The sequence below is a fragment of the Cyprinodon tularosa genome, unplaced genomic scaffold, assembly GCF_016077235.1.
Source record: "Cyprinodon tularosa strain WSP-4 unplaced genomic scaffold, ASM1607723v1 ctg31, whole genome shotgun sequence".
NCBI classification, from domain to species: Eukaryota; Metazoa; Chordata; class Actinopteri; order Cyprinodontiformes; family Cyprinodontidae; genus Cyprinodon; species Cyprinodon tularosa.
This window is the reverse complement of record NW_024039019.1, coordinates 3191421-3335599: the sequence shown is the minus strand read 5'-3', so window position 1 is coordinate 3335599 and position 144179 is coordinate 3191421. Positions and strand designations below refer to the sequence as shown.

Genomic DNA, 144179 nt, shown 5'->3' with positions numbered 1-144179 from the left:
GGCATTAATTACATACTGTTTATTTTCAGCAAGAGAAGGAGAAAGTGTTTATATGCTGATATATTATGCAAGCGAGTAGGATGGAAGGTGGGTGATAAAACTTCAAATATAATTTTGTTACTGTTTTCTTGACAGCTCTCCAAGACCAAATTGGATGAGCTTAGAGAGAGCTATGAGATGTGATTGCAGAGCAGGTTGTTGTTTGTTAACTCACACTTTATAATTGTACCCACAGGATCTAGAGGAGAGCAGTTGCCATGGATAATCACAGAAATTTTTTCTATTAGTTGCAGTTGGAGCTACATTTTTTCATTTGGTCTAAAAGGAAAAAAAATGTATAAACAATGAGTTATATTATATTTTGATTGCACCTTTACTTTGTGTCTTCAATGTGAAAACTGGCTCTATTCTATTGTTACCCCTGTTAATGCATTAATGCCTACCAGTATTTTTACAGCTTCTAATCTGCTTGCTTTGTGCTTTTATACATTATTCACATTTCTATTAATCAATTTATGCATTGATTTTTACCTTTTCTGAAAATGTTACTCAGCAGTAATGTTTATTCACAGTTTTTTTTTTATCCCTCTGCCAATCAGATGCTGTTTTCTTTCCTTTTTTTAATGATAAAATTTCTCCTTTTTTCTTGGTATCTCATTTTTTCAATAATCTCACAACTTTTTTTTTCTTTGAAATGTGTTTTTATCTTTTGCTGCACTTTAAAAAGATTTTCTTTTTCATATGCATAAATTTAACTGTTGTGTGTATCTATACGCTCAAGTCCATTTTCTTATCTGGACACTGTCACCAAAATTTTTTTGTGTGTCCTGTCTTGCCAATATGGCTTCGATTTGCAGACCATCGTGACTTTTGCAATAGGGTTCTGCTTTATACTTGTATATTAAACCTTACTGAAAATGATTTATGGAGTAAAATAGTTTACAGCGAACAGGGAGACTAAAAGGGTGGTGAGAAAGAAAGAGGGGATAAGAACTAAGGGAAGAGAGAAAGAGATAGAGACAGGAAAGTGCATGAAAAGTGAGAAAATAACCCCAAATAAAACAAAACAGCACACAACAATAACTCCTATAGTAGACATCTGCCCCCACACCTGTGTTATATGAGAATATATATATATATATATATATATATATATATATATTTATATATATATATATATATATATATATATATATATATATATATATATATATATATATATATATATATATATATATATATATATATTTTTTTTTTTTTTTTTTTTTTTTTTTTTCACATTTTGCTGGAATGTGCTTCACTATAGCAACATATTTCCTCCAGGGCGTACACATAGCTATCACAGAAATATCCCCAAATCACCATGGACACTGAGGGTTTTTATTATCCTGTTTTCTATGCTTGTTGGCACATATAAAGTTGTTAACCGCGATGTGAAGGTATATTTTAAAATAAATACAACTCTTGTTTGACATTGGACTCAAATCAATTACTTTTTGTTTTGCATAACTGATTGGGGTGATTTTTATTTATTAAGATCTATAATGAAAATACATGTAAGAACTTTGGTAAGAGAAAACTTAAATGCTTTAAGAGAGCAACAAAGAGAGGACCCCAGAGGTGAGGTAGATAATCAAGCACTCATTTACTAGTTTTTATTTGTTGACCCTTACTCAGCTGTTTGATGGTTCTCTGGAACAGGCATAATTAAAAGGAGCAAATGAGATTGCCTATAAATCTTTCCCTCAGGTCAATAGGCTCTGTGATTTTGTAGCAAAAGCTGCAATAAGTAGTCAGGTCAGATAACATTTATTGGGAACAAAGAACATTCAGTTCTAGATAATTTCAACAATGACATTTTATAGTTGCAAATATTTGTCTTGTACTGTTTGTTCTGCTGAATAGATCCATAATCTTTTAATATAATGCAGCACTTAATTAAAATTAAACTAGCCTAACACTTTTGAATAATTCATTGCTTCGCAAAAATGGAATCTAATTATTGTTGCAAAACTTAAATATCACCCCACCACTCACCAAATCAAATACATTGATTTAAGGAAGGGCAATTAACTCTAAATAGAATGAAATACACTAGGTAAATATATATATAATAAAGTAAGGATTTATGCAGTAATTTATGCATTATGCAGTTAAGCCACCCTATTTGCAAGAAATAGAATCTGTACAGACCAGGAACAATCTTTCAATTTTCAGGTCCTATTTCACATTTTACTTTCATGAAAGACCTAACACCATTTTAACACTTATATACCTAAACTATAATGATTAACAGACATGTTCCCTAACCTCAAGAAGATAAACCGTCATAGAAAAAAAAAATTGAATCTTCTTTCTTTTTTTGTTGATTGCTCTTTTCCCAGGTAATATATCTTTACAGAAAGAAATTGGAGAAAACAATTGTGGTCTAACATTTTTCCTCATGACTGTACAACACATCCAAGATCAAATCGCCCTTGTTCTTGTTTACATAAAAGCTAAACTTAGCACTACAGCAGAGTAAACTATAACCAGAAGTAGAAACTGCAAAAATTAAAAATACCTTTGCAATATCTACAGGTAAAATGCAAACTATAAGGGAAAAGAAGCTAAATTAAAGTTATGGAAAAAAGTTTTGTTTTGTTAGATTATAATTTAGCCCCAAATGGAGACTATTTGAATGAGAAGTAAATAAAAAAACAAATGAAAATTATTATAAGTAAAAGTGATTTCTCTATAAAACCTGCTAATGGAAAAAGAAAAAAAAAACATCAACAAAAACAGGTAAAACAGCATTTATTTCTTTTTTTGATAACACCAACAAATCAAAACACTCTAATGTTGTTAATTATTTAATTGCTGTTAAGCAAGAATATTATGATAATACATTGAGAAGTCACTCCTGAGGTCGTATAACTTTTCATTTCAGAGACATATTTTCTTATCTCATTCTCAAAATTCCTCTATAAGCATTGGTTTTTTTTATAATGTTTGAGATTAAGTCTAAGTGTTTAGACATGTATTGAAATTCACATGCAAAATAACCTTCTGTGTTTAATTTCTGAAGGAAACATATTTTCTTTTTATTTACCTATAGTATTACTCTTGGGGTATGCTGCTGAAACAACGATTGGGTGGTTTTAACCACACATTGGATGAAAATAATGACCCAGTTTGATGTAAAAGCAACTAGATGGAATATGTTACTCTTAACATAAATAAGCAACCCCCCGATAATGAATCACAAGACTAAATTAAAAGAATTACAATTATACTGTAGAATGACGATAATATCAAAATTTCCATGAATAAATTTGGTTCTCGAGAGAGCCTGGTATGTAGTTGGTGCAATTAACCTAGCAAATCAGATTGATAATGTGTTCAACTCGGGTTTAGTTCTATCTATCTAGAAAAATTGTTTGGGAAAAAAGGGGAAATTCAGCAGGACCGTATGAGCTGAATGGACAAATAAGAACCAAATTACCTCAGTTTGCTCTCAAACTACAAAGTTTAGTTTTAGCAAATGAAAAGCACCTGACGCCATGAGAAAACACAACTACTTGCTCCATCATGCTCTTTTAAAGATGAAACATCCAGAGATTGATTTTCCCCATTGTGGGACAATAAAGGGATTTACATTACATTTGGTCCACCTGTGGGCTTGGCAGCTCTTTCTTCATCGCAGCTATGTGTCCTGCCCTAAACTATAATATTTGCAGTCTGATAGGTTGATCTGTTTTGGGTCAATCTCAGTGGGTTTAAGCTGGAACTGTCCAAATATCCTGACAATACAGATTGCATCCAAGGTTGTGTTCAAATCCCAGGCTTTGCACACAAACATGGTCAGAAGGTTCATTTAGACACATAAAAAAGCATATTTATTTATTCATTCATTCAAACACTTCATTTATAAAATTTGTTTTTGCATTTTTGTTTTTTATTCTTTTTTGCCTGCATTATTATAATAATCACTTCGAATTAGGAGATTTGACCCCAAGCACTAGGTTACCATAGGGATTTACATTGACTTGCTTTTGCCAAATGACCTTTTATTTTTTGTTAAATCTCATATCACTTTCTTTTTTTTATTATTTCAAATATTTAAGCTTAATTCTACAAACTGAATGCTCACACAGCAGCTTGGTTTCGAAGGTGCCTGGTTCTACCATTTTTATTACAATGGAGTAAAAAAGAACAGTCCTTACTTTGTCTTACGGTGATTATTTTGTCTGTCTATCACCTAGTAAGATTTTGATCTTTCCTGCCATTTATTTCACCAAATAAAATGGGATGGTTTTATGTTTATGCTGTTGTGATGTTTGACAGTATTAATAAAACATCAGGTCAAAAACAGATGAGAGGAGGAACTGAGCCTCTGATGTGCAGGTCACAGGTATTTTGTGTTATCACCCAAGTCTTAAGTAAACATATTAAAATCTCAAGTTGAGTCCAAGTTTGAGATATTCCACTTGCCTGACCCTATGGTGTTAAATCAGCTCATGGAGGAATCCGTGTTTGAATAAAGGTTTGGTAACAAGACAGCCCAAATCTATTTTGTTACTCCAACAGTTCTAGCAGTGCATGTCATAATATAACAATATTTCTTCATTGTTTTGATATCATCCTTTCTTTTCATTTTTTTGTGTGTGCATGTTTTAACTTCGGGCACTAGGCCTCCTGGAATGCAACCGTGGCTCTGAGCGGATAAATAGAATCTATAAACATTAAATATAGACAAGATGAGGGGGGAAGAAATGGACACAGGCAGCAATGCGTCACACTTTCCCGGAGCGTTTCCCCAGTTCACTGAAGTGAGAAATAAAAAGCTCTGTCTCCAAAAAGCACACTGCGGACTTACATAATCTGTTTTAGAGTGACTTCGATGCAGAGTAGACTGCTGTGTTTAACTGGAAGTGGGACTTTGGTGCTGTCTCAAGGATAATAGTGTCTTAGTTTATCAACAGACTGATAAAAATGGATGACAAAGGCATTGTTAGTTTTCAAAAGTATAATTTGCATGTTTTATTGATATCTATATTATTTCTATAATAGGTAAGGCTTTGATATCTTATTTGAAAAAGTTAACCTTTTATACCATGCCTCTTTTTTACTATGTAAGCTGCCAATCTAACCATAATGTTTTGATCTGGTTGTTTACTGGATCATGAAGCTGTGTTTTCATAAAAAATCCGAAGACAGAGCATCAACCAGACAGAAAGTGAGAAAGCAGAATTGCAACGAGGTAGGAGGGACCACCGAGGGGAGAGGGAGGGAAGGAAGGGTTTAGTGGTGGCTGCTGGCAATTTATGCAGTTTAGGTCTACTGAGAGCACCAGAGCAGAGCTCTTCCACGGCCGCAGGGCTGCCTATGCAGTTCAGGGGAAATCCTCACGCGGAAATAATAACTGCACAGGGGAAACAGCCTGAAAGGTTTTCAGACATAAGGCAGGAGGAAAAGGTGGAGGAGGTGAGTCAAACTGGATGGGGCAGATGTTTCTATCTGCTGGCAAACAAACTTTGAGGTGGCTGCAGCAGGTTCTGACTTTAGTGTTTATTTAAATCGTTTACCTCTGGGTTTTGGGTTCAGCTACTCATGAAGACATTTAAAACTTTGTTGGGTTAGTTTGATAATTCAGATTGCAATACTACTTCATATAGCCTCCTACAAACTTAAAATATGTGTGCAGGGTTATGGGTGTGTCATGTATGGTCCATTTTTGTGTTTTTTGTTTTTTTGTGAGACAGGGAATTTCTACTGAACAGGTTGCCCGGATGTGATATTTTTCTATTTTACATTTTTAAAAATGTGTCTGACCTTTCTCTATGGAAAGAAGCTCTTTTTGTTTTTTTTTTGTTTTTTTATATATATATTTTTTTCCAAAAGGACACAAAGTCCTTCGAACTATCTAATGGTGTCACGTCCCAAAATCTCCCAAACGTAGGTTCATCTTGCACCAAGTGCCATATCCCGCATCAAAGATGGTCATTTTTTGTTTTCTTCAGATTGACTGGAGTAAACCTGCCTCTTCTGCCCCTGCCTCAACCCCATGATGGCTGGCTGTACCAGCCGCTGCAGGCAAGGGGTACAGAAACTGATCCAGTCCCTGCAGAGACTGGTGTCAGGAACCCTTACTAAAGGTACTGTGGCCTTTCATCTTTCAAAGTTCTCAATATGTTCTGATATGGTTTGTCTAATGAAGTTCACTGGTGCCTCACATCTAATGACTGATAACTAATTTCAGTTGAAACATAATGTTTTGTGTTGTTTCTACCAGTTCAATTTACAAATTAAATTTTAGTGTAACTGCCTTTTATAGTGGTAATAATCTGGTACAACTATCCAACCAGATACAGCTCAGTGAGCTGTGATTCCTCAAGAGCATCTTCTCAGTTAACAAAAAACATTTTGTACATAAACAGCAAGTCTTTAATGGTTTTAGGTTACACAAATCTAGATTTTTTTTTTTATTGTGGAAAAAAAATAAATACCAAATCTAACAAACTCCACTTTTCCTGCTACACCTTGAAGTTTCCTTTTTGGTCTATATTTAGTGGTTGTAGTTGATAGACCAAGCGTGCATAACTGTGAGAAAAATGTATAGGAAAAAAATGGGATATGTGTTTTTTGAAATATTTCACATATGTCTGAAAAGGGTGGTGGGCACATCTTTGTAGCCTCTTCTAATCTGAATTGAAAAGTAGAGCAACTGGCCGTACAAGTCCGTTAATAAGTGAATTCATGAAAGGTAGTAAATCAGTATGAATCCAGCTGCTCTGTAATGGGGTCACAAGTTTGTTGAAGAATATTAGGGAAGAAGGTTAAAAAAATATAAAAGCCGAGTTTTGAAAACAACATTTCAAGCTTTGAATATCTTACAGAACACTTCACTTCAAAGTCTAAAAACAAAAGAGAGTGTGACACATCTAACAATATCTGGCATTGATATGAGAGGCAGCTAAGAGACTCATATTAGCGCAGGAGGACCAGGGGGGAAACACACAGCTCAGGTAGGTTAATGTGTCAACAGGAAATTTATTAGTCTCACTTTCTATTAATTCAAAGATTAGGGTAGAGCAATAACAAGGAAGACTGCACTGAAATAATACCAGGAGAGTCATTTAGGGAGCATTGGGAACAATGTGGTCTGATATGACAAGACCAAAATGAAACTTTCAGCCAACAGTGCTCTTGTCAGACATGGCAGAAGCATCATTATTCGGTGGCATCATGCTTTTGCTTGGTAGCGTTAGAAAAACTGTTATCACTTCGTTGAAAGAAGAATTGAGCTAAGTGAAGACAAGGCTAAAGTCTAAAACAGAGGGAAAGTCTGATAGAAGATACTGAAAGGCCTGAGAACCTTGAAGACAAGCAGGGTGTTAACCACAATAAGTTGTAAATGATATTATATCAAGTTGATTTATTTTCCTAAAAGGCCTTGAGGTTTATTTACCTGAATCTGGTAAGCTTAGCAAAATATAGGAAATAAATCCATCTGCCCCAGAGTTGGTCTCCTTGAGATCTCTCTTTTAGATATGTGTAAACATTTAGTAGCTGAACTGTAAGGTCATATTAGCATATGTCCCTAGAGCAACACTGCTTACGCACTCTAAAAGCTATAGGTCCCTTTCGTACATCTGTTATCTGTTACAGCTAAAAGTTACTTTCAACCTCAGTGGAGAAAAAATAAATGCTGAGTCAGTCTTCATGGATTAAACATGCAGTTCTGTCCGCTTAAGTGGAAATAACTTATTTAGACCCTGACTTTTCTATTCCACCTACATATATGAATGGCCTATTAGGTAAAAATGCACAGGTTTGCATTGTTAAGATCAGTTGTGTCTTCGGGATGATTTGCTGCATAAACAGTTGTGCTCATTGAATGGAACTTCTTTTTGACTTGTTGCTTTCAGTAAACTTAAGCATGCAGAATCAGTTGACCAGTATAGCTGTAACCTGCTCTGCATTGTCAGCCTTAATGTTTAGCAGAAATTACATTTTTAAAAAGATGTAGAGAAGAAGACTGGCGGTTTGCTTACTGCTCTATTTTGCACTATTCTGCAAGAATACAGCCCCCTCACATCTTCAGGGTTCATGTTGGAACCTTTTCCAAAGTTGGAATTGATTTAAGGAGCTCATCATAACTATTGGAACAGAATAGTTAAATGAAACAAAATGTAGTCCAAAACTGTGTAGAGAGAAAAATAAGTTTCCAGAAGGATCTGTTTTTTTTTCCTTTTTTCAGTCATCCTATTCTTTGTGTCCTTTAAGCATGAATAGTTGATGAAATAGAGCATCCGTTGTATTGAACATTTACAGTACTGCTTTGATGTTGTGCCTTTGCTTCGGTCGACTGCATTTAGTGCTGTTTTATGCATCGTCATTGCAGCACGTTATTGACCGCCTCTGCTTAAAGGTAACTTGTGTCCTCAGTGGCAAGTTATGTTTACACATTAACATATGTTTCAATATGTCTAATAATTATTGGTACATTTGAAATAGCTAATTTTACATAGATTAACAGACCCAAAATGTATGAAATGCTGTCTACTGTGAGAGACATAATCTAAAAGAAAAAAATTAGAAAACACTATCTATAATTTTTTTAAACTATTAATATGTATGATACAGCTACAAATAGGTATTAGAAGACCTGAGAAAATCAATGTTAAAATTCGGTAAAGTGGCCTTTTTTTGCAATTACAAAGGTCAAATGTTTCCTGTAGTTTTTCACAAGGTTTGCACACACTGCAGGAGAGATTTTGGCCACTCCTTCACATAGATTTTCTCTAGATCAGTCAGGTTTCTGGGCTGTCACTGAGAATCGCAGAGTGTGAGCTCCTTCCTAGGATTCTCTGTTGGGTTTAGGGCTGGAGACTGGCTAGGCCACGTCAGAACTTTGATATGCTTCCAGAGCCACTCCTTGGTTATCCTGGCTGTGTGCTTCAAGTCAGTGTCATGTTGGAAGAACCATCCTCCACCCATCTTTAATGCTCAAACTGAGGGAAGGAGGTTGTTCCCCAAAATTTATTAATATATGGCCCGGTATACATGGGAGAGTGCAGTCACTCCATCCCATGTTCAGAAAAACACCCCCAAAGCATGATGCTACCACCCCCATGCTTCACAGTAGGGATGGTGTTCTTGGGATGGTACACATCATTCTTCGGCCTCCAAACACGGTTAGTGGAATTATGACCAAAAAGTTATATTTTGGTCTCATCTGACCACATGACTTTCTCCCATGACTCATCTGGATCACCCAAATGGTCATTATCAAACTTAAAATGGGCCTTGACATGTGTTGGTTAAAGCAGGGGAACCTTCCATGCCATGCATGATTTCAAACAATGACGTCATAGTGTATTTCTAACAGTAACCTTGGAAACGGCGGGTCCAGTTCTTTTCAGGTAATTGACCAGCTCTTCCCTTGTAGTTCTGGAATGATTTCTCCCCTTTTTTAGGACCATCGAGACCCCACGAGGTGAGATATTGCATGAAGCCCCAGTCCGAGAGAGAGATTGACAGTCATGTTTAGCTTCTTCATTTTTCTAATAATTGCTCCAACAGTGGAACTTTTTTAACCAAGCTGCTTGGCAATTTCCCCTTATGGGCCTTTCAGATAGGAAGCGATTTGCGCTGCGCTGGCCGCGGGGTTCAGCGCATTTGCGCTGCGCCGGCTGGGTTGCCGGGTCTAGTCATTTGTTTGTTGTTCCAGCTTTTGGTCAGCAGCAAATATGTATCTGACCCGTGCTAAGAAGCAAGCGCTAGCACTAGCCCTGCTAGTTCGAAGAAAAAGAGCAGCAAGAAAGAAGAGGCTGTGGGTGCACGAAACCCTCAGGTCCAGAGAGCAGCTTGGGGAGTTCCCGCTTGTGAAAGAAATTGCAAACTTGTGTCATATAGTTCAGGGAATTCAGACACACACAGTATACGCTTTTCCTCCATTTTGCTTCCTGGTCTTTCCAGCCAATGGTTTCTATTGGCCACTTGTGCATTCGTCACGGCACGCCGCGTTCAAAGTTCAACATAGTTCAACTTTGACCTGGCCTGCGCGCGAGCTCGCGAAGCGGTGCGCTGCGCTGTGCTTGCGCTTTGCTCGACGCAGCGATAAACCGCCCTGGCGCGGCGCAAGCCATTGAAAAGAATGGGTTTCACAGCGCAGCAGTGCGGTCGTCGCAGCCTGTCTGAAAGGCCCATTAGCCTTCTCCAGCCTTGAGGAGGTGTACAATTTTGTCTTACAGTCTTTGGACAGCTCTTTGGTCTCTGCCATGTTAGTAGTTGGATTCTTACTGATTGTATGGGGTGGACAGGTGTCTTTATGCAGCTAACGACCTCAAACAGGTGCATCTAATTTAGAATAATAAATTGAGTGGAGGTGGACATTTTGAAGGCAGAATAACAGGTCTTTCAGGGTCAGAATTCTAGATAGACAGGTGTTCAAATACTTATTGGCAGCTGTATCATACATATAAATAGTTAAAAAAATCATCAATTGTAATTTCTGGATTTTTTCTTTTAGATTATGTCTCTCACAGTGGACATGCACCTACGATAACAATTTCAGAACCCTGCATGATTTCTAAGTGGGGGAACTTGCAAAATAGCAGGGTGTTCAAATACTTATTATACTCACTGTATTTATATACATATATATATATATGTTGCACAGGGAAAAATATGATTTATGTTTTTCTTATTTACATTTTCTTCTTGTGCTTTGCATATTTTTCCCATACTATATATATATATATATATATATATATATATATATATATATATATATATATATATATATATATATATATATATATATATATACAATTACTGGCCAAGGCTCTATGGTTACTCTTAAAATTTGTCCTTTTTAACCTTTATAAAATGGTTTCATAACTTTTGTACGTATACGTCGACTAACAACTACTTGTTAAATGATACCTCTACCATCACCTAAGAGCCTCTGTATCACTTACACCGACACCAAGTAACTCTGAGGAAGGTTGCAGTAAATCTACCACACAAAAGAACTACATATATGCAGATTGCTGTTGGGTATATGTCACTTTTCCCCATTCCTTATAGAAACGGAAGTCGATGTGACTAAATTTCGCCGAGGACTGTATATTTGTTGAAATTGTTCAGGTTTGATATTAAGACAATGTGGCACATTCCTGCTGGGATCTACATTTGAGTCTTCTGTGAAATTTTGAACATTACATATATTTATGTGTTTCAAGGCTCCAAACTTATCAGCACATTAGACGCTAGCGAATAGAGGGAATATGGTACAAAACCAAAGTTAAATATCTCTTCTATTCAACATATGTGTAATATGACATTGTTTCACCACAGTTAGATAAGTTAGCACATCACTATCCATCTTTTAGACGGCCACTGGAAACAGAAATGAAGTTCCATCCAACTGAAGTTAACCGGGTGGTCAGGATTTTACCATGCTATGGTCCTCATGGTAAATGCTGTCTTCCTTCAGGTCAAATGATTAAAGCTTTTGTCCACTGGGGGGAGCCGATATTGACCAAAAGTAAAATTCCTGTAGTATTGCTTTAAGATAAAGTGGTCCATGGTTATGAAATAAAAGAAAAAAAAGCAGTGGGCTGCCATTGTGCGGCGCCCAGGGAGCTGTGTGGGGTTAAGGGTCTTTGCTCAGGGAGCCAGAGTGGTGGGCGGGCTCGCACTCAGAACCTCAAGATTCCAGGCCCTATGTCCTTACCACTAGGCCTCCACTCCCCTATAACTGTTTTGCTACAGTTTGGGCTGTACATCTTTTTTGGACTAACTCAACATATTTTAGATTTTACATACAGAGAAGGTGTCTTCCATTCCAGTCCTCAAGATATTTTACAGTTATTTCTGCTCAACACATCTGAGTCAAATGATAAGTTTACTCTGCCATTTGATTTAGGTGTGTGGAAACAGAGACACATCTAGAAGGTGCGAGATACCAGACCTTTAGGGCTAGATTTGGAGCCCTAAAGTCTAGAGACTGTATTTTTCCAGACATCCTCAAACTCAGTCACATTACATGTAGATGGAAAACATTTTTAAACAATGGAATTGTAGGTCTGAACTTTGATTTGGCAATGTTTACATATAGATATTTTTTAATCTAAACCATTATATGTGGCTCTGGCTAATTAGGGTTTTTGTACTTTTGGAATCTGAACTTTATTTCCATCATTAAGTCTTTTGCAGCACCTCAGGGACCCAGAGTGGCAGTCTGTGGGGATGGGGAATAAATGATAAGAGTTTTCCTCACATATCACTTATTATTTCGTCCCGTCGAGAATTGTTGTAAGGGGACCGAATAAAGGGAATAAAATCACCGGAGCTTGAGGCTTAAAAATATTGTCCCTGGAACCATTGAAAGAATCAAAGGGGTTTTAATAATTTTGCAAGGTTCTGCTAAGAACATTTAGCTGATACATATAATAGAGGCAAACATTGCTTGCATTGACGTTAGCATTGTACAGCTTCCTCTTTGCAGACATCAAAGGTGGAACAGCACACAATTACATATGCATCTGAGAAAACAAAATCCAAAAAAATTAAATAAGCAAATCACTTTTTTTATATCTACATTAGTATACTGGATATGTTAACATCATGATATGGCAATATCATCCATGAGCTGTAATCTCTCTTTCTCAGTCTTAAAAATGAAGCACGGCTTCTAGGTTCCCCATGATAAATATTCATCTTTAGACATTTAGACAGCTGAGGCTGATATGCCTTCGGCCTGAATCTGAATAGGCACACATTGTTATTGTGTCCTCCTAATGATATGATGTATTTTTGCACAGAAAAGTGGAAAATTTCTATTTCAGTCCTACCAATAATTTTTTTTTGTTTGCAGAGCAAAACAGCTTTCCCTGTTTTCAGAGTTAATCAAAATTACTCTGCATTAAACAGGGTCTTCAAGAAGGAGTTACACCTGTGCTTAAAGATCATGGATTAAATTGGGGATATGTCTTAAAATGTAACACAGAATATTAGTGTTTGTTAGGGTGACCAGACGTCCTCTTTTTCCCGGACATGTCCTTCTTTTCAGACCTAAAAATTAAAAAATCGTCCGGGATTTCGGTCGACTACAGTGCAGCACATAGTTGAAATACACGGGGCACTAAAAACGAGCCATCAGATCCGAGGCTGAACGGAGCGAGTTGTTTTTTTCCAGACTGTTGTAGTCCCAATTTGATTTACATCATCCATGTATGTTTCTGTGGAATAATGACGTCCAGAAAGCTACAGGCTGTCCTGATTAACCAAAGTAGTCAGAAGTATCTTTCCTACTCATGAAAATGTTCTCACTATTCACCCTACCAAAAGAGAAGGAACCGAAGATAGGAACTACGGATTGATGCAACCTGAATTAGCCAAAATCTCCTACATCCTGCCATTTATGTAATTATCTGACTCAGGTGCGTTAAAGCAGAGAGCCATTTAAAAGACGGACACCAGAACTCGTGAGCTGGAATCTGACTGTTATGTCGCTGTCATGATTTTATGTTCTCTTCAATTCCCGGACAGCTGGGAATTTATATTTCTGATACTTTAAGATGTTTATTGCCCTCTCCGGTAGGGGTGGTAAATATCTTATTTAATCAGATTTATTGATTTGGCCAAATAATGTTTTATTAAAGGATTTGCTTAATCAAGACCCAATAACCTTTAGTCAAATGATTCTTTACCCTGTTTGAAATAGTTAGCAGTGAATAGACATGAGGATTCCACTAAATGACTCTTGGCCACACTTGGTAATCGAAATGTAATGAGCATATGAAGAAACACATGAACACTAATGTTATATCAGTGTTTAAACCCTTAGTGAAATAAACCTTGTCCAAGCTTCAACAACATCTCATCACATGTTTCTGTATAGCATAGCTGAGCTTGGATTCCATCCTGTTAGCTTTGTCCTTACTCATCAGTAAACACATGAAATGATCAACATCATCAAAAGACTTACTTTTTGTTCTTTCCCTAATTGTGCCAGAACTGCAAACCTTTTTGTCCATGTCTATTTGGAAGTCTTGAGTTTCATCCAGCAACAGATCAGCAGTCAGGCCAACAATCAGGGGTTCCTTTGTCTCAGTGGCTCACAGCTGGGGTCCTCTTTGTCTCAGTGGTTCCCATCAAGGCAGGCTTCTCATCCAGTCTGGCTCAATATGTTCTGAAACGCACGAGAAATGTGTTGCAAAAGGTCTGTTTTGCAGCAGTTTGGTTCTGAAAGGCTCTGCATGGTCACCATAATGACTTATCTTTGAGGATTTTTGAGATCTGGGTATTTTTGGCCCCGATCTCTATTTTAGCTGCCTCTTCAACATGCACCCAGGCAGGGTAGAAAAGAGGGAAAAGAGAATGTTCTGTGATTTTTTTACTTTCCTCACACATAGGGGGCTGGTTGGTCACACCTCTGTGGGAGGCCCTGTGGAGGAATTGGCTGAAAAGGGGGGGGGGGGGGGGTGGAGAGATCTTATAGCTGGTTATTCACCAAACTTGTATCCTCTTCTCTGGACATCATGTCATGATGAAACATGGACACTGGTTCCCAATGTCCAAGAACCACGATCATGGCATATGACCCAACATTGCAAAACTGAGAAAACTCACTTTGATAGTTACTGTAAAAAAAAATACTATTATGTTAACAAAATAAAATACATAGCAAAGTTATGTTTTCCTTGTTATTTCCCATTTTAGTTTACTGAACAAAAGTGTATTATATTTAGCTTTTTAAATATATTAGTTTGTAATGTTAATCATCTATAATAATGATATTAACAACCCAGTTTTAAGTTGGAGCTCTGAAAAAAACTGTTCAAAGAAGTTAAAATAGAGGAGCTAAAAGCTTTCCTCCCCTTTTTTCCGACCTGAAGAACTGTAAGATTAAGAAAAAAAGTCTGAGTAGATTCTATTAGTTTAAATAAAACTAGGAGATAAACGTGGTGCAGTCATTCAAAAAAAAAATAATAATCATCATAAAAAAATGGTAAATCAGCAAATCCAAAAAACGCTGGCTCACATGCAAAGACAGCATTTTACTTTGACATATAAGATTTATGATCACCCACATAGAACCATGATACACAGTATCCAGGATGTGAAGGCACTTAGCAGAGGCAGTGACATATTGGACATCATCTTAATCAATAATTGAAGGACAGGATGACTCCACAAATTTCTGTTTAAATGCTTGCATAAAAAAAAAAACTCTTAGACTAAAGGTAAATACTTTACACATCCTGTTGTATGACCTTAAAGAGATTTTTATGTTCTAAACATCCTCCACTGTGGCCAAGTGGAGTCTGTTCTGCAAAGGCAATGATCCAAACTTTCTGCAAAGTGTAGTAAAGTACTAATTGCAAGCTATAATAAATGAGTGTTTAACTGGGTTGTGAGTGTTTTTTTTTTTTGGATAGCCCTTTCCTCGATAAAAAAAAGCTTTCTGTAATTACGTTTATTTTATTAGAAGTAGTTTGTTCATGAGGTTGATGATCTGAAACATCATAAACATGAGGGGGGGAAAGAGGAAGTGATCTGTGAATGGAGCAAATACTTCTTTATATCATTGCTTGTTTCACTTCCTATCTACTTTACAGTAGATGGACCCAATAGCTATCTTGATATATCACATAAAATAATAATTAAAAAGTATGGCTATAACCACAGGTTGATGAGGTGTGAATATTATTAGCTCTTATGGTAACATGTTTTATGTATTTATATACAAGCCTTTTCTCTCCTCACCCACGTACCCACAGATGCATCATGCTCCCATTCCTTTGTTAAATTTTATAAAAGCATACTGGTATTTCAGAGATGTAGATATTATATGACAATAGGACAACAACACAAACCAAATCAACTTTAGATGCTGATAATAAAGGTGTTTTTTTTTTTTTCTTTAGTTCTCATATGGGTTTGGATAACATCATAGATCTAGAAACAATTGACAGTATGTGGTGTGTTCAGAAGATGACAGGAGCCTGATCTCTGGTATGAAAAAATTTTCTAAATGCTGTAAAGCGGTTCTTTATAGTTCAATATGTTCAGATCTGCAATACATTTTATGCAGACTCTGGCCACATGGGAAACTGCCTTAGCCTCATGCTGCATCTGTCTCTGGCTATTATAAATCACACGTGTCCTTTAAGTGCATAACCTTGCAGCAGGATTCACATCATCCAGATTTAGATTCAGATGTACGACACAAACCCATCAAAGATGGGGTCTATGTTGACCTGACCTACAGCAGTATTACCAGTCTGTACTCTGTCCACCCCCAGAAAGACTTTGTGTTTCTCCACTTAGTCTCCCTGCACTTGGCTGTAGCAGCAGCCAATTGGAGCTGACACAGTGTGACTTTGCTTTTAATTTTTAACATCACCTCACTACATGCTTTTATGTAACCAACCTCTCTAAGATTTATTTTTATCTCCTGCAGTCACGTCCACTATCTGTGTGTGTTTCACAATTTTTAGCTATATCGAAAATACTTTCTTTTTTTTATTGAAATCAAAAGATTTAGTGTAACTATTGATGCATCAAATCATGACAGTAGGACTATATGTACAAACACAGCCACTTCTATTTTTGCATATGTGTCTTTTTTTTTTTTGCTCACTAGTGTATTAATTTGGAGTTTGTTCATCCTTGATTTTTGGACTCTGCTGCCATCTGTTGTTCATTTACTAACACTACATCACCTAAACCAATTTGCACCAATCAGGATCCCACTGAAGCCCTGAAAGGTTTGCAGTACAGAAATGATGCACTGACACACTGACCTAGATGGAAATGTTGGCAAAGGAGGGGTTAAGTAATCAGATTACTGTGTGTAAGCCAGAGTGATCCAGTGGACAGATGTGTGCCATCTGGATATTTTTGCAGCCTGTAGAGTAATAAGCTGTATGGGAGAACACACTGGAATCTGGTTCTCTAGGCCCTCGTGTTTTCTGCAGGTTATGAGCTCCACACACCAGGAGAAGACATAGAAAAAAATAGCTGAAAAAAATCAGCATTAGCATTTTAAAGTATTGTTATTTTTTTAAATCCTTCAGTTAGATCTAACCCATATTTTAAGGAGCTGGTCAAAATACATTTGAGCTAGAATTACTTCCAATTTTTATCCATTTGATTAAATATGTCAGGCAAGGCTTTACAACTCCTTAGATAAGGCTTTTCACAAGGTTTAGGAATCTGTTTATGGAAAAGTCCCTTACAGAAGTGCATCTGTGAGGTGATGAGAAGGACTAACTATAAGACTGAGTTCTAGTTTACCCAGAAGGTGTTTTAGCCCAGACAAGTTCTTTCACACCATAATCTCTAATCATGTCCATATGGGTAAGTGGATTTTGCGTGCTTTGTCTACTGGTACACAGTAGAGTTTTGTATTTCTGGTTATTGGCAGATACAGTACATGTACATTCTGTGCTATCCATCCATCCATTATCTGACACGCTTGTCCCAATTGGGGTCGCGAGGGGTGCTGGTGCCTATCTCCAACAGTCAATGGAGCGAGAGGCGGGGTACACCCTGGACAGGTCCATTCTGTGCTAAACAAAAAAAAAAGATATCTACTAAACAAACACAAAATTAATGGCAGAATACAGAGTCACAAAAGCAAGCACTGACAGAACACTTAAAACAACTTTGAATCCTTTCAGAGCTTATGTAGTCAAGTTAATAATTGATAGGCAGGATAAAAGTTATTTAAAAACAAATTATGTATTTAAGAATATAATTTGTTACGTTTCTCCCTTCTAGGAAGTATGATAAAGATTTAACAATAAATACATGGTGGGCAGGGGGTTCCTGTTTGTTGAGGTATCTGTTAATAAAGGTCTAATAAAAGGAAAGCTTCATATTCTGATTTTGAATGGGGATTTATATAGCTTTTTATATAGCTTAGAGAACTAATGTATAGGCAGTGGAAGACATAATGTTAAAGGCAGGTATAGGGTTTACATCTCAGTAAAGGGCTTATTTTGTTCCTCAGCTCCACCTGAGTATTTAAGGGGATGGTCCCAATAAACCAATTCACCTAACCATGAGCAGAAGTAGGTAGGTTGTGTAATCTTAACCTGAGGAAAAATTATGATGAAATTTTCATTTTACGCTTTAATTATCCCACTTTTACAATAATCCTTTCTGATATTTTTAGCTAGTGCTTCTGCACACTTCCATTTTTACAGGGTTAAACAGGGTTATGGTAAGACATGAATACGGCACTATAGAAACTGCAATGTTGAAAAAAATGTGCCATGAATCATTTTTCTACCAACATTTTTTTTTTCTCTAAGCCGCCCCCAACACCCACACAGACATATACCAAGTTAACACAAACCTCTGCATACACTTTGACTCAAAGGAACACTGTATGGTTTCAATATTTTATGTCTACAGCATTTAAAATATTAAAAAAATCTTTTACATTCTCTTTGTTTCAATTAGCCCCTTTACTTTGACTACCTTATGCCTAAACAACACCCTTAAAATGTCTCATAAGCCGAATGTGATAGATATCTTGTATGATATAGATTAAAACACAACATATAGTGATGTTTTTGATACATGACACATTTAAATGTGCATTTGCCTGGTCGTCTGTGTTGGTCCAGGGTGTATTTTTGCAGCTTCCGCCTCCTTAAACAAGATAAAATGATTCACAGAAAAATAGCTGGAGGGAAGGTAGCAAATTTATTCAAGGACAGTAAGGAAAGAGTATATTCTACCATCCATCTGCACAAATATGGAATAGTAAGGATCATTTCATAACAGCTATTGAACGGTTACATTTTTAATTACGATGTTGGTTGATGCAATCTTCAACCATAGCTAGTAACTGTAGCAACTTACTTAATCATTTTGCAAATTACTTTGGCCAAAAAATCCGACCGCAACATTTTGCTGATGAAGATTCTCAGTCATTCAGGTCATCGTCATTCCGTAAAAGTTTTTAAAAAAACTATCCACTGGACTTGGTTTCCAAGATTTGAAGACTTTTCGCTTCCCCTCCAGGAAGCTTTCTCAATTCAAATGTATGAGATTTGACCTGACCTGAAAATTTTATTTACAGTTTAATGTAAGATTCCATTCCAACTCTAGAATCTAACTGCTTGTGGTGTCCAGCACAGACCACTTATGTTTATATGGATTACATCAGGATTGAGTGTATTGCTCAGATATAAAAAGATGTGCACTGAAGTGAAGAGATTAACACATACTGTTTTATCATCATAGCTGCTGAGTTACTGAGTGGGATTTATAAAAGAGCACTTGTTTTTTGTTTTTTTGTCCTTACTGTGCTAGTGTCGGGCAAACTGGGCAAGCATGATGTATTTGGTCAATTTGACAAGGGCAAAATTTGGATACCTAGACAGTAAAGTCAGAGCCCTTGCAAAACTGCAGATGTTCTTGGGCTCCACAAGTCTACAGCAAGATTGCATAGGGTCTAAGGTGGAGTTTGTTCAGTGATGAGGCTGGGGATCTTAATGCTGGACTCACCTCGACTATTGTTTGGCTGTGGTGCAGGCTGGGCAAGAAACTGCAAGAATAAAATCAGTGTGAACTCTCACATTAGCCATGTTGCAGTGTGAGTGTTGTTACGGAGGTTTTGCTGCTCAGTGGAACAGTTCTTGGAGTGAACCACGTACTTATTTTGGCTTGTCAAGTATAAACAGCATAGCAAAACAGTAGTACAAAAACAGAGGGGCTGTTGGAGGATAAAATATATTGATGAGCACAGATAACAAACTCTCAGAAACAACATGAACCTATGTGAACTTCGGTTCTCACAAGCTCTGTTTCCTGAGCCGATGCGCAGTACCAGGACCACTCCAGGACCATAGATAGTGTGAGCCCTGCGTAACCTCTGGTGCTATGCATACTTGTACGTTTAAATGATTCATATTCATTCATATTGAGTTTTTCTTTGCCCAACTATTTTGTGTTTTGCTTTGCTTTTCTTCTTGTCTTGTTGCACACATCATGACGCTAACCTGGAGCTTTTGTGGACAACCTTATTTCGATTTTCAGTTTATACGGCATCTGAGCTTATTGTGCATTCAAAAAACAAGCTGGTAGCTTAGCTAACTCAACTTTATCGCCTCCTATTGAACTGTCTAAACTTCCCAATAAGTTAAGGAAGGAAACGCATGGGACGTGAGCTGTGAAAAGGTGTCCAAACTGGAAAAGAGGACAAAAACTCTATTATCCCGTCTGTTAACACTGAAAATATATATCTTACCTTAAAGACTCGTAGTGTGAGCCTGCCTTTAACTGAGTAATATAACTAATTCCTCGTTCATGTTTTTTTTACCTTATTTTTCATCACGACAAGCTACTACAACTTGGTTAGTAAAAGCGACAGATTCACTGCTTGCATGGAAGGACTGTTTTGTGTTTTGTCCAGAGACGGAGCAAATACTACAAGATGCACATTGGCTGAGGAGCCGTAATGTTGACAGGTGCTTAGCATGCATTAATTGGTTACCCAGGCTGAAATTAGAGATGCAAGGCAATGTCAGAGAGCCATCCAGATTTAGTGATAGCACTGCTAAACTAAAAGCTTTTGCTTTTTAACATTTTATATTTATTAACTGAACTACCAGGTTTGTTTGAAGATCTAGTCATAGAAAAGGTTTCCAAATTCATCAACATTTTAGATCCTAAACAGTAACTGCCAAGTTCTTGGGAGAATTAAAAGGCAACTATGACAAGTTACTGTTTTGAGTAACATGCCCCACAATGCCTTTGTCAACGAGCTTTAATAATATCTCCTGTCCTAAACTGTCTTTAGGATATGTCTTTCAGGAAATCATTAACAGCATTAAGGGCAATAAATCACTTGACTCATTACAGACCAATTGCAAGCCATAGAGCACACAACCTCTCCCACCTCTGGTGACCTCAGATCATAACCTGGTTCACATCCAAGCATTGCATAAACCCAGACATAGACAAAGATGTAAGTGTAACATACACAGTGAGGGGTTGTCTGAGGAGACCAGAGAAGCTCTGAAGGACAGTTCTACTTCCATTGTGTGGAAGAGTTATGTTCTCCTCATTGTCAAGACATTAAAGTCTTACAGATTGCATCCAAAGCTACATCAACTTCTTTGAAGACAGCATCCCTCAAAAAGGCAATGTTTTTATTCCACAATAAGCCATAGATCAACCCTGAAATAAAGGCTCTACACACTTTGGAGCCATTAGAAAGGAAACAACGATGATCTTAGAGCTGTGCAAAAAACTAAGAAAAATACTGAGGATAGAAAATAACAGCAACAAAACAATGCAGGTCAAAAACCAAACTTTCAGGTTATATAATACTTAGACTGACAAAATTACCTGAATCAGTTTCCTTCTAAGATATAATGCACATCGATCATATGGTTTAGTGTCTCTAACATACTGGTCTGCAGCAGGTGGGCTCCACTATGAACTAAGCTGGCATAATTCTTGTTCATCCTCTACACAGCAGACTTCAATCAATTCCCCTGGCTGCCACCTTTAGACGTTATGTGATGACTTTGCTATAATCAGTCTCATCACAGTTGAGGATGTATAAGAGTAATAAGGGTGGACACAGGACTCTGTGGACCGGTGTAAGTGGAATCACCTCTTGAGATGGTAGTGGATTTCTGCAGGCTCAGACCCACCACTCTGACACCAGTGAAAATCCAGGGAACCGATGTTGAGATGTTGGACTCATAGAAAAACCCGAGTAATCCCATGAACGCAGAACTGGACTGGAATTCCAACAATGAACCTCTTAACAAGAAGGGTCTAAGCAGTCTAAGGAGAATAAGATCTTTTGGAGTTAAGGATCTGCTCCTGAACACCTTTTTTTACGTTGTGTTGGTATCAGTCATTCTCTATGGTACAGTTTGTTGGATCAGCAGTTTATCTATAACAGAAAAGAGAAAGAAACTCATTCGGAGGGCCAGTTCTGTTCTTGGATGCCCCACAAACACTGTGCAGGTTGTGGTAGGCAGATGGAGTTTGGCAAAATGACATCCCTCCTGGACAGTGTCCCCAAGCTTGAAGTGCAGTGAACAACCGCTGGTTCCTAGGTATTTAAGAGCCTTATCTCAGATCCTTTCCCCAACTAGCTGTTAGACTTTATAACCATTAATTTTCCAAGCAAGTTATTTAAGTTTGTTTACATCTGCCCTGCTATTTTTCATGTCTTTTTTCTCAATGAGTTTTTATGTCCAGAGAGGCACGTTTTGTGGATTTGTTGTGACGCTCATTTGATTTAAACTGAGAATGCAAGGATTACCAGGAAAATGCCATTATGGAAAGCTCCCAATTTTTTCTGATATTATCTGTATTTATATAATCAAGAAACAATAAGGAGATGGATAAAATCAATAAGAGTAAAAAGAGAGATTTTTACCCACTATCTCTCTCCCCTTAGCTAGTGCTCACAGGAGTTCATCGCTTTGCTTTAAGAAAGGGCTTAAAATGCAGGCAGCTTAAGAAAAAACATAAAAAAGAGGGAGGAGGGGGTAAAAGCCTGACAGATGAGTGGAGTGAAGCACAGCACAGAGGGAGTGGCTCAAAAACGGCTGGAGCAAGCTCTTTGGTGAGGGGGGGAGTAGAAAATTCAAGAGAGTCTGCTTAAACCACAAACCAGAGATAGAAGTGAAAGCTTCTGAGGAGACGGGAGAGTTGGGTAGAAGCCTTGAGAGAGAGAAGACCTGTGGAGGAAGGAGACAGGCTGAAAAATTGAGTGGACTGGTAACTCTGAGGGGGCTGTTTGATCAAGCCGTTTCCCCTGTGGCAACATGGGAGCAGTTGTGGGCACTTTGACCATGCAAACCAAACAGAGGAGACCATCAAGAGGTATGTCAAGACTTATCAGAAAGAGATAGAGGAAAGATAAAAGCTTCTGAAAGCATTGAACAATATGAACTAGTCATTTGGACATATTGATCTGATTTTAATTGTGAAAAGGATGGGAATGTTTATCAAACAGCAGAAGTGATTATCAATATTTCTTTAGTAATTTTAAACAGTTGCATTTGTCATTGTTTTACCAAGAAAAGCATGAAGAAAAAGGTGAAAAAAAATGTTTTTGAAAGAGGCAGGTGTAGTCACAGAGCAACACTGGCTGCAGATGTGTTATGATCGAAGTGATTGAAGTCTTCGCCTGATGTATGAGTTGTGATAATGATGGTGGAAATGAGAGTACAGGATGCCAAGATGTCCTTGACAATCACAACACACTCCCCCCAGACTCTGTGATTCTGCATGTGTTCCCGCCAGTCAAACGTGTCAGTGAGTGTGTGCGAGTGAAAGAGAAACATGCAGCGAAGCAAATGAGAGTTCAGGCTCGTGAATTAACAGGCAGGTCACATATCATACCTCTCCCTGGCCTTATGCTTGAGAAACTCGTTGTCATGGAGACTGGGTTGTAAAAAGGCACAAAGGAGAGTGCAAACACACAAGCTTCACTGACAATGATGTTCAGTGCAAAGATCAGGGTTAGAATAAGTAAAATTAAAAGGGCATTTAGAGCAACAACGAATATAAGACCTCACATGAAGATTATTTTTTGTTGTTGTTGTCATTCTTCTAGTTTCTAGGTCATCTATTTTTTCTTTTTATTTCTCCGAATAAAGTAGTCAGTTATAAAAACTGTGTCGAGATTTAATAGATATGATTAGACAGATAAGACCTCAATCCCGGGAGGAATAAAATGTCACAGGAAACTGCGCACAGACCGGTGTTTATCTCTCTTGGAATGAATAAAGCAAGTCTGCATTAAGTCCAACTGGTGGTTAAATCTGTGGTATTATGTCTGCCAGAAATAAGAACACAAGTTAAAAAAAAAATGTTAGAATTAACTGTAAAGATGTTTAGGGACAGAACTGTTGACACAGTCTAACTAAATATATTAACAGGATTAAAATACTTTTTTTCTCTTTATTTATTTATTTTTTTTTTTTCAATTTTAATCTAGCTGGTAAATTTATTATCTTAATTTTCGTTTTCATGACTTAAGTAAGTAGATATTCAAAATGAGTATATAAACTCATGAGGTACAAATTTAAATGCTGATGTTTCCAGTGTGAAGGAGAAAGTCAGGAGAAAAATGTATTAAATAATAATATATAAAATAGTCAATAGATGTTGCTACTGACAGATTACTAACAATAATAAAAAAAAAATTAGTTACTGTTAGTCATAATTTAGTCTGGCTGCACCTATAAAAAATATGTGGTGCTATTTCTCCTCAACTTTGAGCACTTTCCTTTTAATAATCGTAAAGCAAATAATCTTGTTAAAGAGTTGTTAAAATGTGGCCTCCTCACCTGCTTAAATCAATGAAGCTGAAACACATTTTGGTATCATTCTGTATCATTCTTACCATATATTTTTTGCATATCATCAATAAATGGCCACACACACCTTTAATATATTTCTGTTTAAAATTTGAAGGTTTTTGGAGTCATCAAAACACTGCACTTTTTGTGTATGTGTATGTTTGTGTGTTTAAGACTAATGTTGCATGCCTTAAATCATCATCAATCTGAGGAATGAAATCTAATTTTGAGGTTTTAACTTTTGAGATTACTTATCAGCCTTTAAGAAACGAATGAGAAGATTTTGTGGGATTGGTTTATATATTAGACATTACAAAGCAACTTGGAAAAACACAGTAACCAGGTCAACTTACTTATCAGCTTTGTTTATATGTAAGAAAGTCCTCCTAAAAAAAAAAAAAAATATGTAATGAATTAATTAATTAATTGCATAATTTATTGTCACCATACACATGTACAGTGAGATCATTGGATCTTTCAGAACTAAACATCAGAAGTGACTTCTCAGTGCAGCTGAGTTTTCAAGAAACCAGACCCTCTTGAATCATTTTGACATTTTTGAAACTGGATATGGTTTAAAACAGTAGAGACATTAACTGTAAACTGAAGGTAGTTCTTTCTAAAACATAGTAAACCTTCAAATTGAATTATGCTATCTATCTATCTATCTATCTATCTATCTATCTATCTATCTATCTATCGATCTATCTATCTATCTATCTATCTATCTATCTATCTATCTATCTATCTATCTATCTATCTATCTATCTATCTATCTATCTATCTATCTATCTATCTATCTATCTATCTATCTATCTATCTATATAATCAGTCAGACTTCTGCGCCTGTTGACAGGCATGTTGGTTTACTGCTCATGAGCAAGGTACTTACATTTTTCTGGGGTTCGTTTTTTTTGACTTACTTTTATAGGAAAAAACTCAGAATCATTATTTTATTGAATAATCATTTAGTAATTTTTTAATTTATTTTCAGATTTTTGTTTACTACTGTGTGTGTATTAACCATTTTCTTAAATGGGAGGGTATATAAACTTTCAAGCACATCTGTATATGTTTGCACAAATACACATCAAACCAGAATATTATTGTAAAAGTCTGTTTTTTTGCCTTCTATTTTATTTCTCTGTAATCTCCCCAAGATTTATAACCATTGTTAATTTCGACCTGGAAAACCTGACATGTAGTACTATTCTTTTTTGGAAGAATGGACAAAAGGCCAGATGAGACATTTAGATTTCACAAAAATCTTGATCTATGGAGGCGTACATATTCAGAATAAAACACCAAAAAGTGCATTAAAGTTTAAAGTAATTTAAGGTTAAGACAAAGATTGCTCTTTCAATTCCCCACTTAATCGCTGCATATTGTTAAGTTTCCACTTGTTTTTTTTTTTGCTTGAGCCACAGTATCTGAAATATTAATAAACTGTAGCTGAATTTAAAATTGATGTCATCAAGTCTGTGTGGCAAACATGTCCACAGTGATTTTCAACCTGAAAGCGATGTTCAGTATGGTTAGTGAGGAACCAAATAAAAGCATTAACCCTTTAATTTAACTTTGGTTAGATTCAGAAGTGGTAATTAACAGTAACTTGGGCTTACAGAAGAGCAGCATCAAAAAAACATATAAAAGAAAGACACAATAAAACCCAAAGGTATATTTTTTAAGACTGTTCTCTCACCTTTCTCTGTAACTGCAGCTCAAGCTGTTATTGAAATTATTTGTTGATTAAGTCATGATGGTTGTGACAGTTTATTCTGGCGAGCTGTCCAAAAGAGGGCTTCATGTTGGAATAGAGGCTCAGGCCGTTTTAAAATGAAGTCAGTGCGCGATTGTGATTTAAAGCAGGAAAGCTAAAGTCAATAACTTGGATGCTGGAAAAAAATGTGTGTTTTTGTAGCACATCCACTGCTCATGCCAACTGTCTCTACACGTATTTTACTTTGAAGGTGTTTAGTGTCTCATTTTCTGTCTGTTTTGTTCAGTCAAGCAATTATAACATAATAGCTATTTGGTTGAAGTGTTGATAGATAGCTTAGGGTTAGTTAAACATGGCTAGCTTTGAAAAATGACACTCTTGTCATATATAATTAAATGCATACATAGTTTTTTGCTTTATTGTATATTAAAAAATAGATGAATTTGGTGAACAACTGGATATAAATAGATATAATTCACTCTTGCAAACATAGCTTAGAAAGCCTTGTTTTTACAGTATTCCTTTGTCCTATTTTCATCTTTTCTGATAATGTTTGGTAGTAGTGTCTGTTTGTTGAGTGCCTATTTTTTATATGATATTCATACCTTTCCCTGCACTCCTAGATTGCTCCCTTGCAATCTTAGACTTGGACAACTTTTATTGTCATTTTGTATACACACGGTGTGTACAAAACGACATTTTGTTTTCTAGAGCTTTCATGTCATTTCCATTTCTTAAAGTGCAGCAGAGATCAAATGTAAACAGTGTGGTGCAAAAAAACGCAAAAATGTACAAATTTAGAATCAATTTTAATTATCAAGTTGATAAATATAAAAACGAAGACAATTTGAAAACCAATGAGGCAAAAACAGGAGTAGAACTCCTTTTTTGAAAAAAAAAATAAGTATACATAGATGTTGCCATGAAAACAGAAGGCATGTTTGAACTGGTTCAAATAAGCATGGTTTTAAAGTCGGCACTCTGCTCTTAAGTATTCATCACAGCGACAGCCTGTGGGAAGAAACTGTCTCTGTGGCAGTCAGATTCATAAATGCCACTTTTTTAGGCAACCTTGACGGTAAAAGTCTGAACAGAAAAGGCCTTTATGAAGCTTGTACATCATCAGTTTTTACAGATTTCTCTAAAGGAGACAGACAGATTCCTGAGGATTTCAAAACCATGGTTTAAAACAAATAAACCCTTCATAATACATTTAAGATTTTTTTTTTGTTCATATCAAAAAGGCTAAATGGTTTTATTGTGATTTTCCTCTTCATCAAATAAACATGCTGTATTTCTATAATCTATAAAACATCATCCTTTATTGTAGCTGTAAAGACTACAGTGGGAATGAAAAAGCTATCCACTCAGCCCATAGTTAAATAAGAAAAAATAAATTGAAAAATAATCAAAGACACCTTTACCCTCATCCACACTGATTGATTGCACACTTCCATTAATTATTGAAATCTCTTTTTACACTCTTTATCGCTTTCTGGTTGGTAGAAGCTGTTTTGCTTTAATTGATTTGAGCTTAAAACTAGGGCTGCAACTTACGATGCAAATTGATTACCGGTAATCTGTTGATAATTTTTCCGATTAATCTATTAATAATCGGTAGCAAAAGGTTCCTTAAAGGAGACCTTTTGCTAAATTAAACCATTAAAGTGAAAATAAAGCTTTTCAACTTGAGGAGTGTTTTATAGAACATATTAACAGATGAAAAAGATTTTTATTGTTAATGCAAAATGTTACACCTTTTTTTTTTTTTTTTTTTTTTTTTACAATCTTGCTCATTACTGCTCTAAGTGGATTGCTCTGTCAGCTAAAGGCATATCTTAGAGTCTCTATAAACTAGTTAATCAATTCATAAATTAGTTGACGATTATTTGAATAGTTGATTAATCACGATTAATTTGATTAATTGTTTCAGGCCGGGTTAAAGCAGAGCATCACCTTGCCCATAATGATTTTATAGAGACAGAAAGATTGTATTTGAGTCAATGAGTCAATGCAATCAACTGGTTTTCCTTAGATAGAAAACCTTGCATCAATTTGACTGTATGATCTGGTTGAACTGTAAAGTGCCTTGAGATGACATGTGTTGTGAATTTGGCGCTATATAAATAAACTGAATTGAATTGAATTGAATTGTTAGAACAAATTTATTTATTGTCATGGGAATTTGACATTTAAAGTATTCCTTTAATTTATACATATATCTTCTATCTGAAAGCAGTAGTTAAATATTTTGGCAACCCATCCACCCAGCGCTAACTGAATCTGATAAAGGATCCATTTAAGGGCTGGCAGACTAGGCCATGGAACTCATCACAAAATGTTTTAAGGAAAATTCAATAAAAGTACCATAGGAAAACTACAAAAAGTTAATCAAGTATTGCAAGAAGGGGTTGATTATTGTTATGCTAAATCTTTTTCTGATCATTATTGAAGAATCTTTATTCTATTATTTGTTTATTATTTATTTTATTCATTTATTTATTTACGTATTTTATAATTCCTTTTATTTTCCTGTGTTGACCTTTTTCGACTGTTTAATTGAATTTGCAAAATCTATTCCTCATTTACTATCAGAAACAACTCTACTGGTGGGATTACTTTATGTCCTGCATTGTTACTTAGAAACAACTGTGCTGGATGCACACTAAAATAGCTTTATTTGTATCTTCTTATTTGGTGTTAGAAAAAAGAATGATTATTTTGTTTTAAAAAATTACAAATCCTTTTTTCATTTATTGTTATATGTTTGCCTGATTATGTAATGCACTACCTCTGCAATAGACATGATGACAAAACCTGGAAAGTGTTTGCACGGTTCTGAAAAAATGCACTACCATTGGGAAATCTGAGCAAAGCTTATCACTAACACCATGACAGAATTGATATCCACCTCTAATTATCCCTATCCTGCAACCATAGAGCGCTTCCTTCCATTTTATGTTGTCAAGTAGCGGTTAAGAAAATAAATAAAGACTAATAACGAAATTCAGTTCCGCTAAATGAACACAGTTTCTGCTCAGTTTCAATATAATCAATATTTTTATAAGGGCATGAAGATGACCTTAATATTTGGCAAGGGTTTAAAATGCCTTCCTTTGATAAACCTTTTACTTGTATCTACCCCTCTGCGTTTCGTGTTTTGCTGTGTCCTCTCTGTCTCCTCATCTTTTATCAACCCCCCCTCACCCGCCTGTCTCCTTCCCCATTGCAGTAATTCAGCTGCCCTCTAATCAACACCCCGACCTGTTTCCTTTTCACACCCCCGTTGCATTTCATCTGTCTCAAGTGCCATAAACCAAAGCCCCCCTGACTCATAGGTGCATTAACACCCTTGTTGTTTTGTTAGGTTGTCATATAATGCAATCTCCATGACAACAAGAAGCTCTAGAATAGCTAAAGATATGGAGAACATGAAGGTCGTTAGATGAGTAAAGTAGTTTTTTTTATTCCCAGCATCATAATTTTGTTTCCAATATCTTTTTTCTTTTCTTTAAAGCACATATATTTGGTTGATAAATAAAAAAGAAATCACAAATTAAAAGTGATGACTTTCTTTTTATAGAATCTTTCCCCCTTTGTTATTAATGTATAATAATTGCTAATACTTTATACAGTCCTCGTTTTCCCCATAACAGAGCTTTTAGTTTTTTTCTGTGACATTTAACAAACATGCAGCATACAAACATCACTTATAGTCAGAGTTCTTCTTTATTTTTCGTCCTCTCCTCTCTTTAACTAAAATGATAATGGAAGAAGTACTGATTTTGTGTCCTTCAAATTACTGTTATGTATTTGGCCAGTTGATTTGGTTCATTGCACAATGATTTTAGTTTGAGATGCTATGTATTGTGTTTCTCACCACTAACCAACTTAAAATCAACAACATACATCTGCCTTTATTTTTATTTTACACAATGTAATTCATAGTGAATACCTTGGAGGCTGCATTGTCCTGCTACTTCCCACAAACCATAAATATGCCTGGTTTCCTCATATTGGATTGATGGATTTACAATAGACTGATCTTAGTTGATTAAAAGCCTTGCCTAATTTTAGATCGGATGTACTGAGGGTGTGACATATAAAACATTATTAGAGTATTTTATCTAAGTTTAAGGACATCCAACGTTTGGGTTTTGGTTGTAAAAATAATCCTTTGAAAACTGTCAACATTTAACATCCTCGCTATTTTCTCAACTGATCTGCTTCTGTGTTTGTGAATTCATCTGAGATCCCGATTGTGCTCATCCCTGGATGTTTGGCTGTGAGTGCTGACCTCTATCCAGAGAAGGCGACAGTGACAAACAGGACCCCACTGCACCGGCCTCTCCTCACATCATTACCCACCATCCATCTCCAGCACACCCGATACTGAGCACCATGTTCCCATTAATAAAGCGCTTCAGCTCCTGTGGGGGCAATCTGATTTCTCATGTGCAAGCAGCTCATGTTAAATCCTTTTTCTTCCCTTTGTCTTCATCTTTGCTGCTTTACTTCCCATTTGTTTTCCTCCACCACCATTAGCACAGTTTTTGCAGCTTCATCAAATTTCTGAAGCTTTTTGCCAACATCACATTTTAAAGCTTTGCAAGTTATTTTTGTGTTTGTGTTTTCTTTCACTTTGCTGCAGATAATGCCGATGATGAGCTTGAGATGACAACGGTGTGTCACAGGCCAGAGGGTCTTGAGCAATTGGAAGCCCAAACTAACTTCACCAAGCAGGAGCTGCAGATTCTCTATCGTGGCTTCAAGAATGTATTTGCACATTATCACTTGTTCTCCCACATCACTGCTGTACTCCATAATGTATTCTTCCAGCAAAAAGCCGATTAACATTATTGAATGTTATTTTTCCCAAAGGAATGCCCCAGCGGAGTCGTAAATGAGGAGACTTTCAAGCACATTTATGCACAGTTTTTCCCTCATGGAGGTAAAAATTTGCTGTTTTCTGTTTTTTGTCCTGCTTTTAATGTACTGGGGGCTTTATGCATTGACATTGTTGTTGTTGCAGATGCAAGCATGTACGCACATTATCTTTTCAACGCTTTCGACACGACAAACAATGGATCCATTAAGTTTAAGGTAAAATCTGAACTGCAAGCACTTATAATATGGCCTATTTAGTAAGTTCATTGCTACACATGTTTATACAGAAACAGTTCCCTCGCCAAGTGAAATCTGCCTATCTCTCTTTCATCATGCAGAACCCACCAATTATTTTCTTGCTAGTTGAATGGTTGAGTTGATTTTTTTTTTTTTTACTTCTGATTAGGTATTTAGAAAAATCTTATTAGGTCTCAATAAAAAAACCTTTGGTACCCATGTAAAGGTAGCATATAGGCAGTTTTTGTTTATTTAAAGGAGCAGTATGCACATTTTTACCACTTGGTGCCCTGTTGAGCTTCGTCTGTAGACCAAAGCAATGGTATGTTCTCATACAACTTTCTGTCATGCTAAATAACATGACGCAATAGGTAATTTGGTTATGCTACCGTAATTAAAATTTCTGCTACTATTAGTATGAATGAAGAAACTATTGATTTCTCCTGTATAATTCAGACTGACAACACATTATTTTGCTTGTCAAATAACCCTATAATCCCTTTATTGCATTGTATTGCTTTTTTTTGTATGTTTTTTGTATTTATTTTGATATGCAATGAGAAACTCAAGTTGCTGCTGTTTCTGTAACGACTCAGCATAGCTGGACTACACAGAATACACAGCAAAGACAAATTTCACAACTAGAATGAAAAATCCCCAAAATTCTAAGCACCAGTTATCTGTTTTAATTTTAGATTACTTGTTAAAAATAAAATGCCCTGAATGTACATGTGGATCTCTATAGGCAGCTGACAAGCCCATCAGGCTGCATTACGTGTTAGCAAGGCTACTGGTATTAACACCGGCCTGGCTACGTAATCAAGAGCCTGGAGAACAACAAGAACAAAATATACATTTAGCTCTTCACAAAACAATTTGCACTGGTCCTCTTATATAAAACAATGACATCTTGCTCATAATGCAGATGTTACATGTCTGTTTTTCCTGAGACCCTGAATCTCTCTGGGCTTAGAAAAGTATTTTCCGCAACACCAATGTTTAAAACCTCTTATGTCCTGACCTGAATTTTTGAAAAAAAAAAATGAAAAAATTTCAGGAAAAGACCAAATCAGAGATAAGAAGTTCTCAAAAGTTTTGTTTTTCTTGTTTGCTTGTGTTGGTAATGTTTGTCAGACTGGGTAGGCTCCTTTAGGATCATTCATTTATCCAGTTAGCTGTTATGTTTCTGAAATATGTGTACAGTAGGGTTTTAATTAGCTAGCAATAAAACTTTAATCTATTTTTTCAGTTCAAAAAAATCCCTCTAAATTATATTTATTTTCGTCTTTAAAAATAATGGGTTTTTTTTTTTTTTTTTTTTTGGTAATTTATGTTTAAATAGTAAAATGACATTTTAATGGTGTTGCCTTCTTTAATATCTCCAAATTGGGAATTTTTTTTTGGGTAAATAATAAAAAGTATATATATGTTTGCCTGGGAACATTTTGTAAAGAAAATTAATGGTTAAAGACCAGTCTTAAAAATAGCACCACCTATTGATAGGTGGTGCTATTTTTTCTTTTCTTTTTTTTTGAGTAGCAATGTACAAGCTCCAAGTGACGCATCCAATTGTTTTCATTTTAATTAAAAGAGAAATAAAAAAAGAAGTAAATATAAAATACTTTCATAATCTATGCTTTCATGGATAGTCCAGAAAATGTTGCTTCTTTGCGGCTGCATAATCTAAACCTTTGTGGGCTTGGACCCATAATAAAACATGTAAAAATACATTTTTCTTTGGTTTGGTGCATTTATGCTGCATTTCTTCTGTGTTCCCTGTTCCTGTTGGCAGGATTTTGTGATGGGGCTATCCATTCTGCTGAGGGGAACCCTGAGGGAAAAGCTGGAGTGGACGTTTCATCTTTACGACATCAACAGAGATGGATACATAAACAGGGAGGTGAGACTTTACAGTTTTAACAGGGTTGTTATTGTTATCTGAAATGCTGCTCTTAACATGGCATTTATTGTGTTCATGCAGGAAATGACAGAGATTGTAAGGGCCATTTATGACATGATGGGCAAGTACACCTATCCAGCGCTAAAGGGAGACGTCCCACAGCAGCATGTGGATGCCTTTTTTCAGGTTCATATCTAGCACACATCACAAACTGGTGCATTTAGGCTTGAAATGAATGTCAAAAGGATTTGTTCAGATGGCTGTAGTATGAGAAAAGGCTTTATATTTTACAAAATGAGAGGGATATATCGTTTATTCTGTAGGTGAGGTTAGACTAATGGAACAAGTATGGTTTTTAGCGAAAATTGGTTAGCTTAAATTTACACGAAATGAAGCTTAAGCATGAATTCAATCTGGAAGACTCACATCAGCTTCACCTGAACCACCTGCAATGTCCCTCATTCAGTTCTGTTATTTTAGTTCAGTTATTTTCCTATATTTTAATCATGTAAAGCACTTTGCATTATCTTTCTACTGAATTGTGCTATACAAATAAATTTGCCTTGCCTTGCCTTGCCTATGAAGCCAATTGTTATTCAAGATCCCCTTCATTTAGCTCCTGGCCCAGCTTCTCTCTCCCACATGCAAGCAAACACCCCATTCCCCCCCAATCAATAACTTTTTATGAGCTAAAATTGTAAACATCAGACAGGCTAAGCAAAGCCTAAGTTCAATATAATCTTCTATGTTAAAACCGAGAAGTAAATGTCAGCCTGAAAAAGCAATGAGACAAGGCATCTATATAGATTTCCAGTTTTATTTGGGAAGAACGTGCTTCCTGCTTTCTGCTTATTTGACAAGCTTTCTGGGTTAGATCTGTAACATCTGTGTGTTACCCACAAGTTTATTCTTTGCACTAGTTATAATGTTAAATATTTTCTTGACAGTTCTTCACATTAGTAAGTTTTATTGCAACCTTAAATTACCTCTAAATATCTGTCATGTTCGGCTGAACGTATTTAGCCCACATGCAGAACACACACGGCAACAGGGATCAGTTAACTGTTTATTGATAGAGAGAAAATGGAAGCAACGGAGTCGACGGGGAAGCCACAGCACCGGGACCCGTTCGACTTCTGAAAGAAGAAGTAGGTGATTAGCCGGAAAGGGCGATCAGGCAAAAATGAACAGAGGAACGTGAGCTTACCACCGGACGCAGCAACCTAACCGGGGGAGGACGGAGCGGACTCAGGCTCTGATCGATGGAGCTGGTGGCGGGTGTCTCAGTGACAGGTGAGGCTCGGGCTTGAGGGTGACAGAGCTGCGCTGACTTAACAATGATCCGGGGCAGCAGGAGAAACCAGAGTGGCTCGAAGCACCTTGCTTTGAGCCAGGAGAAATGGAGGACCCTGTGGGAACTCAGACCCTGGAGTCAGCACGAGTGGGACCCTCTGAAAGGCGATCGAGAGGTAACCTGGGGAACACAGAGGTTTGGGTTAACGAGGGAAGTCAGAACTCAGTAGAGAGACTGTGGCCTTAGTCGTACCACTACGGTTAACACTCTGGCGTCCTCCTGCTGTCTGGATGCTGCTCTTATAGTGCGATCAGACGCAGCTCAACCAGCCACAGGTGTGAGCGCCCTGCCCACCCGTCAACTGCAAACACCTGCGGAGAAAGCAGAACCGGCAGAAACTGCATGGCCCTGTCGGCTGAGTCCTGACACCACCCCCCCCTCAATGGTCGCCACCCGGCGACCTCGAGGAAGAGGAGAGGAAAGAGTCCACCAACGACCTGTCAGGGAGGGAGGAACCAGAAACCCAGGAACGTTCCTCCGGACCGCAGCCCACCCAGTCGACGAGGTATTGATACCCTCTACCACGCCGACGGGAGGCCACGACCCTTTGGACCTGACGTCCCAGGTGGTCGAGGGTGGGTGGAGGGGGTTCGGCCGGAGGGCAAAACGGGCTAGAGAGGACAGGCTTGATTTGGGAGACATGGAAGGTAGGGTGGGTCCTGGAATGGGACGGGAGACGGAGGCGGACGGTCGTCGGGCTGAGGACGGAGACAATCTCATAGGGGCCAGTGAAACGTGGTAATAACTTCCGATGGGAAGATCTGGACGGGAGGTTTCGAGTAGATAACCAGACCCGCTGACCGGGGTGATAGGAGGGAGCAGGGACTCGCCTGCGGTCAGCAAACCGGCGGTTCAGCTCAGAGGTCCGGTTCAGGGCTTGGATGGTCTGGGTCCAGACCCTTTTGCATCGGTGGATGTGGTGGGCAACGGAAGGTACAGCTATTTCCTTATGGTCGTCGGGAAACAGAGGTGGTTGGTAGCCCAGAGAAGCTTCGAAGGGGGAGATGCCAGTCGCAGTGGAGACATGACTGTTATGAGCGTACTCCACCCAGGGAAGGAACTGACACCAGTCGGAGGGATTGGTGGAGGTTAGACAGCGGAGAGCGGTCTCCAGCTCCTGGTTGAGCCGCTCAGTCTGACCGTTGGTCTGCGGATGGTAGCCAGAGGTAAGAGAGTACCGGGCACCAAGGGCCACGGCAAACTCCTTCCACACACGTGAGGTGAACTGTGGACCACGGTCAGACAGAACGTCCAGCGGGATCCCATGCTGGCGGAAAACATGCTTCACCAGGAGCTGGGCCGTCTGAAAAGCAGAGGGGAGTTTTCTGAGGGGAATAAGGTGGCAGGCCTTAGAGAAACGATCAGTCACAGTGAGAATAGTGGTCATACCTTGGGAGGATGGTAGGCCGGTGACAAAGTCTAGGGCTATGTGGGACCATGGCCGCTCAGGGACTGGCAGGGGCTGGAGCAAGCCTGCAGGGGGTCTGTTTGATGGCTTGTTCTGTGCACAAACTGGGCAGGCTAGGACGAACTGTTTAACATCCTTGGGTAAGTCGGGCCACCAGAACCGCCGGGAAATGAACTTGATAGTTCGGAGGATTCCAGGATGGGCCGATAACTTTTCAGAGTGGGCCCACTGGATGAGGCGGGGCCGAACGGAGGAGGGGACGTAGGTGCGGTTAGGTGGGCCATTACCTGGGTCCGGGTCAGCAGGCAGAGCTTGGGAAATGAAGTCCAGAATCTCCCACTGGAGGGCCCCAAAGGTGCAGGTCGGAGGTAGGATGGGAGAGGGCTCCTTAACTGAGTCGTGGGGGGCGTACAGGCGGGACAGAGCATCAGGTTTTAGATTCTTGGAACCAGGTCGGTAGGAGATACTTAAATTAAAACGGGAAAAGAATAGGGACCAACGGGCTTGCCTGGGATTGAGTCGTTTAGCTGTTTGGAGATAAGCTAGATTCTTATGATCTGTCCATATTTGTACTGGCTGCTCAGACCCCTCCAGCCAGTGGCGCCACTCCTCCAGGGCCAATTTTATGGCCAGGAGCTCCCTGTCGCCGACGTCGTAGTTGCGTTCAGCGGGGGACAGACGACGGGAGAAGAAGGCGCATGGGTGCATCTTCTGATCCAGTCCCGAGCACTGAGACAACACAGCTCCAACACCAGTGTCGGAAGCATCTATTTCGACAATGAACTGTTTGGAGGGGTCTGGATGAACGAGAATGGGGGCCTTGGAAAACCTGTCCTTAAGGTCACGGAAAGCTGAGTCGGCCTCTGTGTTCCACCTGAACGAAGTCTTCACGGACGTGAGGGCGTGAAGGGGGGCGGCGATCTGACTGTACCCACGGATAAAGCGGCGATAAAAGTTAGCGAAACCTAAAAACCGCTGCAGCTCTCTTCTGTTCTCTGGTTCAGGCCACTCGAGAACAGCCCTGATCTTTTCAGGGTCAGACCGGACACGCCCCCCTTCCAGGATGAGACCAAGGAAGGTGACAGAGGGTTTGTGGAACTCGCACTTTTCTGCTTTCACAAAAAGCCGATTCTCCAGAAGGCGCTGAAGAACGAGGCGGACATGGTGTCTGTGTTCAGAGAGGGTTCGTGAATAAATGAGTATATCATCCAGGTAGACAAAAACGAAGAGGTTTAGGAAATCACGGAGGACATCGTTCACAAGGGATTGGAAGACCGCTGGAGCATTGCTGAGCCCAAAAGGCATTACCAGGTATTCAAAATGGCCCAAGGGTGTCTTGAAGGCCGTTTTCCACTCGTCCTCCCGGCGGATCCGGACCAGGTGGTAAGCATTACGCAGATCTAATTTAGAAAAGACCGTAGCGGACTGGACCGGTTCAAGAGCGGAGGAAAGGAGAGGAAGGGGGTACCTGTTCTTTACCGTTATAGCATTTATCCCACGGTAGTCTATGCACGGGCGAAGGGAGCCATCCTTCTTCGCAACAAAAAAGAACCCAGCCCCGAGGGGGGAAGACGAGGGTCTAATCAGCCCAGCTGCTAGTGACTCCTTAATGTATTTCTCCAAAGCCTGTCGCTCGGCCTGAGAAATGTTATACAGGCGACTGGCTGGGAGCGGGGCGCCCGGCAGGAGGTTGATTGCGCAATCGTAGGGTCGGTGCGGTGGCAAAGAGCAGGCCTGGGACTTGCTAAAAACCAACTTGAGGTCGTGATACGACTCTGGAACGAGTCTTAACATTTCTGGATCAACCTCAGCAGAAGGCTGGACTGTGATCGGGCTGGCGGGTTCCGCCGACAGCAGGCAGCTGGAATGGCATTTAATCGACCAGGCTTCGATGCGCCGGTCAGCCCAGTTAATGTTTGGGTTGTGTTGCTGTAACCAAGAATAACCCAACACCAGAGGAGCCTGCTTAACAGGAAAAACCAAGAAGGAGATCTGCTCCCTGTGATTTCCTGAAACCACGAGCTCAAGGGGCTTAGTACGGTGGGTTATCTGAGGGAGAGCCCCTCCATCTAAGGCAGAGACCTGGAGAGGGGTGCACAGGGGCACAGTTTCGAGCTGGGAGCGTTGAACGAAAGAACAGTCTATTAAATTAAAGTCGCACCCTGAATCAACCAGAGCGGAAAACTTAAAGGTTTCACGGGAAGAAATTAAAGCGGCGCGTAAGCACAGACGCGGAGGAGCAGGGGCTGACAGCTTAACTTGGTCCGACGGTCTCCCTGCTACAGCCGGCGGACCCGGTCTTTTGACCGCTCAGGGCAGTCGCCAATAAAATGATTCGGGGAAGCACAATAAATACATAATTTGGCAGCTATACGCTGCTGCCTCTCCTCGGGGGTGAGCCGTAACCGGCCCAACTGCATGGGCTCAGGAGGAGAAGGAGGACGCGCTGCGGGCCGACCGGGAATAGGATCAGGTGGAGAAGACGGGAGGGATCTCTCAGCTCGTCCCCTAAACCTTCCCCTTAGACGGTTATCTAATCTAACCGCAAGGGAGATGAACTCATTTAGAGAGGCGGGCACCTCTAGACGGGCTAATTCATCCTTTAGTGGCTCGTCTAGAGCCTGAAAAAACACAGTCTTAAGCACGCGCTCTTCCCAGCCAGCTGCAGCCGCAAGAGTTCTAAACTCAATTGCGAAGTCTGCAACGCGCTTTCCCCGCTGCCTGAGGGCGAGGAGGCGTCGGGAATCAGTCGTCTCATCCGACTCGGCAGCGAAAACCATCTTGAATTCTGTTATGAATTCACTAAATGAGCAGCGGAATCTTCTGCAGTCTGGAAAACGGGATTCCGCCCATCTGAGGGCTCTCCCGGTGAGAAGGCGCAAAATAAAGGCTATTTTGGAGTCGTCATGGGGAAAAGAGCGTGGACTACGATTTAAAGCCAGGGAGCATTGGAAGAGAAAACCAGAACAATCTACACTGTCCCCGGAGAATTTCTCAGGACTGGGAGAAAAAGTCTCAGGGACAGGTGAAAACGAATCAGCTGGCGCTGGACCGGGGGCGGGGTCAGGCTGTGCAGAGGCTGCAGGCTGAGCGCTTGCACTCAGTAAACCTGTCAGCTGATTGAGCTGGGCGGCTACGCCCTGCAGCTGATTCTGAACGGCTAGAACAGTGGACTCTAATCCCCGAATCTGATCCTGCTGGGCATTTAACGCCCTGCCGAATGTGTCCGCTGGGTCTGTCTGGCCAGAGTGTTCTTCTGTCATGTTCGGCTGAACGTATTTAGCCCACATGCAGAACACACACGGCAACAGGGATCAGTTAACTGTTTATTGATAGAGAGAAAATGGAAGCAACGGAGTCGACGGGGAAGCCACAGCACCGGGACCCGTTCGACTTCTGAAAGGAGAAGTAGGTGATTAGCCGGAAAGGGCGATCAGGCAAAAATGAACAGAGGAACGTGAGCTTACCACCGGACGCAGCAACCTAACCGGGGGAGGACGGAGCGGACTCAGGCTCTGATCGATGGAGCTGGTGGCGGGTGTCTCAGTGACAGGTGAGGCTCGGGCTTGAGGGTGACAGAGCTGCGCTGACTTAACAATGATCCGGGGCAGCAGGAGAAACCAGAGTGGCTCGAAGCACCTTGCTTTGAGCCAGGAGAAAGGGAGGACCCTGTCGGAACTCAGACCCTGGAGTCAGCACGAGTGGGACCCTCTGAAAGGCGATCGAAAGGTAACCTGGGGAACACAGAGGTTTGGGTTAACGAGGGAAGTCAGAACTCAGTAGAGAGACTGTGGCCTTAGTCGTACCACTACGGTTAACACTCTGGCGTCCTCCTTCTTCTTCTTCTTCTTCTTGTTTTATTGGCGACTTGCAACCAAATGGAGCATTATCGCCACCTACTTGTTCTTATTTATATTTCCTTAAATCCTTAGGTTTAGTCCAGTTTGTTGAAGATAAGATGACATGATTTTAAGTACTGTCTTTCTGGATTTATTTGAGAAGATATTTTTAATGTCCAGTTGTTTGATTCCTTCATGTTCCAGTCCTTTCCTTAAATCTATTCTTTGACTTGCATATTTAATACACTCAAACAGCACATGTTCTATGGTTTCTGGTTGACTACACATGTCACATTTTCCTGTTGGATGCTTCTTAATAACATGCAGTGATGCATTTAGCCTCGTGAGGCCTAACCTAATTCTACTAAACATCCCCTGTTCTCTCCTGCTCTTCCCAAGAGGCTCTTCTTCTCCCACCTCTGGCGTCCTCCTGCTGTCTGGATGCTGCTCTTATAGTGCGATCAGACGCAGCTCAACCAGCCACAGGTGTGAGCGCCCTGCCCACCCGTCAACTGCAAACACCTGCGGAGAAAGCAGAACCGGCAGAAACTGCATGGCCCTGTCGACTGAGTCCTGACAATATCGTTTTTGTTTCCTTTCAGAAAATGGATAAGAACAAAGACGGAGTGGTGACCTTGGAGGAGTTTATCTTGGCCTGTCAAGAGGTCTGTATTTCCCATAATCTGTGTGATGTATAACAAACAAAATAACACAGCATAGAAATGTCACTACTTCTCTTTTATCTAATCAACATGCATATTTCACAGAGGTGACACAAGGAAAACTTTTGAGAGAAAATAATCCTTAGATTGACTACCAATTTATTTAAAAGAATGTTCTGTTATTTTGCAACTTATTTTGAATCTTAAATTGCAATACAGAATTTAAAGAGAAGTTTTGTAAAAGCTTAAAATAATCAGCTTAATTTAAGGATAACATGTAAAAAACAGAAGCTTTGTGCTGCAGTGGCATAAACTAGAGTTTGTTGACTGTCAATTCTGCTGGACAATGAGATTTACAGACATGCTGCAGGAAAAAAACTTCAGAGTGACTCAACGCTTCATCTTCTATCTCCCCACAGGATGAAAACATGATGAGATCCATGCAGCTGTTTGAAAACGTCATGTAGAACGAGTCGAAATGAAGTTGAAAGAAACAAGGCAAATCAGAGGGCTTTGTGTGAATGTGTGTGTATGTGGGTGCACATGTGCAGCCCAATCCTGCCTCTCCTACCGTTCCTGCTCCCACCAGCTGAGCTCTGGATACAGCCAGAGCTTCCTGTGATGACACTAATGAAGGGACTGGAGTCAAATAGCCTCAGCCTTCCCGCAGAGTTTGGCCACACAGAAAAGTGATTAATGTGACAGGGCTTGAGCTCTGTCACAAAGATTGGTCTTTTATAGATGAAGATGCTCCAACATTTCAAGGATGCCAACGACCTTTGAGGAAAAAATGCCTTCCAGAGGTGGACCTATTTTTTTGCTGTTGTTGTTTGGTAATTTCCACCCACATTTACCCGCATGTGTTTAAAGGAACTTTTTTTACTTCCCTAGATATGGTAGATGTCGCCTAGAAATGTGGCCATAAGGACATCTGCGTGTATTGACTCATCTCTCCGGTGTTCAGATGGATTTAAAATGTCATTTGCAAGATTTCCCGATTCAGTGTTCCTTGTACATTTCTGTTGACTTGGCTACTGCTCAGATTCAGAAGTCTGTCTTATGCTCGTTGTTAATCTGTGTGCTACTTGTATAACGGGGTTGAAATATCTGAAGGCTTTATTTTATATATATATATATATATATATATATATATATATATATATATATATATATATATATATATATATATATATCCTACATGCTGAGTGTGTTGATGTGCCTGTCTTTTATATTTCCAAAGACTTGTTATCAAAAATGTTACATTTATTTATTTTATAGTACAATTATGCAGTACTGTGAAAAGAAATAAATATATTTCCAGTGTTGATAAATGTTTAAGAGATATGTCGCATATTAGAGAAGGTATTATATTTAAGGATAGTTCAGATGTTTTGAATTGAAGTTGTAACAAAGGGTGATACACTGGCAATATTTCATCTGCTGTGAGAATAATCATACAATGCTAGAGCTAAAAGCTAGTCTTGTAGCAGCCTACTTCAGTTTTTTTTTTTTTATCATGTTTTTCACACAAAAAAATGTCATAAGTGGGAAATTACCTTGATGTGTAAATATTCATGGTTATCTAGAAATACCCAACCAATAGAAATGTAGCTAAAGTAAAGAAGATTTAGGAAATATCTTTCAGATAAACAGAATTGTTTGAGGCAGTCTATTTCAGTCTCATTCCCTCTTGCACTACCCAATAACTTAAGCCACCAGAATGATCTAATTGGATTTATTTACAAAAGTGTTTGAAAGAAACCTCAAAGGGCCTGAACTATCCCTGTGATATCCTGGTTACAGAGGGAAGTGTTTGCTTTATAGTGGCTAACTGGTTTTTACTCAGTCCATGTAATTATCAACATGTGATGCTGACCTGACAATAGTTTTACACCTAAAGTTCTGAGAGAACATAGCATCTTGTGTTTCCTTTAGTTTCTGTTAATTTTGGTGTCTTTAAAGATAATAGAAAACTCACAGAGGTACAGTATTTTTAAATTAATGAAATATAAACGCTTTCCTTTTGAAATCATTGAAGCAGCTGTTTAGTGTGTGCTTCATTGGTGTGAATTCTCAGTTCCCACTGTATAGTACCATTTAATGACAATGAGTTTCAATAAAGAGGGTGATTCATTTAAAGCCATAACAATAAATATCAAAGTAATTTGAATGTGCTGTGTTTTACTTCACTTCACTTCATCCACATGGGAGTTCTTTTTTTTCTAAATACATGCTAAAAAAATATCATACTATGCACATTATTGTGTTGGACAGAAGAATATGCAGTGCTCTGCAAAACATTAAACAATGAATAAATGATGAGCACTTATCAGAGAGAAATGCTGAATAAATGCTAGAACCAATTTTAAAATCGAGCTTTCCTCTCCGTGTTAAACTTTGTGAACTCATAAAATTGATTGCAGCACATTTTGTCTGCTGTACGGTGCCTCCCAGACCTCTTAACACTCCTGACAAAGACTTACAACGCATTTATAATAGATGGTTGCTTTGAAAAACGTACTATTGCAGTTGTGCAGCAGCGAGGTTGAGGAATTATTTTCCTCTACTAACCATCCACCTAAGTGTTTGCGTTGGAAGGATAAACATGTCACAGTTTTGATATTTTGAGCTGTTTGCTATTTCCTAACTTAATACAATTAACACACATCTCTCTCTGACTTCCCGTATTTTCCGCTTTAAAACTTCGACACAGAGAAATTGGCCATGACCTAAGTAAAACAGAAATATATTTTTTTATGAGCTTTGCTAGACCTAGAAGGGTATGAAATATACTACAAAGATATTAAAGAGTACAGGTATATATATTTGTAAATAAATATGAAAAGATAACAAAAAAATTGTTGTATATTCTCAATTAACCTTTATGATTTTTTTACAAGGGTCACATGGGTCAAATACTCTTTAGTAAAACAATAGTGTCTAAAATGTATATAGACAAAAGGCCGCCTTGGCAGTGTTAGGCCAAGTTTGATGGAATAAATGTACTCAAAGGCATATATTACTGCAATATTATAGCATTTCAATCATTTTTAGGATCCTTTACAAAATATATAAATCAGTCTATAGTGCAAACAGGAAATGGAGCTTTAACCAAGCCCTGGCTTATTAAAAATACCTACATACTGTACAGTTTACTCTGTGGTTAGAAAATGTTTTAAAGAAAACATGAAGCTAAAGAAGTTTTAACCTGAACAATAGGAGATGTAGAGCAAAAGAAACAACACAAAATGAACAACTGTACTTTCCCTGAGCAAAAAAAAAAAAGCTTTATATAAGTATTTTGAAAGGTAAATTTCATTCTAATATTATTATTTGCATCATTGTTATTATTGTGGTTATTGTTTACTGTTAAATATAATTTTATATTAAGTAATGAATAGTTTTTTTCTGCTCAATCAGGATAAAACATTTATACCATTAGAGAGCGAAACTCACATCCCAACTTCAAATAGGCGATAAATCCTCCTGAAGAAGTCAGAAATTTAGGCCTCATATTTCATTGAATTTCAAGCGTCACATGGCAAATGTAACAATAAAGGTATTTTAATATCTGACAAACATTGTAACTGTTGCTTTTCTATTTCAATACAGACATTTGTGATTAATCGATTATTGAAATAATCGTCAAATAATTTTGGAATCGATTAATAGTTAACTCCCTTTAGCTGACCCACTTAGAGCAAATATCTGCCTTAACAGTTTTAAAGCACATTATGTTCTACTTAACCATATTCAATTATCATATCTGGAATGGTTTTATGACTCTAAAGAATGGATCTACTGTATTTGCACAGATACTTATTGCATGAACAAGATTAATAAAAGAATGTATATATTTTTGTGTAAACTGCTATGAAATTATGAAGTATAATTTAACTAGATTGAGTATTAAACAAATCAAAAGTTGCTTACAGCTGAGCAAAAGTCAGTCTGCAATATACATTTGCAGCACAGAAGAATAAACTTAACTTTATCAAATATGAAATACAGTAGAGAAAATAAAAATGCATCCATGCATAAAAAGACTATGATTAGGACAAACGAGGTTGAAGGAAACGTCACGTCTTGAATAAACATCGCTGTCAGATGTGATTGTGAAATGGATTTGAAATCAATCATAATTATTTGTGAAAAATACAGGCTGAGTAGAGAAAAACAAGGATTAAGGTGGTGTGGTTTGGAAACCTAACAGTGAGCTAAGTATTAGTTAAATATGGAATGATAAATAGAGCATTTATAATATATTTTAGGAAAAGGGTTTATTTACAAAAATATAAATTATGCTAGTTAAAGATTTTGGATCACACTCCGTTACAATCGGTGGTGAGGCACTTCTTTTGTTGTTTGCCAACAGCCAAAAAAAAAAAAAAAAATAACATAAGAATTAAACCACTCTCATGCCATTTGATAAATTTGAAACGATCATCATGAAAGTGATCCAGTTAAAGTATTGTAAACTTGTTGTGAAAGAGGAGAAAAATAGTTTTGGATGGGTGGGAGATAAAAGAGCAAAAATATTTAAAGTATAGAATTAAGAGTCTAGCTCAACAGTTCTGTGGCCTTTAAGAATAACAGGATCATTGAATCATATCCGTGTGGATAGATCACTGACAGATGAATCAAAGGAGCCTAAAACAGAAGCAACTGGAATAGTAGTAGTGATTCCTAAATTATCAATTAAGATTTCAAATAGAACATTAAGTATATATGGAATAGAATTATACTCTATCGCTGTGGCTGTAGAGCGGATAGAACTGGGACATTGATTATTTGTAGTGCTTTGTTGCCTGATTTTTCAAGCGTCACAAAGTCACAAAGCACAAATAACCACCAGAGCACCCTGAATAAAACAAGAATATAGTATTTATACATACATATATATCTATATATAGACAGATATATATATATATATATATATATATATATATATATATATATATATATATATATATATATATATATATATATATATATATATATATATATATATATATATATATATATATATATATATATATATATGTATATATATATAATTATATATATATACATATATATATATATTAGATATTGAGATACAAAAACCACTATCTAAATCTGAGGTTAGCAGTATAGTGTTTAAGGTAAAAAGTAGTGGAGGAGAAGGTAATGGGATATCTTTATATGGAATACAACCATCTGTTGAGAGTACAAGAAATAGAGGAATGAACAGGAGGGAAAAGGTAGTGATTGGAGGTATAAGAACAGGTAATTTTCTCCTGAATGGCACCCTTTTTAAGATGGAGGAACATCTCACTGGGTTGTGTAATGGCTGTAGTAGTATTGAAAGGATTAGATCATGGTATTATTTGGTGCATTCGATATGAAATTCAAAGTAAATGTTTAAGATTTTTTTTTCTGGGAAGCTGACGTTTAAAGATACTGCGGCACAGTAGAATAATAAAGTAGGGAAAAGAAAGATAAGTGAAGTACAACTGGTCCCTTGAGAATTTAATGGTTATGTAATTAATATAAAATCCACACGATGGCAGTAAGGCAACACGCGATGGATTCACGCTCCCGTTAAAAACCAAAGAAGAAGAATGAGAAGTATTCTCATGTCCGATTGGTGGTGGTGTTGCGCTCTTTGTTGTTTCATACAGCGGAGAGGAAGAAGCAGAACCCACGTTGGTTAAATCCTTCCATTCCAGCTCTTTCAGCACAGGCAGACAGTCGGTCATTTCCATCCGCAAAAATGAACGGCGTAAACGACGAGCCAATGGCACCACAAACATTTCTTTACGGTGAGACACTATTTAAAAGCATAACTTTTGTTTGCTTGTTAGGTGTCGTTTGCTGTATGAATGAAAAGCAGGTTGTACTAACAACTAGGCCAGTTTTGTAGTTATACGCTCCTCCTATGGTCTTTCAGATATATTTAGCTTAAAACGGTGAGATGTTTTCATACGTCAAAACCTTCTTTTAGTGAAGTATTCGGCAATGAAGCAAAGTCTTGTTCGATTCTTGGGGTACAACCGGGTTTCGGCAGCAGGCTTCCACGCACGTGCTTTTTGTAGTCAACATGGCGGCGCCCATGTTTTTATAACGTTCTTCAAATTAAAAGTATGTTGAACATAAAACTAAGCAGATGCTTTCTCGTTTAAAACACGGTTTAAACGTTTAGTGCATGTTTACGGAGAACCAAAGATTAAGTGAACATTTTTCCAGAAAAGAGGTAGAAAGCGACACAACGTGGCTTCCCACGTTCACATCTGGGACCCCAGCCTCTATGCAAACCATAGAAGCTACTAACTAATGTCTTAGGGACAATTAAATCGATTTACTTCTGTTCTATTTTTGACATGTAAATTGTTTTTATTGAAAGAAAGAAAGAGAAGGAATTCGTATATGCCTCTAAGCCCTTTTATGTCATGTCTTAAACTGAAGATCAAAAGTCAATTTTAATATTTATATTGATAATTATGATTCATTCGTTACATAGTTTTTTTTTTTTTTTTTATCACCTCACCTTTTTATAATCCCTCTTAAAAATAGTTTTCACAGATTTGCTTCATGGAACCAGGAGGTGGAGAATAACCTAGATTGTAAAGACATAGTGAAATTATAACCATCAGAAAGACTTTTAGTTATTTTGATCAACTTTCCTTCACGTGGCTCATCAGTAGTGATTACCATGGACCCTAGAGCTCCCTCCTGTGTTAAGCTTTAACCTAACATGTGAAATTCGAGCTATTTCTTTGTTGGGGAGGGGTGTTGATCAGGAGCCTGAGGCTGGGACTGATCTTTGCCTTTTTTTTCTTTTGTTAGCAAAATTTTGACAAGCCTTTTATTTTTTATATTTTTTTTTAACAGGGTGTGTTCTGCAAGCTGGCAAGGAGGTGGTCTTTAATCCTGAGGATGACGACTTTGAGCACCAACTAGATCTAAGGATGGTGAGTGGCATGAATTACAGAGGTTTGAGCAAAGTTTAAGCTAGCCAATTGGTTTTGCGTTGCTTTTTTGTTTTTCCAACCTCAATGTTCATAAAAGAATTAGAAAAGTTGCACAATCTTTGTCCTATCCTAAAATCTTTTTACTAGGAATAAAACACTTTAGATGTTCAATGATAAGTGTTTCCACAAAACAGGCTTTCATTGGAGGCGGCCAGACTTTCGCTTTTTTTTTTTTTTTTTTTTTTTTTTACATTTCCATACCAGGGTTTCCGTGGGTCATTAAACATCATTAAATGGGATTATTTTGGGCATTTAAAAATAATTGGCATTTGCATATGTGTGTGTGTGTATATGTATGTATATATATATATATATATATTAGGGGTGGAACGGTTCACAAAATCCACGTTTCAGTTCAATTCACGGTTTTCGGTTCGATTCGGTATATGTTGATTGTTTGAACCAAACGAAACGCACGCGAATCGAACCGAGACAGTCGAACCGAAAGGTTCGGACGGTTTTCATAAATCGTCCCATCCCATATATATATATATATATAGCGCAATATAGTTGCGCAGAACTGCTTTCGGGTGATCGTCAAGTCGTATGTTCGGAAAAGAAGCTCAAACCGGAGAAGAGGCTGTAGAATGGGGGAAATGTTAATTTCAACAAAAGTGGCTGGAAATCGAGGAATTGCAGCCTGCCGACAGTGAAGATGAAGGAATTGGCTCTGTATACAGGTGCTGGTCATAAAATTAGAATATCATGAAAAAGTAGATTGATTTCAGTAATTCCATTTAAAAAGTGAAACTTGTATATTATATTCATACATTACATACAAACTCATATATTTCAGATGTTTATTTTGTTTAATTTTGATGATTACAAATGACAACAAATGAAAATCTCAAATTCATCATATCAGAAAATTAGAATATTGTGAAAAGGTTCAAAATTGATGGCCCCTGGTGCCACACTCTAATCAGCTAATTAACTCAAACCACCTGCAAAAGCCTTTAAATGGTCTTTCAGTCTAGTTCTATAGGCTACACAATCATGGGGAAGACTGCTGACTTGACAGTTGTCCAAAAGACGACCATCGACACCTTGCACAAGGAGGGCAAGACACAAAAGGTCATCGCTAAAGAGGCTGGCTGTTCACAGAGCTCAGTGTCCAAGCACATTAATAGAGAGGCGAAGGGAAGGAAAAGATGTGGTCGAAAAAAGTGTACAAGCAAGAGAGATAACCGCACCCTGGAGAGGATTGTGAAACAAAACCCATTCAAAAATGTGGGGGAGATTCACAAAGAGTGGACTGCAGCTGGAGTGAGTGCTTCAAGAACCACCACACACAGACGTATGAAAGACATGGGTTTCTGCTGTCGCATTCCTTGTGTCAAGCCACTCTTGAACCACAGACAGCGTCAGAAGCGTCTTGCCTGGGCTAAAGAGAAACAGGACTGGACTGCTGGTGAGTGGTCCAAAGTCATGTTCTCTGATGAAAGTAAATTTTGCATTTCCTATGGAAATCAAGGTCCCAGAGTCTGGAGGAAAAGAAGAGAGGCACTTCATCCACGTTGCTTGAAGTCCAGTGTAAAGTTTCCACAGTCAGTGATGGTTTGGGGTGCCATGTCATCTGCTGGTGTTGGTCCATTGTGTTTTCTGAGGTCCAGGGTCAACGCAGCCACATACCAGGAAGTTTTAGAGCACTTCATGCTTCCTGCAGCTGACCAACTTTTTGGAGATGCAGATTTCATTTTCCAACAGGACTTGGCACCTGCACACAGTGCCAAAGCTACCAGTACCTGGTTGAAGGACCATGGTATCCCTGTTCTTAATTGGCCAGCAAACTCTCCTGACCTTAAACCCATAGAAAATCTATGGGGTATTGTGAAGAAGAAGATGCAATACACCAGACCCAACAATTCAGAAGAGCTAAAAGCCACTATTAGAGCAACCTGGGCTATCATAACACCTGAGCAGTGCCACAGACTGATCGACTCCATGCCACGCCGCATTGCTGCAGTAATACAGGCCAAAGGAGGCCCAACTAAATACTGAGTGCTGTACATGCTCATACTTTTCATGTTCATACTTTTCAGTTGGCCAACATTTCTATAAATCCTTTGTTTTTATTGGTCTTCAGTAATATTCTAATTTTCTGATATGATGAATTTGAGATTTTCATTTGTTGTCATTTGTAATCATCAAAATTAAACAAAATAAACATCTGAAATATATGAGTTTGTATGTAATGTATGAATATAATATACAAGTTTCACTTTTTAAATGGAATTACTGAAATCAATCTACTTTTTCATGATATTCTAATTTTATGACCAGCACCTGTATATGAGAGTAATGGGTACTTGTGGCATTAAAATAATTTTTGGAGAATGGAGAATTTTTATAGTGTTCATTATGAGGGTGATGGGGCTTAAATGTAACATTCAAAGCCCAGAATTAAGACTCTCCTTGACCTAAACTTAGTGAAATACAGGCATTTATTGCAGATGTAAATCAACAACATGCATCTCTCATAGATATTAAACTGTTGGTCTGTAGCTTCAGTGCAGGTTTAAATGCTGGTTTAAGGAATTAGAACGTTGTACCAGTTCATAGAGTAATCGCGTAGCTCTAATTTAATTAATACTTGTAGACAAAACTTGAACAGCGTGCAATCCTTCTGCAGCAATAGCTCAGTTGTAACCAGATATGCATTATGTAGCTGGCAGCATCCAGACGGTGGAATCTATTGATTGTTGCAAGGTCACAGGACGAATGTCGTTGGCTGGAAAAGGTAGCACTAAGACTTTTTTTTTTTGGTCAGTCAATTTTTTGACTTGTTGATGTGCAAGTTATTTAATTTTTTCATTGCAGGGACACAAGTTTTAAATCTTCATGTGATAAAACAGATTTATTAACATAAAGACTGACATCGGGATTAATGAAATCTTTAACATGATGTTTTAGATATATCTACGAAATGAAATAAGAAAAGTTTGGGTCTTGTATGTTGGAAATGTGATGCTAGTCCTGCTCTTCTGAATAAAATCTTTGCATTTTCAGCTGGTTACTGCAGAACTGTTGAGAATGGAATGAAACTCTAAAGCAGACAGCCCTCCAGTTCATTGGGGCAGATGAAAACTCCTTGTCTAAAAGTTTTATTCAGCACCTGATATGGTGCCCATTAACAATCTAAAAGCACATCTTCTGTTTGTGTGCCTTAGATGCATAACTGTTTCTGTGGTTTGGAGCCAAAGATTCAGAAGTGTTAAAACAGGACTGATCCATGAGGATTGAAAGCTTGTAAAATATATTCCATTGTTATTTATTAACTATTGCTCAATGTATTTGGACAAATTAGTATAGTTGGTCATTAATTATACCTTTATGTTGCAAAAAATTGTGTGTTCAGAGTTTGAATGAGTGTTAGGCTAAAAGAAACTATTGTCAGATAGTGAGATAAAATGCTGACAACTTTACAGGAGGCTTACCTTAAGCTGTATTGTTCTTGGAAAAAAGTCTCTAACAGGTTGCTGGGAAATCGTTGGTTTATCTTTGCAGACCCGAGCCAAAAATCAAATTAAAGTCTCCATCTTTGTAATCTTCATAAACTCACTTTCCCTCTTACCCCTGCAGGCATGTGTTGACCCAAGCACAAAAGATGAGCTTCAGGTGGTGGAGGTAGAAGGACAGAATTCAGAGGAAGAACAAGTTAAAGCAACACTAGCTTCACTTAAGCCATCTACCCTGCCGAGTGTAAGTAGACATTCTTTTTGTTGGATACATTTTTCCTGTATTTGTTGACTGAATTGGTGGTGGTCAACAGGTGTGCCTTGGTGGGTTCACAATCACACCCCCAGCAGTGTTTCGTCTCAAGGCGGGGTCAGGTCCCGTCCACATCAGTGGACAGCACCTTATCAGTGAGTATTTTTCACATCTGTTCGTTAAAGTAAACGTTACTTGGTCCAGAATGAAATACTTAGTGTAGTATTTAGGAGTTGAAATTGACTCATGGTTATTTACTGAATATTTTCCAAAAGTGATGGGGGGTGATGAGAGTTTTGGTGAAGACAGTGAAGAAGAAGAAGAGGAGGAGGTAGAGGAAGATGTTAAAGTCTCAAAGAAAAGACCCGCCACATCCCCTGCTACAAAGTCCCAGGTAGGTTTCATTTAATAAATGTTCCCAAATGTCTGTTTGAAATTTGCTTTTTAATCAACAAAAACGCATCTGATCTTTACAGAAGAAAAGGAAAATGGAGGAGGAAGAGGAGGATGATGACGAGGAGGATGAGGCTGAAGAGTGAGTATCAAAACTGTTCAGTAATGCCTGACTTTACAAAATCTCCTTTGAGTGGTTTGATCATTTCAAGTGAACTCGGGAATAATTAAGTGGGTTATTTTTGATTAGTCAAGGTCTGGAATATAAGTGTTTTACCATAGCAAGAGGTAAAGACTACCAAGATCGAGATTCAGTGTTTGTTGCAAACAAATATATGTATAAATATATATATTTTTTTGTCTTATTTGTTTTTGTGCAAAACCACTTTAGTTGTTAATCATTGTCTGTCAATTTGTTTTTTTTCCTTAAGGGATGATGATGATGCAGAAGAGGAGAGTGAAGCTGAAGAGTCTCCTGTTAAGGCAAGCAGAGGTTTAGAAGTTGTGTATGTGTGGTGGGGTGGTTAATTGTGCTCATTCTAATATAAGTCTGTTTCTCACAGGCTAAGCCAACCCCAACCAAACAAAAAGGCAAGGCTCAGAACGGCAAGAACTCTGCACCGAGCACACCTGCCTCCAAGCAGGTTAGATGACTCACAAATTATTAAGAGAGTCAACAAGAGCATTGAGCATAATTTTTCCAAGGTTATGGCTAACGTTTGTTTTGTTTTACTGGAGCAGACCCCAAAAGGAAAAGGTGAGAAGACTCCTAAGACTCCAGCAACACCCAAACTGAATCTGACCATCCCAGAGATTAAAGCCAAAATAATGGAGGCCATGAAGAAGGTTGGTGTTTAAAAAAAAAAAAAAAAAAAAGATACTTATTTAAGATTGATTAGATGAGATGACCAGAGAACGAATGTCCCTTTACTGATTGATGCCTTTGGTCTTTTGCCTTTTTTAGGGAGTCTCACTACCTAAAGCCCAACCCAAGTTTGAGAACTTTGTGAAGAATTGCCACAAAGTGACAGACCCCAAGGTAAAACTTATTCACAACTGAAACCATTTTTCCATGAAGTGCACATTATTTAAAGATTTGTTTTACACATAAGAGCCTTTCAAAGCATGAGACAACATGGCGGTGAAGATTCTTAGTCATTCAGGTCATAGTCATTCCAAAAAGGTTAAAAAACAAACCAATGGACTTTGTTTTCCAAGCTTGAAGTTTTGCTTCCCATTCCAAAATATCTGGAGTAGCATTGAGTTCCAGGCTTTATAGAGTAGTTCTTCCCTGGATGGGAAGCAAAAAGTCTTCAAACTTGGGGAAAACAAAGTCCAGTGTTTTTAGGTTTTTTTTTTTTTTTTTGGCATGAAACAAGTTTTACACTTTATGCTATTTGTTGTTTGGGCCACATGGGGGCGCTGTTGCCACATTATTTTATTGATCACATTTAGTCCACAGAGCTCTTGTACAAAGTTTACCCTGGGGTTGTTTCGTGGGTGTGGCTCTTCATGGTGACTTAATTTTGTTTTTCTCTCTAGGTTGTTGCAGAGCTGTGGAAGTGGCGACAGACGGTGAAGGAGGAAAAGTAATTGGCTCTGTAGTTTTAACAATTTTATGAATTATTTTTTCCCCATACCCTCTCTCATGCTCTGTACGTCCAAGTCTTTGCCACAGTTTTCCATGAAGTCACCCTGCCTTCCTGAATGTAGAGATTATGGTGGCGATGAGCTGCTGGCGTGTTGTATCACTTCTCCTTTACATGAATAAACCTGTTTGTTAAATAATCCGGAGTCTTTTCAGAAATTATTTTGGATGAAAATTGCTGCATTGAAAGGACATTTTTATGCATTTTTTGTTTGTAGTTAAGATTTATTTGATCTAAATTAGAAGCTGTAAAAAGCACATTACATCAGACTAGATTGATCATTTGTCGGCTGCAATGTTGTTAAAATATAAGTTCCATCAGCTCATGATCACAATAAGCCAGATTTTTTTTTTCTTTATGTCCAAGTTGTTCGTTTTACCGTCCAATTAACCCCCCCCCCCTTTTTTTTTTTCATTTTTTTTTTAACAAGTTGAATACAATAAAGTGTCCGCTGCATTTCAGCTCAGAGATCCCCTGTCTGCTCTAAAACCGACAGCTCGTAGGCCAAAGGTTGTGTCACTTTAGGTGTTTCATGCCTTAGGGAGTCTGCAAATTGCGTAATCTTTCTTAGAAATTCCCATATTTACTCAAGTTTCAAAGGTGCAAATTTGCCTACTTACACTGAGATTAGGAAAGAATGGGATGACTGGTAAATGAGACCATTCCATGCAGTCACACAGGCATCTGTTTATGGTTATAACCTTTTGCTCTGGATTTGAATGTCTCAGAACTGTTTAAAACCGTAAGGTGTGGCTCTGTTTTCCATTTCTGTTGGGTTGACTGATTTACCCTTGTTAATGGATGTTTGCATTGTTGTAAAGGTCTTTTTTTTCTCTTTCTGAAACAACTTGCTATTAAAAGGAAAAAAGGATTCTGTCTCTTTAGTTACTTTTAAGGTGTGCTTACTGTTTGACATTATTTGCAGTATACCTCTTATGCCAACCTCTGCACTATTAACCCTATCATGCTGTTATTATGAAGACTTTCCCATACCTGCCTTATGTTGGCTGCTGCATGCATTTTCCATAACAGGCCTCATGTAATCCCCTCTAATCTGTTTTTACTATGGTTGGTATTTTCATTATAGCTGTGGTTGAAGAGGTCTGTAATTATTTTAACTAATAGTCATGCCTATGTAAGTCCTCAGTCATCCTATTGTCAACCACAAAAAGGGGTTAAATTCAAGGGAGACCAGACTTTGGCTAATTTCTTTTCTAAAGACGTCTCAACGCCTCGGCCTGTGCCGACTCCTATCAAAGATTTTTAAATAGGTACCGAAAGACCTGTTGCATCCAATTTAAGTCTGCTTTGTGAGAGACCTTATGTTCTTGCAGCTACATATGACAAACTTAAAACATGTAGACTGAATATACTTCATCCTGTTAGCATCTTTTTTATTTTTTAAAGCCTAACTGAAAAATCTCAACCTTCATGAAGAAGTGGTAGCTTTGAACACATATGTATCCCTTGTATTATGATGGTTGTAGTTTTATGAACACTACCAGTTAGGTTTCAGTATAAACTCTTACACAAGAGAGCATTACAACTTTAATGCCTTTGACACCGAACACAGGAAAGTCATAAAAAAAGTTAAGTCATAAGTTTTTCAGAGTGCATAACTAACAGGTTTAAGATCAGGCCTAAAGAACCTTTGAGGCAAAGGCCACAATGATCGCTTATGTGAAATAAGTTGCAGACTGGCTGCTTTTAGTTGTCGATCAAGAACACGCTCCTGGGTTATATCTGGGAAGCCTTTCCCAGTTGACACCCTTGCACCCGTGACTTAAATATGGAGACCATTTGCTGTGACCATCTCTGGTGGTTTTATGTACAAAGGAAACATCCTAACGTTTTAAAGTTCAAAATTCTATGAACAATTGATGTCTTCAGAAATCACTGAGTATGTTTACTTCCATCCTTATACCAGTATAAAGGGCAGCAGGGGCAATTCCAGTTGCGAGGGTGGCATACCTCAACTTAAAGATGTCTTTTGGTTCAACTCACCTCATCACATAATCGGATCATTGAAAACTGCATACTTGGTTCAGCTGTTTGATTTAGGTGTGTTGGACCACAAATGAATGAAAAAGTTGAAGGATCTGGACCTACAGGAACAAATTGCCCAACACATGGAACAAGTGTTTCGACTTATATTTTAGGTTCAGAGTATAGTCTTAATACAACTGCTATTAAAATAAGCACTATTGCACTTTCACTACCTCCTTATACTGAGCCTCATTAGTAATGCAGAATAATTTCCATGTTTTTTGGCTTAAATCAACCATTATTTAATGTCAACATGTTTTATGTTTTAATGTATAACCCAAGCTTAATATAAAAAGATGTAGCTGAATTCCAACGGCTGTTTCTACAGAGTCCTGAACGATTAACACCTGTCAGAAAATACATTTTAACAACCTAAAGTGTGATTTCAGACAGATGTTGAATGCAGTGAAGTAGTTGGCGATATTTGATCCTGATTCACCATTTCCAGTTTCAGCTAGAAGTTATAGAGTATTCTGCATCTCTTGTTTTATATATACACTCAACACATCCTTCATATGAATAAATAACATGTTCTCATTGAATTCTTTATGTGCGAAGTTGAAGGTCCTGACAAATCACACAAAAACATAAATGAAAATCAAATGTATTAACCAATCGAAGCCTGGATTTGGAGTTGCACAGAAATGAAATTAGAAAAGGTCTCTACAGACTGATTGAACTTCAATGTAATATCCTTAACCCTTTATCGCCATTTACATCACATTTGCTACGTAAGTTTTGGTGACCTTATTTTAAACTTCATCAGTATTTACCCTAACATCCTGTTGCATACAACTTAAGACGTATTCTGCCCTCTGTTTGATTACTATTGCAAGCAGTGAAACACCCTTTTTTTCTCTTTTCAAATGTCTACTGATCCCATGAGATCAGTCACGTTTTTGCAGGAAAGTTTTTACACTTTTTAAGGAAGTTAGAGGTTATAGTATATTGACCTGTTATTTATACTTATTTTTAGATACATGTAGATAACTCCCATCTGTGGACGTCGGGCCCTCATACCATCCTTATGGAGTCGACTTCTAACCGTTTGTGCAGACGCATAACATTTGCGGCCCTCTAGAGGTAATTTTGCAGGGCTCTGGCAGTGTTCCTCCCGTTCCTCCTTGCACAAAGGCGGAGTTAGCAGTTAACTACTTCTGCTAGCAGCTAGAAGTAGTAGTTAACAGTGCATTGTTGTCCTCCTATGACCTCCTGATGTACTGTCCGTTCTCCTGGTAGCACCTCCAGCTTCTGGACACTAATCTGACAGACATAGCAAACCTTCTTGCCACAGCTCTCATTGATGTGCCATCCTGGATGAGCTGGACTAACTGAGCCACTTGTGTGGGTTGTAGAGTCTGTCTCATGCTACCACGAGTGTGAAAGCACCACCAGCATATAAGTAATCAAAACATCAGCCAGAAGGCATAAGTCCTGAGAAGTTAGATGTCATCCCCACCTACAGAACCACTCCTTGAGTGTTTCTTGCTTATTGCCAATAATTTCCACCTGTTGTCTTTTCCATTTACACTAAGGCATTTGAAATTGTCAAGTGTTGCTTCACAAGTGGACAGTTTGCTTTAGCAGAAATAGATAAACTGAAGTTACTTGTTCCCTTTATTTATTTCAGCAGTGCATGTATATTTTTTTTATTATAGCTAAAACTAATTTGATTGAACAAGTCAGCTGTTTTTACAGCGTAGCTTTTGTTCAATGATTGTATTTAGTATTACATGGTAAACAGATAAAGCCACAGTTATTTTGCTCTGTGTTGTAACATCCGAGTATCAGTGAGGCCAAATTACCTAAAGAGACAGATGAAAAAAATCAAACTAATCTAAAACAATGACATGAGTTATATTAGTTTTGGCCACTTTTCATAAGACTATTAAAACTTGTCTGCTAAAAGGGTTGAACTACGGTCCTGTATGTCAAACTTGCTGATATAGGGTGTAAAAGCTGTTTTTCTGACCCTTGGTCATGTTTTTTTTTTATAGTTTTTTGTACAACCATCTGACCAATGAAAATACAGTAAGATGTTTTATGGAAATGCAGTTAGTCATTACAAAGACTGCTGAAAGATCTACTTAATTCAGGTTTAACAAGGTCTTTATGAGGAAGTGCTCTTGATAATTTCAGTCACTAAAAGCTGATACTGCCTTGCGATGAGAAAGATAAACATGTGCTCCAATGATTCAGAAAATTTCCCCATAATATAATCCAAGAGCTGTTGCAATATAGTTTCCCTTCAGGAGCACTCCACTACTGGAAATGGATAATATAGGCCATGGTGTGACTGTCTTACTCTGCTGATTGGAGGAAACTACAGACAAGGCAGAAATTGATGCATAAGCTAATTTCTGAAAAGAGACTAAATTACAGCACAGGAGTAAATCAATTAAAGATGTTCACTACATCATAGATTGGATATTGAACTTTCAAAAAGTGGAGCACTGTGGTCAAAGGGTTTCACCAATTTATTTTAATGTTACGGCCAGTAATAGAGACTAATCACTACTCTGATAGCTAGAACAAGGACAGATTGTACAAACTAGAGCAAGGAAATGCATGAACCAGAGAAACACTCTTTAGATGGACTCATGACCTGAAACCGTACTGGGTGTGAATCTAATATCCCGTTACCTTCTAGGAATATGCCCTTGATAATTCTTAGAAAGCATTACAGCTACACTGTAGATTTGCTGTCATAAACTGGGCTAAATATTTATGGGTTTTATACAGTGCACCATTTATGCAGATCACAAGATGGTGCTATAAGCAAACAAATTTACAGAGAAAACTGCTGGATTGACATAAAGGGAGACTTCCTGCCACAGGAGAAAATCTCATTGGAGCCCATTTAAAGCTATGGTGTTAAGGGAACACTCATTACATTATAGTCCTACCTTTTATGGGTTTTAAAAGTGAGGACTTCTAAAAAGAAACACATTTGTCATGCAATTCCCATCTAGTGGATCAGACGGAAAAATATTACGCAAGTTGAGATATTTCAAGTTTTTTTTTTTTTACTTTATTTACAACATAAAAACTTTAAAAAGATTACAAAAAAAAAAAAACAAGTACAAGCCATCCACTCAAGAAGACTGAACCATGAGCACAAAAGTTTCCATGTTTCACAACAAATTGGCAATACAGGTACAATGAGTCTGATGTGTTTTTATTAAAATCTCAACTAATGCATATAAAACGATCAAGAATTACTGATCTAAAAAAAAAAAAAAAAAGAAACACCTTACTGAAGAATAGCTGTTGCCCAACAGTCTATTCAAATGTACTGCATATTAAAAGTACTGCCTTTAATAAGCCTCTCCATAACTTAATGCTTTAAATCTGTCAACATATACACAAGGTACACGTAAAGCACAGACTGCAGTTTTAAACAGGGCAAGACCAGTATACTCTGAAGTGAACAGCCGGCTTATAAAAAAAAAGACAAACCTTCAGAGTTTGATCAAATAAAGTAACATTAAGGTAGTCCTGCAGAAACTAAAAGGCAATATAATAAAAAGCTGTTAATCAATATGTTTTTGTATTTTTCCAGATGGATTCAGGGTGAATATTAAAATGTTCCTTCACACAGTAACAGTTTCTTCTGTTCAAACATAATCTCTGTTGCTGCTTGTGGCCCTACTTGTCATGGGATACTTTGGAGACATTTTTTCCGATTTTGGGCATGATGCTGCCAACATAGCACCTCCGATTATAGCCAAAAAGCATCCAGCCCAGGCGATGAAGATGGCAGAGCCAAACTCATACCTTCAGGAAGAGGAAGAGAAAGGTTATTAATTTTTCCTCCTTTTTTTGTGCCAGTAAAAGACAATTTGCGACCTAAAGACCTAAGCAGCTCACCTTGTGTTGACAGGAGTGAAAGGATCATAGAAAGCTCGGACAATGTCGTGAGCATACCAGGAACAGGCGACCATGCTACACAAAGCTGAGGGAGAAAACAAGATTTGTTTACAAGTTTTGCTTTATTGACATTAGGCTTAGAAAAAAATAAGATAAATCAATGTTTTAGATAATGGAAAGTCTTACCTCCAATCAAGATAATGATGCCACCAATCATAGCGGTGCGCGCCTTCTTGCTCTTGTCATCTCCACCACAGTTTGTGCATTTCATTCCCATAGTGGATGCACCCAGCCCAGCTAGGACAACAATTATGCTCACAATCATGAGAGCTCGTGCTGCTTGAAGGGCACCTAGTTCAAAAAGAATAAAATAAGTCTGTTAGTTCATCCGTTGGTGTCAAAGCCAACACTTATTGACAAGGGTGTGGTGCAAACAAAGTAATGAGATTGTTGTAGGGGGAGTGGGCTACAGTTCCTACAATTATACTGTTCAGGAAAGGGTAGAGTAAAACTCATTTGGGATGGTAAGGTTTTCAGCCTTTGCCGCAACGGCAGCAACAACAGAAACTGGCTGAAGGCGGAAACTATTTGAAAATCAAGAGGGGAGGGGGGGGATTGAGCGGGTGTGCATGCGTGAGACTCTGAAAACAGGTCTGACCAGGTTTCAGATTTCTTTACAAGGAAGGCACTCCCAGTTCCAGCTACACAGCCTTCTTTTGAGCAAATTTTCATCTCTGCAGGTGTCTGGAAACAGCGTTTCTACATCAAGATTTATTCTTTATTTCTTACAACCAACTAAAATGTAAAACTGTTGCTTTTCATTTTAGAAGGGGCGACGGAGTCACATTATCACACTTTTAAGACAAAGAAAAAAGGAAGTAGTTGACATAGTTAAAATAAATTGTTTAAACAGGCCTTTAAGTAGGTTTTTACCATTTGGGCAAGTGTCCTACAGGATCTATTAACTAAAAAAAGAGTTTGCCCATACAGTTAACCTTTAACTAAATCTGCTGTGTAAAGCCATTATGATTTCCTCCCAAGGTGGGTGGGTGGGGGAGGAAGAGGCTCACAGGACAATAATGCCCTGAAGGACAATCACTGTCAAGGCCACTGTGCACAACTTCCTGCTTTTTGAATGAAAAATTTATTTCAAACAGATTTCTAGAAACAATTCCCCTCCACAGCAGGAGCTATGTGAACCAAACAACTAAACATTCCTAAAAAAACAAAACTTATTCAAAAGGGTAACCAGTTTGTCAGGGCCTCAAAAGCCAACAGGGAAGCACTGCAGGCAACAAACTGAACAAATGACAAAGCAGCGGGGGGAAGGGAGGTGCAACAGGTGCATTGTTAGGAAAGGAAGAAGACCTTTCATGAGCAAAAGTAAAAGGAAGGGTGAGGTTAAACATCAAGGGAAGTAATCATCAAAACCACCTTTATCATCTACCAACAGCAGTTTTCATATGATTTAAAGGGTGCATAATATATTTAGACCAATTGATCTAGAATCCCTCTTTAGAATGCATATATTGTGAATAAACTCAGTATAAATAAATAGAATTGGACTTACTGTTGAGCTCCAGCATAGAGTCGTAGACTTTGCACTGGATCTGGCCTGTGCTCTGAAACGCGCAGGACATCCACAGTCCTTCATACATGGACACCGCTGTGATGATGTTAGAGCCTACAAAAGCGGACATCTTCCACTGAGGCAGAATGGTGCCAATTATCAATCCAATGACACCCAGGAGAGCCAGAGCGAAGCCCAGCATCTGTAGACTCGAGTTGGCCATCTCGTTTTTCTCTTTTTTTTATCTCCCACCGGCTTTAAATGAACAACAGCAACAACAAAAAAAACGATTTCCACCTGCTGCGAAACTGAATTTACTCCTTTAAAACCCAGCAAATTAAATCTGACGCTTCTTTACAAAGTTAGGTCCTTCTTTGATTAATATTTAAAATGTCCTTTGCGTTTTGAAAGCTGAATAATAGCACAAAGTTTGAAAAGTCTCTCCGTCGTTGCGCACCTGTTCCTCTGCCGCACCTTGACTGGGGAGTGGACACCGGGAGCGAGCTTTTTTAGGCGGTTTCTAGAGCAGGTGGGCGGGGACGCGCACGCAGTTTCGACCCATCAGCGTAAAGAGCGCACACCTGAAGTTTCGTGACGTAGCGTTTCCGTTGAACAGACCTCCGACTAAACTGTACATAGTTGCATGTTTTTCAAACAGAAAGTCTGAAACAAAACAGTCAAATAAAACTTCCATTTTTTATTTATACAGGATACTGACCTCTGAAAATGACATAAAATTTAATATTAAAACATTTTTCGTGGTGAACTATTTTTTCAATGTTATTAAGAAAAATAATCAATGGAATATATTTGTTTTAATATTCAATTAAATAATGGAAGAATGTTACTGTAATTAGTAAGCTGAATCTTGATAATTTAACAAGCAACATTTACACATGACCCTAAAGCAGAAACCACAGGAAGCCTTGATGTAAATAAATACTAGAGCCAAAATGATCATAATAGCCATATTCTATTGCATTGATTTACATTCTTTATTTCTGCTGTTGTGACGTGTACGTGTGTAAATAAATAAGCTATAATTATAATAATTATTAAAAGAGGCTTTGTTCTTTAGATTACTCTTTTTTTGGATTGCAAAACAACTAGGGTTTTCAATTACTTGTCTTAAGAAAAAAAAATCATATCAAAAGTCAATCCTAAATGTGTTTTTTTTTTTCTAAAAAAAAAATGTAACTTCTCAACTTTTATTGTTTTGTAATTTAACATCTCATGATAACTTAAGCAAGTGAATTTCAAACATCAATTTTACTTTAATGTCTGCCTGTTAAAAGTATTAAAAAGACTAGAAAAAAGGTGTATGACCAAATATTACAAATGTGACTAAAATTATTAGTGTATCTATTTTATTATTATTGGGATAAACTTTGCTTTTAAGCAAGATCCAAAAAGTTTCATCAGGGAAGAAGATATTACTTTAGTGAGAACATTTTGATGTTTTTATTTAATCCTATATACATTTTTTTAAAGCCAGTTTGGATGTTCTTTGTGATCTTTTTTTTTGTTTATCATAAATGTGTTACCAAGTATCTGACCATAACTGGTCAGTGGTTGACTTAGATCCAGCTCAGCTTTAATGACCCAGCCTGCTCTCTGAGTTACAGATTCTGTAGAGCAGCAACACTGTTCATAGCAATATTGTGAACCAGATAGCAACACAGCTGTAGCTTTTATTGTAGCCCCACCACTGGCCTTCCCAGCTAAAGAATTGTAATCTAATCCTATAAAGAGCACATTATGCATACTGATGATACTTAAAAGTTGTAACATTTTAAAAGATATATATAAAAAAAACACAATAATTTTTTTAAGCAATAAGGACTTTCTATAAATAGCTACGGAATGAAGACAGACTTTACTATTGATTAAATAAAAAGCATTTCGCTAAGGATCATCAAGCTTTTGGGATATTTAGAAACTTAATCTGAATTGTTGATCAATTTACTGAACACAATTTTTTTTACTCAGAGATCCTAAACTTTAATTTCAGAAATTTATGATAAAAAAATAATTCTCTTGAATCATAGTAAGATCCTGAAAACAAACTTTATTACAAGCTTTCCAAACCTTCAGCCTTAATATTTCAGAGTTAAGAAATATATACATATGATAGTGTTTATGTTTTTCTTTGAGTAAAACTATATCTGTTTAATTGGTTAGTTATTTGATTAATTAATTTATATCAAGTAAAATATTGCACATATTGTTCAGAAATATAAATGAATAAATACTTTATGGACCATTTGTGATGAATTACTTATTTATTAATTAGACATATTTATTTTTAATACTGCATTTTTAACAACCCAGTGGAATGTAAAAAAAAAATGTGGCAACAGTTTAAAAACTTATTCTTAGATTTAGACAAACTTTATTGTCATTATGTTCACACACAGTGTATACAAAACTAAATTTGTTTCAGTACAGCTCTGAGGTAATTTTAATTTCTAAAGTGCAGCAGTGATAAAAATGTAAACATGGTAATCAAATGTAAAAATAAGACCGGTATATGATTTACATGTGATTTTGTCTACATGTATAATTGCCCGGAATGCAGATATGTGATTGAGGAACTTCTAAAGTGTTAAGACACTTTAGGGAAAAACTGATTGAATGTTCACTGAACTAGGGGCCAGATATTTTTCCAGTTAGACACTATCAGAGAGGGAACCTACTGTTTTACATTAGCTTTAAGCTCAGGTAACGTCCATCTGCTCCCTGTTTTTTTTTAATGATGACTGCAGTGACGCTTATTGAACCTCCACCTCATATCATGCTGGCTGATAGATAATTAGCTGAATCTTACAGTCGGTTCACCTCTTCCTGTTCCTGTGTGCAAAGACGCATCAAACTGACTCTGTGGTTGGCACTGTGGCTGCTATAAAATCAAACATTTTCGTTTACTAAGCAAGGCAGGTCGGCATCCATGGAAGAAACCGTCTTTCTGCACATTAAAGATGGACAAACTTCCCTTTCATTGTTATGGTGTAGTGGGTAGCAATCATATGAAATAAAATAAATATAAATCTAATAGCAGAAGTTGATATTGTATTTTGTAATTATTTCCTTTTTAAACATGCATGAATATCTAAAGGGTGCTGTTAGAGGTGTAGGCAACCAGCAGGGCACCTCGTGGGCACTGCCCTTTGCCGGTTTGGAGCCCCAGGCTTTTTCCTACCTTGTCTGTATGATAAGTCCGTCACTGCCCTGAATGGAGGGAAGTAAACATGTCCCGGAACAGCTCAGCAGATTAACAACCAAGTCTTCCTGGACATAAATCAACAAGCCACTGTCTTTCGTAGTGAAAACTTGCATTTACACATTTGCAGAAGCCTAATCCTGACTGAGAACAGTTTTATAATCAGATAAATTAAAGAGTGAGCTGTTTGACCAAATATGTCAAGTCAGTGCAAGACTTTTTCACCAAAGATTATAGCAGCAACTCTGAAGCATAGTGGTGGAAGCATTAAGCTGCAGTAATGTTTTGCTACCAGTGGCGATGATGTATTATTTATTAAATAATGAAGGATGATAACTACTTCAAGATTTTTGGACTTTAAAATCAGCAGGTACATGTTAACAAATTATGCACACCTAGTGTTATACTAGTAGCCCAAAACACACATAGAAATTTAAAATAAAAACAAAAACAAGTAAAAACAAACAATCAAACACAAAAACAGAACAATAAGAAATAAAAATAAAGCTAATTGAATTGTCCTGACTTTGGCCTATTTGAATGTATAGACAAAAAGCAAACGGAAGCCAGGCTCCCACTAGTAAAGAAACTCATTTATATTAACAATATTATATCAATTAACTCAATCCATCAATAAAACACATCACATTTCTGATGGAAATCATGAAAAATATATATTTAACTTTAGACTTAAGCCTGTTTGGTAGTTACTTTATGGCAGTGGGGACCTTTTCTGATCAGCTCACTAATCCCTCACATAAGGGAACACTGTTTAACTTCCCCTTTAGAGAATTCTCTGCAATTTTGCTTTAAATGCAAATGAAGCAGAAGCGAGAACAAAACAGAACTTCACTCTGTAAATCATTGCTGTGAGTCCTCATTTTTTTAGTCAGTTATGGAGAAGTTTACGGCAGGGCGAGTTTACGAGACAATAACCTAACCATTGCTTTGTTCTATCAAACATATGTATGACTTACCTTTAAAAAAGTTCCCTTTGTTTCACATTTAACAATTAGTATTTGCTTACCCATCAGTATAATTGGAATCAGGTATTCCGATCACTTTCATGACCACAGGTGCATAAAATCAAGCAGCTCAACAGGCCAACTGTTTTTACAAACCTTTGTGAAAGAAGGGGTGGCTCTCAGGAGCTCTGTGTTAGGAGGCCACCTGTGCCACAAATCCAGTTATAAAATACCTCACTTCTGAATAGTTAACAGTTAGCTGTATCCTAAGTAAATGGAAGTGTTTGGGAATGACAGCAACTAAGCCACGAATTAGTAGGCCACGTAAACTGATGCGGCGGGGCCAGCGGATGCTAATGTGAAGAGGCCCCCAACTTTCTGCAGAGTCGATCATTAGATATCTCCAAATATGACCAAAGAGCTTCATGGAGTTGGTTTCCATGGTCAAACAGCTGCATCCAAGTCGTACATCACCAAGAACTATGCAAATACATCAGATGCAGTGGGGTAAAGCATGTTGCCACTGGATTCCAGAGCAGTGGAAGACCTGTTCTCTGGAATGACAGATCATGTTTCTCCATCTGGTAATCTGATGGACAAGTCTGGGTTTGGTGGTTGCCAGGAGAATGGTTCTTGTCTGGCTCCATTGTGCAAAGTGTAAAGTTTGGTGGAGGGGGGTTTTTATGGTGTGGGATTGTTTTTCAGGAGCTGGGCTTGGCCTCTTAGTTCCAGTAAAAGGAGCTCTGAAGACTTTAGCTTATCTAGACATTTTGGACAATTCCATGCCCTCAACTTTGTGGAAACAGTTTGGAACTGGCCAGTTCCTCTTCCAACATGACTGTGCACCAGAGTACAAAGCAAGGCCCTAAAACATGTGGATGGCAGAGGCCGGTGTGGATAAACCTGACTGGTCAGCACAGAGTCCTGATCTTAACCTGATTGAACACTTTTGGGATAAATTAGAGAGAAGCCTGAGAGAAAGGCCTTCTCGTCCAACATCAGTGTGTGACCTCACTAATGCGCTTCTGGAAGAATGGTCTAAAATTCCCAAAAGCACTTCTAAACCTTATGGAAAGCCTTCCGAGAAAACTAAAACTGTTCTAGTTGCAAAGAGTGGACTTAGAGTGTATAGAACCCCATGGATTGGGACTGAGATGCCACTTAAACTCATATGTGAATGACAGAAAGTAAGTTAACATTTTTGGCAATATAGTGGATGTCCTGTTGGTGATAAAAATACACTGAATTGTAGAGTTGTATTATGATAAAATGTGGAAAAAACAATTAGGATATTTAAATGACTTTTTCTTCCTATCTTGCATAGAATGGTCTTCTTATGACTGCTGTAGAATAGGGATCTAGGTAATATTTTTGACAGTTTGTAATAAAAAAATCAAAGTGATGTTTTAAATGGTAAATAAGAGTGTTAAAATAACCAAAAAAGCAATGAAATGGAGTTCCATTGAAATCAAGTCAACCTTCTAATGAGTTGGAGAGATTGAAATTTGTTAAGCTATCCAACGTTTTTAAATAACAAAAATTAAAACAATTGGTTTTGTGCTGTGCTAATGTTTCCAAAAGAAGCTCATTCTTTTTTTTGCCAATGACATTTTCCTCTTGTATAGCATTAGATCGCATGGAACTGGGAAAGACGGTCAATCAGTTTTGATAATCAAAAACGTATCACCACTTGCACAGACCTAATATATTAAAAAAATTATTTTTTCTATTGATCCTTCATTGTTAGGCTTTTAATGTATGTTTTATTCCTTGATTCTAACATTAATTACCTTAGTTCAGAAAATGTGCCTGTCTGAAACCACCAGAATAATCTCTCTTTCTGTTTCTACCAACTGCATGGTACAGAAACAGTCGCTTCAAACTCACCGCTGGTTTATTCAGTTACTTCCCTGGTCAAACTGGTTTCATCAGGCTCACACATGTCCCCAAACTATTCTTAGAAATCATAGAACCTGTTGTACAAATCTTATTCTCAGCACAAGCAACAACAACATGTGCAGGCTTGTAAAAATTGTTTTTCTCTTTTCTTAGATCAAACCACTGGTTGCATCTTTAGAACATTTTTTTATTGGGTTTCAGCTTCTGGCTGATACTAGAGATACTCTCTGAGTCATTACGCAGCATACTGTAGACACACAAAGAATGTGGCAAACATTTTCCCCGTGTAACAGGGCATGACTCATCTCAGGTGACACAGGTGATGGTGGACGAAACAATTTAAATATACTTGTCCATCTTTAGGGTGTGTGCTGTTTCGGTAATACCAAAAGAAGCTCATTTGAATTAAGTGGTGAGCTCATTTTTGACTGGCTCTGGAGAAGAAGCTCCTCCTCTATAGATTAGTAAAGTAGCTTTCATGTTTGATCATTTCAGCAGTAGAAATTTAGGAATGGCGCAACATCATGATTGAGTTTTGAAATGTTAATTCCAAATTAAAATCCTCCTTAAATTATTTTTCTCTTAAGTTTCTTTGATATATTAAAATTTACATTTAACATTTAATTGCTTTTTAAGGCCTATGGCTTTAGTTTGGATTAAACCTTAAAACCTGACTGATTAATCTCACAATTTTTGACTAATCCTTGGCCTTTTTAATTACATTTAGTACCATCAAACTGCATGTCAGGAAACAATGGATTACACAAGGCTAAACAGAGGAAAGTCTGGTGCACAAGATCGCCACCTAGACGTTTCTAGAGGTATTACACAAGACAAACAGACCTAGAGCCATTATTTAATGTCTCTTTTAAGGTTTGCAAGTGTTTTTTTTAATTATTATTATCTGTAGACTATACTTTTTTGAGAGATAAACACATTTTGTTCCATTCATTGGCAAAGCTGTAACAAAAAAAAAAAAATATATATATTAAGAGGAATTTAATGATACACAAAATTAACAGGAAAGTCCTCATTACCAGCTCTATATACCACACCTTGTACCAGCATTTACTGCTTTCTTGACCTTTTAAGACCCTTCTACCAGCTGTAGAAGATGCATAGATTAATGGTGCTAGAAGTTTGGGTTAGACACCACTTGATTACAGAGATCCTTGAGATAATTAAATCAAAACTGGATGACAGTAATGCATATTTATCTGATGAATGTTTAGAGACGAACGAACAGAGAGCAAAATATTGGCTGCAGCTGATGTCCTTAGTGTCATCTATATGTCTTGTTCATTGTCTTGTTGGTATTTCTTCTACATATATTCTCTATTAATAGTATGGTTTGTGTTTTTGTCATTGTTATTTAATGTGTCAGAGAGTAAAATATATGGAAAATACAGCATTCAAGATAATGAAACCAGCAAAACCCCATGATAGATGGAAAATATTACTTTCATATCAGAGTAAAAAAACGTTTTGGGGTCAAACACGTGGAGCTTATTAGTTATAACAAGTCAGACTTTTTTTTTCCTGTTATCAAGTGTTTAATATGAATATGTTTAATAAGTAGTTGTATGACTTACACAGTTAAAGTGATTTTTGACAGCATTAAATATGGCTTTATTTTTGAGATGCAAATAAGGAGAAGAATGGTGTATAATATCACAAATCTCATGCAAAACAAAATTACATCTTCTTAAGCAAAATTTACGGATTGCACAATTATAGGTAAACATAACAATCCCTTTAAAATGTATTTAAAAACTTTAATGTATGATTAACTTTAAGATGATCAAAGTTTCAGTCAACATCAAACATTAGTTTGGAGTTATGACATCTTCCTTTCCTAACCCTGATAGTGTTCTTGTTGTTGAACCCACAGACATTGAGTCAAAAGGATGTAGGAACAGGAGGTAGGAGGTACAAATTATGGCTTTTAGAAGGAGCTAGCAAGTTTGTCTCTGTATTGGCCAGGTCAAAAACTGATCTTTATGATGGATTCATCGTCTCCGTCTCCCAATGGCAACGTCTTATGAGGAAACTAGAAATGACTAGAAGCAGAAAGTTGATAATCACTGGGGCTTTTTAAAGAATAATAGTGTTGACAATTCAAAGAAATAATACACCAAATCTAATTCTCCACAGCCATCTCTGTAGCCAGACTTGAAAACTGTGGACCTACCATGGAGTGAAACTGAAGAATAGAACATAAGAGAAGATCTCTAAACTCATGAAATGATATCTTTTTAAAGAAAGAAGTCAAGCCAGTTTTAACAGAAGGGTTACCAACAGTTGTACGATCAATACTCTGTTTTAAAAATTACAGGCACTTTACAAAAATACAGACGCAACATGTTTCTTTAGCTTTAACAAAAAGCTAATTTATGTTCAGTCATCAAAACACTGATTTATGAATGCCTCTCTCTAAAACCAATTTTAATTTCTGGAATCTGCTTTGACGTTGCAAGGGAAGAATTATGTACCAAAGCCCCATCCTATCTTTAGAAATGTCCTTTTTAGTCACAGTCCTTTCATCATCACAAATGCTGACATGCGGTTGTAGTTATGGCACTTAGTACCTTCAAGCACATGAACCCCAAACATTAAATGTTAGTGCTGTGATTCATGTAGGTATTTCTAAAACATAAATTAGGTGAAGACAGAAGATTACTGGTTTCTGGTGCTTTGCAAATCATAATTAACACACAGATTAGATTTTCCCCACATCTAGTCAAATTTAGCATCTAGATTGCTATAAAAGAACATGAAAACACTGGGAGTAATTGGTTCCTTCGGCTTTTCATAGAACTATATTTGGTTTAACACTGTAATCCTTATTTGTAGCATTAGGAAACATAAAGCTCCATTCAGTCTGAGCATGGACCGCTTCACACTGTGTGGGTTTACTGCGAATAATCTCATACAAATGCAAACGTCATGGTTCCACGAGATTTGAGATGGCATAGGAAAGTATAAGGAGGATCAGACGAGTAAAAAGAGGGCTGTCTGACCCCTACTGAGGTCACGTCTCAGAAGGGGAAGTCTCTGTAAAAAGCAGCAACAGCCCAGAGCTCCCGATAATCTGTCACATCACATGCAGCTCAATTTCACCTCGTTCTGCTGAAAGACTTGAAGCATAATTATCCTGCCTGTCAAACATCGATTTGCCATCGTTGTCACTGAGAGATTGTAACATCTAATCGCCTGCCGGGCTGCAAAATGAAGATGTAAATGGAGCCATTCATCCATCTTATACTTTGTGCTTAAATAGTTTTGAGAGATTAATGGCTCATTGGTAGACGACGTTGATGTTAGTTCGTTACTCCTTAATAATTCCAAAAAATAACAAATAGGCATTCCAGACTGAATCTTATCCTCCTTTTTATTTCTTACCAGAAATTTCTGAATTCTTTTCGAAGCAAAATTGCGCCCAGCAGATGTAAATATTGTTAAAAAATGTAAAGTAAACATTTAAAACTGAGAGATAGAGATGGACAGTTTTGAAGGGATTGTGATCTTTAAAGAAAGACATATTCTTTATTATAACAATTTGCTTCCAGGGTCTGCATACCTTTTTAATTTTCAATTTTGGCATGTTTATCTTGCTGTATTAAGTCAATATCAGGTAAACTTAACATTCATACCTTTTTGAAATGTTCCCCCTTTGCTTAATAATAAGGTCAGTACATCTCTGCAGTTCGTGTGCAATAACCCAAGTCAACTACTGTGCAGTCTTCCCTTAGCTAAAGGCAGATATTTTAAAATCTACATGAAATATTCCATGACATTACAACTTTTCTTTTGCTCTTTTCTACTATACACACTCTTTCTATATTGTCAGTTGTATTTTTATATTTAATGGTATCTTGTTTTAACTCTGCCCTTTGCACTCTATATTAAGCTATTGGAACCAGAATTTCCCTGAAGGAATAATCCAAAGGGATTAATAAAATTGAGTCAAAGTCTTTTTTTGAATACTTAAATTCAGTGTCCTTTTTTTAATTTTTTTTTTGGTAAAAGATAGACAAAAATAGTGATAAACTTACCAAATATCTGTAAAAAAAAAAACAAAACAAAAAAAAATCTTAAAAGTGCAGCCTTTAGTTGTATTCAGCACTCTTGACTCTGATACCTCTAAAGAAAGTACATGAGGACCATTTCTGGGCAATTCAACAAATCCAAGTACTGATTAAACTTCTTTACTCAAGTAAAAGTAACAAAGTACAGGCTTGTAAATTTACTTAAAGTATAAAAGTAAAAGTAGAAACCACTTTTTTCATGCCATTGCCTACATTTTAAATGAATGTCTGCCAATAGGACTAGATCTCCGTTGTGTTCATTTTCAATCATCTCGTCGTCCATACTACTATGCTAACGCCACCGCCACCAAGCTGCAATGATTTGCCGTGAATGAATGCGTCAAATGCAACGTAGATTCCCATCCAATTAGATTGAATTTGGTATTGATGACGTGAAAAATAATAACGGTAACTCCATTGAAATGATTCAAAACTAAAGTAACGAGCCAATTTTTTAAAATGTAAGGAGTAGAAAGTACAGATATTTGTGTAAAAATGTAAGGAGTAGAAGTAAAAAGTCGGCATAAAAATAAGTAGTAAAGTAAAGTAAAAATATCAGAAAAATCTACTTGAGTACAGTAACAAAGTATTTGTACTTCGTTACTTCCCATCTCTGGTGAACAAACAGCATTATGGAGACCAGGGAAAGCCAAATATGTGGGAAAGTTTAAATTAAGGTTGGAACATAAAACATTAGAACATCAAGAAATAGAAAGAATGTGGCCAGCTGTAGATCTAGCTTGACATATCGGTCGACCATTACTGACAGGCCGAGCATAGAGAGTGTTAGTCAACAAGCAGCCAAGAGGCCCATCTGGACCCTTACAATTTATGATGTGATATTTCTCAATATGTCTGGAGGAATCAAATGAGTCGAAGTAACAATACCAAAGCATGCTTTCTCTTCTCTTCTCTTCTCTTCTCTTCTCTTCTCTTCTCTTCTTTTCTCTTCTCTTCTCTTCTCTTCTCTTCTGTGGGGGTTCTATGGAAACTAGTGCTTAATAATGCTGTAAATTGTGCCCTCAGCATCCAGAGTAAATCAAAGTATTGATGTAGTCTCTGCTTAGGCTCATTCTAATTCTATCTTATTGATGGATTTATCTATTTATTTCACTTTGTGCTCATTGATATCTTCTTATCACATTGCATTTATTGCATTTGTTTATTAACATGAACAGATTCCTCAAAAGTGTAACCTGCTCCGATTAACCTGAAACAAAGATGTGATTTTCTTTTTGTTTCACTGCTTTGTACTAAATATATAATATATATATATATATATATAAAAATAGTGATCCAATTTGATTTCTCATCATGTTTTTAAAATACAGTAGGCCTAGAAAATTATTTATCTGTTCTGGTTAGAGACGCTACACAGATTCATTTAGTGAGATTTTGCTTTATAGCGGTGCTGTTTTTTTTTTATTTATTTATTCTAAAATTTTTATGATATGTTCAAGTCAAATGTGGGAAATTGTATTAATTTTTCTGTGACACAGAAACAGAAGAAAAAAACAAAACTACACAGATCTGCTTACCCTGCATAATCTCACTCACTCTACACACAGCCAGTGTGACATGGAAATAAATCGGATCAGATATTAAAACGTCCTATGTTACCAGGGCTTTATGAGTTCTCCCCCAGACCGCAGCATTACCATATAAGGTGATGGTAGACCCTTTCATGTCATCATCGGTCAAGCATTGGAATGTCCCTTTGGCTGACTTTCTACCATAAAAACACATGAACAGTAACAGAAAATAATAAAATACAAAGAAATTAATCTTTCACAACTGTCCTGCATGTGAAGGAAATGGGAAGGCATATATAGAAGATTATCATAATCAATAATTAATAGAAAGATTTCCATATAAATGCTTGCATTAAATCAAAGTCTTTGACTAAAGGTAACTTTTCTATAGAGAATAAAGATCTTTCTAGAATGCTATAATTGGTTATAAATGTTCACCCCTTATTTCCCATCAGTATATAGTTTAAATTGGAATCTCACAACTGCTCTGAATCAGCCTTAATCCAAATGATGTTGTGTCTCAATCTGAAGGAAGCAGACATTTTTTGCAGGGTTTATTTTACATTAGTATTGGTTAAAGGTTTATGATTTTTCTAGGTAATAGGGGCAAAGTAAACCAGAACACATTAAGAAAACAATCCAACCAATAAACAAATTTAATTGGTAGTATTTGGAAGCAAAAAAAAATCATTTTGTTCTGTACGGTTTAAGGTGTTAAAATAACCAGAGTTTGCACCCCCTTATAGGACAAAGTGTTTTTACAACGGATTAACTGTGTTTGAGCTTGAAAATGCAGTTAACTTTAAACAAAAACCAGGTAGTTCAATATTATCCAAACAATGCCCTAAGCTGAATTTGCTCAGTCATTCGTGTGCTTTTATAAAACTATTCCATTGTTGCTTCATCTGTTTAACTAATTTAATTCAAACTGTGCAAAAATGATGGCTTAGAATATAAAAAAGAAATGCTATCCAGTGTTACATTAACTAGACGCTATGTTGTGATTACGTTAGAACATGTTTGTTGTTGATCACCCATGTTGTAGCAGTTTGTTTAAACAGCCACATCATTAGTTAGGTTTATGCAATAATCCTCCTTAATCTCTACCTAACCTCCCACGGCAGTTTTGGTTTTAACAGGTGGAAGTTATGCTGGCATGCTGATGTTTACTCTTCTTCTTTGGATTGCTTGTTGGCACATATAGAGTGAGAGTCACTGAGGAGCTGCAAATAATCCACAGATTTCAAACACTTCTAAACATTTACTGACTAACTTTGCACGTTTTGCTCCTTCCCATATAATGTTTGCATGCTTTAAATATAAAGTTTGAGATAGAATCACTATGCACATTTCTTAGAAGCAAAGTTTTTAAGCATAGGGATAGAGTGCATGATTTACTGTTTATGCTAAAGTTGCCTCAAATGGATTTGATTTGATATTGAATATTTCTTAATGGTCTTAGAGAAATGTTTTATGACAGAAGATTTTCCAAGCCTTTTAACATCTTTCTATTTATTTATTTTTTGACAGTAGAGAAATATTTTTATAATGTGCTGGAAAGGATAATGGATTGAAAGGAAATGGTAACGTTTGTAAAAAGAAAATGCTCTGTCTTTATTTATTTTTTTATTTTTTTATCATAGTAGGTTTTATTAATTTTTGTTCTGCTTTAATGTGTACCAGCTGTCCTTTTTTTTTTTTAAGGAATAACCAGATAGGGATGTGAACGACCATTTAGTTTTTTGGGATGCTTACTAAAAATGATTACAGGAGTTTTATGATCAAAGCTAGGTCACAGAGATTAATACTGAAAATATCTTTTCTTTCGAGGAACCAACTGATAAATACATTTTGCAAGACTTTAGCCGATTAAAAAAAAAAAAATTCTAACAGAATTAAGGAGCCTTTTCAGTCATTTCCATTAGACCTAAGAAAGAACTGATGTGGTGAGAGAGATTGACATCCCCCTACCTCTGTTATTCCCCTGATTTTTCAAGAGACACAGATACATGGCGACTCCATTATCCAACTCAGCTGAGCAGTATGGTGGAAAACCAGTTTTTGCAGGTTAAGGGAGGGAATTGGTGATGGCGGGTGATTTTCCTACATTTAGCTCACTCCTTTTTCTAATCAGTATTGATCAGCTTTCCTGTCCCCACCAAAGAAAACGCTCCCTGACAGAATTACTGTCAGCATTATACATATAGACTAAAAAATATGAAACTCCCTTTCAATTGCTTCATGTGTCCACTCGGGTAAATTATTATTAACAAAAAGGCAGTTTAAAATATTACACGCTCCAATGCAATAATTTCAAACTACAGTACTGTGCATCATGCAAATACTTTGGTTTCTGTGTCCACTTATTGTCGCTTATTGTTTAGAAGCTACCACTGTTAAACCCTTCAGAAACAAACTTAGCCAGTACTTTCAATCCATAGAATGTACCAGAATCACACAAAATGGGCAATTTGTGAAACTCTCTGAAATTTGCAACAAACAATAGAGGTGTCTGTCTCCTGAAACCAGGACAGTAAATAATACAACTGATCCAAATGGCATGAATTGGCCAACCCCGGTGTTTCACCTGCCTGTCAATGGGTAGCAGGGATCTTCCATCACTTCAGTTGCACATATGCCACATCTCCTTATTGCTTCCCAAGAAAAATATTAGGCTCTAAATGAAATATATTGATTCTTCAATTACATTACTATACAGTCAACTGCTTTGACTTATCTCAATTTAGTTGATTTGTGACCAATGACCATTTTAAATCCATTTAGTTCAATATGTCACAGTTATAACAGCTTTAACTGTGCTGGGAAGGCTGTCCACAAGGTTAAGAGGTGTTTTTACAGGATTAGTTGGCTATTTTTCCTGGCTTGCCCTTGCGATCAGTCTCTGATATAATTTCAGTTGAGGTCCTGGACTCTGTGCAAGTTCATCCAAACCAAACTCTTTGTGGATCTTTCCTTTTTCACTCCTGCATGGTCATATTGGAGGAGGAAGTGACCATCTTGAAACTGTTCCCAGAAAGTTTGGGGGATGGCATTGTCTAATTTTCTGCTGAACAATTTAGAGACCAAGAGCTTCCACCTGAATAAGGGGGAAAATCCAGCTCTGATAAAAATAAACCCTGATGGAATAGAGTCAGACATGAACCATTCTCCTGGCAACTCCCAAAACCAGATTGTTCGATAAGTGTCTGATGGAGAATTACAATTAATTACTCTAGAGAACACACCTTTACTACTCCAGAGTCCAGTGGCAGCATGCTTTAAACCAGTGGTTTGCAAAATGGGGACTGCCAGGGGTTGCTAAGGGCGCCTCAAAAATAATAAACTATTATATAATGTATAGTTTGTGATAATATGTCATATTAACATGAAATTCTCAGGCATTTCAAGCTAGAATTTTCCTGTCAAACAATGTCTAAGAAAGGACTATACCATCTCGACAGGGAAGAGACTGAAAAGCCTTTTCCCTTTTGCAAAAACTTACTTGATACTCAGGTTAAAACATTAATCACAAGTGTTAAATGATATCTGCATTAAGCCCAGTCAACCCTCAATACACACATTTGAGAAGTTTTTTTTGTTGTTCTTTTCTTATCATCAACTGTTTGTTTAGAATTCTTGTTATTAAAACTGAAATAATACAGTGATAAAAAAAATTAATTAATCCCCCTAAACATCAGACATAATTTAGACATTGGTTTTTGGTCTAAATCTGGTCTTTCTATCATATTCTTGATTTAGTCAAGAAAGAGTTGATGAAAATTGGGCTGTGTTTTGTTCAGTCTGATTTTGTCCCACTTAAGTTCAATAATAGATGTTGAGAAGACATTGTAAAACCAGTTTGCAACATCGTTTTCAATGACCTGTAAATTACACCTTTTCACCTTTCACTTTTCAACCAAATGTAGACATCCTTTGGATGTTAATCATGTCATCTTTTCAATGTCTTTTCAACCAATTTTTGCTCAGTAGGATGAGATTTAAGAAACTAGTGGGAAAGGCCACTTCTGTCCTAGGCTGCACTCTGCGCTCTGGACTCAGTGGAGGAAGTGCCTGAGAGGAGGGTGCTGTCCAAGCTTATATCCATCATGGACAACACCTTCCACCCTTTGCACCAGTCTGTAGAGGAGCTGAGCAGCTCCTTTAGTGAAAGACTTTTACACTCTGTTTGTAAAAAGGAGCACTACTACAGGTCACTCATTCCTGCTGCAACCAGACTCTACAATATGATACTACAACGCCAATAACTTGTTCAATATATAATGTGCAATTACTATTTAATACCCTGTGTAATAACTATATATATATATATATATATATATATATATATATATATATATATATATATATATATACTGTATTTACTGTATATATATGCCATGCACCTTTTTCTACCTTTGGCGCATTCTTCTTCTTTGGGTATTGAGCTGATGTAACGAGTACATTTCTCCACTCTGAGATCGATAAAGACAATCAATCAACCAGTTCCTATGATTAACAAATGTGAAAGTAATTGAATAGGTGTAAGAAAAACATTTGAAAAGTTGATTTTTCTCTACATATTTTGTAGAATGTTTGCCAGCCACCGTCCAGAGGGGGGTCCCTATCTGGACATTAATGCATGTTTGGGGCCCACGGCACTTTGGAAACCTCTGCTATATATCCCTGTATCCAACACTTTGCATTGTAGATGCAGTATCATGGAATAACCACTACATGAAACACTCTATCCACTGTTCCTGTGCTAATCTAAAGGCTACATGAAGTTTAGAGCTCTGGTGATTCACTCTGATTGAGGCCCACTAAGCGCTATGGGCCTAGACATCTTCTTGCCCTGTTACTGTATGTTGTTGCTTAGTTGCTGTTGTTCCTACACTTCCTTGTAATGCAACGGACAGGAGATAGCACAATATTTTGGAGCAAAAACATTTGTCGACTGCACAGGTGTTATCTTTTCATAGTACCATACTGGAGTTCACAGAGCTCCCAGAGCAAAAATAAAAAAATCACTAATGTTGTCTGCATGCCACAGCATTTGATTTTATTATTGCCCTGTAGCTGTGGAGGTGCTTGGAAAACCTAATGGCAATTAATTGGATGGGTGAGTGAAAAGGTTTGACAATATCATATCTTTTTAACTTCCTTACATTACTCAGGCTTTGATTTATAGCAAAATGGAACCCAGAGGATGAATTCAAGGGTGGGTAGAAATAAAAATGACCAGAAGAGCCTGCAGACGGAACTTATCATACATTTAAAATAATATGGAAAAGTCACGAAAAATGATCAGAAATGGTTACAATTATACAAATATATGTTATTTTATTGATTATTATATCAGAATAAGACATTTCCTTTTAATTTATGAGGAGGTTGTAGAAATGCAAACCAGTCAAAATGGAGAGAGGGTGAATTGTCGGCTTGTCTCTGTAGATATTGAGAGGGAGTCATCCTTAAAGAGCTGATGTATGCATGCTTTAAGAAAACAAAACAAAAACAGTAAGTCTGAAAGTTCATTATTGCACACCACTGATGATAGACAGCCTTTTTGCGTTTGTTTGGTCTCCTTTAATGCAGGCTGGTAGTTCTCTTTGCATATTGCTGGTCTTCATTTCTGCTTCTCTTCCACTTGGAGTGTTCAAGAAAGCCAGTACATGAGGATCGTGGTGTATCTTTGGGCTCTTGGTGAGAGGAGTCCAACATGTGGCTTAATCCCTGCTTACACTCAGAAAGCATTTTAGGAAGTTGGCCTGGTCTATTGCCACAGCCAAGGCCTTTTTCTCTAAAGTCATGGCGTTTTTGTCAGTTCGTCGAATAAGAAAGAAGTAGTGTTTATTTTTTCTTTCTTTCTTTTTATTTTGGAAGACAGTATGATTGGTCTAAGGAAGCAGGAAAGAAGTTCAAAGTCTGTAATAGTTTGTTTGGGGTTGAGAGAGTTGTGGGGTAAATGGGTGCATTTGGGCAAACACCCAGAGGCAGATTTTACACACATCTTTTCTACACAGCTGAATTCATTCTGATTGAATTTCTCTTAGGATTTCATACAATTCTGGATACAACAGTGCTGACACTTAAAAACTGACACCCCACTGAAAAAGGCTTTTCTAACAAATATAACCTTTTAACAGAATAAAATAACAACACAGATAAGCTCATTTCACAGAATTAGAGAAGACAGTGAAAAGGTAGCCCATGAATACTGTATTAGTGACAGAATAAGCAGCATTCCATTCATTTCAGACACTAAAACAGGTATTGTTGCCTAGAAGGAAATTGTTATCGCAAACAAAGATTCCACACATTGTGAGAGTTCCTAAGTACACTTACAAGAACAATCAGAAGCAACCCTGGAACAATTTGTCTTGAATATTCCCAGTTTGATTTGTTTTATATTTGGGTCTTTTAGTTACCGGTACCTTAAAATGCTCAATTTTTGCTGAACTTTATTTGATGTTGTATTAAGTTCTTTCTTTAATTTCAGAAATGTTTCTTTGGTGCTTTAGTAAATAACTACTTTAGTTGCAACTGCAATCTTGCGTTAGTATTTTTTTAAGGTAATATAAAGTGGATTCATAAAACAGGTTTAAATCCACAGGGAAGCTGCAGGACAAGTTTCTGAACACAAAACATCATAGAAGCTGCTATTATGTTACGCAATCATGTTTGCTCGGATTGTGTGAAATTCTGATTACATTTTTCTCAACACTCAAAATGTAAAACTAGTGTGGCCTTTTTTGTTACTTACAGCCATTTCCGACCAACAGAGGGAGCTACTCATACATACTTTGCACACTGGCTAACTTGAGGATTCTAGATTTAAAATAAGACAGAAGTTCTTGTAAAAATACAATAAAACTATATATGGGGCCATGTAAGGGATGTAAGGCTGTTTAATCATATCTGCTTTCCAATTCAGTCCATTCGTTCATTTTGGACAATTCATCCAACAGCTTAAAAAGAAGAGTACGAATTTTTTCAGTAAAAGAACACAAATAACATGCATAGCTCAGGCCAGTTTAAGTATGTGCACCAAGTGCATCAGAGTATTCTGATGCATTATTATGTGATTAGGATGTCTGGCTGGTGTTTACAATGAACTTCAAATTAAGTACCTGTCTGTTTTCCAGAATGTTCCCTGGATGTTTATAGATTTTCAGTGCAATATAGCTTTGGATAAACACTTATGATAAATCAATGCTGTGTGGTGTTCAATAATATCTGTTTTTCCTACAGTATTGTAATAAAGTAAATTTGAAGGAGTCTTTTAAGATGATGAGTTGAATCTAAAATATAAACAAGAAGTATATAAATGCAGTAAAATATAACTTTGTTTCTATCCCTTTCTATTTGCAACATATTTCTCTCTTTTTTTTTGAGTTGGAGTTTATTATTATTTTTCTTTATTAAGTCTGTTGATGACTGTCACTCTTTTCCCTCGTCTTTTTGTTTGCCCTCCTATTACTCATTGACGCACATAAGCATGCAACCACACAGAGCTTTATAAAGACGCTGTAAGTATACGCCTCCACAGCCAACATAATGTTGAAGAGAGAGTTAATGGGGTGTAGATGCTGCTGTTCGGGAGATGAAAAGCTCATGTGTGGGCACACAAACTAACCTGTTTTTGTTTTCCTTGTTATCACCTCACTGTTAGCTTTTGTCCAGTTAATGTATTTTCGCTTGTAAAACACAATCAGATCTCTCAAACCTTTACAAATGATCACATACAGACGTATCCAATCAAGATTTTCCATTCTAAACCTACAATAATCTTCTAGTCTTATACTCAGTGCCTTTCTTTTCTACTTCCTAACCTTCTTTGTTCCATCTTGCTTACTTGCATTATCCCCAACAAGCAACCTACTGCAACATTCCTTCCAATTGCCCAGCTTAGAATCAGTTCAATTCTATTTAGTTTATTTATATAGTGCCAATTCACAACAAGTCATCCCAAGGCCCTTTACAGTTCAACCAGATCATACAGTCAAATTGATTCAAAGTTTTCTATTTAAGAAAAAAACTGTTGATTGCATTGACTCGAAGGCAATCCCTTACACTAAGCATGCTTGTAGTGACAGTGGAGAGGAAAAACTCCCTTTTAACAGGAAGAAACCTCCAGCAGAACCAGGCTCAGTGTGAGCGGCCATCTGCTGAGGCCGACTGGGGTTCAAGTTCCTCCTCACAGTTTGATTAACCAGCTTTCAGATCAGCTGCCCCCAATAGTTCTATTCAAATGTTTGCAATTTTTTCTCCCCAATAGGAGGTGGTAATGTGCTGATTTAAAAGAATTTAAAAAGGGGAAAAATGTTTCATACAATTAATATGGAAAATGTGGGTATTATGTTCTCTAATTTAAAAACTGTCTAACTGTAGGAATCAGGAAACTCCAAACTCATTATTTTTGAATGACAAAAATTCTTTGTTCTGTAAGGTGCCACCATTGAGGCAGGTTTTCTTTTTCACTGCACATGTGCTGTTGGCACAGACAGTATGTGAGGTGGGGCAGATATTCAAGCACTAAAAAGCAAATACTGTGAATAATTTCTACATGGTGTTCTAAATTTTCAGGCTTCAAGAAAGTGTTGTTTGTTAGTATGTTTTTATCAAACTTTGTTCCCAAAATCCAACAAGACTGCCAAAGTTAGCCTATTACTGAGTAGAAAAAGAGTCATTTTCCTGTCTTTTTCCTTTGTTTATTGATATACACTTGCACAATTATGTACTGTCTTTTCACTTGATGTTGTACTAATGTTAACAAATTAAAGTATTTAGACAAAATAAAGGTTTGGCTTTGAAATCAAATTTGACATCAAATTTGGTATCATTAAATATGAATGACAAATTCTAGCAACATAATAATAATTTAACATGCCTAGTTACACTAAACCGAATCAAGGTAAATTATCTATGTACCCATTTACGGAGACCATAGTCCTCAACGTGGCCGACCAGGGTTCGAATCCAACCTGTGGTCCTTTGCCTCATGTCTCTCCCCTCTCTCAAACCTACTGTCGAAAAAACAAGCCACAAGTGCCACCTAATCTCCCCCCAAAAACAAAAAAATAAAGATTATTTATGTCATATAACCATATATCTGCACAGTTAACTAGTAATATAGAAAATAAAATCTCTATAGATATTCAGTGGGCCACCGAGTACTAAACATCCTTCCAGTGGGTACAAATGGCCACATTTTTGACATGCGCCAGAAAGTTTGATTTGAAACCAATTGATGAAGAGAGCAAAAGGAACTGTTACCCTTGCAGCTACGCATCAAAACTCTTGGCCTGGAAGTTATATAAAGGTATATTATATAAGACATTGCTCCAATCTGTTTAATCATCCTTTCACAAAATCCTGAATAAACTGAAGAGTTAACCTTAAGAGAGCAGATTAAACTTAGCTCGATGCTCGTTTCTTCTTGAATGACCACCCCCACCTCGCCCTTTTAAATAATTATCATAGCTGAATACATTTTAAGTAGACTTAGAGTAACATTTTGGTGTCACTGCTTTGTGGATTCAAATACTTCCACATCTAAGGCTTACGGGCATCTTATAAATGCGCAGTTGAGAGCTAACTGCTGCACAGTTGGTTTAAAATTATACTGTGGTTAATGATAGTAGAAATGAAAATGAGTATGCTGAATTTCCCTGGGAGACGAAACAAATAGAGAACCAAAGGTCTATGATACTGTATCTCCCACATGAATGAATATTCTTAAAGAAACTGAGGGATTTTCCTCTTGCAGAAATTCCCCCAAAATTCAAAGACTCAGTAAGCTGGGGCTGGTTGAGCAAAGCTGTCCAACTGATTCTCCTCTTTCCCACTGTCATATACTGAATACAGTGCCTCAAGTTGCCTCTTTGTCTCTCATTCATTACCATATCAACACGCTGCATACCACACAGCTGAACCCATCCTGTTTCCTTTGCTGCTTAAAAATCCTTATCGACACTTTCCAAGAACACACCTGCTAATCTTTCACTCTTCCTAACTAACCGCCTCCATGTGACTTAACCTCTTTCACAGTTTCATTCTTTATTTCTGACTTGCTTTCACTCTCATTAGTGTACATTCATTAACTCCCAAAATCACATTCTAGGACCCTTCCTCGAATTATGTTACCACTTGACTTAGACTCACAAAAAAATATATTTTTTACTTGCCCTTAAGATCTACTGCTGTTTGCCAGACAAAGCAAAGGTTTGTCATGAGAACATTATGCTGGCATTGCCATTCCATCGTGGATTTTAGCAGAGAGAACAATAAAAGCATATGCCATTGATGATCTAACCCTTTTTCCAATTTTTCCGTCTGAAAAATAATCCCTAAACGGTGGCCATGAAAAAACATACTATTATCAAACCTACATGAGATGAGAGTCACTGTGAATGGTTCACAAGACGGATGGAGTATCACTTACTCACAGGAGCCGATGTATCAAAGACACAATGGTGAGCTGGGTGTGAAGGACACAGAGGATGTTACCCACGTTTGCACCGTCTATCGCATGCTCAGGCTCTCAGTCACACACAGGCACAAAAAAACCTTATGGTCCATCTGCACACACCCACTCAATGGGGTTAAAACATTGTCACGCCGAGACATTTCTTTAGACCACTCCATTTTTTTCTTTCTTTTTTTGTTTTGGAGAGGAGGGGCAATTCTTCCAAGGTGATTTTATAACGCGAGGGAGTGGATTAGCTGCCAGACGTCCTCGGAATAACAAGTGCTCCAGCTCATAGGCTCTCTGGCTTTGATGTTGGGCTTCAAACCCGGTTTTATGCTGACAGCAGATGCTGACTGAAGTATACATTACTGCACCTTTTTCCATACGTCTGAACTCCGATGCACCCTGGTTTAACTTTGTGTCCTGGTTGCTCATTTGTAGCTTTTGATGGATCTGTGCAGTAATTACTGACCATGTGGTAGCAATCAGGAAGTATGAAGGGTATGCCTTATTTTTTGTAAAAAAAAAGATTATTATAAAAAATGTATTTTTTATTATAAATGAATAAAGTACCCTCATAATTTTACATATAATTTAATATTTTTATATTTAGTTTGATCTTATTTTCATTTTTTGTTTTTTTTTTCGTCTAACTTTTAGCATTGTTATATCACCATTTTTACTCATAAATGATCTAATATTATCACCTTATATTTGACAGGCAAACATCATCAATTGAAAATCTTATATTAAAAGAATTAAAAAAACAAAAAAAAAACACTGATAATTTCTTTTAATCTAAAAAACTTGCTTTGCTCCTCTTTGCCTGCTGGGATAACCTGACTCAGGCTTCCTACTTATTGCTTTCCTCTGATCCGTTTCATCTTGATTTAAGCTTTAGAAGACCCTGTTATTAGTTTAGCTGGTGGGCAATCGGTTGATGGAGAACAGGGTTAGGAAGAACCATGCTGTCGCCAACATGGAGGCTCAAAAGGAGCTCAACATGGGTTAGGATTATGTTGCTGAGTCAGAAGGGAAATTTGTGCAGGCTGAACATTAAGTAAAACAGAGCAAATATAAAAAAATTAATTGGTGGGAAAATAAAGAAACCCATGCATTAAGAAGTCACAGGAGACACAGTGTGAGGGAGGGAGACACACATGGGGAAGTTGAGGTGGTATTGCAGACCCTGGGTTCTCGTTCTGTGACTTCAGGTGAGGGTGGAGACTCCTCTTTCAGGCCTTTTTGGCCTTAAAATTGTGGTCCTTTTATCCCGGCATCTGGAAATGCAATTATGGAACATTGTGGCCAGTGAGTGCTGTTTTTTTAGCCACACTCAGTGCATTAGGAGCAACTGAGATCCCAGTGTCACTTCTATTCTTTTGTCCCACCCTCGATCTCCTGTGCTATGAGGCATCAGCCTGGGGAGACTCCTTCCGTCCATTTTTGAGCGTTGGCGAGTCTGACGTCTTCGCTGTCTTCCGTGGAGGACTTACAGGTTCGCTGGCAAGCTCATGGAGCGATGGCTCCTTATACATGGCGACTGTGATAAAAAGTGATTTTGTTCAAAGCACATGTAGATAGTTATGTTTTTAAATTTAGAGAGGCAAAAACATTGAAGACACAAACCTTCTATGACTTTCGGCAGGAAATGTGCGGCTCCTTTGGTCTTCTTCACCCGATTGCCCTTCATGATGTGACCATCCCGGTTGATGCCAATATACCAGGAGCGTCCAGATTGGGTCTGGCGGTAAAGCATGGACGAGTACGTAACATAGTAGTTCTCAAACACGCTTTCCTTGAACTTACACTCAGGAGTGAAGTGCTCCTAAAAGAAAATGCAAGAAAAAAAGATAATGTGCAGAGAGCATGAAAACCATGGTTATTCTCTTTGAAGAAGTCCTCTAAAGCATGTTGATAAACCCAAAAAAAAACAACAGCACATTTTTAGAGTAAATGAATTCAGATAAAACAAAGTTTTAAATACTTTTTAAATGAATAAAAATCTGAAAACTGTAATGTGTGCTAGGCAGTTTATGATGCAATCAAGTCAATATTCTGTGCAACCAGCTTCTGCTGCAATTAAAACAGCAGCAAAGTTTACATAGCAAAACTGATGCTACAGCGATGTTTCATGGTAGGAATAGTATTTTATTAGAAATAAGAAGCACTGGGCAGTTTTCTGCCACACAGTATTTTCTTTGTGTGCCGATAAATCCAAGACAGAGAACCTTCTTACACATTTTGTTGTTGCTCCTCTAAGTTTGTGGCAAACTTCAAGCGGAACCTCTTTGAACAATGACTCTCTAGCCTCTCCTCCATAACAACCAGTCATGTGAAGTGCGCAATTGATAGCTGACCTGTCAACAGGTTCACCCACCTAAGCTGTGGATGTCTTAAGCTCCCTTTGAGAGAAACTGAGGCATCTTGGCTGCTTCTTCAGTCATTACTCACCTTGCATGGCCTGTCAGTTTTAATGCACAAATCAGAGCCATATACTGGTATATGGCTATGCGGATGTGTCGTTTTCCTGTTTTCATGTGAAGAATGAAGATATGCTTTAAAAGGTGTCCTTAATTTGTGATTTTTTTTTTATCTAACTCTGCTTTAAATGTTTTAATGTGATCCCTGTGTCCTGAATGTTATCACAAAGCTTATATTGTGCTTTTCTAGTAATGTTAACATTACGTGCATTTCATGCATATGCAAGTGCCTTGCAGAGGGGCTAATCAATATGTGGCATGAGAAAGCTGTGTCTATTGGGGACTGAATCTTCTTTATTTGCAAGTTGTTCACTTCTAACAAACCCCATTGGACCTTGTTTTCTGTCAATTTATGTGCAGTGTGTGTTTTAAGAATTAGGTATGTGAAGAAAAAATCAGGCACAAAAAACTATCTGCAGCAAATGACAAAATATCTTAAAGTTACATTTCTGTAAGTTGGATGAAACCCAGCAAAAAGATGATGCAGAGTTTGAGGGATGGTCATCTACCTTGTGCCAAGTTTTAAGCTAATGGCTTTTTAGAAACATAATGTTGATGCTAAAGTGCTCTTTTATGCTTTCCAAACTATGTTATCATTGGTATAGTTTGTGGATTTAATAAAATCAATGTTTGTTGTTACTATTCTTGTGCAGGAGCACTTGTTATAAAGTACACACAAATCTAGATTAAAACAGTAAAAACAGTTTAAATGACTTTATGATTGTAGATCAGAGCAAAAGGGGAGTTCAGAATGTTCAAAGTGGGATCTCCTTGAAAAATACAAGTATTTAATATAATATATGTAGTATAGCTAACTGTCATAGCATCTTTATTTAGTACAGATTATGATTATATGAACCCAGAGGCAGAAGCTAAGGATTTGTCTAACTTGTGCCAAAACCAATGCAGATTGTATGTTCTATGAACCTCTGTTAGCATCATGTTTGCATATGCTGATTATTCACACAGGGGCTTTTAACTATTTAAACATGAAATGTAGGCGAGGGACAATAAATCCCCAAAGACCTTCATGTATGGAACCATACTTAGAAAGGACATGTACGGCATTTCTGTTGAGAGATACGGTCTTTGTAAAAATCCATAAAACAGAGTTCATTAAATTTAAAAGTATTTATTCATTTTTACATTACCGGTACTTAACTTCCATATCATAAACTTTGATGGGAAGCACCCTGCATGTTCTATATTCATTATAAGTTTCACAGAGGAAGATCAATGACAGTTCACCACATCCCACATCTGTTGTTACGAAAAGGCTATGAAATTTTTGAGAGTAGTTATTTTTTCACTGCTTAAAGAGCCTACTATTGATTCAAATGTCAGTTTTCCAACTGTTTATTTTTTTCAGAATAAAGATTATTTAAAAAAAAGTAGGGGTTGGCCTATTGCTTAGAGCAGAGTGTTTGCTATCCAAACACGGCTGCAAGCACTTCAAGTATTCTTCAATACTCTCTCCTTCATCCTTCAACTGTCCCTTACTAGTAGTGTCAGCAGTCAGAGGCTTTTCTGGATCCATTGCAAGACAGAGCACTACATGAGATCCTTTCTGTCTACAGCCTTCAGTATTAACAAATACTTTAATGAAACATCTATAATATCAGTTACAACAAAGCTTTGGGAACAATACATTATTTTTAATGTACCCCATAGACTGCCACTCAGGCTCCTGAGCAAATCCTTCAGCCCCAGATTGCTCCTCTGGTGTGCGCGGTTTCTTAAATGTGATAGGTTGAAAAAACATTTTATTTGGAATGTAAATTTACAAAATACAGATTATCATTGTTATTTTTAAATGTTATGTAAATAAAGAATAATTAGATGTTATTGAGGGTTAGATAGTAATAGATTTTACTGACCTGAATACCAAGCAAACAAACAATGAGAATGCTTTAAGGCCTTCAGAAAAGTGGGAGTTATTTGAGGTAACTTGAGAGGATCACAATACAATTCAGTTTATTTATATAGCGCCAATTCACAACACATGTCATCTCAAGGCACTTTGCTGAGACAATTCAACCAGATCATACACTCAGACTGATTCAGAGTTTTCTATCTAAGGAAAACCAGCTGATTTCATCGACTCATCAACACAAGAAAACCATATATAAAGAAATGAGGACTCGCTCAATATTTTTGCACAAAGTAATAGATTTAGTGCTTATATATGTTTTTAGTTATTGAAGGCACACTGTGGAGTTTGTGACCTAAATAATTGACACATATGAGTTATTTTAAATGATGCCTCAGGCCAATACAGTGCTAGACACGATCAATGGTACGAGTGGGTCTCTCCTCTTGAAATTCCGTTGGGAGAAGACCCACAGTCATTAGCCAGGTCATGTGACCTGGAAGAATGTACCGTTTTATGGTCACAGGCTCTTATATAGTCATGGAGCTAAGACTTTTGCTCTAGTATTTTTCCACCTGCTCGACTACTGGTCATCCCTGAGGCAAGGAGAAATTTAAACCTTCTAAGGAAGCTTTAAAGAGAAAGCGTGAAAGGGATCGTGTGCGAGGAAAAACGAGAGTAGATCTTGGAAGGGAGTTTGTACGTTGGGGCAGGCTGATGTAAAACCAATTCTCTTTTTTCAACTTTATTATTAGACGGGTAAGTTAACAGTTTGCTCGTAGTCTAAAGTCATAATCTTTTTTATTATTTTCGATCTTTAGTAGAAGCAAAATACGGGCAGTTACAGGTCTAGTGCCCCAAGTGGCCAAAAGTTACACAGTGGACCTTTAATGTTACTGTTTTAGGTAATTAGCTGGAGTAACATTGTACACCAGTGTGCACCTTATGACAAGCTTTATATTGTTCAAAACTACTGTGCTCCGAACTCCACCTGGTGAAAACCCACAGGAGGCATAGAAAAGTATTTCTGAAAAAGATTTAAATTGATTATGAATTATCCATTCCATCGATTTTTTGTCACACTTATCCCAAGCGATGCTGCTGCCTATCTCCAGCTGTCCTCGGGCGAGAGGCGAGGTACACCCTGGACAGGTCACCAGTCCTTCGCAGGATAACACAGAGAAAAACAGGACATACAACCATTCATACACACACTCACACCTAAAGAGAAGCCAATTAACCTAACAGTCTAGTTTTTGGACATAACCGTTAGGTTGACATGAGCCGGAGTACTCGGAGAGATCATGAGCCGGAGTACCCGGAGAGAACCCACGCATTCTCAGGGAGAATATGCGAACTCCATGCAGGAACCTTCTTGCTGCAAGGCAGCAGAGCTACCAGTGCTACTATGCAGCCCAATTATCATTCATTATGATCATAAAAGTTTCATTACTTGAATGTATTTTATAGTAGTTCTAAAAGAGAAAACAAGTAAATAGTAGAGGTTGGGAGAACGTTTCTTGAACAATCATGATTTACTTATTTTGACATAATCATTTGGTTGTAAAAGTTGTTGCCAATTCAATTCGCTGATTAGGATGATCCGTGAATCATATTCTAAGCTGTATCCTCGATTGGTCTTGGCTTGGATTGTGCCTTTTTAAGTAGCTTTGGACAAACGCCACAACAGTAAATGTTGATGTAAATGACTAAAATTAAAACACTTGGCAGGTTTGTATAAAACACAGTCTGTTGACTTGTGATTTGAGACTTTAAAACAACAAGACTGTGAGACACTCTGTTTCTGTCAGTATTTAGAAACAAATTTTAGTCCACTATATAGCTCATCCATCGTGAGGAGGAAAGATACAAAGTGCTGTTGGGCTAAATGACAGACTCTGTTTTGGACCATTGCTGAATGCATCGTCACACTCATGGCCACTTTAGAATACACCGCACGTCTTTAGATTGCACCACCTCGATGAACAGTCCGAGTCCACACAGCTGAAATCCATCATTTTCCGGTCACCCAAAAGAGAATTGATGGAAAACACTCCTGGGTGCTGTTAGTTTTTTTTCTTTTTTGTGACTGGCCAAATCTGAGGAGGCAAAATAAAATCAAGTTAGCAGAACTTGGCCAAAGTCCAGTCAGAGTAACTGATCCCATTCCAGCAGCTATACTCCTCCCTTTCTGTCCTCAGTGTAACGGCTACTGAACCCTGCATAATGTTGACTGGTGATATTAACCAAGAGAGACAGACATACATCTCTCTTATGCTCAATCATGGTCTCGACAGGGTCCTTCCTCTGTCAGGGAGCAAAGCCAATCTGCCAGATTGATTAAGTGAGAGCAGCAGGCCAAAAATGGCTGCGTAGAGAAATTCTCTGCATCGGGGCAACACAAGAAGCCTAAAGGCTCACAGCTTGGCTTAGACAAACTTTAATAAAGAGCCAGAAGGAAGGTGAGATGCTGGTTTCACACCTATCACAGATCACCCCCTCCTCCTTCATAAAGGGAACATCCTTCTTAGGTCCACTCTCCTTTGCTTAAAAAGAACTTAACCCAACAAATGCTACCATTGTCCTCAAATGGCAGAGCTATATTAAGATCCACTGACAGGTTTGATATCTTCTACTGTGCTAACACAGAGGATGGAATCGATAGATGATCCTCTTCATTTATTATTAATCAACCCAGCGCGAGAAAGAGGATTAGGAAGCGCAGGAGCCAGAGGGGAAAGGTAGGAGGAAGGAGAGCAGAAGATCACTCAAAGGGGACTGAGGGGGGTTTTCTGGATAAGGAAGTGGATCAAAGTAAAGGAAGATGTGATTCTATACTAGGACTGAAATTTAAAGGCGTTGGTATAATGCAGTCTAGTCACCAGCACCCCTGGATGTAGAGTTATGCAGATCTTTAAAAAAAGAGTATTCAAACAAAATTCCTTTCATCTTGGAATAGCATCAGTTTTAACTTATCTCTCAGGACATTTTGTTTTAATGCTTTACAATCTGTTCTCTCTGCAGTTTAAGATAAATAGTTCCAAAGCACAGAATGCTGCTACTGTGCTGTGCAGGGACTATCGCCGATTTTCAACACGTTTAAATAGGTTTGTGTTTACAGTCAAACCAGATACATTTCAGACATCTACCGAGCTTCTATAGTTCTAGAGCTTCTTTACTTCATTTAGGTCAATGATAAAGAAAACACTGTCTGCCAATTAATTCATCTAAATGCTATGTTTACTTTAAAAGGTCTTGAGATAAAAATAATAACAAAAAAACTGGGAACTAACGATGAAACAATTAATCGGTTTAGTGTTTACTGCAATAAAAATCAGTTATTAATTACAAAATGATTTCCATCAACAAACATTTCTTTGGTTTACCATGGTCCTGAAGACTTTTAGTGTCTCAAAGATGTAGAAGCAGACAATCAGAGGCCAATTGCAGTAAAGAGGTGAACTTTCAAAGACCTAAAGGCACAAAACATTAGATTTTGTTGTATTTTAGACTTTGGAATTAAACCAGGATTACATTTTGAATATGTTTGGGCCATGACTCTGTGCAGAAGGAAATGGTCACTCCAGACAGAGTGAGATTCACTTTGTTATTCGGTAATGTAAAGTCTTACTGCAAATGAGTAAAGACTGTCTATAACCAAAGCAAACACTTATTTCCCCAACATAATTGTTTGTTGTTGCTGGATCTGTAGGTATTGGTATTTTACGCAAGTTACTGATGTTCACAGGCAGCTTTTCCTACTAATGTAAATTCTGTACAATTCTGAACATAAGCTAAAAAAAAACACAGGTATCTTGAACCCAATTCACTTTCAGGTCCAACCAGAAGTCAGAAACCTTTTAAAGCTACTGTTAAGTAAGCTGACTTTCAACCATATACAGTATAAGCCTCATGGAAAATGTATTTATTATTATAAATTATATTCTTTTTAGTTTATAAATAAATGGTCTATACTTATATAGCACTTTTTCAAGTCAGGAGACTTGACCAGTGCTTTACATTACATTCAGTCATTCAACTATTCACTGATGATGGCAAGCTACATTGTAGCCACAGCTGCCCTGGGGCTCACTAACAGAAGCGAGCTGCCTAAGACCACCATCAGTAGTAATGCAGTTGTAGTGTCTTGCCCAAGGACACAACAACACTGAAAACCAGAGCAGGGGCACAAACCAGCAACCCTCCGATTGCAAGGCAAACTCCTGCACATAACACCACTGTTACCCCAATATAGTACCAATATAGCAAACCATTTCTAGGCACTTCACAGTGGTAGTTCTATCAGACAAAAACAATTACGGTAAAACAATTTCAAAGAACTCTTTGGGGAAGCTTGGTTTGCTGGGCCTTGAAGGGGTCCAAATGAATGTTAATGTTAATCGAATCATCTACATGCATACATTCACTACATGATTCACACATTTGACTTTAAACAAATTGTGTCAATTCTAAGACTATATCTATATACAGATTTAATAGTTTTAAACTTAAATCCATTTTAACTTTGGCTTCATTTAAGCTAAAGCTGACTTTTAATTGCACATTAGCCAATTCAATTCATTTTAGTTTTAGTCAATTAAGTCAATAATACATGTCTTAAATCGTGTACATCTTACACTTTTTTCAATAGGAAAGGGATTCATTTCTTTAAAACTCTGTGAAATATAGAATATGGAATTTGTCTTTGTCCTGTGTGTCTCTGTGTTGCCCTATGATGAACCGGCTCCCTACCCAAGGTGTACTGTCTCTCACTCAGTGACCGCTATTGATTGTCACATCCGACCCTCAATACCCCTCATAAATAAACAAGTTAAGATAATAAAAAAGGAAAGAAGCAATTCCCACTTATCCACCTGCATGATGAGAGAGTACAATATTTACCCCTTCTACTCCATCCTTAGCATTTTTTTCTCATCATGTACACAATTACACCCCTTATAAACTCATATAAAATTCAGGATGAGGGACTCTCTCAAACTCTGCCTGCTTAGATGAAAGTTCCCTAATAGCGTGTTAAAGTTCGCACTATTTACATGGTCAGGAATGAAGAAAAATGTAAAAATAAATAGGGGTTGCTTTGAATGGAGCTTAAACAAAAACATCTGTCTTGAAAGTAATTAAGCCATCGTGTTTTCTGATGTGACCCTCAAGCTATAAATAAACTTCTTTGGGTGCAATTGAAAAAGGAACATCCAGTGTACAGACTAAGAACCCATCAGATGAAAAGAACCTTTTTGTGATGCGGAGTATTGTCCTGACTCTATCCCCTCCTCTGCCCACACACACCACCTCCCTTATCATCCCTTGTGTCTGATTAGATCTATTCTGCTTTAGAAATCTATTCTCTCCGTGCTGCATAATGGTAAGTTTAGTTAACAACAAAGTGCCATTTTAAGGAAAGGTCAAGGCAGACATTCACTAATCTAACAACTTCCTAATTAGTGTGTAATGAACAGCCGTGAATTTTATAGTGGGCCGATGTTCTTGTTCACTTTTATTTCACCATGCACATACCAGCATGAAATAAATGTAAATGCCCCTGAAAAATGCAGGTCTGCTTCCAGAATTCAAAACATGCTTCTGCTTCGTGATATGCAGTTATTTGCAGTCCCCTGTGCAGACAGCAGGGGTCACAGGCTTTCTGTGTGTGTTGACTGTCCCGTCAGCCCCTCAAGTAATCTGTGAGCTGCTGGGAAAATCTTCCCAGCTGCATCAAGATGTTGTGCGTCTACTGCGACGACCTCTTCGCACGACGTTTCACGTAAATCTTTATTGAGTACAATCCCCTGTTATGCAGACAAAGACTGTATTGACAGAGAAACCATCAGAAAGGCATGTTTATGATGTTGCTTTTGAGCCAGATGTAGATGCACAGTGACATGCTACGTTACATAAGTCAGAGGGGCTGAGATGTGCTTATTATGAGCTCCTTGCAGTGTATAAGACTGGAGTTAATGCTTTCTACACATGTTTTCTCTGTCCCTCTGCAAAACAAATGATTCTGTCAAGGCATGAACAGAAATGATGATTATGTGCAGAGGCATGTTATTGCTCTGGAGACTGATGAATGAATCACTTATTGATACAGTTCTGTTCAGAGCTCATAGTAACTGATGTTATTGCAAACCAAAAACACTTTGACAATGAAGTTTCTCAAACTTGAAGGAATCTGTCTGTTTTTGGATAATTAGTTATTTTGAATCTGCGCAAATTGAATTAATCACTTTTCGATATAGCCCAAAGTGATTCTAAAGCTAATATAAGAAAGACTGTATATGCTATAGATACTAATTTGATTTCTATTGTTACTCTGGTCACTAACTGGCATCTGCATTTTTATTATTCATATTCTAACTTTTTAGTTATATAAAACTAAAAAAGCGAAAAAACGAAATTCTTTGAAAATCAAACAATTTTTTCTTTTAATGCTTTCAAAACTCTTCACCCTTATCTTCAGCAATATAAGAACATGTTTTGATATTTTCTTATTTCTCAGAGCATAATTAAAGCAAGTTGTTTTTTCCCCTCTTGATATTACTTTTTTCAGATATACATCCTTCAAGGATGAGTTGTGAGGGTGAAAGCTTTAGAAACAAATCAACCAGACTCATCAATACAAAAAACTCAGGATATTCTCTACAGCATCATACTTTATATAATTCATCCAGGAAGCGAAGTGTGTATTTCCAACAAAACATGTCACAAAAAACTTGAAAATATGAATGAATAAGGCATCCTCATTAGACCTCTTAATATCCTCAACTGATCACCAGTACTGGTAAAACGATCTTCACCTGATTCTCTCAATACATTTTACCAGTAGGGCAGATAAATTCAATAATTAACATAAACTCTATTATCTAACCCAGCCTGCCACTCTTTTTTCAATGTGCATGTGACATTGAAGAGGTATTCACATCGAGATAACCTTTTGATGTTCTAAGTCTACATCATCTCCAGGCAACGCTCATTTATTGCTGTGGCTCTGCAGCCAGGTAGCTTTTTAGCTACTAAGAAAACATTTGGCAAGATAATGAACTCATTTCTCTTTAAGTCCTTGGAGCTCTCTCTTCCCTTTTTTTTTTTTTTTTTTTAACTTTTTTTAACTTTATTGGTATACATCGAAGAAGTATATTTTACTTTTTTATTGACAAAATTCAGGTGATACACCTCAATTCCTTTGAATGTTAACTTAATTACATGGTACGACGGAAAACCTATACAAGGAACATTAGAACTCTGAAGTCATCTTTTAGTTGTTGACAGGATGGGTGGCCATTTTTGGAATAAGTCCTCAACAGCATGATTAAAGGCTCAAGTGCAATGTTAAAGCTGAACCAAAGTAACGAATCAGCAAATAAAGGATATTATTAATAACAGGAAACTTCTGGGAAGAATAAAATATATTCTAGAAAAATACTCGTACTGATCTTCCTTATGTCTGGGACCACCAGGTCGCAGCTTTATCAGTCTTGGCAAGGTATTCTCTTGGTCCCCTCTCCCCAACAACCGTAAGTGTTCCAAGGCCAGCTGAAAACATATTCCCTCAGGCATGTATTTGGCCGTGGTCTGGGCCTCCTCCAATTTGATCTACCAAGAACAGGGTTCGGCAACCCAAGCTGCTCAAAGAGCCATATTGGACCAAAACAACAAACAAACAAAAAAAAAAAAATACTGCCTGGAGCCGAAAAAAAGTCTTCTATAAGCCTTGTATGGCAATACAGGCTCTAAGTGTATTAGCCCGCTATACAAATTAAATGTTTAGCCTGGAGTAAATGCCACATAGTAGCATGAGGTGAGGGAGGAGCAGTGAACACTCTCACCTCGTGGAAATCACTGCACGCCGCTTCACCATGCGGTTTAGGTTTTGTTGCATTGATGAATGCAGAACATGTCTCTGTTGGGAGGAGTTGGTTGAGTCATGAGGAACCAAGCAGGACTTGACTTCCATCCCCCAAATCCCATATCCTCTGTCACCAGCCTTCAATGGTGTTACTTTTATTTTGAGAATTTTTTGGGGAAAAATGGAAGCGTATCAGAGCATTACCTGTTCGATCCGTGGACGGTTTTCCATGCTTGCAACAAAACTAGCAGCAGTAGTGGAGTTTGGAGATGCAATCCACCTCTCAAAACTATCCTTGCTCTTTTCTAATTTATCCAGAAGTTCTGCAATTGCATGTTTTCTCTCACTGCAATCTTGGTGATCGTCTGCATATTTAGCATATCTTCCCTGGAAATGCATTTCAAAATGACTTTCATTTTTTGACAACCTCTCATTACAAAAAAGAAATGCAGGCAATGATTGGAAAACATAATGAAGGTTTGTTTGACTTGCACAACGAGTTAAATAAACATACCAAAAAAATAAATTTTCATACATTGTTTAAAAAGGTCCAGGGAGCCGCAAGGGGGGCGTGTTTATGCTGTAGAACTTGGCAGGAGTAAACCAACAGATCCACAACATTCGCCAAAAGCAAGGAGGAAATTTGCCTGTCCTCATAGCAGACCAGCTCTGGCCCCAGTCCCCTATCGGGGAACATCGTAAACTCAGACTCCATGTCCCCAGCCTCCACTTGAATCTGAGAGCAGCTCTCCCGGAGTTGGGAGTTTAAAATATCCCTGGCAGTGGGCTCCCCAGCAGACACTTTTTGTCCTGCATCCACCTGTTCCAGCATATTCAAGTCGTTATCAGGTGGTGGTCAGTAGACAACTTGGTCCCCCTATTCACCAAAGTAAACAAAGATATGATGGAAGAGGTCGGATGCTACGACTATATTAATCATCAACCTTGGGCCTAGGGTGTCCTGGTGACTAATGCACCGATAGACATCTTAGCGTTTGAACATGGCGTTCATTATGGACAAGCCATGACTTGCAAAGAAATCCAATCAAGAAATACTACTTGGGTACATAACTGGGCGTCCGTTCCTTCAGATCATACGTCTCATGGTGCCACTGTTGTTTTCCACATCGTCTGTGAAATCCCCTAGCAGAATGTTGGAATCACTGAAGGTGAAAGGATACAAGTACTGAGGTAAATGCCAACATGAGACAGCTAAAAGGGAGGGACAAGCTGGCGTCCCCAGCCCTCCTCCTCTCCCTGTTGGACACTCCAAAGAATAAGAGAGTCCTGCCTCTCTTAAGACGCTGGGTTCCAGAACCTAGGCTATGCCTCGAGGTCTGCCTGATTATATGACAGTACAGCTCCAGGTCCTGTACAAGCTCAGGCTCTTGCCCCCATAACAAGGTGACATCCCACATCCCAAGAGCCAGTTTAAGCATCTGTAGATGAAGTCACAGAGGCCTCCACATCCCTCCTCTTCATTCCCCCTGTATGTAGAATGTCTTACTTTGACATTTTAAAGTTAGCATATTCAACAAAAACTAACAACCAAACTACAGCCATTAATAATTTTCTATAATACAATTAAAAAGGAATAATACAGAAATAATGCTCTTTTTAGAATATTTCTTTTTAATGTTTGGTCGGGGGGGGGGGGGGGGGGGGGTTGCCAGCATTCATCTAGTGTTATTTTAAATGAATCAAGATAAAGATTAAGGTATTTCATGTAAATTTGTAAAAATTAATGTTGTGCATACAATGACCCTGAACTGGTTTTGGCACCTATTACTTTTATTCCTACAGTAGTCCCTGCCTGGCCACCCTATAACAAATTTCTGGCACTACAATTGACCAAGGGCATTTAGGCTCTGACAACATAGCTTATGGGATCATCCAAGCACTGAAACTGTTATGTTTTTTTTTCGTTTTCAGTTATTTTATTTATTTTGTTTTAGTTACTCTGATTTGTTGATCTTTGCTTGTTTCCTTTCCCCCTGGCTTCCTTCTAGTTAGTTCCACTCACACCTGCTCCATATTCAGGTCATTAGTCCATTCTTTGTTCTGTTCCCCTTATATACAACAGCTCTGCAACTCTGCAGTCACTCAGTGTTTCCTTGTTGTTGTTAGTTGCTTCCTCGTCTCTGCCTCCCCACATTAGTTTTCCCTGATGTTTTTTTGGTACTTTGCATTTTCATGTTTTGCATTTTTGGATGTCTGCCTCAGTTAACCTATTAAATCAACAAGAACTCATCTCTGCTTCACTCATATCTGCTTTTCGGTCCTCAAGCAACTTCACCCCGATTGCTGACAGAAACCCCTCCACCATGTTAAGGTTGCGCTTCGAGAAGGGGCTAGAAATACTTAACTGAAAAAAAGGGCTGAACGTACATGGCTGAAGATAGAGAAGATGATGACTGCAAACAAAACAAACAGATGAAAGTTGCTCAAAATTTAGGAAATTACTTATACTGTAAGAACTGAGTAGACATTCTTTAAAGATCATAGGTGCCAAGAAAAATATCTGGAGCTTAAGAAAAACAAAAACAAAATAGCTCTCATTTTTTCCTAATTAGATTCTGAAGGTTCAGATAACTCAGCATGTCTGGGATGGAAATTAATGTTGAGGAACTAATGATATATTACTAAGTCATAAACCAATGAATAATACAGTCCTTCATTAAGCACATCTTATGACTGCAAGGATTTCCTCATCAGTTTCCTTTTAACTTGGAGTTTCTGATCTTGCATGTCTCTGTTATTGTGTCAACTCAGTTCTTCATGGATTTCACACTTTTTGAACTTCTCAAATTCTTATTCAGAGTTTTTCACGACTGCTTTAGGCTATCTGATAATACTGTGCATGTGAACACATCTAACAGATGCAGTCTCTGAGCACCTGCTCATCTTCACCTTTAGTTAATACTAGGGGTGTAAATCACATCCATCATGGCGATTCGATTCAGTATCGATTTCCTGACCCAACGATTCGATTATTTTCGATACTCAAGAATACACCATGATTCGATTCGATTCGATTCAATTAATCGATTAATCGGTTATTTTTTTTTTATTATTATTATTATTTTTACACCTTACAGGCTAAACAAAGTTTCAAGTTTGAAATAAATCAATGAAAGCTGTAATATCATTATGCATTTTCTTTAGAAACAACAGCAAATAACAGAAGTAGAAAAGTTGCATAAAAAAATACTGCAAAAATACTGCACAATATCAGTGTAATGAGTTCAATGCAATACCTCGGCTCCAGAGAAACTGTCCAACATATTTTTTTAGAATGTAATAAATATACTCAGGAAAGAGAGATGTTGCTTAGAGAGTTAGACAGGAATAAAAATAAACTACATATAAGGGAATTGTTTCAAAGGTCATCTGGGGATGTAGTTTTTGGTAGTATTTTTAATTTTCTAAGAAGAACGGGTATTTTAGGAAGAATATAATAGTTTGTCTGGTCCATACTCCATTCTGGAAGGTGGCGGTAATGCACCTATAAGTTGTTTGCCAACCGCCATTAAAAAAAAGAAGAAGAAGAAGGCTCCAGAGTGTTGCGTCACCGCCCCCTCCACAGACGCTCCGCTGCTCCTCTCCCAGATTGTAGCTGACCGCAAACAGTGCACCAGACAGGAGGCCGGCTTGTTTTGTTTTTATGACAGAAATTGCGGAAAACAACTCGTGAAGTTTGACCCGCTAGAAGAGCGAGGTGCGCGAGACCGCTGGGACCCTTTTTCCAGCTGAATCTCCGCTCTTTTTGCCCTCATGTCCCTTCGTCCTCGGACTAAACTCGTCCCCACTTCCTCACCCCCTCGGCCGTATCTAGACCCACAGTGTGTAGCTCAGACCACGCTTCAATACTGAGCATAATTTAAAAATGTCTGTGTGAAGCTTGCTGCAACAAACTGCTCTAAGAGTATAACCAGGAAGCGCGGTAGGAGGGCAAAATAGGTTTAGCGGCACCGCAGCACGGGAGGAAGAATTACGCCCAGGAGCAAATGGATAAAAATAGACCGGAGGGAAAAAAAACATGAATCGATTATCTTGCGGACGTGTCGATGCATCGGATCGTCGGCTTTTGGATCGATGCATCGATACAAAACGATTATTATTTACACCCCTAGTTAATACCCCTTCTTATTTTCTCCTATACACACGGTGTCCTAGTATATTAAGCCTAATGGGGAGGATAAAGAGTTGGACACTAGGGGAGGGAGGCTGAGATTTATGACAAGTCAACAATTAATTTTCTCTGCTGTAAGATGGACCAGTGAGCAATAGGCTCAACGAAAAAAAAAAAAACTGGCGTAATTAATCATAATTATAAGAAAATACACCATTGAAAATATGCCATAGGGATGTAAAAGGAAAAAATATGAGTACAAAGGGAAAACTATGGAGACATCTTTATAGCTTTAATCATTTTTCCCAAACTGCATGTCTTCATCACCAAAACCATGGAAAACTAGAAAAGCACTTTGAGGGAGCAGACCTCTGCTAAGTAACGCATTTTCCCCCAAATTGTGACTTATACCTATAGCTAAACTCGCATATGGTCTGGATCATTACCAAATTCAAAATAATTGTTCCTTGGCATGCAGTACACATCTTTTAAAAAGAGTAAGTTTTCAACAAACTGATCCTGCTAACAGACTAACAACGTTCCCTTTTTTCCAGTGAAATACCTTCAGACTTTTTCAGTCTGATCCTGAGGCTGTCAATAGTCCCTGCGGCCACCCTCTGGTTTCGTGAAGAACTGCTTGTTCCGCAAAACAATCCTATCTACTAGGAATATTTAGTGCTATCTATCTCTCTCTAACAACGTTAGAGAAACATGAAAAATAAATCCAGTATCCAGATTCTGTTCTGGATCATCAGCAAAATTTTATGGATTTTAATGTTTTTTCAATAAAATCCATGCATAGCTTTTAAAGTTCTCCTGTACACTGGCAGACACACAATTTATCCTAAAAACAAAGCCTCTTTGGTGGAGGTAAAAATAAGGCCGCATAAAGTGAATCTACAAAAAAAGAAAAAAACAATGTTCTTCCACACCTAAAATATAAATTAATGAGTGTTGTTACAAGATCGGATATCACATGTATTAAAGGTCACTAGAAGATTCGGTTTACCTCCTTATTTATTCTGAGGAAATCCCTTTTCTTGTCATCTCACAGGAACAAGACACTACAGCCTATCCATGCTAAGCAGCTCTACAGGAGATAAGGGGAAATGGCCATAATTCACTATTCACTGTACCTCAAACACACAGAAATACCTTCACCTACTGAAAGGGTGTTTTTGTTCATGACAGGTTTAATGGTGTAGTTTATGGGGAATAAAATATACTAGAATAAGACAGTTAAACTTGTGAAGATATTCTGCTCAGCTCAGCTGCTTCATTTTTGTTTTTTGTTTTGAACAGTAATGCATTATCTGACATGTTTGATATTATCATTCACTGGTTTTTATGGCTTTTGACTGAGTAACGTTATGCGGCTGCCTCATGGACACCCACAGCATAAAAGCTATTGGCATTGAAAGTGTTTAGGTTCTTTTTATATCCATCTCTTTCAACATCTGTGATCTATCAAGCAGTGAACAATGCACATTACTGTCTTTTTTGTTAGGGAAAAATGTTTTCATTGCTGTTAAAGTGTAGGAGTCACTACAATGTTGTTATGGCTTCCTTAATGTTTTAAAGGAATCAAGATATAAGTATGAAAACAAATTCAAAACAACCTGTTTATGGCTCTTATTGACATAAGATCACACTTAGGAATCCTTTTTGGCAGTGGTGTTTTTTGCCATGAAATGTATAGATTCTGCTTACCGAGGTATAGAGGTATCCTTCGCTGTTCATGGCGAGGTATAACCCTGTTTTTGTCCCCTGAATTGCCACAATCCGCAGTCCCACCGGAATTAAGTTGAACTGTGCTAAATTGGAGAATAAAGTATGAAACAGAGAAAGAGAATGCCAAAAAGACATAACAGAAAGTCAGAGGAATAACAGAGGATTTTGGATTCAAACTGGAATATTGTGTAGGAACACATTCTGTGTCTCCACTCTTTGCCACATTTCTCATAAGCCTGAAGGCTGTGACCTCTCAGAGTTCATGTTTATGGAAACAATACACTATGTCACCTTCATTGGGATTTTCACAGCCTCTAAACCTGGAACAACAACAAAAATAGCAGCAACTAAAAATACAGCAAACAGAAATCCTTGACACTTACACTGGCTGTATTTGAATGCATATTTATTTCAAAAATATAGAATAGCGGAAATAAAAAAGTATTTCCTCTTAAGAAATTTATGGTTTTCTATTTTTTTCATCAAACCTTTTTTATGTTTTAGATCCTTTTAATATAATACACAATGATAATCACATTGAATAAAAGCACAGTTGATCAAATATCGTTTAATTTGTTCAATTAAACAAAATTATCCAAGCCACCCCTGCTTGGAAAAGTAAGTGGCATTCAAACCTCAAACAACCAGTTATACCACCTTCAGTGATAGTGATTTAGAGATCTGATAAAGTAAAAGTAAAGTGTTTGACATAATGATCATTGTTAGATAATGAGGGAAACGTAGGCAGGCTTTTGCACTATAGGACACCATCCCAACTTTGAAGTATGAGGGTGGCAGCATCTATATGGGTTTATTTTTCTGCAACAGGAACAAGTACAGTCCATGAAAAAGATGGCATCATGAGGATAAAATATTTGTTAAATAAGCAACTTTTCAAGACATCAAAAGGGGTGTTATTGCTGGAAGACATGTTTTCCAGATTTTTATTGTCATTACACTGTCACAAGTGCAGAGCAATGAAATTTACCTCTGCATTTAACCCATCCCCTTGGGGAGTGGTGGGCTGCCATTGTGCTGCGCCCGGGAAGCAGTGTGGGGTTAAGGGTCTTTGCTCAGGAACCCAGAGTGGCAGTCTGTGGGGGTGGGGCTCAAACTCAGAACCTCAGGATTTCAAGCTCCATGCCCTAACCACTAGACCGCCACTCCTGGGTTGTTGGTAGGATATAGGTCTTCCACAGGGTGTGTATGTGTGTGTGTGTGTGTGTGTGTGTATATATTATATATATATATATATATTTTTTTTTTTACTCATTATTTTTGGCACTTAGCAAAAGTTTTTCTTATTTAGTGTAGCTGAACTAAAACAATTGTCAGAGAGAGAAATAGAATATATGTTTTTATATAGTGAATGTTTAAGTATAAGTCCCAGAGGTCAGGAATTGGATAAAAGCCATCCTGACAAGAGATAAATTCTGCACAGTTTTTGATCTGTAAAACACATTTTCTTCAGAAAAGTTCAGGATCACTGCTTGCTTAATCTTGGCAGTGACAATGCCACTGCCTTTTATTTTTAGTAGCATTCAGAAAAAGAAATTCAAAGCGAATGAGATGCACTGTCTGTGATCCATGCATTTTAGAGAAAGGTAACAGTCATTTACCAACATTTGACAGCTACTTTAGCAAGATGTTACATTCAAAGACAAAAATAACTGTATTTATTTAAGCACATTTGTCAGTCTAGCTTTGAAAATTCAAAGTTTTTCCAAAGCTCTTTAGCCTCGAGGTCCCTATTGCACAACCAGACAGCTGCTGTAGCTATGTTTGGTTTGATGCACACAGTGAAGCAGACTCTGAGTGAGAGCATGAATTGTTCTATTCTTCAATTATATAGTTATAAAGACAATTACCCACATTTTTGTGCTATGTTTACATTTAGTTATCAAAACTGGTGCAAACAACAAAACTACGTTGAAAGCATACTTACAAAATGCACTGCTTTCATCCTTTGTACTACCCAAGGTGCCATCAGGCTGCATCTGCAGGTAGAATCCATGTTGACTGTACAGACGAGTTACAATACCTTTCAGTTGAGGCTCTGCAAAGGAACAAAAGAAAGCAACACATCAGGCAGATGCTGCAGCCATATGTTGACAGAAAATAAACATTTACAAAGTAATTAAAACTGCAATAAATAAAACTGGTAATGGCTTGAATGTCTGCTTGATTAAAAGATTGTTATAGTTTGATTTTACATTGTGAAGTAACAATCACAGCTTTTTAGATTATTTGGTAGACTATCAGCTTCATATACAACAGGTTTGTTCTGCTGATTGCAGTGAATCCAAAGAAATACACTCACAATGCAAAATGCAGTGAATCTATATTCAGATCTCAGGATATGCTGTTCCTAAGGTAAAAAACAAAAATGATTTGGCCTAAGAATGTTTGACAACACCTTGTGCATGAAGTTCCTACCATCTCTTTCAAATTCAGGAACAAGCTGAAGTATCCAGCAAGCAATTATAGACACATAGTTAAGCAATCTCACTCTCTTATTTAGATCGGGATCATTCAAGACAGGTAAGTTGAGATAAGAGCCTTGGGATCGAAGATCATCATCTAAATGTATTTTCTAAAGCAGATACTCCAAAAATTGACCTCTCCTCCTGTTACACACACCTTTCCGAAGTAAGGATCTGTAGTTACTCATATGGAGTTTGGTATTAAACTCAAATATCTATTGTACATTCGAACATGCACTTTTATAAAAGAAACCTTTGTCCTGAACAGAGAAATATTGACCATGGTCCAGTTGGACACATGGTCTTGAGCACCAGGGGTGCTCAAGTCCAGTCCTCAAGAGCTACTATCCCGCAACTTTTTGAGGCACCTCATTTTTAACACACCTGAATCAAATCAGTGGCTCTGCTGGGCCAAATGAGAAATCAGGTGTATTAAAGAAGAGATGCATCTAAAAGTTACAGAATGGTAGCTCTTGAGGACTGGACTTGAGTGCCCCTGCTGTAAGCGATTTATTAAAGGGTTATGATAATAATATGGTGGAGCCTAAGTTTTTTTTTTAAAGCACTCTTTAAGTAGCAATGCTTTCAGTCAGATACACATATAATATATCCCACGATCGAGGTAGCAGTGTCTGTATGTATGTGTGTGTGGGTGTGGGGGGGGACTATGTGTATACAAGTGTGCTTCTTGGTTTCGAGCTAAGCGTAGGTTGGTAAAAAGAGACTGTCCTGGGTAAAACCTGTCGTCCTGAGTTCTTGTGGCCCTTTGAAGGAGGCGGTTTCATTAGGCATTGGAATTGAAGCTGGTAATGTGAAAAGTGTATGTCTTTACAATCAAAAAAGTATTGCATAAGCTCTATTTGGATGAAAAACAGATGAGAAGAAGATGTTGTAGGAGAAGATTGCTTAAGTTAATGCATAAGTTTATATATACAGTATGGCATGCTGTTTTGATATTTTTTAAAAGCACTCTTGTCTCTGTTGTTCCATTTGTAGAACACTAAAATAGGATTATTCCTGGTCAAAATCACATTCCAAGTCATAAATATATTAATAGATTTCCTAATATCAAACAAATGGACACACAGACAGCAAGACACAGACAGATGGACATATGTGGACTAACTACAAAAAAACAAAATTTTGACTATAAAAGTTTTCTGTTTTTGTTGTCAATATCTGAGATTTAGCTAGTTGTTATCATATCTATTCTAAATCAGTCATGCAGCTAAAACGTCGCCCTAGCCATATGCAGGTTCATTAAAATAAACGTTTTAGGCTTAGACATTTACTTATAGATTGTCAGCACTGGAAGTAAATAGAGAACCAGTTGCGTCCTCTTATTACCACCATCCACAGGACAAAAAGGGTAGTGCAGTTTCTCTTTGGCTGAATGTCCTGGCTAATTGGAACGACTGCTGATGTATTACCTGGGGAAAACAAATCCTATGATTTAAATTCTGGGGTTTTCAAATGAAAATAGTCTTTTCATTGAATTCTCCATGAATTCTATCATATTTTAGATGATGCTTGGGTAAAATATAAAACCATATCTAAAAAGGCATGAATTAATAAAAAAAAAAAAAAACACTTCACGCAGGGACTTGTGTGTTTAATGTAGCTTGCGTAATAAACTGAGCAGATCAGTGGAGATAAACAACATCATCATCTGCAAGCTATGAAGAATCCTGTAGGATTTCTGACAAATCTCAGCCATTTATTTAGTCTTGTAACCAAAATGATAAGTCATTGCAACTTCAGCTTTGACAAGAAAATGAAAACAATGAGAGGCTGTTTAGCTTAGATTGTAAGCTTAGATTGTTGTTACATTGTTAATTGCAGTGAGTCATCCAGGAGTTTACCTTCAATTAGACTCCTCCATGCCCTCACACACACACTCCCAGGAGAAATACCTACAGGGCGCAGCTCAATCTACCAGTCTTCTTTGGACTAGCGCAGGGGGGCTAAGAGTGGCAGGGGAGGAAATGATGAGATCTGTAGCACTATTTCTCAGAGGAACTGTGCCATGGTTGAAACATCAGTGAAAGTGTGACCTACTCTCATTGTTGTGAACACCTACAGCTCCCCTCATTCTCTTTCTTTTAAAAGTGCATGTCAAATAAATGTCAGTAATCTCTCACTTCCCTGGTCATGTTGTTTTTCTTCAACCCATATCATTTGAATTATGTTCCTTGTCGTCTCACCTAATAACACAATACATCATCCAATTAGAGCACAGCAGCCGTTCATTACTTGTCCCCACAGAGTCAAGAAAAAGAGATAAGAAATTGAGGCAGAAAGAGGAATGGTAGGTTCGGGGTGGAGAGAGGGGAGCAGAAGGGGCAGATAAAGAGTTCTTACTGTCATTAAGAGTGGTTGCTTCAGGTACTCAGATATAATAGATTAAACATTGGAAATTAAATCGACTGCTAATCAAGCCTTCCGTGCATAACTTTAAGGGTAAAACAAGTGTTTCTCCAGACAGGATAGCTCCTCTATCTTTGCATGAGAGACAATATGGGGGACAGTAAAAAAATCCCAGGAATGTTCTAGCAAGGGTTCTCAGTCTATAAAATAAAAACAATTATTCAAAACAACAAATAACTGGATTTAGATTGATTAGTGTAGTGTAAGACGCCTTCGACATACTAGCAACCTGTTCAGGATGTACCCCCCTGGAAAGGCACCAGCCCCACCACAACCCTGATGGATAAGAAGATTTCAGAGGGATGCCTGGGGGCTTTCCTACTGGACCTGTTGCCACTGTTACCTAATTTGAGATAAGCAAAAGACAATGAATGGTTGGTTGGTTGGTTCATTGGTTGGATGGATGGATGGATGGATGGATGGATGGATGGATGGATGGATGGATGGATGGATGGATGGATGGATGGATGGATGGATGGATGGATGGAGTAAGTAAGGGGCTCTGTTCTTTGTCAAAAAGCTTCTTTAGTTTAGAACTGGTGAGGACTGAAGACATCCCTTGAGTCCTTCAAGGGAAAACGACCAAGCCACTGGTTCAGTTGCATTGATGACACAAAAACAAACACAATAACGCCCCCGTTTACTTTACATCTAAGAAAGTCGGAATTATGCATCCAGAAAGCCCCACGCCACCAAATTGAAACCAAGCAATGTCTCCATCAATCTATTACTCCTTAAAACTAGACATAAATCTTATCAAACCACAAAGTGCAACTCTAACCCAGAACGCAAAGGTAGCAGAGACTCCCAGACTTCCCTTATCCAAGACTCCTCTTACAGCATTCTCTGGGGAAAATCCAAGCCATTCTAGGGCAAATCAAGAGATATAAACCCCGTTTATACTACCCTTAAAAAACTGAGCTGAGACCGGTCCTAGCTCAGTAACTGAGATAACTTGTCGTGTGTGAACGGAAACAACCTGAACTGAACCGAGATAGACATAACCGGACCGCGCTAACTGCAGACCAGTTCCCGAGGTGGGTTCGGCTCGGTTTTTTCCTGGCTCGGTTCTCTGATAACAAGAGCGCATGAGCAGAACACGTCATCGCCGACTGGCTGAACATGCCGATTCACACTCCATTCCAGTAGTTGGCGGTAATGCCCCACTGGAAGTTGCTTGCCAACAAACACAAAACAGAAGAAGAAGAACAAGTATAAACAACAGAGATCTTCTCCACGCAACATTTTCAATAATGGCTTCAAAAGAGCGTGGTGCGACCTGGGATGACGCAGAGACTGAGGCCGTTATTGCTATATGGGCAGAGGACGCTATCCAGGCGATGTTGGAGGGCGCGAAACACAACCACAAAGTGTTTAAAAAGATTTCGGACGAAATGACGGTAAAGGGATACGACCGAGACCCGAAGCAGTGCCGAGAAAAGATAAAAAAAACTTCGAACACATTATAAGAAGATTGTCGACCACAATAACAAGTCGGGGAGAGGAAGAAAAACGTGGAAGTTCTACGGTGCCATGGATGAAGTGCTGGGCCTCCGTGCATCGTCGAGACCTCCAGTACTTATAGAGACCTCTTCTCTAAACCCTGCAGCAACAAGTATGTTACCGAAAATCATTCGTTTTTTATTCTGTTGATCTACTAATCTACTAAGAAATGTCTTTAGCTGCACTTTTTCATTCATTTTTTTGTTTCCATTTTAGTGGACGATGATGCAACATCGGACCACGAGGAGCATGAGTACAGCACGCATGATGGTATGTAGGCTCTACAGCAGCATGTCCACATTTATGCTTCAACAACCTTTGTTTACAATATCAGTGTTAAAATTACAAATCTGCTGCAATTAAAAAATGTGTTCAATTTAATCTTTATATCTTTCTCTATCAAATTGAAATCTTTGTTTACCCTAAGTAGGCTCTACAGCAGCATGTCCACATTTATGCTTCAACAACCTTTGTTTACAGTATCAGTGTTATCAGTGTTAGTCCTCCAGCACGGCTCCTCTTGGTGAGGCTGGAACATCTCAGGAGGTACAGTAGCTACAACAGATGTCTGAGCCACATCAGCTAACACTTTTTGATTGAAAGTGTTTGAAGTGGCTCTACACCACGCATATCTCAGATGGACTACAGTAGCTCCTCACCTTATCTCTAGGGAAGTGCCCAGCCACCCTTAGGAGAACGGTGCCTTTTGCCTCAGCTATCTATTCAACTCAACAGACTTGCGGAGTGTCCACATTATGGCGGTTGTTGCACCAATCCATCTCCCTCTGCATTCTGCCCTCACTACTAACCAGAACATATATAATATTATATATATATATATATATATATATATATATATATATATATATATATATATATATATATATATATATATATATATATATATATATATATATATATATATATACATATATATATATATATATATATATATATATATATATATATATATATGTATATAAAACAATAAATGTATAGCTAGTAGAAAAATTATTTTTTTAATTAAAATCAAAAATGTGTAATATCTACATTAATCAACCATATTTTACTTAGATTATTATTAATAACATTTTGTGAAACCATATGCCCTCAGAGGTCACCTCATTAGTAAACACTGCTCACCCATGTGTAATTTCATCTGAGTATAATTCCAACCTTTCTGTGAAGGCCTTTAGAGGTTTGTAAGAGAACATTAGAGAACAAAAAGCATCATTAAGACCAATGAACACAGTAGGCAGGTCAAGGATAAAGCTGTGAAAAGTTTTAATATGGGGTTAGAATATACAACAACAGCTAAAGCTTTGAATATTTATCTTCTGAAAATGATGACAAGTTGAACAGTATAACAGCTTGTGTACATTTTTAGTAATGCAAAAATTTTTAGCCATATCCCCTTCCTGCCTCCGGGAAACATGTTTCTACAGACTGTTAAATGTTGAAGCAGAATCTTTTTGAATCTTAGTGGTTTGTGTCCAACCGAGTAGAAATTATACAATTTATTCAGCAAGTCAACTTTTCTCTCCATTATGCACGCTTAAGGAGCAAACTGTCAGATAGTGACACACTCTGGCAGCAGTTGATCCCTGCCGGAATTAGCAAATACATAATGTTGTTTGCATGAGCAAAACCCCTCTGTTTGCATCATAAGGGTCCTTGGAGTGTGCTACAAAGATGAAAACAGAAATGGTAATGAAGATGATTTGTCAAAGGTTATATGTGGTGGTTTTGGTGTTTGGCAGCTTTTCAGAAACAAATGAAGGTTCCATTAGTTCAGAAAGACTTTCATTGTTTCTTAGCATGCTACTTTTTAATAGAATGTTTTTTTTTTTAGATGCTTTGAAATGTATTTGTGAATGTTACTGTTAAGCACCTTGGCCCCCCTTTTCAAATGATTAAAATTAATTCAAAGGTATTTGGAGGACGTTTCATTTTCTAGGTGGATCATCAGAATAATTGGTCCTCCTAATGGTCAATCATTCTGGTGATAGGTTTATGTAAGGCCGTCCTACGTGCTCATCCCCATTTTCCCTTAGAGTGAGTCTGACATAGTGGAAAAATTGTGAAAAATTGCTTGTATGAGTGATGAAAACAGCTTTTTTAAACAGGGCATGCACAAGGAGAAATGAGCTTGTGCATGCTCTTGCACATGCTTAATAGGTGTTCCCTCTCGGGAGCAGGTATTGGGTTGTGCATGAGCATTTAATTTTTTAAATGGGGAGTGTGGGTCTTTTCAAAAAAATCGTGAAAATCCTCCACTTTACCTTTAATGAATGTTTAAAATGTTTGCATTTAGTTAAAGAATGCAAACATTTTTTATACATGTTGTAAATGTTGTGTACTACAAGAGGCAAAGGAGTGGTGAGAAGGGACCTATACAAAATTTGTGTTGCTTTCAAAATTGCCTGTGTTTATCTGATTTTTATCAAAGCACCAAAAATACCTGCAATAATGAAGACTTTACTACATAATACCAGTTTTCTGCAACTCCAAATTTTCTATGTAGCCCATCCCTATCTGACTTTGTAATTTGTAGGTTACAATTCTAAAAGACAGGTAATTTAATGTGATATATAATGCTGTTAATATATCAGTGTCAGGAATACAGTTTGTGTGGTCTGTTTTTTTGTGTTTGCCTCTACCTCCACCACCAGTTGGCGCCCTGTCCTCGTTGGTCCTCCCTGCACACCTGCGGGTCGTTGGATCATTATCTGGAGGAATACTTAAGCAGTGGACATTTCACAACCTCAACGTCAGAGTGTTTGCCAGTTTTGGGTACTCTAGCCAAGCTGAGTTTAGCTGAGTTCTAACTGAGTCTTTGTTTCACTGAGCCTAACCTTGTTTTTGTCTTTGCCTTTTCGGCAGGAAGTCATCCTGCAAGCTGGATTTTTGGCCTTCTTCCCCTGGAAGAATTGTTTGAGTCTCACACTGAGCAGGGGATTAACCTCCACAAGTTCTGTTTAAGTTCTCCTGGATTTCCGAGTGACAGTCCTCTCATACTCCTCTGGGTCTACCTGTACGCTCTCCAACAAGTCCCCCCTTTACTAGGTCAACCCACACAGAATGGATTCGAAGCGAGAGAAGAACCCTCTCAAACGTGAGTCCCTCACTAGAATTATCCTTACGGCATCCAAGATTCCCTCAGTACCTGAACTCACCTCTTTGAACTTCCCTCCTCCCTTCCAGTTCCCGTTCACCAGCCCTCTGAGTATCAGACCCAACCCCTCAACCCTAACCACTGTTAAAGTGAGAAGGATTTGTCCCCTTCAAAGTAAAGGCTGTAACGCCCCGGGGCCTCCTCACACGGTTCTTTTCCTGGGAGCAAGTTATTTACTACTCTTAACTCAAACTCGTTAAAACCATATAAAAAAGGACTATAAAAACAGGAATAAAAAAGTAACAGAGTTTATTCTAGATCAGGTCGTTACAGGACAGAGAAAAATGCTTTGAGCTATGCACAGCTGTGGTCTCAAAAATCACGTCCGCAAGCGTCCGGCAAAGTTTGAGCCCCGATGAAGGTCATCCCCTGCTTCTTATACCTTGTGAGTCTATGTGTTGCATCAGGTGGATGCTTAGCTGTCCGTATCAGAAACTGACACGCCATCAATGCCCTGGCCTGTATACAGCTGGCGTCTATGCCTCAGGGTTACAGATAGCCATCCTCTATCTGACCGGCTCCAAGATGTGCCCATATTCTGTGTACTCTTAAAGACACGAAGGCTGTCTTGATTAGATGACCTCCGTACACACCGTGACATCCACAATGTGAAGGAAGGCCTTCTGATCTGTCTAATCTAACTAACAAACTAACAGTGCACATGATGTATAAATAATAAAACCTAACACCACAATAAACCCGTTCAAATGTTTGCCTTGCTTTCTCTGCATTTTGGGTCAGATCCTTAAATAAATCATGACAACAGTTATATAATACTTCAAGTCATTGGAATTCATAATTTTATTTTCAAATATTATATTTTTTCTTATATTTGATGATGCATTTGTAGCATCTGAAACTTTTTTCCTCGACAGCTTTAGGTAATTTAGACCAGTAAGAAGAAATAGTGCTCCATTCAATAGAGACATATTTAAAATCAGATTGATTGGTTAAATTATGGGAAATACAATACAGGTTTTTGCAAAGGACATATGAAGACAAAAATAGAATTGCATGTTGTGGGATATGGGTAGGGTGGCTGAGGGGTGCAAATGCCCTACAAATACATAAATGCTTAGCAAATACCAAAACTACTGCAAAGACAAAAATAAGGCTTAACAAAACCAAGAAAATACAAACACATCCAGAACTTAGATATACACACAAAGAGCATAGATATTAAATACTGTATGTTGCAATCACAGGAAACAGATAAACAAAATGGGGAGAGTTGCAAGCACAAAACCTGTTATGTAATTTTATTATTTTCTCTTTTACACAGATATATATATAAAATCACTAAACAGCTTTGCATTGACTAATCATCATTAATTTTACCAATCTGAGCATAAAGAGCATTTTCTGTCAGGCAACATACAGTTCCTATTGCTTTTTCAGAAAATTGATTGTTCTCCTTTTTTTAAAAATCCCTGTTAAATGTTCCTCATATTCACATCTACATGCACTGACTTCATTCCTTTTATAGTGGTTACAACATCGATCCCTGTAGGTTTTAATATGACTCCACTGGTTAAATTAATTTCTCAAATACTATGCCATTGACATATTTAACCAATGCTAATGTTCAACAAATCACTCTTGATATACAAAAACTGAATGAAGTGTTGTGATAGAAATAATATGGTGTGTCCCAATAACATGATGGCAAGGAAAGATGCATATGTAACGCAAGTGCTTACACTATTATATTAAAGAGACTGCTTAGATAGGAAAATGTTTAACCTCTTACACTCTCAGGGGGTATAAATAAATTTCTGCCTGACAAAAACACACAAAAGTAAATCACTTATAGCCTCACAGCTATTAGATTTAAGAAGAAACTTTTGGTACCTCTGTAAAGGTAACATGTCATAGAATGGTTTTCTGGTGTCAGCACCATTGTAGCTTTGACCCTGCCTGAAATATTAGGGACAAAATACAAAATATTTTGCATTTTTTGAACCTCGCCAAAATTTTCTTTGAAATAAACATTGCAAAACACTACCAAAATATTATTTATAGCACAAAAAAGTAGTACAGACTTTTAAATCTAAATGTTGTGTAAAAATATACCAAATTTGGACTCAATCAGATGAATCATATTTATTTTAGAATGGTATTAGTGAGAAATTTCTTAGGCGGAGGGGCCATTTTGGCACATTTATCCAAAAATGTCACCAAACTGTGTCAAATGTGTTTTTTACATCAATACTGGGGGTTTGTTAAAATTACGAGGTCACGTAGTAGCTGGACCCACCGGTGGGTCCGTAGGGTTCTAGTACAGCATCAATACATTAGTCATGATTAAAAATACAAATTTACTCCCTTTTCCCTTATGAATGAAAGATAATGTTTTCTTTTTTATGTCTTAATTTTTCCTATTGCAATCCGTTTTGAAATTAAATATTCTCTTCAAGATTAAGGGTGCATGGTTTGTATTTATGGTGATAATCTCATAATTCTGTCCAGAGTTTGGAGATGTGGAGCAATCAACTCATCTCCAAGGATGCATCCAAAAGTCCTCAGCCCTAAATCTGCTAGTGAAGATTCTCAGTTATCCAGGTCATAGTACAATAACTGGTGGTTTTAAGCATGAGGACCAGAATGTTCACATTTTCGAGAAAGAAGACAGGTAGATTGAAAGGGGTTCAAAGGAAGCCATTTATGTTGAGTGAGTGTTAGAAATATTTTATCTATACTCCGTTTGTGTTTGATGGGTTGTGTTCTAATGAACTATTATGATGTATAATGTGTGATTCATCTTTTATTAACTCTTGCTTAAGATTGTTTCAGATAAAGGTCATGCAACGGACGGGTTGTGAAGGAGGCCTGAACATCCTCTATCACATGTTTCTTCTAAACATGTGTTCTTGGAACAATTCAATTGTAAAACAACCTCATGCTTTGTTTTAACATATGTGCTGAGGTTTAAAGTAAGATCCTTTTGTTTCCCCTTTCTCTTTAGTTAAACCTCAGCTGATGTAATTAGGGACATCCCCTTTTCTTCAATAAATAGCAAGGAGAAAGCTGAAGACTGCAGAGTGGGTTGGAGATTTGTAAACTCTGCAGTCTCCTTCCTATTCTCCTCGCAAGTAACTAAATGAATTGTCTCTGTGCTTTCTTTCTTTCCCTGTATGTATGTATGATGTTTTAGGTGCTTAAACCTGACAGTGAGAAAAGCCAACCTTAAAAAGAGGGGGTAGACATAGGTTTCAGCTCTAAAAAACCTACAACGTCCAACTGGTCTCCAACTTGTCCATAATGACTGATGGAAGAGACAACTTGTATTTCCTGCTCCTCTCTCTTCTATTGGCAAAAATACAGAATTCAAGACCAGAGTAAAAACAAAAAAAAAAACATTTAAAAAAGAAGCTAATTCACAAACGGAGGAACTAAAGTTCTTCCAAAAAAGAAGAGAATAAAGGCCGGGGCACACGGGTTGTGTACGACATTATTAAAATATAGATATCTGAAATTCCAATTTAACTAGTAATACTGTATATCAACAGTTGATACCTGTAATTATATTTCTTCAAGTCGAAATATATTTTTGACGTCAATACTTGGATTTCTAGATATCTAGAATGTTATATTCATTTTGGATATGTGAAATAGTAATTTTGACCAGCAGTAACTCTATTATGGACATCTGAGTTCATCCTCGTCAGTTTTAGATAGGAAGAATGTTATTCTAAATGCATTTGAGACATCTGGATTAGATATTCAGTTAAGCTAATAAATGTCAAAAGGGCCACTTAAAATGTGTTAAGATTTCAAGGTATCTGAAAGTTTATTCTTACCAGTACAATTATATTTTTTTGCATCATTAAATTTAATTTTTGCTGGCAAAGCTGTAATTTAGGATTTCTATATGTACAGTTCTGACTGGTAGGAATTTATTTTTGACCAGGAAGAATCTTATTTTAGAGATCAACAAATGGAAAAATAGAGAGGACAGTGCTTCTAATAAATGTCAAAACAGCATGCCATAATTCTCTAGAGACGTGAGAAGGCAGTATAAGGACTTTAGAACTGGGTTGATGCAGCCTGGCAAGCCAAACTGACTTACTTCATGTAGCAGGTAAGACTGATTACAAAGCAGGCACAAACTGAGTCAGCAGAAACAGTTAAGAACCAATCAAATAACTACAGATGTATTGCAAAAATGTTTTAATTCAGCTCAAGACATTTTTTGTTCACCTATCCTTTAATTTGGATTCATAGTCATTGGGTTACATAAGCTTTGTGTCATCTACATATCTACAAACTCCCCCTAACTTGATTTAGGGAGAGCACGTTAATCAGAGGCGGCTGGCCAATAGAGGGTGCTGAGGCGCTGCCCCACCCATCCAATGACCCTGATTAAGACATAAAATATGTATATATATTTTTTATAACTTAATTTTAAATTAACATTAAAATTTTTCAAAATATATTGATATGTATTTTTTAGATGTACAAGATACATATTTAATCCTTGATGACTAGTAAAGCGTCATTCCATTTTTAGTCCGATTAGTGATGTATTTCTGCCCTAGGGTGAAAAATTCTTTGCCCATTGACTCTCGTTAAAAGTTGTACATCCGCAGTAGCTCCTCTGCAATACAAAGGTATAGGAGAGCTCAGGGCGCTGGAGAGCTGCGCCCTGAGATCACAGGAAGTGTATTTGCTCACCATGTCCCGCCACAGTGCAGACGTTTTGCGGGTGATTGACAGGTCAAGTCGTAGGAGTAAGAAATGTCCTTTTGCAGGACCTTGTTTAGCAGGCTAACAGCATATAGCGAGGCTAACACTTTAACCTGCTTTCCCTGCCTCCTTTTTCAAACATCGGGATCTGGTACCAGCATGGATAGAGACAGGTAGGACTGATTCAAGGCACCTTTTAGAAAAGGCAAATAAGACCGAACAATCTGGGATTCACATAAAAAATATTATAATATAGTGTACTTTTTCTAAATGTTTGTTAATTTGAAGAGTTGCTCTTAAATAGACACATTCTCAGAAATTTTTTATCCATCCATTTTCTGACACGCTTAGTCCCAAGTGGGGATTAAGGGTAGCGAGGGGTGCTGGTGCCTATCTCCAGCTGTCTACGGGCGAGAGGCGGGGTACACCCTGGACAGGTCACCAGTCCATTGCAGCAGAACGTTTTTAAATATTAAAAAAATATAAAGCTGACTAACAGCTTCTCCATTATTAAACTGGTGGATTATTTTTTTTAGGTCTGTGAAACAATTTCTGAACATACAAAACACAAATTATGTTCACAAAGCCTCAGCAGGGCAAGATTTATGTACAAAAGTAAACTTGTAGATGAAATTATGTTTTTTTTTAGTGTTTTTATAATGATTTATAATGATTTTTGTTGTTGGCATTCATATAAATATACTAGTGTGATAACTTAGTGTACGTTTAACTGGTTTTTGGTATACGTCTATTTTGAATTTATAAACCCCCCTTGAAAAAACTCCACCAGCTGCCACTGATGTTAATACTAAATAGGTCAGGACCTAAGATGGATCGAGGAAGGCCACATGTGATTTCTATAGTCTTTGATGTAAACCGTCCTTGTCCTTGAAGTAAATTTAAAACCAGTAAAGTGCCGTATCAGAGAAGCCAAACCAGTTTCTAGGCACTCTAATAACATGTCAACGAGTGATCAATAGTGTTGAATGCCACACCAAGGTCCAATAATACCACCACAGTAGTTCTTCCATAGTCTCCATTCATATGGATGTAACTGAACAACTTGGTAAGGACAGTATCAGAACCAAAAATCTTGAATGAAAGACATCAAACAGCTGGCTATTGCTGAGAAGGTGTTCAACTGCTGAAACATAGGTAATACTCAACAATGAGTTATGGAATCTAAATCAAAATCAAGGAAATCACATTGTCTTCAAAAACTGAATTTCATAATTCATTTTATTACCTAATATAATAATGTGAACATCAACCGATTTGTAGGAATTCTGTCTCTCACTCACCTTTATTAACTGCACCTCTTAGTTATCTGTTAAAAAAAAGGCACCTGTCCCACACTTAATCAAAAAAACTCCTACCTCTCCACAGTCGACAAGATCAGAGATCTATGTAGGGACATCATGGAAAAAATACAGTAGTAGACCTGCTCACAGCTTGGATAGGCAAATGCAGGGCTGCCCGACGTCAGCCCATGAGGTTTTAAAGGTTTCCTTGCTTTAGCACAGCTGATTTCAATTGATAGCTAATAACAGTCCTTCTTTGACCTGCAGTCATCAGAATCAGCTGTGCTGAATAGGGAAAATCCTCAAACCTGACGGACAGCGAACCATAGAGGCTGATTTATGGCAGCCCTGGGTCAAAGGAAGATTGGCAAGAAGGTTGGTGAGAAAGAAACAGATGATGGCACAATTGTAAGAAAATGAAAAAAGTGCAAGATCTATGTCCCGTTATTTGGGGCTCCATGCAAGATATCACCTAATGAGGCATCATTGAACATGAGCAGGATGATGGAATGGCCCGACTGAAAGAATTACCTGAAGGCTGGGACCACAGTCCTAAAGAAGACTGTTAGTAACTCAGTGTTCCAGCAAGGCTTAAAATCCTCTAAAGGTTATTGCATGTCCAGACCCTTCTGAAGTTTATTATAGACCGTTTGAATGTTCTAGATGAAGAATTGTAGAAGAATATGTGGTCTGATGAGAAAAAATTGAGCTTTTTTATCCAAACTTCATTCACTATGTTTGGAGGAAGAAGCATTGTTGCAACCTGAAGAACCCATTTCAACCGTAAAGCATGGATGTAAAAACAGCTTTTTGTAGATGCTGTTCTTAAAACGCCAGATGACAGCTGCACCGTATTAATTATAACAATGAATGGGTCCATGTATTGGGAGATCTTAGCCCATAACCTTGTTCTATCAATAAGGTGGTTAAAGACAGGTTATGACCTTGACAGTGACCCAGCACAGCGCAAGGGCAATAAAAGAGTGGCTCTGTAATGCTACATTCACACCAAACAGTATTTTAGCAGCAAAGTAGTGTCTGCTGCATCATTTTTTATGTTTGTACACATAAAGGTCAAACTATGCTCTTGTGGTGCATCAAGAAGAGCATGAGCAGAGGCATCTGATGCTTGTGCTGCTCTTGTGTTCAATAGCATTGTGACTTTTCTAGGCTATATTTGCTGTGATAAGTGGATAAAAAGTAGTTTTAATATGTTTTAAGCAATAAAGTACACCTTAAAATATAATCTGTGCAGTCAGTTCATCAAGATTATAATCCTGCCCTAAAATGTTATTTTCTGTCGGAGCTGCACAGACCCCCACAGCCGGTGAGCCATCAGTGGAAATCCCCCGCAGTAGCTCCGCCAGGCCGTCCAGCCTTTTGGGCATTTTCAACAGTGGTTGGTGGGCTGGAGTAGATGTTAGGTTTTTTCAAGTATGTGGTACTTTAATTTTAAATTACTTTTTTGTCTTAGATAGCACCTCTCACAGTTTAAGAATACATATGATGAAAATAAAAGTCTTAAAACTGGTAGTGTATTACATATTGTCTTTCCCACTATAAATGTTATAGATCAACATGTTAGACTATCACATTCTGATTTTTAAATGCATTGGTTAGGGATTAAGAATTGATTACAGTTTATGTTTAAACTTTTTTTTTTTTTTTAACAAATCCATCATGTTAATGTTTAAGATCTGGACTTGCTCGACTTACTATTGGCTTTCTACACTCACCTGATTCCTATCCCCCTAGTTAACACAGAACACTTGTGATTTTAATTTGGAAAAAAGAAAAGTTTTGCCAGAAGCACATTGTATCAGCCTCTGTATCTACCATGGAAAGGAGATACATATGACTATGTTCATCACTTCAGGGACAGGTGTGTGGGCTTGAGTGACAGAAAACATTCACTGATCCAGGTCAGCGGAGAGTGGGTCAAAGTGAGCTCAACGTCTGTTTATGTGCATTTGCACGCAGGTGTTGTCGCAGCTTCCGACAACATGTTGACTCATCAGCAGGCTTGTATCCAAGTGACCTCTTCCCACATGAGGGAAAATGTGATTTGCAGCTTACATGCAGAAGTGTGCGGTCTCATGCAGGTAGTTATGCAACAATTAAATGAGGTGGGATGGTACAGCAAATGTACTTTCACATATAACAGTGAAATTGTTATATGTTAAGAAATGCTGTAACCGACATATCTAGTCCTTACAATTTTGTCTTTTATTTTGTTTTTTTGTCACTTTTTAACGTTTTAAGGCTCACCTTGGGCTTATTCCCAGTTCTTTATTGCCTGGAGCGAAAACTCTTGAAATAACACTTCCTCTTATAGTAAATGCCTACTAAACAATACTAACCTTTCAAAATAATTTAATCAAAGTACAGCAGAGTAATATAGTAGTTAAAGCAATGGGTTTTTTTTCAACCTTGATATCAAAGGCAGAAAGAGAGGCCCTGAAATTATATTTCCTATATATTTTTATTTCACATATTTTTTCTATGTTCTTACACCTTAGTGAACTCAGTCACCAGGTCAGTGTCTATGTAGGATGTCCGATCATTTGACGTCTTTTAAGCTCCACAAGGCATTTTCAAACTCTTTGGTTTTCAAATTTGTGCTTTTAAATTTTTCAATTCATCTACTATTTAGACATGCTGTTCTTATGTCACATACAGGAGGAAAGGCATGCATTAAAACAGTAATAACTGGAAACACAGCAGTTATAATCATACCAGGGTGCAGTTCTCTGGTCCATTTAAGGTTAGGGGTGACACTGGTGTAATCTACTCGAGATATCAGGTTAGGCACAATAAAAAGCAATGCAAATGTTTTGTGTAAAAAAAAAATGAAAGTCTATCTTAAAATCTTTCAGTATGGAAAGGTTTGTAAATATCCACAAATGGAAATACATGAAACAATGGGGAACAGTCAGAAATTGAAGGTGGTTTCCCATTTGTATTTGAAAGCTGTAATTTCCAATGTGTGTTAAATAATGTTTTTTTCATTGCTATGTTTGTATAAGTGCAATAGTGGCTGTATAGGAACAATTTAGAATAACCCGGAAACCTAAACTCCAAAACTCAGATGTCAAACTACTGTGAAAAAATATCTGCCCCTTTCCTGATGTCTTTTCCAAAAATGTTCTATGTTTCAGATTATACAAATTTAAATATTAATCAAAGACAACTTAAGTTAAGACAACATGTAGTATTACATGATGGCTTTAAATATTAAGAGAGAAAAAGATCCCCAAGTACTTCATCCTTTGTAAAAAAAAAAAATTCCCCATACAGATAATAAATGGTTGAACCACCCTTACAGCAGTAACACTTGCAATTAAGCATATGGGATACATAGTGAATGACCTATACTTGTACAGCACTTGATCAAGCCCAAGGTCTTCAAACTGCCTTACACTACAGTCAGTCATTGATGGTGGTCAATAACTGATGATGGTCACACATGTACAGATGTCCGCTTCATTGTGGCCATAGATCCATAGGAGAAGGCTGACAGAAGAGAGGCTGCCGTTTACAGTTAATGTTTTTATTTGTAAATTCTCATCTTTAAATGTACAATTTATCAAATGGTTAAAAAAAACTAAAAGAACAAAAAAAATATATATATACATACCGTAAATCCTCTAATATAGGACAGGGCCTTTATTTCACTCAGGTGTATCTTGGTCCAGGCCATTATTGGAAGGAGGCCAGAATTAGAGGCAGACTTCTATTTCTATTTAATCAAAACAGACTACCAGTGGAATGAATCAAAATTAGATTTTGTGTCTCTTTGAACCTATAAAATATTAGGTCCATTTATTGAAAAAGTATAGTTACCATAATGGTATACACAACATTTTTCAGACATCTTCCAGCAGCTGCAATTTTTCTGCACGGCAATACAAAAAAAAAAAAAGACACAGAATGCAATCTTGGCCAAACAGACTTCCGAAACAAAGTTTTTAAAAAAAATATTGGAAACAGTTCTGCCATCACAGCAAAACTTTATTTGAGACAGGCTAAGTGGAAGTAGGCTACCAGTATCATATATTTCAAGGGAAATTGAGAACAACGAAAGCCAAGGAAATTCTGTAATTGTAACGCTGCTTGGTAACCACCAGACCTACTGGTAATCACATAATCACTCTTGGATTTGTTAGCAAACATTGCCCCCTGTGGTACTTGTATGTTACCATCACAAGTTGTTGAGGACTGCCCGGGAACATCGTAGCTTCTAATTATAGCCCCGGCCTGTATACGAGCCATTATTTACCTCTGCCGACAGCGAGACCGGTCATTGTTAGAGTCCCGGCCGCTAATGGAATCCAGGCCAATATACTATTATATCTGTAGATATAGATATATAGATCTATATATATGGATGGATGCATATATATAGATCTATATAGATCCATATATATATATATATATATATATATATATATATGTATATACATGGATATGTTCAACCCTGAGATTGTGAGTGTGTTTTGATAATCAAATTGAGAGTGCCTCATACCCCCATAACACTCCATCAAGGTATAGGGATGCCCCTCATCAGATTTACATTCAGTATTACTGATCATTTTGAAATTCCCATTGGTGAAGTGAGAGAGACGGTCCCTTGCCTTCCAAAACGACCCTTTCACACAGCAATTATGTGTGCCTCTGTTTAAATGAGGTCAGAGCACATAAGAAGCCGATATAATCACCGTGTGCCTCACGGCTGCTATCAAGGACACTTAGACCACTCTCTGCAATGTAATTGGGCTGAAAGAATAAGGCAGTGTTTGGGTTTTTTACAGCTGATCAGCAGAGTACATGAGTCGATGTTGGTTCTTGTCTTAATAAAGATGAGTACAGTTTATTTTTTTCTAATGGTTCAGCAAGTGAGCTCCTCCTGTTAAGGCTGGGGTTAAGAAATGTGGGGGTGACCGAGCAGCCAAGGGTATTTCATCTCTTACATTGACGGCATCAAACAAGAAGGGTTTTTCCCCCATTTGTGTTATCAGGACACTCTAACTCCTCTTATGTTTTCATCATTGCTTTTCCTTAAGCTACATGTCTGTAAAGAGAAAGTTTGATCAGGTGCATGTATGTACATATGCTAATTTGTACTGCATGCTACATGAAATGACTGTCTCTGGTGTAATGTTTGATTCTGTGTCAAATAAAATGAGGATCTAGTTTCTCTCTTTTTTTCTCGTCTAAACTGGGCCACAAGCTCTTCTGTGCTGCTGGTAATTATCAACCTTATGGGAAGATAGCGCATGGGTGGAGTGAAGCTAGCAAACATCTTTGAGGAATGTTCGGAGTTTGTTTCAGCAGTAAAAGAGGAAAGGACATGTGTAAAGGCCAGTGATAGAGTGCCTGAGTGATATCAAGACACACAATGTGACACACTAAAGAAGGCAGAAAAAATAATGCACTGGAGTAGAGGAGGAATAATGGGATGCAGCGAGGTTAAAGGAAGAATGTGAATAGACTGGATAGCAGCTTCAACAATGACCCCCTAATATAATTTCAAGGCCTCTTGAATCATTTAATATGACAGTGGAAGCAGTTTTCAAACTTGGGGCCAGAGTTATTGCAGCTTATTATGGTGCTGACAAGAGCTTGTCAGACACAGACAGGACCAAACAGGACTCACACTAATTCTCTGACACACATTCAATAATCACATATGTGCTTCATTACCATTGTGACAGGAGCAGATCAGTGGTTAGACAGTTAATAGTATCCTCAGACCAACACTGGGCAAGACTTTCAAAGCAACCTCATTTGCTTTGAAAGGTTCTTTCTTATTTAGGGATCACCACCACATTCAGTGTTGGTTGGTCAAGCATTCCATGGTGTTACAACTGTTATTAAGTAAAGAGATATGTAAATGGGGACTTAAAAAAGTACTATATAAATACAGGTCATTTACCATCATTGAACATTTGGAGCTAGTGATGTGTTCTAGAAATCTCAGATGTAAGGGTAAGCTTTAACCCTCGTAATACACACATGGATATTGACATTTTAGTAGCAATGCAATGTCAAGTTTACTAGACTCACTGTGTTAATAGAAAGTTAAATTTGTAGTAAACTGTAGAATTTTTTTTTTAGAAAAAAAAAAAAATTCTGTTTTACTTCTTATGCTCCCTCACATATTCATTTTATTGTAGCCTCTGATCCCAACATAAATTATTTTGACTTTCAGCCACAAAAAAATTATTTTTATCTTCTTGGAGAGATTGAATCAGCTAATTTTTTTTAAGGAAGTTAAAGCTTTAATTAAATGTAGTAGTAGATCACATAGATGCTTTATGTTTGCCTTAAAAATGACATTCTTTCACGTTAATTTAATATTACAGAAGCAAAATAAGCTTTCCCCCCAACCTAAAACCATACCTGTCTCTTTTATTCTTCCTTCCTGCCAGGATATAAATAGGACCTTTAATGTATGTAGAACAAACAGAGGCATCCTTGGCATTGCTAAAGGCTTTAGACCCCTGTCAAAAATTGTACTGATCACAGTAGCAGCCTCCACACACTACCAGCTCATCTGTATCCATCTAATTACTCAATCAAAAGAGTATAAATGTAACACCGAAACAAACTGATTTGAAACCAACAGCTACATTATCTGTGTCATGCAAAAACTATCTTCTAATTGATGTTGCACCAAAGGATTTATTATTTCTACATGCCCAACTTTAAATCTATGTCCATAGCTATTATGCTTTATAAGAGACAGAATATTTTTATGTTCTACCTAAACCTTTATTTGACCTTGTTTCTGCTCCATCTTTAACTTCAAAATTGATGATGCCAATTAGTTCCTTTAGAAATGTTTTTGCAATTTCTTAACACTTTGCTTGGATTTTTATTGAACTTGTGCTGCTTTTAAGATCTATTTTGAGAAACTCTGTGCATAAATGCCCGGTTTAGTTTAACTTACAGTTTTTCTTTGTTATTCTATTTGAAGCGGTTGATGTGTACTCCAAGCTCAATAAAAACTACAGAAATTGAGCTATATATTAGTCTCAAAGTGTATTTCAAATTCATCATCGAAGCAACTAAAGTTTAGCAACTCACTTTGTTCTAAAATGGCTTAAAAAACTGACAGTCAATCTGTCACTCATTATTTCTTGTACTTAATATATATCCAAAAATACTACCATGCAAAGAATTAAAATTGATATTGGACTTCACTAATGCTTTTGTGTTGTCAGCCAGCCAATCTTCTTTGATTTATGAGGAGCTCCAGAAAAAGAATCAGTTAATCAAGTGTAATGGACTTAAAGTTAATATTTCTTGTTTACCCCCTTAATTTCAATAAAAAAAGCATTTTTCATGCTCTTCCATCAAATGCAATCATTAATGCTCTAATGACTTCCAAATGTAATTGTTCATCTTTTCACCTAAATACTCTTTAGGCCTCCCCTTCTTTATCCTTTAATCATTACCCCAGCAGATGTTCTCTGTCTTCCTTGTCTCTCCCTTGTTGGAGGTAAATTTAATCTAACTTTGTCAGCATTAATGAAAGAATCAACAGATCTAATTTAGTTGGTTTGTGTGGGAGGTTAAGGTGGGACCTATGGGACAATAACAAAACAATATTGTGTTTGTTTTATGCACATCCCTCATACCTGCATCACTCTGACTGGGACCCGTTTTGTCAACAAGGATTGCTCAGATAAAACATTACAGATCAGCTCTGGAATATATTTGTTTCCAGTTTGCATTTTTATGAGAAAATATTATAGGCGTACAGGTAAAAAAAACCTTCAATTTGCATGAAGAAACAAATTCATCCCTCATTTTTGTTGCTTATGTAAAAGGATTAATTGAACTTTAGGTTTCAATGTGAATTTGATGTGATGGGTCAATCCTTATATCTGTTTTTGCTGAAACCAGCTGCTTCAACATGATCTGTTTCTTGACTGTTTTGATCCTAGTGGTGAGTGAAGGGTTGGTTGAAGCTGGAAAATCCCAAGAAGCTGGTGGCAGGAGTTCAACAGCAATCAAGTGCTAATCTTTTGCTTTTCTTGATGTATAGGTCCTTCTTAAAATCAGATGATGGTTACCCAGGGATTAATAGCTTTTTTCTCCTTAAAAAATATTATTTCCAACAACAATCTACTAAAAATAGAGCTTTCAGCACTAATTATTATGTATAAGCCTAGTTTACTGTCTATCAGAAAGTGAACCATAAAATCAGAAGCTATAAATGTTTTTCGCAACTGAAAATGACATGTTTCTTGTTCATATTTTATGTACATCATCAACCCTAAGACATGCAAAATTGTAATATGGAATTAAAGGACAAAGGCACACCATACCTTTTAAAATAAGTTAATTAAAATGGCTTAAACAAAATTTGAAAAGACAGTTTTTATGATAATTCTACATAAACACTATTTACTATTTTGTGAATGTTAATTGAAAACAACCCCAAATTACAGACTCTTGTTGCAGTAATATTAAAAAAAGATTCAGGAGTATTTTAACTTTGGATTGATTTGTCCAACTCTGCTTCTCATTCCAGGTTTAAAACGGTCTTTACTTGCCTCGTCTGACACCTGACAATCTTTCAGTAACATTGCATAAGGAATTGTCAAAAATAAGTTAAATTTTTTCTATTTAGGTCCATATTTACCCTTCAAAGATTTGTTCCTCTCTTCGTGCCCACCCCCTCCCCCTAACTCTATCTACATGTATCTACCTATCTCTGACCCCTACCACAGTCAGTAAAGTTCGGATGGGAAGCTACATAACACTGCATTGTCTGATCAGGTGTTGTTGAGTAAGCGAGTTTGTCGGTCTGATCTCTTGGGGTCAGCTTAATCCTATCCTCCGCTGGATGTCTCCTTGTAACCTGGTCTGTTGCCCGCCTGTCGGGGCCTACGTTTGTGTTCCAACAGTCGACTGGCCCCTCGGATGCTTACTCCTACAACATACTATTGCATCTCTCCATGCCAAACAGCACATTCAATGCTGCAGGACGTCTCGGTTTGCACAACGCTTGCATGCTGCGGTTTTGAATGATTCAGCAAATAGTTTCAGCTTTTTCAGGTTTTGACACTATGAGATGTTTTAATGCTTACTGCAAACACATTTCTGCATAAATACACTAGGTTTACTTATAGGGAAGATACTGAATGTGATACAGACATGCAGGTAGTTCAGTATGCCCACCTTTACAAGCTAGATTCCACCTTGACCAAACTAAGGTGGGTTATTGATTATTACATTATTGAGCTGAATTGATCTCAAAAGAGAGCAACACTGCAGATCACTGACAGTGCAAGGGCCACCCCTTCAAAGAGTCCCTTGCAAACTACATAGTTGTACAGGACTCCTAGCTGAGGTTGATGAAGAGGACAGAAACTTCTTAAATAAGGTTGGTGTTGTGCTTTGTCACTGATCTCATTCCATCATAGATTTGTGCCAGACTTAAATATATGCAGCAAACTGTAAGGCGGTTATTATGGCGGTTGTTATGGAAGCCTGTTGCTTTATGGTAATAGCAAATATATGAGGGGATTTTTGTTACTAAATATCAGGAGAGCACATTACTGATGGGGAAATAATATGACAAGTGAAAATCAGCTACTTAAAATTTTCAACCTTGTGAGGTTTTTTTTTCTGTATAAGCGGAAATATTAACATATCCCCCCATGAATCCATTTCTTCTATTCAAATTTTAAGATGTTCATAGAGTGATGAAAAATATTTTTATTTTTACTATTGTAAGGTTTCAAGCTTTCTCTGGTGATATTTTATACCAGGTCCTCCCTATGTAGGGGAGATACTGCCTAAAAAAAAAAAGAAATACTGTAATAAAGATTTTTTAATGGCATAATGTAACACCAGTGTTCAACATAGTTGATTGTCTGTGATGCCCCCTTTTTTTTTTCTTCCCAGGCCTTAGGAGGACTCTTCAGAATACCAGCAGACAATACAAGGAATTTATGATTAAAAATGGCCTCTAGCTGAAAACAAAATGATGAGTATTAATCTAAAGAAATTTAGTAAAAACAACACAGTAACTATCCATCAGAAAAAAAATAAATTCCAAAAAAATTAAAGAACCTGAGAACCTTTACCAGCAAAAAAAAAAAAAAAAAAAAAAAGAAATGGTTTAATATGGCTATAACAGTCTGCAGACCCAAATCTGGAGGAGCTTATTATTTCAGAATGCTTCACAACAGCTATTTTTACCCGTTGTATTAATGTGTTTTATGTGTTTCAACACTTTAACACAATATGTGACGTTAGGATTTAATAACACTTTTGAGCTTCCCCTGGTTCAGAGAGCAGCAGCCACCACTGATCTAGATGTGTACACTATGTGGAATGTTGGGGACAAAGTCATTTAAATATTTTTTACTGAAAAAATATATGGCATTTAAATGTTATCATACATATTTAATTGAACTGTAATATTATCAAAAAAGAAAAGGGAACAACCTACTAACTATAAATTATTACATATTTACCCATTATATATTGAGAAAAAAAAAATATATATATAGTCTAGCTACATCTTTTAGAAATATAAAGAAAAGCCCAAGGGATCTAGACTTCTACAGGTTATAAATAAACTTTTTTGGAAGACAAGTTAAAAAAGTGGTTATCTTCATACAGTCATGAATCAATTACAAACTTAAAAGATTTGAAAATTCATCATTGTTTAAATTTATTAGTATTCTGTATACAGCCCTATACAGCACTCTCTTGTGACTTTTCCTTGTAATTTTTCCCATCAATTGCAAAAGAAAATATCAAATGTAATAGAAATTGGTAGTTGACACATGAGCAATTGCCAAAATATATCGTACTAAGCACCCACTCATTCTTTATTCCATACACAATTAGGAATCCAAATTGCCTCAGTCTTTCTCACTCTATATACCTCAATAATCTAATGTACCTCACATAACCCCAGCAGGCAACACAAGGAACAGGACAACCCAGGAAATGTTTACATTGATGATGAAGTAACTATGTGTGCGCTTACAGCCATTAGATTCATGACCCCCTCCCCACCCCCCATTATCCCACCCTATACCGCCTCTATTGGCACTGCAATGCAAGCCAACATCTGGTATGATTATGTAAACAGAGTTTTCTGAAAACCATGGATTTTTCGATTTGGCTAAAGCAGATGCCCCATGCTTATACTAATACACAGCTAAGAAAAATGTCTGCAACATAATATCACAGTATTATAGTATGTCACATGGATTAGTTTATTGTAATATTTTCACAGTGTGAATGCGGTTCGGGTTGAGTAGCAATATGGCATTTGATTAGTTGGAAATTATTATATAAGTAATGTATGTTAATGCATAATATGTATACAAACAGGGCTGAACTATTGCCACCACAGATAGACCTATAAAGCAGAATTTTTAAAGTAACTTTAAACAATGTTGAGAAAGAAATTACATTTTAAAGCATAAAAAAGTTTAAAACGATTGGTAAGAAAGCCACAGCATAAGTAACTCACCTGGTCTTTTTTCGTTGCGAACTTTTCGACCTCCGCATAGTCGAACCTTGGATATCAACACCAGGATCTGCTTCTGGCACAAAGACTTGTTGCTCTTGGGACAGGGCTTGCGTTTGTTGGCGACCGGTCGGTTGGCTTGGTCGTCCTTTACAGCCCGTTTCTGTCTGATCAGAGAGCTGGCGAGAGCTGCCATCTTCTGCCCCCCCTCACACCTTTGAGAGGGGGGTGTCTTTCTTCCCTGTGCTCCCTTTGCTGGCTTGTCTTTTTGCTTTTCTCAAGAAAACTGGAGTAGGACAGATGTTTAAGGAACCCCCCTAAGGGGAGATTGGGCAACTAAGTGGGTTAACAGTGAAGAGTTTAGTTTGATGGTTCCCTTGGAGAGGGAAGATCTGTAAGATCAGATGTAGTCCACTATAAAGAGTCCGGTCAAGGACAAAAATAAAAATATAAACATATTGAAGAGCACAAAAATGTGTTACAGTCACATTTTTTGACCAAGGTTAGACTGATTTTAAAAGGTAAAGATGGAGACATAATTTCAACCCTCTTCCCCACTCATTTTTCACATCAAGAGGTTCCTTACCAGCCAAGTTCGAAATGTTACATTCCCAAAAGCTAACCTACTTTTAACAGACAAAAGAAAGGAGAAGGAGCTCAATTTATGTTACATATAAAAACTCTTTTACTGAAGAAAAGTGAGGTCATCCTGGATGCTAGAAAACTCTTAAAAGAACAAGAAAAGCCAAAGTGTTTGTCACCCATCGTACCGTCCTCAGAGGTCCAACTTTGCCTCCCATTCAAATGTGGCAATATGGAATTAAGCACGAAGAGTCCCACTGGTATTACAGCTGACTTAAATCCAGAGGTGGAAGAACAGCAGCAGTCGGGACGCTGGGGGTCTTTGTCAGAACAAAGCGGAGACATGAACGCAGACAGACAAGAGACTCCTCTTCTGCCTCCGGATGGCAAGCTCCTTTCCCACAGTCCTCACCGAGTCCCCCCTCCCCTCCCTCGCCTCCTTCTTTCCCTCCTCCCATTCAAAGTCAGCGAGCGCTTCCGAGAGTATATATGTGTGTGTGTGTGTGAATTTCGGCAGCCACCATCAGTAGAGGTGACATTCATGAGAAAGAGAGAGAGATGGGGGTTGGGGTGCTGTGGGGGGCATGGGTGAGGCAAGGATGAGGGAGGCTGTGATGTGTATGAGAGAGTTTGCTTAGTAAAGGCATGAAAATGAGGACGGAAGACGTCAAACAGCGCATAGACCACAGTTCTGTTATTCTACAGAAATGTCCCCTTAAAAGAAGGCTTAAATCATTTTGACTGCCAGACTGAAACAGTGGGGGTGGGGCATATACAAGGGGGGAGGAGAGGACAGAGGAGCAGATTGTGACAATTTTCTGTCTCTTCAAGACAGTTTCACCCTGAGATACCTTTCTACTATATCCCTAACTTGAAGCAGAGTATCATTTAATTGCTTTTCCTTTTATGTAATTTCCATCTTCATTTAGCGCCTTTACTAAATTGTCAGACCAGTGGTCCAACAGTAGTACCCTTCCCTTCGCTCTAAATCTGGTTGCAAAGTAGTTTCAGTCTTAGGCTAAATCAAGTGACTTAACTGCCCGATACAGAGCCTTAGTTATTGGCTCTGGGGTTACCCCCACTCTGACAGCAGAGCAAATGCCTGTAAAAATAAATACATACAGACTTAAAGCACATCACCCCCTCATCTTACTTCTAGTGAGCTGCCAGCAGCAAATTATTACTTCAAAATCAAACATTACTACAGAATGACATGCTTGGTGATCATAAAAATTTAAATGATTTCAAGGTCAAATACAGCAAATGGTTCAGAAACGTAAACTGGGAATATTTTTTTGCTCACCTATACTTCAAATGACTAATATGAATGAGGACCGAATCTAAAATAAAGCTCCTGATCAAATTCTGCCAATATCCCTCTCTCAAGGTTGAATAGTCATCAACTGAATGGATCCTCTTTCAAGACTGAACTGGTTGAACTTGCGGTGAGCGGTAACCATGTTGAACAAATATGATTTTTGATTATTCAGTCACCTCATTGTCCTGTTATTCTAAGTCTGAGTTGGTTAACGAAGAGCAACCCACATACTGACTGGCCAAGGGCGTAGGTTTGATTTGAACTTTGGTAGGGACACTATTGGTCTGGTGTCATTGGTGCTATGCAATATGCATGCCCTTTTTTATGCTCGATGTGAGCATCTGTACTGATAAGAGGAATTCATTGTTAAAAGAGAAAAGCAACATTTTGCTCCATTAATAAATGTTTGAAGTATAACCGGCTCTGATGAATGTGGAATTGGGACTGTTTTCCACTTTGAAAACAGTTTCATTTGAATGAGAAGAGAAGAGTGAAGGTAAATACAGTATTTTCTTTTGAAGATATAGAATTGTGCAGAGTTAAACACCACTCTAATAATTGTACCTACTAATCTCTCTCTGTATCAAGCAAAATAATACATTCATTGAAATATTAACTTCACTCTAAAAGTTGAACATCTGGGCTGTAGTTACTCTGTGTAGCAAATTCCATGTATTTCATCTGGGGCTGAAAAATTTAATAGATTATTTCAATAATCGTCAACTAATTTAGTAAGTGATTCATCATTAACTGGAGTATAGAGACTTTAAAACATACAGTAATATAAATGTAAAATGTGCCTTTCCCCACAGAGCAACCCACTTAGATCAGTTATTATATCAAAATTGTAAAAATTAAAAAAACAAAAAAATGAAAACATTAATATCAACTAAATATCGGTAAAAAGGAAACCCTCACATTTTCTTTTTTAGTTGGCTGTGGATAAGAATCAGAAATGTTGATGGCTTACAGCCTTTATTTGCCCATTTTTCCAGCAGTCTTCAGAACTCCTGGCTGACTCAGAATATTTCGTTTTATAAAAGAAAAAAAAAGGTTTTTGTTTTTAAGTGTACATGATATTCATTTTTTTTATTGGGACTAATTTTGTAGCCTAATATTAATTGTAGTAACCGCTGCATTCTAGTGTGAATAAATTTTCAATGTTGTGCTCCAAGCACACGCGGACTAGAAAACAGCCAATCAGAGAGAGAGAAGGCGGAACTTAAGGCAGAACAACCAATGAGAGTTGAGTTAAACAGCGCAGCACAGTTCCATGCGCTACTACGAGAAAGCGACAGGAGAGACCAGGCAGAGGAGCTGCGAGTGGAAAAGAAGCCACTGCTGCAACAACTACTGCTGGAAATTATAAACATGTTGCTCACATCCAATTATTGGTCGGGACAATTAGGTCGGTTCAAAATTTTGGTAGGAACATGTCCCTATGGTCCCTATGCAAACCTACGCCCATGTGACTGGCAGAAAGTGGAGATTTTGGGTTGGGCCACTTCCTGCCTAGGTTCTTCTTTGCGTTCAGCTAAGCCTGAGACCTCGGCTATTTGTGCTGAGGATGACTGTTATCCTGATCTGACTAAGGTTTGTGAGGAGCATCATGACCTCAGAGAAGTGTTTAATAAGAATAAGTCCACCGCTCGACCTCCACATAGGTCTTATGATTGTGGGATCAACTTACTGCAGGGAACTACACCCCCTAGGGGTAGATTATATTCTTGTTTGAATGAAATTACGGTCAAAAATCGATACTCCATTCCTCTGATTAATTTGGCTTTTGATCAGAATCAGGGGGTCAAGATCTTCTCTCAGCTGGACCTCCACAATGGTTACCATTTACGATTACTTACGATTTGGTTCGTATCAGAGAAGGTGACGAGTGCGAGAGCTTTCAACACCCACACTGGATAACTATGAGTACCTGGTGAGGCCTTTTGGGCACGTTCATATATAAAGTTAGTGTTCCCAATAGTTATAAAAGCTAGGGGGAAGTGTCCTCCAACCCTTAAAATGATCCCTTCAGACCGATGGAGGTCGGGAGCTGACTTCAGAATGGAGTGGTTCCCAGAAGTCATTCAGTGAAAGGAAAAATGAAAAGAAAAGAACTGCACAAATGTAAGTATATTTTTACAATTAACCACACATTTTTTTTAAATATGTTGGGATGTCTTAGTTATACGTTAATACAACTTACTTACTGTTGTGTTAAAACATGAGTATTGCAAAATTGCTATTTCTCGTAATACACAAATCTACTGAGATTCTTTCTTAACGTAGAGTAGGATGATTATGACAGTGGTGGGGTTGGTTGGAGGTTGGATGCTCAGGCTCTGTGGAGCAAGTGGGCTCTAGCTCGTGGTGGATTTGATTGAGGGACTCCGTTTTTAGCCAGCGTCTCTCAGCTGCTCTGGAAGGGGCTGGATGGGGTCTGAGTCCCTTGGTCAGATCAGCCCCGGGCTGGTTCCCGCTGGCTGCGCGGGGCTTGGATGTCCGATGTCGGGCTTCCAACCACCTTCTCCGCAGTATGATTATGCATTACATTTGTTTAACAAAATCTCATCATCACTGTTTCTATCATAGAAGGTATAATGTGATGGTTAATTGTAATAGCTCTTGTTTACTGCTAAGCATGCATGCACGGTAACTGTCATAAGGAGTACGTGAACATAAACGCAACCTATGGTCTTAATAAATGATTCAACATACATTAAACAGATTAATAAGGGAAAAATAGCCATCTTCAGTTTTGCACATTTCTTCTCTGAAAACACACCGAAGCGTTTTTCCTTTTATATATATACATAATATACAGGAAAATTTACAGGAAAAGATCTACTCAATATTTAGAGAAGAAGAGACAATCATATTGTTGTAATTTCAAGTGTATAATAAAAGGCAGTAGATTTTGAAAAAGCAATGATGATAAGTGCATTTGAGGGCGAATAAAGTTGTGAGGGTTTTAAGATTTGAGATTAATTTGATATTTGAGGTAAATGAAGGAACAGTTTCCGCTATATGTTAAATATGGAGTTAATGTGTTTATTGTGGATATGATTTGCAGATTGTATGTATTTCTTTATTTCACTATCTAATGTGAATAAAGAGGGTTTCACTTTATTGAATATACTTCTATGGTCACTGTGGAGGGAACTCACTGGAGTGTTCTCAGAACCAAGTGAGAAAAATGGGACTAGGACTTAATTCTAGACCAGAAAGGTGGGCACTATTGTTTGGACACTCTAACTTTTCTCAGTCTACAGACCTGGGACCAAGAATGTTAAACCTGATGCTCTGTCCAGGGTGTTTGATGTGGACGCGGAGAATTCTGGTGGTGCAGAGGAGTTTGTGATACCAGAGTCAGTAAGATGTTCTATCACTATGGTTGTTATTGAGAAGAAATCAGGCAAGCTCTCCTTAATCAACCTTCTTCAAGTGACTGCCTTAGTGACAGTTTATTTGTCCCTGATGTTCTGAGAAGGAGGGTCTAAGAGTTCTATCATGGTTCTTGTCTGTTTTGTCACCCTAGTGTTTCCAAGACCATTAACATTGGGCTCTCTCTGTTTCTGCTGTGTTTGGTTTTTAGTCATCGGTGTTCACCATTCAGGAGAAAGACTCCAAGGTTCCATCAGCCTATTTATCTGTTTCTTCCACCTGCTTAGCTCGGCCCAGTTTTTATTTGCTCTCTCTCATCCACCTTTTCCAGCTCCTATTTAAATTTCATGTTTCTAGCCATCAGGGTCAGATTATTAAAGCTGAGTGTGAGAGCCCTCTAGCGTACCTTATTGAGGTTTGATTACCTGATCCCTACCTAATTCTGCTCTAGATTCCTGAGTTTGGTTTACCCCTGTTCCGGTCTGTTTCTTTCTGTTCCAGTTTTCAGACTGCTGTTTGGATTCTGCCTGTAAACGACCTTGGATCTGTCCCTTGATGGCTTGTATTCCCTTTTGGTCTCTCTTCGTCTCTCTGATCTACTGATCTGGACATCTGTTTTTTGCTTTGTGACCTGCTTTGGATTTTCCCTTTGGATTCTTCTGCTCTTTTGCATCTGCTGGCTTTCCATTGTCAGTCTGTTGGGCCTCACTCCTAGAACTCTCTGGGTGGCTCACGCCGCATGCTATGGAGAAGTCATCCAACAGGTTTATACTTCCTTCTCTGGGCATGGACAGAACTAAGAACCAGATTAGTGACTCACATGCTCGTTATAGTTCTCCGTTTTGTGAGTTTTGTCGTCACTAACCTGAGCACCTATGTCTGCAGAGATTCCAGCAAGCCGGTCCCAGCTGATGAGGAGCAATATTCTGTGCAATCAATAAAAATGTTTAATTTTAAAAGATATCTTTTCTGTCTGCCTGAATACTGGGTCCTACTTTTGTAGCCATTACACTCTTGGCATCTAGATTTCTTTCTGTCGATAAGATATAATTACTAGATCTGAATGAACAATATAAATTAATCAGATAAATTGCCAAGAAAGCCCACAGAATCCTGTACAAGCTTCTGAACATTATGATGCAAAACCCATGAAACTCCTACAATATAACACGTAGTTCTGGCTTACAGTGTTGTGTGTTTTTTTTTTTTTTTTTTTTTTTTTTTTTTTTTTTTATAAAAGATTTGTTTATTTTGCATTTCTCATGCATTATTCTATTTAAACATACCATAAGGTCACAGGACGGCTATTTGTGGGTGATAACTTTAGACTGAGCACGAGTTACTGAACGTGGTTGACATCATGAATTGTTTATGCCAGGTCCGTCAGTCACCTCTCAAACACTGTAAGTGCAGATTGTAGCATATATTGAAATATTGAAATTGTGTTCAAATGTAACTATTATTGAATAAAACTATATTGTGACATACTGTCCGGCCCTATTTTCTCAAAGTAGGTGGAACTACAAAAAATTTTATTTTTACCTCTGACCTAATACTCTATGAAGAACTCAGCCACAAAACTCCGACAATCCTGTCCACTACCTTATGTTTTGCCTGCAAAAGACAGCACAACACATTAGCAAAGTGGGCATTTTCAGACTGATGAGAAGGAGAAGGAAGAGGAGAGCTATTTACATGGAAGGCTTTTTTTCGCTGACCCCAGTTACCCCATTCTCAGAACTATTAATTACGCTATTGACCTTATTTCACTTTACATATTTCCTCACCTGTAAAGGAAGAAGGATATTATCTACACTTTTCCTACTTAACACTGCCAAACCATAACCAATTAATCAACATTTGTCAGAGACCCTATTAGAAAAAAGTTCCGTACAGATGAAGTGTCAAGAAAAAACAGGGAGAACACCCAAGGCTTGGCTCTTGGAAGGAATTGGCATATTTTTGTTCTCAAAGCTAAGGCAGCAGGAAAAAATTGTAAAAAGACCCAAAGATTTGTACCCAGTAAACCATATATATCAAGACAATTTTATCACATTGTCACATTTGCTTTGGGTTGTTATTTTAAGAGGAACTCCTGAATATTAGGAAAAAAAGCTAGGAGCTAGTGTGAATAAAACAGTACATGTAAAGCATGTCTTGTTTAAATTACTGCTTGATACATTGGTGTGAAAAAAAGGTTATCTAAAGAACATTGTTTTTTTTACATTATTGTACATTTGAAATTTTTAAAAAGCTTGCTTCTTATACCAAAATTATTTAATCTAAGGCAATTACTCCGAGCGGAAATAGCATATACAGTATGCTCTGCTCAAATAACTCATAATGACCACAGATGACGCAATGCATGTTGCCTATTATATAAAAAAAGTGCAATAAAAATATTCCCATTTCTTTTTGGGTTATAAAATAGCATTGAAAACAAATTAATTAAATAAAGTATAATGTCTAAAATCTTATTGAGTGAGTAGGGCATAACGCCAATGAAAGGCAGTGTTATTTCACTACCCTTTAATGACTTTATACTTTAATTAGTGGATTTTTTTTTTCTCTTTTTTTAATAATAACTTAAAACAAATTACATTTGTTGAGAAGAAAACCAAGCTGTGGCAAGTACTGAAGACCCTGCATATGACGTGTCTGCTTTAAGACTGAATAGTTCAGTTAATAAAATAAATGGCTGTGACATTATATTAATTCATATTGAGCACAAAATTGTGTGACAAGTTTTGTCAGGGAACAAAAAAGAAAAACAGCCTAATTGGTTATTTCTGGTGCATTTACAGCAAATTGTATTAATGTATATTATCCCTGTCAAATAACTTAATTAATCTAAACTAAACTAAACTCTTTATATCTGAAAAGATCTGTTTAACCCAAGCTTTTTTCACTGTCTTCAACAAAGAGGGGCTATTTTTTATAATGACAAATAAATGAAAATGTATTATAGCATTTTGTACTATCCATACTGGAAGATAGTCATGAACAAACAGGTATTCTTATATATAAATGTAAGTACTTTGTCATTGAAATTGATATGCATCTAAACATAAAACAAAACCTTCTTGTTCAATCCCTAATGCACGGCCCAATAAATCAGTCTAACAGAGCTCTAAATTATCTCTCTTTATGTTGCTTCAGATCTCTTTTACAAGCATATTTCCTGTGAAACTAGCTTTTGGCTTGACTTAAGAATGCAAGGTCACTCAGAATAACTCCTAACAATGCCAAGCAAGGTCACTGGCTGTCAACACCTGATTGGCAGGTGACAGCAGATATTCAGTCTTCAGAAGGACGAGGAGTTTGTGGGGTCATTGAAGAGGGACCCGCAGATGAGCGAATTTAATTTGTATTGATGTGAAAACAGTTAAGACATTTTTTTTTGTCCCGCTCTAATGACGTCCCTACTTGCTCCCCCTCCCCACCACCATTCACTAACCGTCCCCAGTCACTCACTTGTCTTCTTACTTTGGGTTGAGAATCAATCTCCTAATGGACATTGCATTACGCACATTGCCAAAAGTTGTTCTCTGTCTTGATTTTTTTCTACACTCAAGTATATGCCAAGTTACACCAAAAGAAAGCTAAGTAGGGACTCTTCAGGCATTAGACTCTCTCAAGGTTAAGAAATGTTTCCATCATTCTGATGAAATTTTTGACCAAAAGCAAGTGAACACATTAAGAATGAAACCTTTTTGTACTTCTCCAAATGAGCAAAGGCTATTATGAGCACACCATACCTGCACAATATGAATTATTTCAGTTTAGACATGCAAACCTGCCTTAATGCACACTTGATCAATGGAGGGTATGTGCTGCATTCTCCTCAGCTGCACAGAATCCCTGTACACAGCCTCTTAAAAGGGGAGAAAATACAACAGATATCAAATTAAAAGTAAGAAAAATAGTACATTTATGTCATGAGTCTATGTATGAACTGTCTTCACCTAATAAGAAAAGTTAATTTAACAGTTATTATGCTAAAAATAACTCATTCCACCAGCAAGCTTAGAGTATTGACATCACATCCTTTTCCAAGGGGATGGATAATGTAAAATGTGCTTGGTGTTACCTGAAGACATCCTTTATGTTATTTAAATGCTGCAAGCCATTGAAAGATGAATGTGGGATCATTTTTATTTAAAATCCTAATGAATATTTTTTTTCCTCTCTCATATCCTTTGTAAACTCCATATACTACACTATAATTTTCAGCATTCGCAGCCTAGAGAATATCAAGTGCCAATTTAAGTACCCAGAAGGAATGTTCCAGTCTACAGTAAATGCAGTTTGGTTCTCCAAAAATGGCAAACTTAGAAAACATAAAGATATTCTTCCATGGTTCAATAGTGAAATTCTGACACTAATTAAAGAAAGAGACAGAGCACTTAAGAAATCACTGAAAACAGGAATAACATCTGAAAGTTGTAAAGTATATACGTAAAACAAAAGCTGATTTCTATATTGAGGTTATAAAAGGAGCAAATGGGAATGGAAAATTAATATGGGAAAATTTGAATAAGCTACTAGGGCGCAAGAATCATGTTCATGCCACAAATTTTCAGTTTAAATTAAATCAACATTAACCGATGACACTGATAAAATTGTTAACATTTTTAATATTTTTTTTTTATTAGATCAATTGAAGAATTAACAATGCATTTTAAGAGCCTTGATATTCCCTGTATGGAGGTTGATCCCAATAAACCAGTTTTTAGTATAAAAGAAGTCTCTATTTCAGACGTTACGAATTTAATAGCTTCGCTGAAAAGCTCAAAGCCTAGATATACATTTGGTCTGACAAGTCATTTCATAAAGCTTCACAAAGAGGCACTTGCTAGGCCAATTGCGCACATGATAAATCAATCCATTAATCACGGAATAGTGCCTTTAGCATGGAAGATAGCCAGAGTTACTCCAGCGTTTAAGACAGGAGACAAAACCAAACCAGAAAACTATCGTCCTATAAGTATTTTGTCAATCATCTCAAAAATTGCAGAGAAATTGGTTGTTGCACAGCTTGGAATACTTAAATAACTGTTCAAATCCTCTCCATCCCATGCAGTTTGGTTTTAGGAAGCATCACTCAACAGAGACAGCCACTTGTTACTTCTTAGAAAATCTAAAACAACAGCTGGATAAGGGCAGCTTTGTGGGTGCTGTTTTCCTTGATTTGAAACGTGCTTTTGATACGATCAACTATAAGGTTCTGTTGGCTAAGTTAACTCAGTTTAATTTCTCTAAAAGTACCATCTGCTGGATGAAATCATATCTGTTTAACAGAAAACAAGCAGTTTAAATAGACCATTCACAGTCCACCTTCCTCACTTGCTCTGCTGGAGTTCCACAGGGATCAATACTCGGACCAATTTTATTCGGCCTTTATGATAATGATTTACCCAATATCTGTAAAACTATAAACATGCAATTATATGCTGATGACACTGTACTATATGTCCATGCACAAACTAAAAGTGGAACTGCTGCTGTTCTCTCCAGCGCTATAGTTTTCAGTGTCTCAATGGCTCCAAGACTCCTGCCTACATCTTAACATTAGAAAAACAGTCTGTATGTTCTTCTCCCGACAGCCAGTAGAGGGTGATTGTCATGTTCGGCTTAATTTGCCTAACCAACATGCAGAACACTCGGAGGCAGAAGAAAAGTTCAAAGATTTATTTACAATAAAGAACAACAATGGATCAGGTTCAGTAGAGGCTTGACTGTTCACGGGAGAGTTCTGTAAAGCACACAGGTTATACAGATCCAGGAAGTGGTTGACTGGTCACAAGTGGGTTCACTGTTATTGAGTGGAGCAGAGCTGCAGAGGGGGGGAACCTTGAGGATCCAGAGGTTGACGGCAAGCAGAGGGCAGAGGCGGAGGCAGAGCTTACTGAATGCAGGCTGATCACTGATTGAGTTTCTGGTTATCTTCTGAGAGCGGGCAGGCAGATCTTTGACAGAAACTGTTCTCCAGAGAACTTCTGAGAACGGACAGGCAGATTACCAGCAGAGAAAACTCTCCAGAGTTTCAGGTTTCAGGCAGGTTCAATTTGAGGGGCAGAGAGGAGAGAAAACAGATCAGGTTCGGATCTCAGGGGGTCAGAGTTACAGACAGGCTGGTTGGCTCAGGCTTGCTAACCGTTACTAGCAAACACTCTGGCACTGGAGTGAAGCCCTCCGCCTCCTTAAGTACGGATCTCCTGATGAGCAGATGAGGAACAGGTGGTGCAATCAGCCCCGGCTCCAGGAGATCTCCTATGCCCTCTGGTGGAGAAAGTGGACAGACCTCCAGATCCCAACAGTGATGAACCATCTGTGTTAATCAATGGAGAGAGATTCGATGTGATTGAACACTTTAAATATCTTGGAGTGGTCAACTTATTACTAGAATAAACACTAGAGCTTTAACCAGAGGAGACTGTAATGTTCAGCGGCGTAGGACCAAATTTGGCCAAATGGTTGCATCCATTAGAGGAGCACAGTTGATGTTAGGCTGTGTAACCTACATACGTTTTAAATTCTCCTTCAAACATTGGTCGAAAACTAACCAGACATGTGTTCACAGGTAAATTGATCTTTTTTCATGGGCCTGTTAACCTCATTTTATTGTTAACCTAATTTTATTGTGATTTTATGTTATTGGCATCTTATCTGTTTGTGTCCACTCTGTTCCTTCCTGTAGCGTCTTGTTTAATGTTCACTGTTTTTACCTGCCTTAGGACAGCGGATGCAAATCAGCTGTTGTGCTAATTCTGGCATATTTACATTGATGCTTTATGCTGACATGTTGATGAATGTGCATTGTCCTAATTCAAATAAATAAATAAAAAAATGCAAACAAGAAATGTATTTTCAATTTAGATGGCTCTGGCTGAATGGCTGGCAAGAATGAAGCCTCAGGATTTGCTCTTGTGCCCAATATTGGGTAAAAAGACTACATCTGCACCTACTGCACATTTTCTGTTTTTGGAAAATGTAACTTTCAAAAAAAAAAAACTGGCCGGTCCTAAACGTCCAGCCACAATGGTAAGCTGTTATTAACACCTGATAACTGACCATATTGTCATTTACAATTATTTAACAACAATCATTACTTGGTTTTGGCCTTGGTTTGAATAACACATTCATTAATTATAAATTCTAGTTCTAGTTATTAATAGATTAATAATCTGCTAGTAAAATTCCCCAACAGCCCCTAGAGCCTCAAAGAATGAAAGGGTTGTAGAATAGAAGTGGGGAAAAAAAGAGAGGATGTAGAAATCTCATTGCTTTGTATTACGTTAATATTATTATGTTATTTTTTTTTTATCTTACAGTATTATAATTTAATCCAATTATATCAAAATGGACTTAATCAAATGTAACTTAATAATAAATTAACTCTTTTTTTTTTGCAGACAGACAGCAAGAAATAAATAGGCAGACAAACGGATTCTTGTTTGATTGATAGAAATTTAGTATTAAAACAAATATTCTTCTGCTCTTTAATTTTACTTTTTTACTTTTTAAACTGGTAATAACAAATGTTAAACTACACTTACCCTAATTTGACTATCATCATGCTATGATTTATAAAAGAAAGCCTGCATAGAACTGACCGAAGATTTGGATACTAGTTGTTCTTAAATTTAATGTAGAGACTCATTTTGCTGATTTATTCAAACGCTAAGTCCTTGATAACAAACAAATGTTACACCTAACAATGGATAAGCTCTTTATCCATTATTCCACTCTTGCAAATGCCATATTATATATTATATAGCCAGATCCAGTTTAGTATGTGAGATATGGCAGGGAAAACACTCTAATGTAACATTACTGTCATTTCACATTCACAATGTCACATCTTATAGCACTTTTCTATTACATGGAACATTACAATTCAATGCTGATGTTTTTTGTTTGTTTGTTTGTTTTTTTGGAACATAGTACCATTTTCTTCTACTATGTAAAACTTTTAAGTATTTCATCTGCAAAGCGTCTGTTTAAGCCAAACTAAAACACAGGAACATGCCAACACATCAGACAGAGCAGTTAGAGAAATATTACTTTACCTTCCTGTTTCAGCAGTGAACATGCTCACTTCTTTGGTGCTGCTAGACATTAAAATACAACATAAATCATGACCATCTTATTTGTGCACATGTTTGGAATGTTGTAGGTATGACTAATGACCATGAGCCCGCCACAGGCTCATTTAGTTCAATAACTACTCATCTGCAGTCCTCAATCATAAATTGCTTTAGGTAAAACTGTAATTTAATGATACAAATAGATGCACTCACAGGAATGCTGTGTCTTACCTTAGCATGTCTTTAAATGGGCTGTGATGAAGAACCGTATCTCCTAATGATGTAGAAGGAAACCATTCATTTAATGAGATGAAATAGGCAATATATGCTGATTCCACTCATCAGACTGCTATGTTGCCAACAGTATTACATATCAGCTTGGTGTAACGCATCTTTTTACTGTTTTTTTTTTTTTGTTTTTGCATCCTGTTCAGCATTATGGTAGCACAAGTGAAATCTGAGTGCCGTTTATACTGAACACATTTGCTTTGCCAAGGGAAGTTTGTTGGCAAAGAGCCCCTCTTGTTTACCCAAAACTGCTTTATTGTTGTATTTTTGTTACCAAACTTTACCTGTGTCCAATAATGCAGAAACTGACAGAGGTACAGAGGAAAAAATGGGCAAAGAAAAAGAACCTGCAAAGGAGAAAGAGAAAAAGAAAGACTGCACAACCATACAACCAGCTCCTAAAATAAACTGTTTCTTGTGGGCAACCTGGATGAAGAACCTAGAGGAGCTCCTGCAAATGGACACAGGGACAACAAAGGAAAAAATAAGCAAAACAAGCAATAACACTGGTAGCAGGAAATTAGTGAGCTTCTCAGAACTATGCAATAACTGTACCATAGCTTAAAGAGGCATGAGTCTGGGTAAATGATTGTGTGTGTATACGTGTTATGGTGCAGGGGGGGCACTGAACACAGCCCACCCTCCAGCAATCCAAAGAAATCAGAAAATACCCCTAAACCTAGTCCGTAATCAGCCACCAGGTCCCAGGAAGATGGCCACAGAGACAAGCGGGCATCAGCCCATAAGACGACCAAACCGGTGTAACGCATCTTGAACATAATGAATCTGATGCATGTTTAGTCATTGCAGCAGTAGAAGAGTTCATTATACATTTTTTTTTTAGAAACAGATTTAGGGAATAGAAAATAGAAAAATATTACAGAATAAAGAAAATTAGTGAGCCACATTTTAAATCTGGTTTGTCCTTTTTAAACAGTTTACAGATTTGTCAAAAACTGAAAAAAATATCAAAATTATTTGCAGGCTTAATTTGGCGATAACTCACTGGTACATTCATATAGAGACATAATTTAAAACCTTTATATTATTTTTAGGTTTAGAAGAGGCAAAACAGCTGGTACATTTTGGTATAGTTTGAGCTTAGACTTGTAATTAAAGTATAAATCTCAGAATGTATCAATATCCAGCACAATATCATTGATTGATATTTTTTTTTATTTTATTTTATGTAGTTCATACGCAAAAAAAAAAGAAAATCAGACTTCTTTATTTTTGGGCATATCTTACAGAGAATAATGCAAAACATCAATAGATGCATATCCATTAGAACTGTAATGACAGACAGAAACAAACACTTACTTTGTGCTATTAAATTATGAAACCGCACAGGATGTAAACTTTCAACTAGATCCCTCCTCTGTATAAGAATCCTAGTTCAGCTCCAAAAATTAAAAATTCTAACCAGAATTTCAAATAGGAAAATATATAGTTAGAATATAATACTGACAATATATACGTTGAAATCTGAGCTTAGTTTGTATTTAAAAATGTAAGAGATCACACATAACTGATTTTATAACATCTTAGATTGCTTAGTGAGAAGAACATAAGAATGCTAAGGAAAGATGTGAGGTCAGTATCTTATTTGATTCTGTTATTTGATTAATTTAAAACAGGCAGGCAATCAGATTACTAATTTATTTTCTTACTTCAAAACAAATATCCAATAAATCTAACCTCAATATCCTTGGACTGTTCATAAATTACTTAGACACATTAATCTCACTTAATTGATCAACTGATTGTTGAGATGGGTGTGAACATGTTGAAATTCGAACAATTGTTTGAGGCCTTCATGTCATAACAGGGCAAGAGTCTATCAAGTATATAAAGAAGCCTTAAAAATATTTTAAAATGAGTGCGCAACTTGTAACAGTCTGCAACAGTAGAGCATTCAAACAGCTGATAACATGCCACAGCCTGGTTGTCCAAGCAGATTTATATGGTTAGCAGATCATAAGATCCCATGAGAAATGTCCAAAGAACATAAAATGTGCTGTTGTGACTTACAGGGGGCGCTTGCTGCTGTTTAAACAAAAGTGCATGCCTCTGCAATCATTGATCTAGCTACCAAAGAAAGCTCTGAACCAGTGGCAGCTGCTTGTCTCTGAAACAGGGGAGACTGAATTGGTGTTAATCAAATAGAGATATGACGTCTTGCATTAAAGGAATAGTACACCCAAAACATGATTAGCCTTCATTTTCTACTCACCCCCATGCTGAACAACACTCTGGAGTACTTTTTTGATATCTCAAATGCATCTGGAGATCTGGGAGGCTTCTTGCTGTCTGCTGACATTCAAATAATGGAGGTCTATGGTGACCGAGACAGAAAGGTCCATTAAAGTCCACAAAAAACGTGTCAATATTCCTCCATACTGCTCTTCCAATGTATTCCAAGTGTCCTGAGTGGGTAGCATCCAGAATTTACTCGAAACAAAGTCATTTAGAATGTTTTTTAGAGCATAAACAGTAGTGTATGGGATTTCCTGAAAGCGCGCACATGCGCGCTCACGACGCTACGGAAGCCGGCAGACCAAACCAGCGCATTCAG

General features: G+C 37.5%; 4 protein-coding genes across 8 annotated transcripts; 2 read left to right on the top strand and 2 right to left on the bottom strand.

Moving 5' to 3' along the window:
- The first annotated feature begins 5322 nt into the window (after window positions 1–5322).
- Window positions 5323–42527, top strand: kcnip1b (Kv channel interacting protein 1 b). 5 transcript variants are annotated; one of them, XR_005281426.1, is made up of 9 exons: window positions 5323–5466; window positions 6003–6137; window positions 30722–30846; window positions 30952–31021; window positions 31103–31173; window positions 32987–33094; window positions 33176–33275; window positions 40292–40360; window positions 40777–42527. XR_005281426.1 is itself a non-coding variant. In XM_038292313.1 (9 exons), the coding sequence occupies exons 2-9, from the start codon at window positions 6047–6049 to the stop codon at window positions 40822–40824; spliced, it is 681 nt and encodes a 226-aa protein (XP_038148241.1). In that variant the 5' UTR covers window positions 5323–5466; window positions 6003–6046; the 3' UTR covers window positions 40825–42527. The 5 variants fall into 5 exon arrangements, 4 of the variants coding, with proteins under 4 accessions (XP_038148241.1, XP_038148239.1, XP_038148240.1 ...); XM_038292313.1 differs by having other exon boundaries at window positions 33176–33280; window positions 40298–40360; XM_038292311.1 differs by having other exon boundaries at window positions 30952–31173; window positions 33176–33280; window positions 40298–40360.
- A 3477-nt stretch (window positions 42528–46004) lies between these two features.
- npm1a (nucleophosmin 1a) lies at window positions 46005–53262 on the top strand. The gene is made up of 11 exons (XM_038292317.1): window positions 46005–46161; window positions 47231–47310; window positions 50953–51072; window positions 51143–51236; window positions 51357–51475; window positions 51558–51616; window positions 51906–51957; window positions 52038–52118; window positions 52216–52320; window positions 52439–52513; window positions 53017–53262. The coding sequence occupies exons 1-11, from the start codon at window positions 46113–46115 to the stop codon at window positions 53065–53067; spliced, it is 885 nt and encodes a 294-aa protein (XP_038148245.1). The 5' UTR covers window positions 46005–46112; the 3' UTR covers window positions 53068–53262.
- A 5069-nt stretch (window positions 53263–58331) lies between these two features.
- LOC119788142 (claudin-7-A-like) lies at window positions 58332–61100 on the bottom strand. Its single transcript, XM_038292310.1, has 4 exons — window positions 60610–61100; window positions 59226–59390; window positions 59040–59124; window positions 58332–58946 (listed from the first exon to the last, which is right to left on the bottom strand). The coding sequence occupies exons 1-4, from the start codon at window positions 60830–60832 to the stop codon at window positions 58787–58789; spliced, it is 633 nt and encodes a 210-aa protein (XP_038148238.1). The 5' UTR covers window positions 60833–61100; the 3' UTR covers window positions 58332–58786.
- A 21859-nt stretch (window positions 61101–82959) lies between these two features.
- On the bottom strand, window positions 82960–128959 carry fgf11b (fibroblast growth factor 11b). Its single transcript, XM_038292284.1, has 5 exons — window positions 127949–128959; window positions 102810–102920; window positions 100844–100947; window positions 84414–84612; window positions 82960–84327 (listed from the first exon to the last, which is right to left on the bottom strand). The coding sequence occupies exons 1-5, from the start codon at window positions 128139–128141 to the stop codon at window positions 84191–84193; spliced, it is 744 nt and encodes a 247-aa protein (XP_038148212.1). The 5' UTR covers window positions 128142–128959; the 3' UTR covers window positions 82960–84190.
- Window positions 128960–144179: the final 15220 nt, after the last annotated feature.

Excerpts from the sequence above, each read along its gene's own strand:
- kcnip1b (XM_038292311.1), top strand. The coding sequence starts at position 6,047 with ATGATGGCTGGCTGTACCAGCCGCTGCAGGCAAGGGGTACAGAAACTG. Across the intron at positions 30,847-30,951 it reads TCTATCGTGGCTTCAAGAAT|GAATGCCCCAGCGGAGTCGT; the intron begins GTATTTGCACAT and ends TTTTTCCCAAAG. Across the intron at positions 31,174-32,986 it reads ATGGATCCATTAAGTTTAAG|GATTTTGTGATGGGGCTATC; the intron begins GTAAAATCTGAA and ends TCCTGTTGGCAG.
- npm1a (XM_038292317.1), top strand. The coding sequence starts at position 46,113 with ATGAACGGCGTAAACGACGAGCCAATGGCACCACAAACATTTCTTTAC. Across the intron at positions 51,073-51,142 it reads AGCCATCTACCCTGCCGAGT|GTGTGCCTTGGTGGGTTCAC; the intron begins GTAAGTAGACAT and ends GGTGGTCAACAG. Across the intron at positions 52,321-52,438 it reads TAATGGAGGCCATGAAGAAG|GGAGTCTCACTACCTAAAGC; the intron begins GTTGGTGTTTAA and ends TGCCTTTTTTAG.
- LOC119788142 (XM_038292310.1), bottom strand. The coding sequence starts at position 60,832 with ATGGCCAACTCGAGTCTACAGATGCTGGGCTTCGCTCTGGCTCTCCTG. Across the intron at positions 59,391-60,609 it reads CTCTATGCTGGAGCTCAACA|GTGCCCTTCAAGCAGCACGA; the intron begins GTAAGTCCAATT and ends TTTTTGAACTAG. Across the intron at positions 59,125-59,225 it reads CATCATTATCTTGATTGGAG|CTTTGTGTAGCATGGTCGCC; the intron begins GTAAGACTTTCC and ends TTTCTCCCTCAG.
- fgf11b (XM_038292284.1), bottom strand. The coding sequence starts at position 128,141 with ATGGCAGCTCTCGCCAGCTCTCTGATCAGACAGAAACGGGCTGTAAAG. Across the intron at positions 102,921-127,948 it reads TCGCAACGAAAAAAGACCAG|AGCCTCAACTGAAAGGTATT; the intron begins GTGAGTTACTTA and ends GTTCCTTTGCAG. Across the intron at positions 84,328-84,413 it reads CCTGCCGAAAGTCATAGAAG|TCGCCATGTATAAGGAGCCA; the intron begins GTTTGTGTCTTC and ends TTTTTATCACAG.